Raw genomic sequence first — 122,177 nt, forward strand, 5'->3', positions numbered from 1 at the left:
TGGCGTCCATCTAATATATATTGTGAGAGCAAATATTTCATAAGGTTGATGATTATCCATTTTCTTTTGCCTATACTAACATGTCAATTATCCAATTTACCCAAAATATTTTAGGCGCAGCTTTCTGTATAGCTTATTCATATGTAAATTGTAAATTGTAGGTATCTTTTCAGATTAATGATGTTTAGATGATACCGTGAGGAATTCTGAGGAAAACTCTGCAAATTTGTTTGCTTTCGATGTGATTTTTGGCAACTTTGTACACCTTTTTGCCTTTAGTAACGTATTTCACGACAATTTCGATTGATTACAATTTAGGACATAAGCAAAACAATAAATATATTCAGAAATTATGATGGCACGATTATTTGAAAGCAATGACAAGATCTGATTATTCACTTATTAGTTGCAAAATAAATTAGAATAGTATTGATTAGTAATCGTTGATACCTTCAAAGAGAAAGAAAGAAAGCATATGTTAAATTTATATTAATATAAATATTATATTAATAAATAAAATATTAATATTATATTTTATATTATATTAATATTATATTATTAGTTACAAAAGTGCTGCTTCAGATCAATTTTAATACGAATATTTCTTCATAACCACACGTATTGATGTTTTCAATAAAGTTTTTAATTGAATATTCCAGACCATAAGTCGCTCTAATATTAGGAAATTAAATATATCCAGATATTCAGTTAGTAGTCACAAGTATAGATCTTTTAACGACTAACTGTCTCGCATACTCGCATATAATATTAGAAAGTGTTTGTCGAAATAGCACACTGTCTATGAATAGGTGGGCTACAGATGCTACAGTTGGTTTTTGTCGCCCTATGGATGGCACTACTGGACTACTACACTCATGCAGAGTGACATGCAAATTAACGGGACACACCCACTCACACACACAAACACACATACACAGACACACACACACCCTGACAATGGCAACTACAGCGAGTGTTAAACTGTGCCCCAACAAAGTCAAGTGGGAGCACAATGGGAGCGCACTGACAGACAGGACATTTGTAGCTGTAGTTGTAACTGTAACTGTAACTGTTACTGTAACGAATGAGGCGGCGGCATGTCCTGAAACAGCCTGGAACAGCACACAGGCGACCATGACTAATTTGTTAGCAATTATGTTGGATTGACAGCGTCCGGGATTGGGAACATTAACATAATTGTTGTTATGGCGAGCTAAATACGAGTACACAGGTGCGACTTTTGATGGAGTTACCTAAGCAGGTTTGCCCTTTAGTTGCTTGTTATCCTTGTTGTTGTTGTTGTCGCTGCTGTTGTTGCTCAGAAGTCAGTCAAATGTGAACCGCAGCCACACAAACAAAAACAACAGAAATAATAATAGAGACACACAAACAACAACATGACCACAAACCACAGCCACATGTTTTACAATTTGGACCTAATTGTTTAGCACAAGCATGGCCACAACAACAAAAACAAAAGCAAAAACAACCATAACGATAACAACAACATCAACAACAACAATTACATTGCACATTTACAAGCACATTATAATTAATTCATGTCGAGTGGGTGTCGAGTCGAAGCTGCAATTCGAGTTAAAGTTCCCTCAAAGCAAGTGAGCATTTTGCCAAGCAGTGGTAATCGTTTATTTTCTCTTTTTTATACAAGTATATATATAGTCGCATATAGTAGTATGTGTGTATAACCCGTTTTGTTTGTCAACCTCCCGCTTCCTTAATTGTGGTGTAATTGCTGTATAATGGGCGAGCATGCGGTCAGTTAATTAACTGTAATTGCGGAGACACTAAAGAACAGCAATTGAAGGTCGTTTAGGGAAGTCGAAAAACTTGCATTCGCATTCGCGAAATGAAGAAGAATTAAAAGAATTAAGGATGTGAATTCGCAGAAGAAAATTGAATCCATTTTCGAACTCAGTTCTATTCAAAGTACCTTCAGCCATCGCTTAACACGAACTCGGTCTTACACGATTATAATTTGCTGCCTTCTCCCTTTAAATATCATGAAAAACTCTTTCTTACACTATTGAATTTTGATAAATATCTAATAAAGATTAACGTCATTTCTAAGGTATCTAAATGTTAAAGCAATACAACAATCACTTCTGCAGCCAATAACTCAGGGTATAATTTACAATTTCAAGACGCTATACGCTGATTCTTAGATTCTTACAGACTCCATCGAGCACTGACTACTGCTTCAAAGAAATTTTCTAGTCAATAATAATTAATTATTAAAGGCAATCTTTTAATTGGTTATTTAGTTAAAAGTTAAAGAAGTCAAAGAATTTCGAAAATATTATGGCAATTGTTTAAACCAACTTCACTTTCCCTTTTGCTACGTTCTACAAGTATATTAAATTTTTCTTCATTTTCCTTAATTATATATATTTTCTTCTCTTATTTTCCATTGATTGTTTCCCCTACTTATCTTATGACCTGCCTGTTTATATTTATATTCGAGTATGAGCAACATAAGTTTTATCTTTTAATGCTGCTTTTCCTTCTCAGCTTTTCTTATATATTTTCCAACAAAAAGGCAACTGTATAGTTTATTTAAAAGTTTCACATTTTCTTACTTATCAATGCCATGTTTTTTGAAACATTCTGCAAGGGGCCAAAATTGGAGAGCCGGCAGATTAAATATGTTTTTGCTTTCAAACAACGGCTGAGTAATATTTATTTTCCTTCGCATAGATTCGCTTTTTTATAAATACCAGAAAAATATCACAAAACTCAGCAAAAGTATTCCAAAATGTTATAGTATTAAGGAAGCTTAGGTAGGAAGGAAACTTACATCTCTTTTAACAAATATACTACAATTTCATGGAATATATAGAAATTTGAATATTATAGATATAATGCAATATTTGCATATTAAAACTAAAAGTATGTTTAAAAATAAGTAAAGATTCAGAAATCCTACCTAAAACCGTGCCAAAATTGCTCTTGTAACCCTTATATTTGAACCATTGCCTTGTTTATTTTGTTAAACATATTCATATTGTATATTTGAATACTTTTCATTACTTCAAGAACTTTTAGAAATAAATTAATTCAAAGATTGATGTTTATTCCGATTTCCCTCCTCAACAGACATGTATAGTGTTTAATTTTTTTAAAACCCATTAATGTAACTGAATGGAATAAAACATCTTACGCAGCCCCTGAAAAATAATTCCAATTGCTAAATTTTTTGCATTTAATTCACAAATACACTCAGAATCGTCAAGATAATTTTCCTGTTCAAACAATGGTTTTAACTCCCATTAATGAACTATTTTTTTGTAACAGCTGTGCAACCTATCCACATTTTAAATCAGCAAAATAAATATGAAATTCGATTAATTAGCCGAAATGATTTGTAATCGATTTTTGTGTAATTCTGTCATTATTAGTTAGTATTGAATTGCATTTAGGCCACATGGGATTAATAATTTAGCCAATTGGAAATTGGGAAACTTGGCTTAAAGCGTTACCAATTGACAACATTAAATAGCCCGGCTGATTCATCAATCAAAATGTAAATCAAAAAGCCAATTTGGCATAGGAAACTTTTGATAGCATTTGGCAATTTTTGGACAGGTAAACAAAATTTCATGCTTAATTAGTTTTAATGTGTAATAAGCATATTTCAGTTTGAAATTAGCCAACGCCAGGGCAACAACTGCAATTATGGCAGCACAAACAACAATTGTGATGGCAATTTCGCCTTAAAGTATGCAACGCACATATTCAATTATTCATACACGAAATTGCAATGCGTAATGAAATGAAATCAAAAGCTGAACTGCGATATGCGAAATGCACGCACATCATGTTGTTAATGTCACAAGCACACACACATACTTGTACACCCACACACACACACGCACACATAAATAGAATCGCAAATGAAAGCTGCAGGCACTTGACGCAAACAGAAATGCTACACTGCCAGATATTATCGCTTTTCATTCAAAATTATTTAATAAATGTTTGGCAATAGTTTGACAATATGCGAGCACCGTAATAATAATAATATGCAATTAATATTAATCTAATATTACATATTTGGGACTGCAAGATAAATAGCTTAAAATATTTTACAAGTTAAGGAGAACATTTAAAGTATAAGAGATATACATGCATAGGCGTTGATATATCAATATAGTATTGAAAAATAAATAATAATTATCTGCTAGCACTTATATTCCCTATATTGCACTCTTGACTTAGCTGTGCTTGAGGCCAGACGCCGTGCAAGTAAATCTGTTTTAAAAGTATTGTAAGCATTGTTTCACAATAAAGTATACCAGTGTCTTGTTGTATTGTGTCCCTCATAAATCCTTACAAAAGACTTAAAGCTCTTATTAGTAAAATATTTAATAATGCAATTATGTTTATACCTATTTGGATGTACCTTAAACTGCATATCTGTGCCCTTTGTCAATGCCCTAGTAATTCGATTCATCTGCAGGAAGATCTAAACTGAATGAGCCCTAACTGCTAAGTTCATGAATTTTCATTTGGACCAGGCACCAATAAATCAATTAGAGGATTGAATATGCAACCTATGTCGTCAATTAAAGATTACTTTTTAATTCCAAATCTAACTTTAAGCTAAACAGTTTTCCCAGACTAAATAAGCTGAAGGTTTCTTGGATTTAGTAAACGGAAGTAAGTCTCAGAAATCTTATTAATCGATTGCCGTGCATACAAGTATATTTAAATAAATTTTAGTGCTTCATGCGTCTTTAGAAATAAATTTATTGAATTCTTGATTCCATTTAGTTACTGTATAGTTTTAGTTTTTTATGCTAAAATTCTAATAATAGCTCTGTTCTAGGTGCATGGACTTGTTGCCAACACCTACATCCTAACAAACGATTAAATATATTTAACTAACTTAATAAGCTTTTGAGATATTTTATTTATTTGTTGAGCTCTACAAAATGAATTGATTAAATTATAAAGACATAAAAAATAGAATTTGGTTCCTATATTGCAATCAACCTATAAAATAGTGTATTTACAGTCATTTCTCAGAGAAATACAAGCCTCACAAAGAATAAAAATATTCAGAAATATGTAATAGAAACCCGTACATTACAATCTCTAATTTACACAATTAAGTTCATTGATTAGCTAATATGTATTTATAAAGAGGAGCTATAGAAATTGAACATAAATTGACATTATGGTTCAGAAGTAGTGCTTAGATATAGCGGGAAAAAGTTACTTAATGGACTAACTTCAGACTATATTTGCAGAAAATATTACTGTTGAAATACATAAATACAATTCAACAAAAGTTACAATAATAATATCTCTTAGGCCAATTCGTCTATTTACATTTAATACATTTTTTATAAAGAATACTTTCTTGTTAATAAAAATCCAAAGTCTAGGGCTGATAGAACAGTTTTTTATTTGATTATATATTAATAAATCGCTAAAAACTATTTACTAAAAAGGCATTTTAATGTAACTGTAAATTCCAAATGTCCCGATTTGTATTATAATTCCAACATAATGGAAGGACTCATTGAAATCGATTAGCTTCCCAGTGTAGATGGTAAATGCCCTTGAGCCTTTGACTTGTGCTTTGGCGGCCTTTGCACTAGTAATTACACTAATCTATATTTCGGCTGTCTGTATGCAGGCAGTGTGCGTATATGTATATATATGTGTGTGTGTGTGTTTGTGAACGCATTTCAAATTGACCCTGGAGACATTTTCGTAAGCCCAAAACCAGTCACATTTATTGTTTTCGAGTTGGCATTAGTTTGTTTGCCTGTTTCCGGCTTTGTTTGTGTGCAATTGCATGTATGTGTGTATGTATGTGTGCATGTATGTATGTGTGTGTATATGCATGTATGTGTGTGTTATATGGCTTATGTAATTCCATGTGATTTAGCTGCCTAATCACTTGCCATGGTGCTGCGATTTGCTTAAAGTTGAACGCACATTTCATAGCCAATATTAGGTTTTGTTTAAACTCTTTTACCCAAACATTACATTTATTTCGTGGCAGAGTTCTTGAAAGGTATACGATGTTTAAAATTGGTCAATCAAAATGCGTAATTCCCAAAGATTCGATCGAAACTGTGCCTGAATTTGTCAAGAATCAAAGCATCCACAACATCCTTACAGTCAGATGCGGTTCTCAAATCTCGCAAATAAAAAGCCCAAGTGGCTGCTGATTGTAACTCAGACGTAAGTTACTTTATTCTATAATGCGTTTAACTATCTGTATAATATTGATACAACTGCAATACATCGATATCTGTTACATTTTAGTTACATTTCTTATCAATTAGCTATTTACAATGACAATGTGAATATTACCCAAATAATTCAAACCGTTTGAGAATAATAATCATAATTATGATAGAAGAAGCAACTTCTTTGCAATTAAATTCTACCGGCCATGGGGGAATAATGTGGGCTTAATTAATATCAGCTTTTGACGTGCACAATCAATTAAAATCTTTATTGATATTAATAGCGATTCAATTAAAAAGATAAATTTATTGCGCTTTGAAAGATTTGTTTCGCACAAGTTCGGCACTTTTTGGACAAATAAATAGCATCTTGCTACTCTTACATTTTCGGAAACATGCCTTGCCGATAAAAAGAAAACATTATGTGGACGTAGAAGGCTTGATTTGACATCCTTAAGGCCATTCTAGCCAAAAAACTAAAAAAATCGCTTAGACCGTTAGTCTCCCAGAGAGCACTATTTGAATTACCATAAATAGAGTTTGCCAACACTATTGTTTATTTTTCTTATGGCTAAAAAGTTTATATACAATATATGGGAGTTATTTTAGTTCAGTTGATAATTAAAATAAAGTAGTAGTTGTACCTTCGGTCCATGGATGCGACTCAAGGCGACTTGTCTATTACTCGTTGATGGAACCTCTGTCCTTCATCGAGAAAAATCGAAATTTAGAATAAAAATAAATTGCCTGTAAAATGTTTTAGGCAGTGCTATTAAATTGCAGCTCTTATTACCCCCCAAATTGTTGTTGCGCAATTGAATAACAAACAACAAATCGCAGGAAAAATTAAGGCATACAATAAATCAAAAGCCAAACACTCAGTTAAGGGGAGAGGGGGAGAAATCAACCTGCTGTGGAAAAAAATGAAACTTTAAATGTGCAAACACACTTGTTGTGTATTCCTCTTATTTTTTGGCAGCTCTATACAAATTTTTTATCGGGCAAATAGTCGAACTGTGTACGTCATGTTTTTTGCTGTCACAAAAATTTATTTCCGTTGTTGTTGTTGTTGTTATTGTTGTCGTTGTTGCTGCTGCGCTGCTTGTCTAAATAAATTTTTTATTGACCATGGTTAACGCTTCAGTGCGCAATAACGAAGAATTTTTGGCTCGCCTACATACACACACGCACACACACACAAGCATCCCCGAACACACGGCTGGTACAAAAGTTAATAACAACAACAACAGCAACAGAAGCCCACCAAGGGGTATGTGTGAAAAAGGCAAACCACAGAATGTGACGCCTCAAAGCATGCTACAAGTTATTCTGCGCAGGCATGAAGTGTGCCGCCGTGTGTGTGTTTGTGTGAGTGTGAGTGTGAGTGTGTGTGGGACACGAATGAATGAATGAATGAATGAAATAAAATGTTCAAATTACACATGTTATACAATTGTTGGTGAAAATATGATTATACTTGAGGGAAAACCCTAAAAGAGCATACAATATGCCTCTTTCTTTTCGTCCTGCACGTCCGTTTCTGTGTGTATGTGTGTGTGTGTGTGTGTTGCGTTTGTGTGTACACTTCCTGCTCTTGTGAACAAATACAGTTAGACATCAGTAAGGCATTCATATACATGTGACGTGTCAATTGCTTGCTCTGCGCAAAACCAAATAATGATGATGCCTTTTCAAAATAAATAAACAATTAGTTGAAGTCAAATAAAGCAAAATGCATGACAAATAAGTGGAATATTCGTAAATGCTAATCAAATGAATTAGTCTCAAGTTTTTCTACTTTTTAAGATACTTTTATTGCTAATCACTCAATGCAGCCGTAAGTTGTTTGAAGCAGAAGTGAACGATCAGCATGAGCAGCCGCAATAATATTAAATAATAATAATAATAAAACACTATGTTTAAATATTTAATATTTTATACTTAATATCAGAGTAACAATAACTAATAATAATAAGTAATAGTAATAATAGTAAACAACATATTTTACTTAAAAATAAAACAATGAAATGTAGATAAAACACAAACACACTTATTTATTCTCTAGCTTGAAACAAACCGATTCCTGCGAGCGAAGTGTTCAAAGGACGAGCTAGGAAGAGATGAGAGAATCAGCTTCCAGGGTTGCCAGGGCTGCTGAGTAGCTTCTTATCCAACTACAAAGTAAATTGGATGAACACATACACATAACTACTCGCAAAAGATTAAAATAAAGAAAGCAATCATAAGTGAAGGTTTAAAAGCAAGCATTATTAATAAAAAGAAGCGAAAGTGTGGAGAAAAAGGCGTTGACTCATGAGCTGAATTTTAAAAAAAAACATAGAAAATATACACAAATAATTTCCAAAACCGAACCTTTTTTCCCCTTTCATAATATCTTAAAATCCAGTCACACTTTGTTTCTTTAATAAAAACGCCTACGCTTAAAAGTGGCGAGTATTTTCATTCTTGAAAAGACTTAGAAACTGCGCAGTTTTTGATTGAAACTATGTGTATTTTCAGATATTAATTCTAAATATCAATCAACTACGTCTGTTTATTCGATTTGCGCGTGTACCTGGATTCTTTTGGGACTGCCTGTTAATTTTTAATGCGCGCACTGCGGCGGTTTCTTTAAAAATTTAAAGTCGCTGGAAGAGTGTAGCAAAATGAAATGAAATTAATATGAAGTTTGACTTAACGCCTCATAAATCATTGTCCAATTTTATGTCGCAAATGGCAGTTTGCTTGCCTGGCTGCCTGGCTGACTGGCTGTCTCGGTGCCAACCTGGCGTCCTGCTTGCCAACATGGCTGGCCCGGCCTGTCCTGTCCTGCTGACTGCAATACTACTGCTGTCGTGGCACAAACACACTTAACATGATTGAAATATATGTATGTATGTACGAGTATGATATGAACGTATGTGCGTAACTTGGCCCGATATTACAGCAAAGCGTACATACATACAAGTATATTGGCTGACTTGGCTAGTTGAAGGCGGCAGGCGGAAGACTGAAGTCTTCCTCATTACACGCTTGTCACGTGCGCATTTAACGTTTCGCTGCGCACACATACATACACAGAAACACACACACACACGCACACCCAGCAGAGGCAAGTGCACAGAGACATAATTACATACCCGTGTATGTAAGTATGACATACATACATGCATAGGTGTACGCGTATGTACTACCAGTAGCAGTCATTCATATTAATATTGTCGGTCAAAAAACCGCAGACGTCGGCACCCATGCATACAAATACGAGCATTTTTTAAAGCACAACATTATGCCCAGAAAAATGCAAGATGCTCCATTGTACAAATATGTTATATTTCTCTTCGTAATATTATGAGTGGCATATTAAGTTTTGGACTGAAACACAGTGTGAATCCGGCTTAAAAAATTAAAAAAAAATCTGCTATTAAAAAATTTCTTTCAGCTGTAATTGGCGCCCTTCTTTATTCGATGCTCAGCATTAATTTTCGATACTACCTCTTCATACCACTCTTAGCTACTACCCCTTCCAACCTTTCTACTGCCTCTTACTATCTAATAGTCTATAAAAAATTATGTGCTACTTACTTTCGTTGCTTTTGTTTGCAAATATTTATAAATTAATCAAAAGCAAGCACAAATCTCCTACTCACATCTTTGCGGATCCATGCCAACCAATTCTAGCAAATAAAAAACCTACACTTATTTTATATAATAAATGCAAATACGAACTATTTTCCAGAAATGTGAAAAATGTTTACAAAGTTTTGTTGATGGAACAATTATACTATTTCTAGAAGAAGATGACTTTCTCTCATTATTTTGAAACATTGCTTGAATAAAAACTACTATCATATGTATGATTATTTAAATATTTATATGTGTAGCACGATTTATTTAATAATATGCAGTAACCAGTCCTTTCAATGCAGCGCAGATCTTGGTTTCTCTACAGCAACAACAAGAAGTGAATTAAAATATCGATAATACTTATTGTAGCATCTGACTAACAATATTATATTAACCAATATTTACGAACTAAATGAGATTTACAATATCAGGGAAATAATTTAACTGCCACTACATTTGCACAAATATTTCCTCTTCAAGAGCTGTTTTATTACTTACTTTAATTTGCTTTCTAAAAATATTTTAAAGTTTTATAGCCGCGAAAAAATAAAAATCATAAATACTATGATTTCGGAGCTAAAACCTTATGATGAAATTAGAAGCATCTAAACTATCCGTATGATTAAGAATGCTATTTCAGTTACCGCTTCATTACATTGTGAAATTTGTTGTTGCATTTTAATGCAAGTTTTAAAAGTTGCCTGGGTGAGGGACCCTTTAAAAGCATTTTTTTTTTTTTGAACTGCTATCCTTTTCACTTAAGTTAACATTAACAACAACAAAAACAACGAACAGCTTACAGAACAAAGTGTCTGCACCCCTTAAGCCCGAATTTTAACAAATCAGTTTTGAAATGCTCAGAAAACTGTGCTATAGTTTTTTCACAGCTGTGCAAATTTATTTATGTATGCAAGGATGTATGTTGTTATGCATAAGCAATGCATGCAAGTGTTTTTCAATTTGTTTTGCAAATTACAGACTTGGTTATGGAAGCAGTAGAAGACCGTAACAAATATGCAATGTTAAAGCTGCAGTTGAACTTGGATTTAGGAAGAGTTTGATTTGTGAGTGGAGTTTTGTACAATAAATTACATTCTTTGATTCGATAAAAAGAAACACAAGCCATATTTTCAGTAATGGCAGCCCGTTTAAATGAAAGCGAATTTTTAATGGAATTAAAGCTGTAGAATGTTGTGAAACATATGTTTATAGTAGTATGGCAGTGCAAGTAAGAAATATTAACTAATTTTAATATAATAATAGTTCCTCATTACTTCTATCAGACCATTAACAAGTCAAAATTAAATGCTGCAATCAATTTTTTATGGCAATAGTGATTTGCTAATAATTTATATACATTTTTCACTTTAAAGATATAAATATTAGTTAGAGAAAGATGCTTCTGAGTTGCAATAATGTTCTAAAACCTAATAACAGTTCCCAATTAGATCTATGACGCCACTAAACAGTGGAAATAAAATGCTGCAATTAATTTATCATTGCAATAGTGATTCATAAATAAATTACATATATGCCTTCATGGTTTTAAAAAAGTGTGACAACTTTTCAAAGACAAGTCAAGTCAGCGCACAAATCACAAATATGTTCGTGCTTTTGTTACAACTGCCACAGCAATATAAATTGCCGCTTTTCAGTACATATGTATGTTCATGTTAAGATATAAGCATTTTGCTGGTCAACACATGGCCTTCACCCACACAGATTTAGCAACTGAAGTCAACTAATAACGGAAACAAGACAACTTTTCATTTCAATAATAATTTGAAAAACCTCGCACGCCATGTTCATTGCAATTTTAAGCGCACTGTGCTAGAGCAAGAACAACAACAACAACTTTTAGCGCAACCATTAAGTTTGTACCACTGACCACAGGCACCACATGACGTCGCAGCACATTTTCACACACACACACACACAGACGCAGACAAACTATAGAGCTAATTAAACATGCTGCTCACGTGCAACGGCTGCTTTCAACATTTTATTTTCATATCAAGCGAAAAACGAATAAAATGCATGGGGCGTTGTTATGTATGTATATATATATATATATATATGTGTGTGTGTTTGTGTGTATGAGCCAATGTCTAGCCACACAAATTGAACCACAAGTAGTCTGACTAATACAGCAGCAGAAGCAGTAACATTTACGAGCATTTTCCCAGACGACGCTTCATGCAGAGCAAATGCTGCTGCTGACAACAGCAACAAAAATAACAACAACAACAATACAATTCATGCTCCACCACCCCTCCTCCCACACCAAGGACTCTACTCATTTGGCAATTTTTATATATTAATTAAAAGGAATTTTACGTGCTAATGAAATAAAATGTCGAAAGCGTGTGACCACAAATGCGATGCAGGCAGCTGTGTATCTGTGTGTGTCTGTGTGTTTGCGTGTGTGTATGTGTCGCGACATGGAATCGCATGTGGTTTAATGCCAGTCAAGTCAATGAAAACGCAAGCAGGGAGCAAAAAGCAAAACCATTGCATTCCCACATAACACATACGCCGCGTATTCAAAAAGACGCCGTTTTCATGTTGCGAATAAAAGATAAAATAAAAATGAAACAACACGCGGCATCCTGACACCCACTATGTAGTTCCGCAGCAGTTGCCGCAGCACTGAATGTAAAACAGCTTCGTAAAAATGTAATCGAACATGTTGTGCACAGGCATGTTGCGTGCTCGATGGTTGCGACTGATGTCGTTGCTCGACGCTGCCTGCAATTCTGGCTAACAGTGAAGGAGTTGCAGCTGGCGCTGTTAAGCCAAATAAATACTTCTCTTGAGTTCTATATAGTAGTCACGTATTAATTGTGTGATTTTAATATTGTAATTTATTTATTAAAAATGTTTAAATAAATGTATACTAAAACGTGGAGTTGTAGAGTCGCACGTGCATGCCTGTTATATGTAAGTATAACCTGTGCCCGATTCAATAAAAAATATCTTGATTTTTTATACAAATATGTATACAAAATTATTTCAAAAAATCTTTAAGCCTTCTACAAAATTTGTAAATACATAACGTTATTCTTATTGTACATATAATTAAATTAAAATACAATTAATTGGATTCATTTAAATTCATTCATTTAAAGCGAAATCTGTATATATTAGGGCAAAAAAAACTATAAATATTTTCATTTACATTTTGAAATGGAAATAATTTAGGAACCAGCAATAAAACCACTAATATAATATAATGAATATACTTAAAATATAGTCATCTATTAATGTAAACATTTCTATCGATTGTGCACCAAGAACAGCAGCAGCAGTGATTACATTTATGGATATAGCATTATAGAGTATATATAGATCAGATCTTACAGACTGCCTTTAAATTGCGGCATAAGGCACTAGTAAGATGTAATTGTCAAATTTTAAGACCAAATTTCAAGAGTTATGGAAACTAAAATTGGGAGAATGGAGTTCAAAGAAGCAGACATAAACAGAAATTTCCCGGACTGGGGAGAAACTGTATATTCTTCTAGAGTTCCTTGCCCTCAAACTGAACCGTATTTTTATAACATACGAGTATATATAGTATATAAGGGATTACACCACGTTTCCTGATGCATGTTGCATGCATTTCCACTAACTTATATTACATTATCTTTTAGATATAGAGTATACAATGCAGCATTTGGTAATGGGCTTGCAGTTTGTACATCAAAGGGAGAATGTTAGAAAATTCCTGATTAGTTCCACAAAACAAAGTGCATCTAAGGCTTCCTGCATTCCTTTCTATCTTGAAAATAAAAATTAATGGCAATAAAGCACCACAATAAGTTCAAACATAAAGCTGACTACGCATTTCAACATCACTGCCTTAATCTCGTGCGAGCATTCATTTTGTCTTTTTGTGGATTTGCAACAATATGATAAACGCTTTAAGCAAATATTAGAATAATAATTTTCGAGCATGTTTGTGCTTTTGTTAACAGCTTTAACTCAGTCTCTGTTCGGTTCTGCAATTTGTTTATGACTTAACGGATTTAAGGCTCGGCCACAAATATTCTCCATTGTTTTGAAATTTCACTTTCCACAAACTCTGTGCAGCTTTGTTGTCCCAAATATTTAAGCATTTTTGCTATTTGCAATATGCAAACATTGAGAATTTAATGCCAGACAACAGTCAGTGTGCGTGTAAGTTTGCATATTTTTGATTTATTTGCCTAAAATTAAATTTCACAGATCTATGGGTTAGGTAAACATTTTGACAGCTTGTGTGCAGATTTCACTAAAATCTGAACTTTGTTTTTGGTTTGAATTTTAGTTTTTGATTGGAGCTCTTTAATGAAAACTCATCTAATGGAAGTGCGTTCTCTCTTTAAAGCATCGGAGTTTAGTTAAAACGAGTTATAGATTCCAGCCTACCCGAGGGATAAAATGGGTAACAGGCCGAAGGACCTATTTGCGGCCCTGTAAAGTACACGTATATTCCTAATCATCAAGATGAGACAAAATAAGTGAACCATATCTGTCCATCAAATTGTGTTTGTCTGTCTGTATGAAAGCCTAGTTTTTGGAAACGGCTGAGGCTACATTCTCCAAACTTAGTGTGCAGATTCTCCGATTTGTTTTAAATTATTTATTTTTCCGCCACTTTTCCCGCTAGATTATTTCGTTAGTACAACCCAGAATTGAAAGCCGCATACACTTAACTATGCACACTTTATTTATATGTTATTCTCTGCAGCTATTTTAAACTTAATTTTACACACTTAAATTATTTGAAATTCTCTACAGCTGTATTGAATTTTATTTAAATCTGTCAATACTGAACTATGTTATTGGCGAAACAATTTGACGCCTATTGATATAGCCAAATCCGTCTGTCTGGATGAACGCCTGGATTTCGGAGGTGGTTGAGTCCACATTCACTAAACTTGGTATGTAGCCTCTCCTAGTCCCTAGGCAACATGAGTTTCTTTTATTTTTTAAAATTTCTTTCATGCTTCTATTATATTAGCGATTATAATAACGCATACTTTTTGGGTAAAGAGCCGGGAAGTTGGACTTGCTCGACCTTAACATTCTCTGCTGTTCAATTATATTTCTACTGCCATGTCATATTATGCTTGACATTACTTATATTATAGCTTGGAAGTGTAGCGAAATTTCTCATTACTTATAAACAAAATTGAAGGGCACTCTTCGCTTTTAATAACAACTTCTCAATTAGCCCGTGCAGCAAATATGATGGAAACTGAATTATAGACTGTTGCACAACTTGCACAATTTATGCATGACAGCAGCGCCTTAATCCTGCCAGAATCCTGTACCAGATCTACGTGAGGTGCCAGACAACCCGCAAACAAGGACTTGGTATGAGCCAAAGCAAAGCTGTGTTATGAACTCGTATGTACAAGTAGTAGGTGTGGTCAATGAAACAAAAACAATTCCTCGGCAGCTGCTGCCTAGCCACATTATTATTCTTAATACGAAAATGATAACTAAAGCAATGCCAAGGCGAATATCCGGAAAAATCCGGAATCAGAATTGAATGACACTTCAACAAGTGCTTAATGAGTTCACAATGAAAACGAAGCGCGTTAATTTCGCTTACGATATTAATATATTTAACAATAAATGATATTTTCATTTTGATTTCCCCTTTTCTTCTTCTCCGATTCATGAACGTTGCAAACATATTAAAAGTGAAAAAACGCGAATAAAACCAAAAGCGAATGACGCCACATATGCTGGTCAATAACTGACATTATTGACTGTTAATATCCTGCCATTTTACCAACAAACACAAGGCACGAAGCCGAATAAAAGCAGGAGTTGGCAACAACAACAATACGAAACGAGTGCAACATTTCAATAACTGAAGCGCCAATTAAAATTGTACAATAGCGTCTGTATCCTTGCCTCCCAAGTTGTATATGTATGTGTGTGTGTGTGTGTTGGTGCTAGTGATGAGCAGCTGGCGTGTTTGGTTCACAAACTAATTTCAAACTGCTGCAAGTCCACATGAAGTTATTCTTGGATTTTTACATTTTTAGGAAACTCAATTGATATCCCACAAAATGGTTCAAAAGACACAAAATCCAAAAAATAAAATAAACTAGTATTGCCTGAAGATAAGGAGACTCTGCATACTAAGTTTGTTTGATGTGGGCTCCGCCGTCTCCGAAATCCAGGCGTTCATCCAGACAGACAGACATGGCTATGCCGATAACTCTTTCTGCCTGTTACATACTTTGCACAAGACATTTATACGCTTTAGGTACAGGGTTTAAAAAAAGGGGTTATATCAGTTAAATAAATACAAATGCATTCGTTTAAACATTTTAAAAAGATGTAATTGTTATACAAATACTATTTAAAATAGTCATTTAAAATAGCTTGTTTGGAAACACTTATTTGTAGAGAAATTTGAAGTCCAACATAAATAGTTTTAAGATTTTGAATTGGAATTGCGTTGCAGCTTACTTCTATGTTAAAGAGCGCGCTCTCTAAAATCTTATTATAAGTTAGGTTTACTTATTTTTATTTATTTTTATTTATTTATTTATTTTTATTTATTTATTTATTGTTATATATAAGTATTAAGAAATTATAAGTAAACTACTCATGAGTTTTTAGTAAAAGTTTTCCCCGCTTTTGTGATATATTTTTTAGAAACTATATTTGTTCACTCATAAAATGTAAAAAATACTTTATATCTAATTAAATAGATAAGGTCTTACAGCATCAACTCTTTACTCAAATTTATGAGCCAATTTTTTGTGAATAAAAAAAAATAAAAGGAAATATAAATGTAGAAATTCTACCATTAAATAATTGTCAATTTATATTCGAACTAAGCGGAAGGTTGTACATCTAATTCTGTTTTTACACGGTAGTTTTGTTCCAGAAAAATATGGAATATGGAAAAATAGGTGATTGGTTCCTTATCTCTATATACAATTTTTAATTTTCAAACCGCGTTATATAAAAATCGTGTAAAAAAAGACCGTGTAAAAAATTATTAGATGTATTTCTTGTCCATAAATTGTAGGCAGATAATTAATTTTTGCGAACCTCAGTGGCTTTGCCTTAACCATTATTGGTTTTAACCGTTCACCATTATTGTTTGTTGTTGTCGCTTGCTATTTTTATTATTATTATTCATTGTTTACAATGTCATTCACACATCTTTTTTAAGTTTAAGTTTTTTTTAGCTTAGAAAGCTTAGTGCTAGAAATAATTTTAAAACGAGTTAACAAAATTCCAAAAAATTAATGCTGATCGTCTTTTTTTTTATCTCCAAACAGTAATAGATAGTTGTGCTGTATATCAAGCAGAGTTACGATTTGTTTTGTCCGTTTCAGGCCATATTTTATCCCAGGACACCACAATTGTTGCTGCTGTCACGCGCCCAGCTCTAGTTAGTCTGTGTGTGCGTATATGTGTGTGTATATATACATATATATGTGTGTGTGTAGGTGGCCCAGAGTGTTACGTTTCGACTGCCATGAGAGCACCCAAGCGCCGGTCAAACCGGCGACGAATGTCAGTTAAACGAGCAAACAGCAAAAACAAACACATCCTTATATATATATATCCTATACACTCGTATGTCGTATGAATATGTAAGGTATGTCGTTACACACACATACATACATAAATGAAACTGCGTTTCATTTAATGTTGGTACATACATAGGCATACCTATATATGCGAATGATAATTTGTATTGTTTGCCTGAACGCGGCTCTGGCCATTACTATAAGTCTGCCATATGCATGCATAAGTATAGGTGTGTGTGCACTCGTATATATGCGAATGGACGTTGCTGTTTTCATACACATTTTCACCTTAACGTCGTGCAGAAACTGCCCAATATTTATTTTCCATTGCAAAAACAAAAACATTAAACGAAAAGCAAACAATGCAGCAAGAAACCCGATTCAAATTGTTAATAAAAAGCAAGGTGAGTAATTAAGGATTTTGTAAGCTTAATAACAATTTTATTTTATAGACATTTTCTTTGTTTTTCTATATATTTTTACAGGATGTCTGTCGAAATTAATTCCGTTTCAAATCGATGTCGTATGTTGTCCTTGTTGCCAAATTGTCAGTATTGCCAAATGTAGCCGGGTTCTTGCAAAAGGATCTTCGCTTTTATCCTTATAGTTTGATGAAAAATTGAAAGCCACGCTGCACGTGCGTTAATTGCTCGGATAGAATCGGCTTTTCATGGACTGTGAATGCTCTTCAATCGTTTTTATTTACATGATTGTAAGCCAGCCTTCTTGTATTTATTTTAATCTTATTGGCGGCCTTTGGCCAATGCCTTCTTCTACTACGATCTACTTGAGAGCTTAGATCTAAGATCTACTTGCAATATTCACGTCTTTTATTCCATATTCACACCAAATGCTTGTCCCCCAACTCTGTATGGCTCCATATTTGCAATTTTTCAGCTCATTCAAGCGACCACAATTGTTTTTTATTTAATACAATACATGGATTATCTGCATATTAATTTCCTATTCTTAACGACACTTCTGTTAGCTTTAAGATTTTAATTTTTTAAATAAAAAGTAATTTTCCCTTCAAATTGTTAGTTGCAGGGAAATACGTTGAAAAGAAAAGAAAAACCTACAAATAATCAAAACCTATTTAATGTTGATGTCGAAAGTTGTAAACTATTTTGCTTTTCCACCAAAATCAGATCATCAACATCACACTAATCACACAATTTTTTAAAAAATATTTTATTAAATACAAATAATAATAAGTCTTATGAAGCCTATTCCCATTGGTATTCCAGCTACAACTTCAATACTACTATAGAAATTTGACGACATGATGACCAAAAGAAATCAAATTAACCGCGAATTACAAATCAATTTAAATGTGGGCCGGCAACAGCAGCGACCGCAGTTTTTTCTCGCTTTTCATGTAACAAAAACACAAAAAAAAAAAAACATAAAGTAAATTGAAATTATTTTCGCAGACAAAGTCTTCTTTCGGAGATTTTGGCAGTCGGGCCGCAAAAAACTTTTAATTCAATTCTTGTCGGGCATGTCAATGAGGAAGAGATCTTTGTGCCTCACATTCCCCCCTACAATTGTGCTAGAGATGTGTGCGTGACAAGTTTCTGTTTTCAATTTGAATTGTTGACATAGTGGTACACATTAGTAGTAATGCTAGTTATTAATAATAATAATTACTTATTATTATATAATATTAGCACTAATAATCCAGCCAGCAGAGCATTGGAACTCAATCACAAACAAGGCATACCGAAATTTCAAACATCCTCAAAGAAAACTGTAGGAGTCTAAAATTGTTGCCCAATTAGTCTTACAAGGGGAAAACTATGCACAATTACCCTTCCCTATAACTATATGAAGCATTTTTCAATTTGAAATTTTTACGATACAAAATAATGTTTCTTATTGATATTTTTTAGCTGAAATTTGTGGATTGTTGCCGTTCCAGTAGGATAGTCATTTAATAAACTTATTGCCAATTTAGTTGTATATTCGAAAGGATATAATAACTTTTTGAACAATAAGGAAATTTTGTGATTTAAATAAGTAGACAATGAATATTTTTAACAACAATTTGTTACCTTTAGTGAGCGGTACAAGGCTATATTGTATTCGAATATAAGCTTGTAATACCTATAGAGATCTTTTATCTCAACTTGGAGATCAAACATTAAAGCTACTTTTGTAAGTGGCAGGATAAGACGATAATATGATCATACTTGTAGTCATATGTCATAGAAACAACATTTGATTTGTAATGATAACTTCTTAAGTACTTTTTATAGAATTTTCAAAAATAAATACTGTCCATTTTTTTATCTTAATGCACTTGATAATAAAAGACGTAAATATTCCAATAAACAATCGATTGGCAGCCATAATCGAAACAATTTGTCACTCACAGGTCGGTTCTTTTCTGACCCAAATACGTGTGTTAAAAGTCGCTAAAGGTCCGAAAGTGGATCCGTTTTCGAATATTTATTGAGTTCGGTAGTGAAAGTAATTGACTAACAAAATACAACTACAATTTCTGGTCTCAGGAATGTGTCTGGTCAAAATTCTGGCCTTATCCAATTTTGCATCAGTCTTCAATTCGTGTATAAAATAAATTTTAAAATTTTCGACAGCTATTGTACTTCATTTATGTTTAAAATACTTTAAAAAAGTGCTAATACGATTAAGTTAAGGAGAAAGCTATACCAACCAATTATAGAGTTTGAACAAGCATTAATAACAGCTGCGTTGACAGTAATTAGCAGTAGTAACTAGTAGCTGTATTAGTAATTTTAGGTAATTACTTGTAGGTAGCACAACTCACAAGATATTTCTTGGTGGCGAATTTCGCCATCACTATAAGCCTGCCCTCGAGAACTTCTGAGTTATTCGTCTGTTACTCATGTTGCTGCAAACAATTTTTTTCGTTTATAAAATTTGCCTATAAAATGAAATTGTATGTTTTTCCTGCTTTAACGGACAATACGTCCAGTCTTGGCTAACAGCCGTAGCTCCACACGCTTCCATCTGCTTTGTTTATCCGCCCACTCCAACTACTATCCATACCCGTACCCGTGCCGGCATTTTTAAAACATGCAAAATCACGTCTACGCATCTTAATAACTTTTCGTGCTTGTGCACACAATGCGAACGTGAAAGTTGAATAGGTTTTCGTAGTTATTGGAGCGTTGGGTTGCACCCCGGTCCGTAGTGGCAGCAGCGGTGTACAAGGACGACTGCAGCATAAATCAAATGTATAAACAATATTGTAGTTGAGGTACATCTAGCTTATATAAGTTGCACAAATTTTGACGTGCTGATTCAAAGTTTTTGGGAAAACTGTGCATTTCATGCCATCAATCTTAAATGGATGGCAGATTATAGTTTAATTAAAAAAGAAAAGAAAGTACAAGTATGTAAATATTTATTCATAAGTGTATATGTATATATTTTTATACCCTACACTCAAGAGCTAAAAGGGCTATACTAGTTTAGTGCAAATGTATACAACACTCATAAGAGGGATGATTAATATGACGGGTTGATGTACGTCTGTATGAACGCTCAGATCTCATTAAGTACAAGAACTAGAATAACCAAATTTTGTATTGAGATTACTGTAAGCCCTGGGCAGATCAAGTTCGTCTTCTTTTTCAGATGCACCTCACACACTCCACTCTGGCTCCACCACTTCTATTGATGCTAAGCTGCATATATTTTCCATCAAACCACTTAATTAAATCAGAAAACCAATCAGTCAACAAAGCAATACAAAGTTTCCCCAGTAAATACAGGATTTTTGAGCAAAAAACAAAAAAGAAACAACACAATGCAAAAATTAATTGATGATATATCCGTACGTACACACTCACTCACATGCAGTCGAGTCGAATCGAATCGAATCCGTGGAGAGTGATTACAGGGGGGGCGGTGGAGACCAGAATTCGCAGCCATAGACGAGCAACCATCAATCAATTAAACGCCCGACTGCAACAAAGGGAACATGTGCATATTCCCACATCAATGACAAAACTGTTACCGAACAGACGATGAACTTTTGTGGCAGGAATATTTAAGATTTGCCTTCGTGTGCTGGACGAGTTCTACCATCATGACAAAATTTAAAATACATACTGGCATGGGCACTATGTAGAATTTACACATCAACAAAAATAGTGGAGCCTCAAAGAAAACTGGAAAATGCATTGATAAACATTTTTCGTAACGAGACTACGAAATTCCAATTCCAATTAAACAAATAAATAGCTATGTACCTTTTCCCTTGACACTTTATCTAAGCAATAAAGAATGTTGAAAATAAATGAAATTAAGCCGACTGCGGCTACTATATGTGTCTGCATTAAAAACTATAACAACAGCTAACATTGCAAAGAAACTTCTTGACAACCTAATATTACCTCAAATATGCTTTCTTTGTTGTTGTTAAGCTCGTTACAAAATAATGAAAACACAGAATTAAGTGCGAGCTGAGCTAAAAAGTAATTCAACATAGTTTCAATCAGTAGTTTAATATAAGAAAAGTTCTAAAAAGAACATAATTCCCTAAAGAAATTCCACTTAATACCATTTCTTTACACTCTTCACTAGCAGTGGTAATAAGTATTTTACGCAGGAGCCAAAAAGTATGCTACAAAAACTTTTAATGGTAATTTCCATTTTTATTTTCCGACTAATGCCGAGTAGAGAAAGCATTACAAATGGCGAGTAACGAAGCTCACGTATGTATACATGTATGTATTCAAGGAACTTTATGTATATATGGGGCTTTGCCATAAAACAAAAAAAAGAACGCCTAAGGGTGATCGCATGTCAAAACCCTATGAGTTCATTATATTGTACACATTTTACCAATATATTTAAATAATAAACAAAACAAAAATCTTTAAAGTCGTATAGCAGGAACACACATATTCATAAAAAAACTAACCTTAAACTTTAAATGCAATTTGAAAATGTATGCATAGCAATAATAAGAGAAATGATTTAAGAGCAGTTAAGTAAGAAGCATAAGAGAGTTTATGCAAGAAGAAGACACAACTCGACTTTGCGAGCGAGAGCGGCACGCTTACTTAACGGTACCTCACACTCTTCACTGCTCGTTCGATGCAAAGGCAAATAAAACAACTGTGGAAAACCACAGCTATTTCATGTTTTTGTTCGCCCCTTGCTTGCTGTCCGCAGAAGCTTGGGGTAGTATACATAGTACGTATACAACAACAACAAAGAGAATCAATTTTCAAACTTACCCACTCGATGGCGCTTCCATAATTGACGGCGGTGGCTGAAAAATGCGCATTAATGCTAATATGCTAAAAATTAACACACAGACAAACAAACAACAATTAAATAATATAGCATTCACAAAGTGCATAACAAAAGCACGGGCAAAAAATGCAAAGCATAATTAAATAAAGCGATAATTAAAATTTTACACTTTAAACACACTCTTTTTTACAACTAAATGAAGTGGAATAAATGAATGAAAAGGACAACGAACCGAACTGCGCTTCTGCGACTTAACGACGCGATCGTTGCAGCAGAACTAAATTGGAGTTTTTAAAAGTGAAGCTGCGCTTGCTCTCAGTCGGCGCTCTCTCTTCTACGATCAAGGTGCAGTGCATTTCGCCGCATGTTGAGCGAAAACACTGTAATATGTAAACAGCGAAATGGGCCAAACACAGATATTTGCGGCGAGAAAACTATTTGGTTTCACGCGAAATAATAAATTGCTGCGTTCAACAGATTTAATTTCGTAAAAAAATTATTATTTATTGTATTTATTTAAAGCACATGCATACACATATGTTCAGGTAGTCATGCTGATGAGTGATTTCACAATAGCTCGGTATTGTATGCACGCCAATTCAAATGTAATAATTAATACCTTAACTGGAAAGCTGCAAAAATATAAACATTAATTAAACTACAACACATTTGTAAGGCCTTTCATAACATATCATATTAAATGAAAAGTGGAGGCCTAAGAACTGAACAGCGCAGTCAGTCTATTGGCGCTTTCTAGCCAACACTATGTGCAGGTTTCTTCAGATTTTGCTCATTTTAAGCATAATTGTAATGGTTTTTTGTAAGTATTCTCAAAATATGTATGGAATTTTTTAATAAAGAACATTCCATTTAGCTCTTGATAAAATATCTCTGAAGAAAAAAATTAAGAGGATGCATCAAGATCTGTTGGACCTACTGGAACTAATGGCCGATCATTAACAAAGTAACGATGAAGAATTCACAATAACTTGAACCAATATTATGTCTATACTTATATGCTGAGACTTTTATAATTGGACTGGCATACAACGAATTGATTTAAATTGAAAATGTTATTATATTATTATAATTAAATTATAAATTAAGCCAATATGCTGGGGCTTAAGGGAGTTGGAGACTTAGCATATTTGGAAAAATTTAATTAACACAATTAAACAATCATAATGTAAAAGCTAATTCGTTGCAGTTACTTCGGTATTTCTGCTCCTTAAGTTCTCATGGATATCCCATGATTTTGTTGCAATTTATTTTGCAAAGTTGCTTTCTTCTTTCAAAATACAACATTTTAAATAAGTTCAGATATGGTTTCATAATAACGCACTCAAAAAACGTTTGTTCTTACTGCTGGAAAACTCAATCAACAAATTTTCTTAGTTCTCTAATGAATGCATTTTTTCCCCCAAGAAATTTTTTAATGTCCAAAAAATGAATGCAGTAAATCCTTCCTGAGCTTCTGGACTTTCAATATTCAATATATGTGTAGACTGCAGCTGTCCTGATGAACAACAATGTGTGTTCTATTGGCCAATTGGGGTCGCTTCTTGGCAATCGCTATCTTATTGATAATATATAATAGTTCGAGTTCAATGTTTGGCCAATGTTTTCCTTCCAATCCCACCAAATGCACAGCTCAAGTTTCCCAGCTTTTGAGTCCTGGCTGGCACATCATTTGGGCTTGGACCAGGATGGTTTTAACACAACTTTGTCGCTTGTAGTTCATTTATCAGCACCAGTCACCATTTGTTTAAGAAATTATGTTTGGCCAACGATTTGCAAATGGGAATTCGATCCAATATGTATGTTTGTAAGCTTTTTTTTTGTCTTGTTTTTTTTTTTAATTCCGGCTATTTGTAAATACTTCTCTCTTGTTCACTTAAAACTTCATTTCCTTGATTTTATCGCAATTTTCAACAGCATGTCTATACGTATGTGTCTTTAAAGTAAAAATGTTCGAAACGGCAATATGGAAAGCAAAGTTTTGCATAATTAGCTTAGGCTTTATCAAGAAAAAATTTTAAAATATACCGATTTCTATCGCTATTGCAATTCTTTTTCATAACAATTTATGTACTGTATTTTTAGAAGGAAACTCCACATATTCAGTAAACTTAAGCCGTGCGACAATAACTAAATAATTAAATAATTCTTTCTGCTTTCTCAGGTCAATATTATTGTTAACTACAATTTGAAGCTGCACATTTTTAATAAGAAAACGCATACATCTTGGCTAGAAGCAATGCGATTGTTGTTCCCAAAACACTGTACCAGCTGCTGCTAAAAGTACCCGCCGGATTGCAGTCGGTTTTGTTGCACGTGTTGCAAATTCTCGTGAAACTCTGTACCGCATACTCGAGTTTGACTTGCAAGCTGCAGGCTTTCAGCGCGGGATAGACACAGCCCTTCCACTCATCGGTCTGGTCTGAAAGAAGGCGTTGCTTTGATCTGCAAACCCCAGAAACCTGAATGCTACTCACTAGTTCCGTAAGTGTACATAATCCATATACACTCGTAGCTGCTGCTGTTCCCGATATCTGCCACATTATCGTGATAAACACTTACTGTTGTTGGGCTTGTGCCAAGCTTTTTAGTGTGAAAATTGATAGCCTATCAGTGGATAGTGGAGAAGTATTACGAATGCCGCAGCTATTCAGATAACTACGACATGATTTTTAGATAAAGCTTATCTGTTTAGGCACATTATGTAGAAGCCCCCCACGAAAAGTACCAGAAAGCCACAGTTACTAACCGATAGAATGACTAAGTTTGACTGAAAGGCGGCACATTTGTCAAATTATAGTATCTTATATTAATGGTGATTTATTTATTTCTTAAGCTGATAAGAACATGCTGTCAATATAAAGTTTAAAAGCGCCTTTTAACAAAGCCTAAATGGGAGCAATCTAATCAAATAAAATGAATATCTCACTAGGAATTCGATTCACAACAAACAAACAACAATTAAAGAAAAGCTGTGTGAGAAATAATACCTTAAATAAACTACTCAAGAAATAAAACATAGAATCTTCGATCTGATAAGGAAAGTTGTATTAATATTTAACCGCAAAGAGAGGAAAGTTTTAAGCAGAAGGTAGAAAGTATAATTTGAACATAAGAATCAAGAAAATCTTGTGCAGCTGGAAGAAGGCGAATTTATTGTTGCAAAAAACAGCGAAGAAAGGCACCTAATAACAAATAATTAAACTTAATATTTAGTGGACTAAGTAGAAAAACCAAACAACGTGTGGAAAATACTTGAACTAATTTATTTTTTAATCTAAAATAAACATAATAATAGCCTTTACTGAGAGACATTGTAAAATACAGAGTTGATAGCAAGGGACTTTACAAAATTATTGTTACAAATATCTTAACAATAATAGTGTTTTCTTTGAAATGCGTATCAAAATTGTAAGCAGATAGCAAAGGCATTGTAAAAGCATGATTGTTTCATTCAAACCACTCAAATCGTCATCTATATAGAAAACTATAAAAGCTATCATCCTCAATCCCTCACTATCCAACATACAGCCCTCTGGATATGGGGATTTACAAAATCTAATTGAATTCAAATTATTTATACAATTCAAAAAGATTTCTTTAATTCTAAATAATAAATAAGACTGTAAATTATTCGCTACAGTCTATTTATTATTTTGATTTAGCCTTAAAGAAATCTTTAAAACTTTGTAAAATATTCCCTACAAAGTTCGGTAAGTATGTGAAATATATAGGAAACATTCGAAACATGATGGAAGACCTTCAAAGACTAGAAATAATAATACGATGGCAATAATACAATGGATAGTGAAAGCAATTGAAGACCGAAGAAACTTGATGACTTCAAATTTTATATTTGCTACAATTATTACAGATTCTCATACATATACGGAGGCTAGAACGAGCTTGAATCCAAAATAAAATAGGCACTCAATAATTCAATTTTAACTCGGAAATAAATCATCCGAAACCTTAATTTATTTCGTAAACAATAACTATCCAATTGAATATGTAACTAATACACCTTTCGACTTCTTCGTAACCAAAAAGAATCACTAAGAGACCATATATTTTATAAATTATCATACAAATAGTTGTGGATGTAGATAAATTTATATTAGTAGAACTTGGCCAAAATCAGAGCCAATAGTGTGCCCACTAGTATACTGTAAAAGCTGCTGCTCGAACTGCCACTCCCATTGCATTTATTCGTATTGCAGGTGGAGCAGGTTCTCACATAATTCGCATTATTCAACATTAAGGAACAGGCATACGCTTGGGGATGCGCACATCCCTTCCATTCGTCTGTAGTTATAGATGTATAGTTTAGGGAAATGCATTTAAAGTATGAGCTTTGGTTAACTGTGGGTACATGGTTGTGGTAGCGCCCCAAGAACACGCTAGTTTCGTTGGCCTCCGCATTCGAACACGTAACCAGGTGTGGTGCCCTGCAGTCCAGGATTGAGGTGCACTTATAGCAATCCAATGCATCCACTAAAGGTACACAATTAGTTGCAACTGATTTATATTTTCCTTTCTTCCTTCAAGCTTACCTTGCTGCAGACCATAATAAGCCAGAAAAGCCGTAATAAAGAACACTTTGTTCAGCATTTTCACACCCTGATGACTCATCACTAATTCTTTCACAATGTTTGCAAGTAACGTGAAACTGTTAGTAGACCGTGCCTAACTGAATAATCGTACGGCCCTACAACTATAAATATATCAAAATACACCCACATGGGCGTAGCCAGGTTCTCACCCCTTTTTTTAAATTTAATCACTTCCTTTTCAAAACCAAGCAACGGATGGAGCGAGAGTAATAAGAAAGCTGCTAGTTTACAAAACTGATTTTGCCTTTGCGGCTTGCCTGAAAGTAATCCGTCTTTAATGCCCCCCTCGCTACGATCATATGAACCACCTATGTATGTATGTATATAACAATTGTAGCTTCATAGTCAATTGTTATCTTTATAGTTCTGAATGGCTCATGTCTATAGTTGATAACAAGGGACAAAAGTTACTGAAACAAATACAAACACATTGTATTTTGTTTTTGCCGCAATCTGGTGTGCGTATGGCTGGCGACCACTCCAAGTACTTTGTTTTTGTAAGCTCGCTCGCGAACTGCGCTCTGCTTGTGCGTCTCTCTCACTTACAAAAACATAAAAAAAGAGCACTAAGAGCCGAAAGAGCCACCACGTGCCTGGCACTTACATATATAAAAAAATATTTAACTGTTTATCCACAATCACTTACTCACCAACAACAAGCCCACTGGTAATGGAATATTTTTTCTGCTACGTCCAATGACGTGACAGGGGGGGAGGGGGGGGTCTTTGCCCCCCCCAAAAAAAAATTTAGCAATATGAAGTCAATCGCACATTCATCATTATGGCACACTATTTGGCTTTAAAATGTAACTAACGCATAAATTATTATTTGAACGCATTATACATAATTTGATCTCAATTTTATTTTATTTTTTCTTATAAAAAATTGCATACGCCCTTGTCTGTGTCCTAACCTTGTCTGCACGCATACACACACATACACACATAACATTGTAAATTAATGTCAATGCACTTTTTTTCTTACATATTTTTAAGAGAATTATGAACCAGACACGCTCTCTTAATCCCAGCGACGGATCTTATTGAACTCTCGCGCTCCTTTGCGTAACTTCATAGATCTTATCCACCCCCCTGACAAATGTAGGGAAATTAAAAACCACCACTCATGAATGAAGACGTCGAAAAAAATGGCACAGTACGGCGAGCGGCAAGTACAAAAAATGTTGTTCTCTTCTCTCCTATTTTGTGTCTCTTTCTGTTTTGTTATGGCGACATTTTGTCTGCCAACAACAAGCCGAACTGTGACGGTGTTGGAGAAAGAAGAGGCATATGTTAAATGCATAAACATACATACATACATACTTGTATATATGCATACACATTACAAATACGTATGTATGTATGTATAATTTAAGAGCACTTCTTATCTACATAGCTTAAAAGTCAACATCATTGGGAATATTAAAATCTGGAGAGCAAATGCAACTGTTTTATTTCAGTTTTATGTGTGTGGCCTTTTTTTGGCGAAGCCATCATGTGTTGAGGCGTGATGAAGAGATTTCTTAATTCTCCTCTCTTATAATCGTCCAATAGCTGCAGCAGTGTTGCCAATCTAGCCAGCTCTGTAGATTTTTAAATGCCGATTGGAAGAAAAGTATGATAATTGCGGCTAGCAGTACTTACAAGTATTTTAGGAGTCCATGTGGCTTTTTTATTTATTAAATAGACCTAGCATATACATAGAAGTTTCTATTAATTTCAACTTTTATCGACAAATTTTAAGACAACCCAGGCCACCTAAAATGGAGGAGTCAATTGAGGAAAAGTATTGAGACAATTGAGATTGAAACGTAGAAGATATTGGTTTCAAATATCACTTTAAAATGCATAAATATTTAGAATCGTAGAATAGAAACTTCTCTAAATAAATCAAAAATATAGGTTTTAATTTAATAATGTTAATACTATAAAATAATTTCTCATTTTACAAATTGGTATTTGTAATGAACCTGAACATAAGGAGATATAAACTACTAACGGAATGTAATTGCCAAATAGTTCCAAGAATTACGGGAGTTCTTCCCCTTTTTTATTTATAGCTGACCTATTCCAAATTTGTTTTGACTAAATGTCAATTCGCAAGCAAATAGTATCCAACAATCTAAAAGATTTTCCGAAAACTCAAGCAAACGGTAAGTAAAAATGTAGTACTAGTACTTGGCTTAGATCTGATATAACGTTTATTGGAGCGTTCACAGACAGAACTAAAACTGAACAATTGGAAGCCCACACAAAGTTCCGAACAACCAACTAAAGCTGACAAGGGCTAACAAACCAAAATAGAATGCAATTTATTTACAATTTAATTTCAAGTTCTTGTTCACGATTCGGCAGTTAATTTCCTAAAAGCTATAACTTATTATCGAAAGGGGCCACAAAATCTATAGCAGAAACACAGACATACTTGTATGTATATGAATATTCCATATCAGTATTTTATAGTTTGGCTAATCGCAGCCGGTCTGAGCATTAGAGCTTGATCAATGGTCTCTGAATACTTGTATATGTAAGTATGTACGAGTATATAAATAAGTCATTTACTTTATTATTGCCACTGTTGTGAAAATATTTGGTAAGAGGCTTCGTATCTTATCGCGTCGACAATCTTTACCATAATTAAATAGCAGCCAGATATCGGCGACTAAATTAAAAAATGGATGCGCATGACTCAGAAAAGAGCCAGATGCTCAACTAGAATCGCTTTAAACTCATTTCCTTTAGGCATACAACTTGGTCAAGATCAGAGCTAATGATGTGGTGAGGATCGTGTAGAAGCTGCTGCTATAGGTGGCAGCCGGGTTCTTGTTGCACTTATCGCCACTGCAAATGTTGCAATACTCCTTATTCCAGCCATTCGAGGCATATTCGGGTTTCAGCGACAAACTGCACGCATAAACATTGGGATGCACACACCCATGTATTTGATTAACCACTTGTTTTTCTAGAATAGTACAAATTGTTAGCGGGACGATATCTTCTCATGCTGTACACTCACTGCTTCCTGTTCCTTGTGTGTAACGTATCCTTAGACAGTCGAAGCGCGTACTTCCATTAATGGCGGGCACATTTTGATGATAGTATCCCAAACTATAGCTGGTTTCGTTAGCCGTAGCATTCGTACATGTTACCAATTGGGGCTTTTTGCAGTCCTGCTCTGTGGTGCAGTGGTAGCAAGTCAGCGATGTGGCTAGAGATCGGATGGCGAATGAAATTAGTCCTGTTTTTAGCTCAACACTCATCTCAACACTCACCCAATTGCACAGAAACGAACGCAATTAGCAAGCAAACGCACAACACTTTTTTGTACATATTGTTCTTCTGATATAAATTATTTTTTCTTCTTAACACTTCTCACCTTCTCAACACTTCGTCACGAACTAAACTTCTCGCGCAGTGAGCTGTTATCTTTATATATAGTACGAGTATATGCGGGGTTCGGCGTTCTATTGGAATTATCTCGCAGCTTATCGCCTTAGCAATGATATAAAAGACCGTAAAAGTATGCTCTACACATTCTGCACATGGCTTAGCCAAGTGGCTAAGAATAAAGCTCACTTATTCAAATAACTTTTTTAAATATGCAGCTTTCAGATCTTTCTACTCAACCGCTTTTACATTCATCATTCAAAGAGTTTTATTTGAAGACGTTCTATCTTTTATAATTCAGTAGATTTGTTGTGAATACAAGTAGGTGAGCGAAAAGTCGTTGATACCCAGTTCAACGCTATTTGTACTGAAAAGGGTATTTACAAATGGTGAAAATATATACATATATACACAAATGTACATATATTCTTGGCACTTATCTTTATAGGTCGGTAGCAACCAGGCGTCTGTTAATATTTTTCTTCCAATATAACATTTCAGATAATAGCAAATAAAATAGAAATAAAAATCATTTAAAATACACTATTTCGTGATAAAAAAAAATTTATTAAAGCTACCGGGTAGTATATAGTATTTAAAAGGCATTATTAGTCACCGTATGATTAACCAAAGCAGATGTCAATAGACATACAGATGTGGCACACAACAGTGCGTATGTATATATATATATATATTTTTTTTTTTCTCTCTCTTTATAGCTGACTAATGGCCTCTCTTATTCCCCGTTCTCTTACAAAGCTAACAGAGAGGGCTGTCTGCGAAAGTTACGATCGACTCAACTAGACCCGAGGAACGACAGTGTCTTATTTGTGGGACACCCTTTCCCTCTTTCTACAATAATATATATGACTCAGATATAACATAAATACCTACATTTTAAAGATAATAATTAGGTGTTAACATTGTTTTCTTTACTTTTTATTAAAAATATATTTTTTTAAATTATATGCTGACAAAAAAGTAAAATACATTTTTGTTCTAATTTCAATCTGGCCACTATCCTGCAGTTAAATATAATTGGTTTTACATAACTGTATTTTCAAGTTGAAATTATTATGTACTATCTACAATATTCTTAGATATAAATTAAATAAATACAAAATAAAATGCTCATCGAATCTCAAACTTACTGCGAACCTATCTACCTGAAATGAAAGGAAAGGACTTTCTCCACGATCAGGTGCGTCCATCCTTCTCGTCTGAACACTGTTTAATAGCTTAGTTGCTCTTTAAAGATTTAGAATTCTGGCAACCAGAAAAGTTAACATTGTGCCCAAAAGACTAAAGCCACTGTTCCCGTTGCATTTTTTCGCATTTTTCATTTTCAATTCATTTGCAACGTCCGCTTGACTTTTATCGGTTTTCTCCGAAGGGGATTTTGTTAAATGGTGGCATAAACAAAGACGTTGGTACTCACTTTTTAGAATATTAAGATATTTGAAACTAAGGACTTCAGATGCTCTTAACCTATTGGAATGACATTTGATCCAGCTTTTGGAGCTGGCATTTGTCGATTCTTTGATTGTTCTAGATTGGTCGCATTTTATTGAAGCCGCTAAAAGTACAATTTCAGAAAATATATAGAAGGAGAATATGTACACATAATTCTTCACTCACCAACTTGTGCACCAAGAAAAACAATTGAAAAACCAGCTAACAACATACTATTGAGCATTATTCACTTGATTTTTAATTCCCATTCACTCGACTCGACGGCAAGCAGAGTTCCGTTCTCGTCCAGCTTTTTTATGGAAATAATATTTAAATTCTTTGTTAAATTATGCAGAACGACGCGATAATATTTAAATACATATAGTATGTAAAGCATACATATGTTATGGGAAGTGACTAAGTAGGGGCTTATCGCAGATGTTTTGGCATTGCAGATTATTTATATATATGGAAACAGCAGCTTCCCATACTTAACAGGGTTTCTGTTTTTACATCGCGGTTTCACTGAAATGGGAATAAATATAATACCGATCCTATCAACAGGATTTTTTACTCAAATATTACTCATTTTTAATTCGAAATTCAAAGCAATACATTTTTAAAGTAACCCAAAAGTTAATTAATCAAAATGTTAATAGGATACTACAGATTTAATTAAATACAATTCAAATAGGAAGGTGCCAGAGATACACTCTTATACATTGCAGCTATACTATATATTCGAGCTGATCTTCTGTAAAAGTAAATAAAAGTAAATAATTCAAGGTCCAACAAATTAAAATTCCCAAATAATTAGCTTTTCTAACGTGAAGCGGAAATATTTTTTTATATTTAGACTTAACGGGTAATCAGGAATATATTTTGAGCATTAGCAGACCCAACAGAGTGCTTAGAATAGTTGCCCCAGAGCTGTTAATTGTGCCCGCTGGGTTTTTGTTGCAGCCATCCTTGTCGCAAAGATCCCATTTTGTTCGCGTGAAAAGTTTCTTTGGTTGTAAGGCTTTTGTGGAGCCTTTAAAAACGCAGCCTCGGTACTCCTTAGTAACTAAAATCGATAAGTATGCGATATGTAGATCCGATCGCATGCACAAACTATAAAGGTACTCACAAAGACTAGTTTCGTAGACAACATGGAGACACTCAAAGTCCGGGTTGCTGCTATTCGATTTTGTCACATTGGATTCGAAGAACATCAGGACATTAGCGGTTACAATAGCTAGCTGATTTTTACAGTTAAGCAGCTTAGGTGCGTCACATTTAATAGCTATTCCACACTGAAAGCATTGCAATGAGGCAGCTGGGAAAATTAAATCAATTGAATAACAAATACAATCAAATAAATAATATTTTGGAAATAAATCTCGCTTGGTACACCCACCGATCTGGACACAAATGAAAGCAACTAAAATGCCAGCGAACACAATTTTTTGAAGCATTTTCAATTAGTTGTAATGAAATTTTTTTATAAACATTTATACATTGCTCAAATCAACTATAAAGGTTTCACAAAACTAACGCCATTGCCGGCTCGTTTCAGCTTTATATAGGCACACCACCCAGCATTTATGAATTCAAAATTGTAAAATATTAGCTTAGTAATACTATACTCATGGGATTACGTGTATAGTAAAATTATAGACTGCATCCAAGAGGCTTTCGGTATACCACATTTTCGTTCGCTAAATTCGAAAAATGCGTGGAATATCGTCGATAGTATTAAAGCTACGGCAACTATACTCGATAAGGGAAAATAATATAATTTCCTCTAATCTGCGAACATTTTATTATACCCTGTACCCAAAGGGTAAAAGGGTATATTAGTTTTGTGCGAGTGTACATGGAACACACAGAAGGAGGCGTGGCAGACCCCACAAAGTATATATATTCTTGATCAAGATGACAAGTCGAGTCGATATAACCGTGTCCGTCTGCCTGTCTGTCTGTCTGTTTGTCCGTCTGTCCGCCTGTCTGTCTGTATGAACACAAGGATCTCAGAAAGTATAAGAGCTAGAATAACCAAACTTGGTATCCAGATTCTCCTGAGCCCGAGAAAGGACGAGTTTGTTCATTTTTTCTGATCCAACCCCCCACTCCCCCCATATATGCGATTTTCTATAACTCCCGTAATTCTTGGAATTTTGAACTAACATTTGTTAGTCACATTGTCACCAGTTAGTGATTATATATCTGTATACCAAGTTTCAATATGATAGGTTGATTAGAAAGAAAGTTATAGCCATATAACCAAGCCTAAGCTCTGCCCGCAGCTGGATTTGTTGCTGCTTTGCCATAATTATGTAATGAATACATACATAATTACACAAACACGCATAGACACAATTCTGATGTAAATGTTCATGTATTATGGAATATGTTATATTTAAATTAATTAATTAAATTTTTTAAATACATTTTTTTTTTTTTTTGTGGTGTAGGGTATTTAAGAATTCACCCTACTCGACTTTAGCATTCCTTTCATGTTTTATTTAGATTTTTTCGTCTAAGGCATTCAAAGTTTGGCAAAAAATAAAAATCATAAAAGGCCCGTCATATAGGGTATAAATACGTCTATATACATTCAATTGTTTAAATTCGTAGTCAATTATGAATTTTTGTTTCTTCTTTTGCATAAAACCATGAATTATCGCATTTTCCTATTTTTCCATTATATTTAATTGTTTTTTACTAAGAATTCAAAACACACACACAGCCACATCACTTGAATTACTTTTTATATAAAATAAAAATGCAAAATATTCAAATTACAATTGCAAACACGTTCAATTTCTAAGTCCGATACAAGAAATATCAGAAACAAATAAACAAACAGCAGGTAGATAAATAAACAATACGACAATGTTTCAAAATTGAAACCATATATCACAATAGCCGAGGAAAATAGCAAAAGGCATTGGGCATGAGGCATGCGGCATGCGGCATGTGGCATGCCGCATCCCATTGAGCTTCATGTCACGCATAACTAAACAAGGAGCCAGTCATAGGAGTGGGAGTGGAAGCAGAAGCAGAAACAGAAACAGAAACAGAACCACCAACAACAAGAAGTGATGCCAAGAGGCACAACTGTAAGCTGTTGCTGCTGCCAAGACTACGAACAGGATATTAAATGACAGGACAACGGATACAAATGATTGCAGGTACGACAATACATGCCAAACAACCAAACAACCGCACAACAGAGCACAAATCCTGTGAACCAAACAGCAAACCAAGAAAGAGTAAACAAATAGTGAGACAAACGTTAAACGGCTGCAGGCTACATTTAAAAAATATGTAAACAGCATTTACATTTATTTGTAAATAAAGAAAAGTAACCGACTTTTTTTCTCCACCGCACATAAATAAGAGGGTGACTATTTCCAAAGATTTCATTGAAAAAATGCATGGCCCATGCACGAGATATGAGTTTAAATGAAATATAATTCATTAATTACTACCTGCATATTTGTTTTTGTCTTAAAAATAAATGTTTGTGACTCGATGTTGCAGAATGGGAATAAATAATAAGTAAATTAGTAAATTTTATTTAAATATAAATGCAACTAAAGCACTTTCTTTATATTTGTTTATGTACTTTAAACAGTTGCTTTATATATTTTTGGTCTGAATGAGTAGTGATAGGCGACATATTATAAATAAATACATGAGTGAGTGCATTATCAGACAAATCGATATAGCCAAGTGTGTCTGTTTCTGTGCCAGCTGCAGGTTTTGGACTTGTTATTGTTTTTTTTTGTTTTTCCTGGAAAAAGATCATATCCAGCTTAATCGGACCAGTACATCCTCCAGTTGACATAGCATCGGTCTCCGGCTTTCCACAACTTATACAAGTATACTCTTTAATAAAATGAAGAAATTTGTTTTGAATATTGAACGATATTTGCATTTATATATTATTTTAAAGCAGAGAAAACAAGAGTATTTAACACATACTAGATGCATGTTGTTAGTCTTATTTGGTCGCGCTTTAAAAACAACTTCAACCCGAACTTTTTTGTATTTTAAAAAAAAATTTTACTATACCTAATGTGTCTGCTACTCCAATCCGAACTTGCAAACTAATCATTTTTTATATATTTTATTTATTTAAAAAGCGTTGCAAGCATAAATTAAGTTTTAAGTTTTTATGCTAGTTATTACATATGTATTTATATTCAAATTCAATTTAATTTAATTTTAAATGTAAAACTACTTGTTTGACTTTATAATTTGGTTATTTAATTTTCCAAGTTTTTTTCTCTTTTTTTCCTATTTTATATTATTAATTTTTTGGTTGTTCCATATAAGTTTTGAATATTTAAATATTATAATTTGGGTTCTTTAATTTTACAAACCACAAAGGCTAGTTAATTTTATGGATGTGGCCAAGTTTAAAAAGTATTGTATTGAAAAAATTATATTTAAAAAACGTTGCAAGCATAAGATTTCTTTTAAGTTTTTACGCTAGTTATGACATATTTATTTTCAAATTTAATTTAAATGTAAGACTAATTATTTGACTTTATATTTGGGTTATTTATTTCTCTTAGTTTTTTTTCTCTTTTTTCCTTTTTTTATATTATTAATTTCATTTCTTTTAATTTTTTTGTAAGTATTATACTATAATTTAGGTTGTTTTATTTTGTACAAATCACAAAGGCATATAAAAGCTATTTGATTTTATGAATGTGGCAAAGTTTAAAGAGTATTACTTGGGAACTAAGTGCAGTCAAAAGAATGTTTTATTTAAATAAATAAGTAATGCAGCAAAAAGTTTGTATTGATTATCACTATTTGTTTAGATTAAAGAAGAAAATGCCATAAAACCTTGATACAAATATTTCAAAGATTAGAAATACTTGTAGGCTAGTCAGAGCAATAGTTAGGCCCAACAGATGAATAGTTAAGAATAATTTAAAATAAAACTGTAAGTTAGAGTATAAAATAAATGAGGGCAAGATGTTGAAATGTCAATAATAGAATTGCCTCTTGTCTTGTATACAAACACATTTTAAGCATACTTTTAATTTTGAAACCGAGTAAGTGGAAACCACATTTAGTACATACTATATGTATATATATGTATATTGTTGTTATGTATATTTCTGGTCACCCTTGTGCTGCCACAAGTATTAGCTGCTACTCCCAAGTATGACATGACAATAAAGCCGTATGCTTGCCCAAGTAGATGGCTGGCCGATAAGAAAAAGGGGGGCGCGAGGCTTAAACAAAAAACAAATAGACACGGAGAGAGTGAAAGAGAGAGAAGAGAGGAGAGGAGGGGAGATACAAATATACACACGTAGCTGGCTGACAACGATAGCAAAAGTCGTGCAATGGCCTGACAGTTACATTTAAGTTGAGCAGGCTGATTGTAAGTAGGTGTAGGTGTGGGTGAGGATGAGGGTGGGGGTGGGAGTGGGAGAAGCCAATGCCATCGAGCTGCTAAAACAAACAGTAGGAGAAACGGAAACCGAGACTCAGTCACCGTTGTCATACTCAGCTTCCTTCCATCCGTCGTTGCGTCCTTCTGTTTCGCTTCTAGTCTGCCCGGCTTCTGCAGAACTACTATACTGCTACTCCTAGCAGCTACATTTTCATGCATTGCATTCATTTTCAAGTCACGTATTCTTTTTAATCCTGACAAGAATATTATTTCCATAAAAAATGGCAAACGACAGCGGCATCGGCATCAACCATACGCCACGTATGCCACGTCATAGTCAAAAGGCAGCCAAGGCATATGTATTTAATTTTTTGCCTTGTTTTTTATTCGAAGCCATGACAAATGACGAGACCCTCCCCGGCTGCTGCCAATTTTATTTTATTTTTATATTTTTAAAAAATTTAAAGCCAAGCCAAGCCTGCAGGTCGCAAAGAATTGCAATAATCATGGAAGAAATCAAGAAATTAGGCTCAAGATGCTATTTTTCAAGCATTTTACATTTTCAGGCATATTAAAAGATCTCTTTGCCGCTCCCTTCGAACTCTAAATATGCTCATATTTGGATTTGCGTTGTTACAGGTTGATGATTCTTCATACAAATGTTATTTGTTCTTTATAAATAATAATTGTGAAATAAATGTTGAACTCAACAAGTTGTTTTGATATGAACAGACATTTCTATAAATTCACATTTATTTAATATTGTGATTTGCGTGAGTTCCACAAATAATGATTGTTAAATAAATGTTGAACAGAAATTTTAAAAAATGCACATTTATTTAATAAATGAAACATTAAATGTTGCTTTATATGGATATATATGTCTAACTATAATTGGATTTAACTTTTCTATCAAAATAATAATAATACAACTTGTGTCTTATTTGTATATTTGGTATCTAGTTCTCTGGTTTTCGATTAGAAAGATTCGTTAAAGATCAGCGTAGAAAACAAAGAATTTCCCGCAAATACTTGCAGGTATAACTTTAAATAAATGTAATTATTTTCTGTGAAGCATTGATAATGAAACACCAATGTTATAGTTAACAGCGACTGTATATAATATATATATAGTATAACATAAGCTATCAAATAAAACACTTAGGAAATCAACCTAACCTTCATTGACATATGGTAGTTGTTGCTCTTCTTCTTGCTGTTGTTGTATTGTTGCAGGTGCTTGAGGCGTTTTTTCAGCAATATCTACAACATGACGAATGCCTTTTCTGTACTACACATTGTTTGTTTCTTTTTTTTTTGTGCCAACAAAAGTTTAAGGCACACTACAAATTACAAAACGCCCAATAATTTATTACAATCGATAGAAGGATGTAGTTGGACAGCTGCCGCCCAGGCACAGTGACAACAATGTTATTGTTGTCATTTGTTGTTGTTATTGTTGTTGTTGCTGCTGCTTTTGTTGCAACATGCAATGCAAACAAATCGACAAACTACAATAATAATACCAGACCAGGCAGTCCGCAATGTGCAGGACCAAAAGGAATGTGAATTTTAAGTTGATTCCAACCACTAGTTCATGATCACTTCTTCGTCTTCTTCTTTACTATTCAATATAATTTGGAAAATATATTTAAAAAGGCGCAATTTGATGAAATTAATTGTAATTAAGGATATATATATATACCTGAATACCACAAGTGTTTAAGTGTGTTTTTGGAACAATAAAAAACTGCCACTACCAAGAAAATTTTTGATTTGACATTCTTAGGAGATCAAATGGGGTGTCGAAAATAAAAGTCTTACTATACAATATAATTTGGAAAATATATTAAAAATTACACAATTTTATGAAATTAATTATAATTGAGGAAATTTCCTTAAAAGACTTATAAATAAGAACCTAAATACCACTCATATTTAAAACTTTTTGGCAAAATAAAAAACTGCCACTACCAAGAGATGGTTGGACAATTTTTGATCTTGAGGCTAAATGAGAATTCGACAAAAAAATTGAGAAAAGTTACTACGGTTTTTGGAATATAAAAGAATGCTATTGCTCTTGGCCTATTGAAATAAAAACACACTTAATAGTTACTCTAAAACTTAATCGTTTAAATGTTAAGTGCCAAATCGTAGGAGAAATGTTTCAGTTTTGAGAAAAATATTTTCTGAAATACTCCATACATAGTATGCTACATTAAAGAAATCTTTAAATTGTTAATTCGTAGTACAAATATGTTTGGTTTTGAGAAATCACATTTATGTTATATACATATATAATAGATGAAATAAAGAAATCATGTTTGGGCATAAATGTTTTCTCATGCAACAAAAGTTTAAGATAAGAAAAGCATAGATTTAGGTTTAAATTATAAAAAGTTTCAGTAAAACTATTTTTAGAGAAGACTTAAATATGTACAATATGTACATATTAATTATAAACATTTTTATTCTTTACAATACTAACATTTTTATTTTTTTCAATACTAATATAAACTCTTTAAAGCTATTTTTTCTATCAACCGATGGATTAGTTAAAGAACTGTGTATGAACGGAGGCACAAAAACACAAACTGATTTCTTTTGTGTATTCTTTGTAGCTCGAAACGCCACAACTCTATTGGGAATGAGCAAATGAAGCTTTGCCACAAGAGGAGGCAGCTCGGCAAGACGGAAGTGGTCGGTTTGAACTGTTGGACATGCTGGGAAGCTGAGGACAGCATTGTCTGCAACAACAGCTGCAAAAACTTTCAACATCAATGAAGGGAACAAACAAATTTTGTATTTTGTGCGAGGCTCGTTTAGATGTTCTCTCGTCCTGCAGGACAGACAATGGCATAAGCAACTGCACCAACAACAACTGCAAGAACAAGCTACTTATGGTTTGTTGCTATGCCAGCTCCTTGCATGTAAGTCGAAACACAGCTTAATGTCCACAGTTATCTTATCTGAGAGTCAGGCAATTTATGAAAAACTTTAAGAGTAAGAATAATGCCCTAGATTATTGCAACTGTAAGCGTTGCAGCAACAAAACAAATGCATTTATGAAGAACTGAAAGAGTAGATCTTCGAAGCTTAAATTAGTTGGAACATTTGATATAGTTGTTGATTTTTTGTTTTATTTATTCTATAATGTGTGCAGATTTGATTCGAAAATATGACTGGAAACTAGAGCAGGTGTTTCGAAAGGGACCAATATTTCTTTTTATTTTTAAGTTGGCAACATTCTAATTATTTGTTTTTGTTTTTGTTTTCAATTTTCTTTTTTTCAATTCAATTTATTCATTTTTCTTAAAGATATCTTAATGTTCAGAGTACAACATTTTCTAGTTTATTGCACAAAATGGAGGGATATAAAAAGTTAAGCTACAATTGACAGTATAATGGGGGAAAATTATACAAAAAAGAAACCCATAAAACTCAAGGACTTAAAACAATTTCCATTTTATTTTGTTCATTCATTTGATATGTGGGCCTGTGCTTTCTGAAGATCTGCTTGTAAGCATCTTGTCTTTTGGATCTTACACTATCTGTTATTAATTAAATTAAAAAGTTAATAATGTTGCAGAAGTCTTCCAATAGTCAGGCTACGCCAAGAACACAAGCTTATGAATGGCAGAAAATATTTCAAAGTGAAAAAGAAAAAGAGATTCAAGCCGAATCGAAAAGGATTATAGAACTGTTTCAAAGATTGGAAAAACGATGGCCTATCTGCATTGGAATTTTGAAAGTTATATTAATATCTGTATATCATACACTTTTATTAATAAGTAGGACACATGTAACAACTTCAAAAATTATAAAATAAAATTTATAATATAAAATAAGAAGAAAATGAAAAAATAATGATGATAGCAATAATAATTAAAGCTAAGATAAATTAAAAAAAAATTAATAATTGTAATCTTCAACGTCAATAAAAAGTAAATGAAATTTGTAATTAAGTACAATTGAATTAAATTTAAAATAAATAAGTAATGTTTAGCGTAATAACTTTAAAGTAATCTGGTTCTCGTTATGCTGCAATAAGGTTTATAAAAAAGTAAATAAATAAATAAATAAAAAAATAAATAAATAAAATAAAAAGTGCGGTTCATATTTGTGCACAAAATTACATCATATGGTAAATGTTTTATAAAATTGTTTCTTGTTTCAAAATCTTTTTGAAATTAATTCAGATGTGTTTTCTTTTTCTTTCTTTTTGTAATTTTATAAAACAATTTATTAACTGCAGAGCGGCCTGGCATAGCTCAACCAGCTATGTGTGCTCGTTTCTGCGTATTTAAGCGTTGTATTAGCTAATTCAATTATAATGTTCAAATTCCATGGGTTGACGTTTTTTCAAATCCTTCAAGCAGCTCGAAAGTCGTTTTCTGGAATGGCCGTAATCGGTTCGGATTTCCTTAAACGTTAAAAAATTTGGTCTTATCAATTCAATTAGAGATTCCATTCAGAGAGTATAAGACTCGGTTCCAATCACGGCGCTTCCATCATCGCATAAAGAGCATGAATTAAAAAAATTAATTGCAGTTTTAAAAATTATGTAAGAGTGGTTTCAAATATTTAAAAAAATGTCAAACTGTAGTGTTATACACCTAATTCTGTTTTTGCACGGTAGATTGGTTCTACTATATAAGCAACCGTGCAAAAAAAGACATTGATCAATATGTGATTGCTTCCTTATCACTAAAGAAATATATATGGAATTTTTAATTTTCAAACCGTGCTATATCAAAAACGTGTAAAAAAGACTGTGTAAAAACAGAATTAGATATATAAATTAATTTTAAATAATAATAACAATTAAAAAAAATTAACTGCAGCTAAAGCCACTCTTTAATAGCCGCACTTGCCGACAGAACTCCTTTTCAACTTGGCCGACTATAGTTGACCCAGAAAATGTATAGTTCAAATATTGACATGGCATGTCAGTCGAGACAGTCGGGCAGACTCACAATTGCAATCGACACTCTTACACACACACACACACACACCCACAAATTTGGTGATTGGCCCATACGCAAATAAAAGTGCAAAAGGCCCAAGTAAATATTTGTACAGAATATGCAAAGTGAAGAGGATATGAGCCGAGTGGCAGGCGGAACGTGCGCACAAGATGGCCCATGTTGGGTATACGAGTATTTGCGTGTTTTTCCTCTTTTTTTCTTAACCGGAAGCTGACCTCCATTGGCTATCTGACCACGTAGACAGGCAATATGCAGTTCTGCTTCAATTAGTTATCACATGGGCTGTTTTTCGGTTGCCATACTAATTGAGGATTAAACGGTCCCAATTGACTGCCGCTTTGATAAAGCCTGAGCATTTAGAGATGGCGTAGGTGAGGCAGCAATTTCCAGGCATAGTTTTCTTCGACTTTCCTTTACAACTTTCAATTCGGCAGGAGAAGTTGTTAAGCGGCAAGAGAATGAGAGAAAAGCTGAACTGAAGTGTGACAAATGCTGTTTACAGAAAAAGTAATCCATAAAGGAAAAGAGTCGCAGGAGTAATTAATAAAGTAATTAACTAAATGCCAATTTTTTCATTTTAAAACTTATTAAAAACCCTTTCATAAATAAAATAAATAAATCAAATTTAAATTGATGTTCAATGTTAATAGTCTGTTTGTATTAGTCCGCCTGGCTGTTCTTTCTGTTCGTTTTAAGCAAAATCTTATTAAAAAAGTAAAATAAAATAAATTTTGATTATTCAGATTAGTCAGGCAGCGGGACTAGAAGTTTGCAAATAGTTGCTTTTTGAGAGAAGCTACCTTCCATTTCAACTAAATGAGATGTACTTGTATTTATGATAAAAGGTTTTATCGTGGAGACTTCATGACGAATTTATAGTCAGGGAGATGGGAGAATCGGAGGAGGGGTCCACAGAAGACTTTAAATCCACAACCATTGTAGGTAGGAGCCCAATATTTATTCATTCCAGCCAAGGGCGTACGCAGGGGGCCCCCTTTGGTAAAAGCTGCGTACGCACTTGTTTCCACCTTTAACATTCGTTTCCAACTCGAAAAACTCTGGAATCTCTAACGGGACAGCTCAGCAGGGGGCACCGGAACATTGAGGGCAACTGCATTCAAGGCGAGCTGGTCAGGAAAGGGACTACTGCACACATTCCTTCTAACAAGTAAGTAATCGATATGCCCCTAGTCTTTTCCAGGCTTAATAAGAACCCAGAAACTGTATAAAAATATCGAATAATGTGGTATTTTGAAAATAGAAATACTAATTAATCTTCATAAATTGTACTTAACACTGCAATTATTTCCCCCACCGGGTTGGAGATTTCCCTCTTTTTCTTTTCGTCTCTCTCTTTCCACCTTTCTCCTTTCCTGTTTCTCTATCTCTCTTTCCTTCTTTCTTTTTCTCTTTTCCTCTTTCTACTTCTTACTTTTTCTAATTAGTTCTTAAATAGAATTGATTTTCCTCCTCTATTTACTTTTTGTATAGATTTTAAGGCTATAATGTATCTGACCACATATGGCTGTGAATCGGGGCATAGCTGGCCAATTGGCAAATAAAATTCCCCCAACGTGTTGGAGGCATTAATAGACGTCACTGTACAGCTTTGAGTTAGGCTTTCTTATCTTTTAAGTTTTGTTTAAATTACAGACAGCATTATTGTTGATATTCTAAATGAAATAAAATAAAAAATAAAATTTTCGTTCACCTTTATTCGCCAGAATTTTCTTAAACGCCACTAACCGATTCAATCCAATCACGTACTGCAGCCACTCTAGAATAGACGCCCGGGTAATTAGGTCGCGCACAGCCATAGCCCCAGGACACAACGCCCCAGAGCGTGCCGTCGGCGCTGGCCAACGGACCCCCTGAATCACCCTGACACGCATCCTTGCCACCTTCGGGCAGCCCGGCGCACAACATGCGCTCCGTTATATCCCCAAATCCTCCATAGGCCTTCAGGCACTCGGCGTGGCTAACCTTTGGCACAACCACTGAGCGCAAAACATCACTGGTCTCCGCATTGCTCTGTGTATTGCCCCAGCCGGAAACCGTGAGTGGGGTGCCGTCCTTCAGATCCTCATCCAGCTTGGGCAACTGAGCATAGGCCTGCGTCACATTCGCCTCGTCGTACGCGGCCAGTTCCAGCACCGCAAAGTCATAATCTATTGTCGCGGAGCTGTATTTGGGATGACGATGCAGCTTCTTGATCTTGACCAGAACGCCGCCGCTGTCCGAACGCGTTGCGCCAATGCGGACCTTGGAGAGCAATGTGGCGGAGCCCTCGGTGCAATGAGCAGCGGTTAGGACTAGACCTTTGCCGATGAGGGAGCCGCCGCAGAAATGATATCCGCGCTGCAACGACACCTGAAAGGGTATCTTGTCAATGCTCGTCTCCTGGCCGCCCACAATGCGGCCATCTAGACGCGGGCGTGGCAAATCCTTTTGAACAGTCCGGCCCTCACAGCTGGCCACCCCGATGATAAGAACTAACGCCAGCAGTTTTCCACTTTGATTGCACATGGTAGCCGAACCGTTTGATAATGATGCAGCCTGAGCCGCTGAAGCGGTATTTATATGGAATAGCATTTGGCCCCGGCACAGTGGTTTGATTTAATAAGTTTCGGCAGAAAAACCAAAACGATTAAACAACAAATTATAAAAGCAATTATTTTTATATTGCATTTCAGAAGCTGAAAGGTAAGTCTTTATGTATAATAAAAAGCTATTCACTGTACGTTGGAGCATAAACTTGAGTCTTCCAAGGGGTTTATCTCATTTAACAATAAAAACAAATTAAATGATCCGAATTATATAGCCTAGTGTATTCGTATTATCTCTTTTATCAATAAAAACAACGAAACTATTCCCAATATTCAATTTCATTACAATATCACTATAAACAACAATTTGCAAAAAAAAATTTACAAAAATTCCATTTAAATCATATTATTTCTATGGTAGTTATATGTTAAGTGATCTCAGTTTCAACGCGTTAGTTTTAAAACTATAGGGGGAGTATTAATTGAAGCGGACAGACGGTCAAGATTTTTTAAATAAGGACTTGTATATTTTAAATGATTTTTCTAGAACAAAGATGTTTCTTTGCTGGCAGTTTGTATTACAGATATAATAATTTGCAAAACCTCATAATTGGGTAATGGTATTTGGTAAACTGGACTTTAATTTGCAGCATTTGTTTATGTCCAAAAAGAGAAATAACATTTCACACAAAACTTAGCAAATTGTTTGTACCAGTATTATATTCATCTTCCAATTTATTGGCATTTATAAACTAATCATTAAAAAATAATTAGCATACAAGTATATTGTCCAAAAAGAAGATGTAAGTTTAGAAATACACTTTCTAGTTTTAATCGCTTGATTATTTATTTTGCATAACATATAATTAAAAAATTTGGAACTAAATAGACCAGTCTTAGGGAAATACCATATGCATTAAAAGACAAAAGTTATTTATTCCAAGTCCTGCCTTCACCGCGCTTTTCAAGTGTTAGTTATGACATGGTAATAGGTATAAATAAATATCTTGTATAATAAAGGTATTCTTTTAAAGATATACTCTTTTGTTTTACCCAACAACTTAAAAGCCCCATCAGTCAACAGAATTAGTAGAGATGGATAACTTCCTCTTAATGCAATCTAATACCGGAACGTTGACATTTTCCCACTGTGCGCCACCTAGCCAGGGTCACTGAAAGGCCACACAAAGTACTCTACTCATAAGTCCGTGTCCACTTGGCCTAGTTAACACGATCAGTCCAATAATGCGCGCTACATTGATATTAAATTTATGGCCATTTTTACGTTATCTATCGAATACAGCGAAAATCATAATGGCTCGATACGTAATCAGTTTACAACTTGAGCCATGTTAGGAATTTATTATTCGATGGCATATCAGTAATCTTTTCCAGTTTCAATCCATTCTGCTCGGCCAATGGCTTCAGATCCTTGATGTCTCGCACGCCCCATTCGGCATTTTGGCTACGCAAGCCCGCATCGAACCTAACATTGCTCTCCGGCGTCAGGACACCATCTTGGGCATACGGTCCATATGTGAAGAGCTTGCCGGAGGATTTCAGCAGCTGGCCCGCTGCACGAAACAGACCCACGGAGCAGGCCCAAGGACTGATGTGCATCATGTTGGAGTTGAACATGTAATCATAGCTACCGGCCTTCACAGCACCTAACGTATCCGGCTGCCATTGGTCCACTGTCTGCGTAATGTCCACATAGAGCGGCAGTTTAATGTTGCAAGTGGCACAGTCTGTGGCGTATGCCTGAATCGATGGAAACTGACTACGTTCGACTTCTGTCGGTTGAAAGCTTATATTCGGCAACAGTGGCGCCAGGTAGCCCACATGTTGGCCGGAGCCGGAGGCGATTTCTAGCAAGCGTAGATTTGGAGTCTGTTTGTCCACCTGGGCGAGCAGCGCCTCCGCTATGGGCTGCGAATTGCGGTCAGCTGAAGGATGTGTCCGCTTCCATCCACTGGCACGACGAATCGGAGCATGCAAAAAACGTTTGGCAATTTGTGTGAGACTTGCGATTATGTGGGATGTGTGAGTTTCTTATTAAACAAATGATAATGCAACTGAAAAGTAATGTTTACCTCATTTTTCCACTAAATTGACCAAATATTTAAGTAATAGAGATGAGCTGCCGGCTTTTTTTTATGAAACACTTTCAAACGTTTGCAAAACCAATCGATATCGATTATTGCTTAAAGCGATGTTTCAAATCACGCAAACGGGCCGTTCCTATACCTTAAGTAGGGAAAGAAGCAACAAATTAACAGTTTGTTGTCTATTCGCCTGCAAATTGTAGATATATATTTCAGCATGTTTGCAATTTCACAAGAGAACATGAATTGAGTTTCTCCATTTTCAATTTATTGATTGTCCGCTCTTCGTTGCAGAAATCAAACTCGGCCGTTATCTCGAGAGCAATCAAACAAGTAATTTACACTGAAATACTGAAATATTAAAACGAATTACTTCTCAAATTAAAAATGTGTACTGTTTTAAAATTCCAGCTCAAGTTTTAAAATAATTAATGAATAATATTATTGAATACGCTTTGAACGAATATTTTAAATTTAAAAAAAACCGCCAACAGCTACTGCCAACAAAAGCTGACTGTTACAGCACGCTTTTTGTTTTGAAAACATCGCTGCCCATCGATAAAGTCTGCAGGTACATCGATAATTTAGAACTCTGTCATTTGTGTAGTTGCAGGCTGTCGGCATTTGTGCATATTTATTTGTTTTTGCCAAACAGTTCTCAAATATAAAATTTTTAAATATGTCTGATAACGACGATGACTTTATGTGCGACGATGATGAAGACTATGGCCTGGTTAGAGTGCTTGCATCTGCATTTGTTTTCATGGCGTGACCCACAGTCTTTTTTGTAGGAATACTCGGAGGATAGCAACTCCGAGCCCGATGTTGACTTGGAGAACCAGTACTACAACAGCAAGGCGCTGAAGGAGGACGAGCCAAAGGCAGCGCTAGCCTCGTTCCAAAAGGTGCTCGACTTGGAGAATGGCGAGAAGGGCGAATGGGGATTCAAGGCGCTGAAGCAAATGATTAAAATCAATTTCAAGCTGGTGCGTATCGCTGTTATTTATCAAATCTTGCGCTTATCAATTCCTTCTTTCCGCAGTGCAACTATGACGAAATGATGGTGCGCTATAAACAGCTTTTGACGTACATAAAAAGCGCAGTGACGCGCAATCATTCGGAAAAGTCCATCAATTCCATACTGGACTACATCTCCACGTCCAAAAATGTGGGTACAAGCGAGTCTGACTCTGGAATAATTTGACTAATTTGTTGCTTTTCAGATGGGCCTGTTGCAGAACTTCTACGAGACAACTTTGGATGCGCTGCGCGATGCCAAGAACGATCGATTGTGGTTCAAAACCAACACCAAGCTGGGCAAACTTTACTTCGATCGGAATGATTTCACCAAACTGCAAAAGATACTCAAGCAACTGCACCAATCGTGTCAGACTGATGATGGTGAGGATGATTTAAAGAAGGGCACCCAACTGTTGGAGATTTATGCCTTGGAAATTCAAATGTATACGGTGCAGAAGAATAACAAGAAGCTGAAGGCGCTCTATGAGCAGTCGTTGCACATCAAGTCGGCCATACCGCATCCTTTGATTATGGGCGTCATACGCGAATGCGGCGGCAAAATGCATTTACGTGAGGGCGAATTCGAGAAGGCGCACACCGATTTCTTCGAGGCCTTCAAGAACTATGACGAGAGTGGCTCGCCCCGTCGCACCACCTGTCTAAAATACCTGGTGTTGGCCAATATGTAAGTGCACAGTGCGGTTTTTAAGTCGAACTTAACCATAGAACTATTGCATTTCAGGCTCATGAAATCGGGCATCAATCCTTTCGATTCGCAGGAGGCCAAGCCCTATAAAAATGATCCAGAAATTTTAGCCATGACCAATCTGGTCAATTCGTATCAAAACAACGATATCAATGAATTCGAGACCATTTTGCGTCAACATCGTAGCAATATAATGGCCGATCAATTCATACGCGAGCATATTGAAGATCTTTTACGCAACATACGCACGCAGGTGCTCATCAAGCTCATCAAGCCGTACAAGAACATAGCCATACCCTTTATAGCCAACGCCTTAAACATAGAACCGGCTGAAGTCGAAAGTCTATTGGTCTCCTGTATTTTAGATGAGTAAGTACATACTACTATAATAAAGCATAGGAAACTCTGTTGTTACTCCAACGATAAGAGGGTATACTAATAAAGGCATATGTTTGTATAAACATTGAGTAAGAGGTAGGGACACCAAGCCAGTTGTGTTAAATAGTGTTCGTATGCAGATCAAGTTTATTGCACACGAATGAGAATTAGAAAATTGTGAACCTGGAAAGTAATCAAATGTTTTTAATGTTTATATATTAATACATCATATAGCTACAATAGACACGATATTTGTATTTGTACTATAAGGACCTTTTTTGCTTAGAAAAATATAGGAACTTAATGTCTGAGGTCGTTGCATCACTAGTCGGTCGCGAAAGGTGACTACAGCTGACCAAATACAAATTTAAATAGTATATTCTAAGGAAAAAATTTAAAGTAGGGCAAGCAGTTTGTTATTCTAAGTTTTAATGAAGAATATACGAGAATAATTTCGTACTTTATTTTTGTTTAAAGTCTAAAAATTAATTTAGAATTAACAAAAGCCGGGCGCGCGTAGTTTTTAAGGATTTGAAAGAACGCTACACTTTGTGGTTTATTTTTCGAGAAGTGTTTGTATAAATATAAATAGAATAGACTTAGATATTTTCGACAGCTAGCTTCTGTTAAGAAAATCAATAATTATCCCTATTATTATTTTACCATTATACTAATTGCCACTTCTTCTTTACAGCACCATCAAGGGTCGCATTGATCAGGTCAATCAGGTGCTACAGCTTGACAAGGTCAACAGCAGCGCCGCTCGTTACAATGCACTGGAAAAGTGGTCCAATCAAATACAATCGCTACAATTCGCCGTTGTGCAAAAAATGGCCTAGGCATTGAAAATAAAAATGCATATAGTTTAAAATATATACATTTAACAAAAACTAAGTCCTTTATTTGTTCTAATTAGTATTATTTAAACAGTTTGCACAGTTTCTGTAGACGCTGATGTCGCTTGCTTCTTATTGCTCTTCACACAACGACCATAGAGCCACAGGCGCAGTCTATAGATCCAGAAGATGAGTATGCAGAAAAGCGTCATCAGAACCACGCAACCACACACAGTTCCAATGGCAAGACCCGGCTTCGACCAGTCGAGGATGTAGTAGATGAAACGATTACCAGCACTATTTCGAAATGTTGTCAATAAGCACACTTTGAAGCGAGAATAATATAAATATTTTACTCACAAGTCTTCGCCACCCGCCAAATAGTAAATGAGCGAGAACACGCCATAGATCAAGCCGATCGCGAACGGATAAATAAAGTGCATGAGACGTGTGGGAAAGGCAACCATGAAGCAATCGAAGAGCATGCAGATTGTATTAAAGGCATGAGCCCACAAATTATAAAGCTCAGCGCCCATTTCGGGCATTGCTAATTAGAGTGGAAGGATAACAAACAACGGATATAAACTTCCACAGAATGGATATACAATTCAGAGATTTACAAATACTCTAAATAAAGATTGAATCCTTTTCCTTAGAGAGTTTTGGCGAACTTACTCGGATACAATGCTGCCCAAAACACCAGCGTTATCAATAGGGCTAGTGTGACGGTGGAGAAATGCGAGATCCAATAGATTTTCAGCGCCCAGCTGCCGGGAACTACAGAACAATATTGACTGCTTAAATTCGATTTGAAACAACTCACCAAAGTAGCGTGGTTTCCAAAAATGTATGGTGGCCACCACAGCGCCATAGGTGCATGCATACCAGCATAGAGTGAAGCCCCAGTCGGTCAGATAAATAAACCAAGTGCCACCATTAAGCGAACCCACTAAACTGCCAATAACGCCGGCCCCAAAGAAAGCTGCCAGAAGCCAACGATAGACTAACCAAATGAAGCAACGCTCCCCACGCTGCCACTGAGAGCGACAGAAGTCCGCCGGTTCCTCATGGTGGAGCGAGAATTTGGAGCGCTGGAATTCTTCGCGAAAGGGCAAACAGCAGCTGGACTTGTCGCTCGGATCACGCATCACCGAATTGCTTGTGAATGGTTCAACTTTTCGTCTTCTTCGCTGAGCTAAGGCTGCAATTCCCCACCACAATAGCTGTGCGGCCCAATGATAGAACGTGAACTGCCGCAATCGGGCCACGACAGAGGCCAATAGACCTCGAAGGCAAACATTTGCGGAAATTTTTTTTCGTAAATTTGTGCTCGTAATGCCAATCAGTTATCGTCGTATAGTTTTGGCCAACGATCCTTATCTGCTTAATATACACCGTTCGTTAGCTGTTCCGCGACTTACTGATAAGACAGCCAACAATTGAAAATATTAACAAGTGTTACGGTGTATCGGGCGCCATATGGACAGCTGACTTACAAAAACTTCCCACGATTTCTGTTTAAATTTTCACGCAAAAACAAAGTTCGGTTCATTAATAAAATAGAAAGGTTTCTTTGGATTATTAAACATTCTGGGAAATTTTGCACATGATTTACGATTTTATCAAACATTCAACTACACCCCCATTGACATTTAATCTGAATGGTTCATGCCATAAAATACTCTATGGGAATTACCAAATAAGAGCTGATACGAAAGTTTCCAAGTTATGATGCGATTTTGTATGCAAACATTAATGCATTATCAAGTCAAATCAATTGGTGGAAATAGAGTTTTTGGGAAATAATGTTGGTTAACTAATTTCAGCTAACTGCTAATACTTTCCTGCTATTTATTTTGGCTTACAAGTAGTTCGCATGAAACAATACTAAGCTGTGTTAACAGTTAAATGGGAAAATGAAACACTTTTCAATTCGAAAATAAAAAACCTTCAATAAAGGTAAGTAAAGAGCATACAAACAACACTAAACTATAATTGGGGGACGGGACGAGTATCAGTGATTCAAAATCTTACATTAGGCCGCGATATGGGCGTCGCCGATTTGTTATTATCAGCAATTATTTCCGATAGGCCTTGACAGCTAAAACGTAAGTAAGTAAGGTTGTTGAAGGCAAATTATTGGCAACGACAAGCGAGCCCTTTGGATTCAAGCAATTAGAATTACATACTATAATAGTGTGGAACTGTTGTATCGCTTTCGTTTTTTGAATCTTTTCAGAGCTGCCAACGAATTGAAACCTGCTATGCTATTTCTAGCCAAGTTATTAATTGTTTAATTAACAATGGGATCTAGCGGCAATAACTTAACTTAAATCCGATATTACAGGCTGGTTTGGGGAAAAATATTATCTTAAATAATTTGATTACAAAAAGGACAAGTCTATTTTTTGCTTAGATAACTTAATTGCATCACAAAAATGTTAAGGAATTCATATTAAATCGACTTTACAAATTTGAATATAATGTCAAAGAAAAAAACACAAATAATTAATAAAATGCTTCCAACTAAAGATATTAACAATTCTATAAAGAACAAGTACTATTTGTAAAAAAAAGGGAAATAAATAAATTCCACATTTACAAGTATTCCACTAATCTGCCAAAATTTACTCAGTAGTTATAAATATAAATATTCTTTTTAAAAAATTTAATTTTTTTTGGGTTCTTCTGCATTAAAATATTACAAAATTTTAAAGTTAGAATTTAATCAGGCTTACAACGGTTTGAACTCAGATCGTGTAAGAATTTTAAACGATAACGATTTGCTGAATAATTAATGCATATATGTATACTTTTTCCTGCAACTTAACCACCAGCTTTCTAAAAGTGTTCCTGGAGTATAGGCCTGGAGTCGGGAATTACCTGATATAACCCGAAAGTTGGTGTTGCTCCATTTCTTAGCTAAGAGATAATACCTGTAGTACCAACAAGAAGGTTCTCCGCTTGTCATATAAGGTGGCTAGAGGTAATAAGGTCCAGCACTATTAAAAGGTCCCTTAGTCTACACATGTAGTTACAACGAAGATTAACTTACATTTCCCCCAATTTGATTATTCTTTTTCCTAAGATTGTATCCGAGCTTTACGCAAATTTTCAATCACAATTGGAAACCACAATTACTATTTCTTGGATGTGTCATGCGATTTAATCGCGTGATTCCCACACACATATGCCAGAATTCACCTCAATTGCTAAATAAAACACTTGAATGGCATCGCATTACATCAATTTGCAATGCAATCAGGGGCCGATAGCGTCCACAATTGTTAATCAAACAATCATTTAAATTGATATTAATATTGAATTGTAAATTTCATTTATAAAGTTCTCCCCATCAAGCTCTTTCTGACCTTTCTTGTGCTGGCACTTTCGCTTTTAAGTGATCGGTTCGATCGGTTAGTATCTGGCGGAGGAGCCCTGTCAATGGCAAGGTCGTCTCAACGGCCAATAAACCATGGACGTAGTATATTTTGGCTCTGTATAGCCATCTTGCGCGTGTGTTCCGCCAAATTGTGTGATATATTTGTTTAATATGCAAATGCCATAAATTAATTTGTAATCGATCCCCTGTTTATTGAAGGCATGTAGAATGATCCAATTTCAATTGCAAAACAACACACACGTACTACTATTTGGAAGTGCTGGACACAAAGTCAAAATGCTGTGGCACATTTTGAGGGAATACATGATAAGTCAGTTACAAATCAGAAAACGGTCCGACTGGTCTTTATGGATAGCTAGTCTTCGTGTAACCATACTTATGTAGAGTCTGTGCAAAGCTTTAGTGTTGTTTTAAAGATCGGCCGGAGTAGTAATACCTAGTATTATATACTAAACTGATAAGGCTGTTCTCTACCAAATGGTAGACAGACAGATAAACAAGTATACAAATGGAAACGAAATAAATCCTATACTCGTATATAGAAAAAAAAAAAACAAAGATATTCTATAATACAAGTAAGTAAACATTAATATCCAGAATATCCAGTAACAAAAAAAATACAAAATCTATCTTAAGTTGTAAGAAATATAATAAGTATTTGTATTTGTAAGCATGGATGCTGCAAAAAAAAAGTTCTTTAAAAATATATATGTATAAATATATTGTATATATTCATTATATAACAAAAGATTTATTTTTGGATACGGTATTAGTTTTCTGGGAGCCAGAAAAAGTTTTAACGAAGACCAAAACTGAATCGAAACGAAAATAAATAGAGATTCTCCAAGCATTTATAGTAAGAACTCTCAGCTGGTTTGACTTAAAAGGGTGGAGAAAAAACTAAATTAGAAAATTTAAAGATTTTAGAAATAATCATCTGAAAAATTGCTCTTTTTTTAGCAAAATACATAAAATTAAATTATTATTAGTATTTTAAAACAATAATCGACAATTAAAACAAGCTCTATAGATCAAGAAAAGTTCCCGAAACTAAAGCGGAACTCTTTTAAATAGGGGGGTATATTTTATCCCAAATAAAAAGGCGTTAAAGAAACTTTGTTTCAATATATTTGAGAGAAAAGAAGAAAGATTTCTATATAAAGACTATTTATCTCTTTTGTAAACTGTATTCAATAGGTTGATGGGATGTGGTTGATTTCAAGTGAAGACTGTCTAGATACCTCTTAGGGGGTAGGAAGATGCTAACTACTCCCTGATATATAATTTTCACAAGTCTAATAAGCCTAATAAGCCCTCTCTGCCCTTCGGTCACAGGGTATAATCAACTTAAAAATGCCTCTACCTGTATTAGTCTGTAATTGTAGCTATGATACCTTTCGCCAGATAAGTATAAATACGTATGTATATCCGTACATTTCAATCAAAGCTAATTTCAGGAAGAAGAGCAGACCATAAATGTGTATTTTCCTGGAAGGGTAGACAAACTTTCCTACCATTTTTCTGGGCATTCTATTTTGTACTTATTCAGATGCTTGTGTACATGCAGCTGGACGGATATCTATATATCGCATCGTCTTATCTGGGTCAACTAAAGCTAACCCTCTTACCTTTGGAACATAGGGCTAAAATCTACACAAATCTAGGGCTGCTACACAAAGATGTGAGTAGGCGCTCATCGTTCAAAAGCTTTTAAACTTAATTATTGGGGGGTCTATAAAAAGTTAGCTATTGACTCAGCACTTTGACTTGTGTACGATGAGTATGGTGTGTTATGTGTTGTGGGGAGAGAGCACTACTGGGCGTTTAATTGCTGACCTCTAGAGCGTCAAGTTCAGTGTTGGTCAATCGAGTCAACACTTGTCAATATCATTGATATCATATCGTTGTCATCAAATGCGATTCCCACAGCACATCACAGCGCAGACAATTGTCACTCTTTTTTTGTTTTTGGGGAGGGGGGGCCAACGAGACTTCTGAGACCAGCACTAAAATAGTCGGCGTTCCACTGAATCGGCGTTATTTGACACCCTTACGATCGACAGTTGTGCGAAATATTTATTTTTCCATATACGAGCATATGACAGGGCAATTTTTGTTGCCCTCGCCCCTCTACTCCTCTCTGCTCGTGGAACTCTGCAAGTGACGGCATTTAATTGAATTAGAGTATATTTATATCAATTTTTATTCGTAAACGTTATGGTGGTCCGATCAACTTGTATCGCTCATACCTACTATATGTATATAAAACATGACAAGTCGGCAGTTACTTTTCGCATTTCCCATTTGAAGCTTAGCGAGAAAAGCCGCGCGCGCGTTTCGTTCTACCTTCGTGCGCATCGGGTTGGCTTTTTTTCCATTTAGTGGTTACTCACACATTCGTTCGCTCTATCTTTCTATATTACATTCCATTTTTTTTCGGGGGTAATGCCAAGTTCCGTTTCCCTGCTACTAACATTTCGCATTGCGCCGTGCCCGAGAGCGCGTGTCGAGTGAAGCTAGTCGAGAAAAAAAAGTAATAATAATAATTGCTCGTAGAGACTTAAAAGGCGCACCGCTTTGGCCAAGTGTCAACGGTTTCCAAGATCATAATATTGTTGGTCTTAATAATAAAATTTAATTAAATTGCTGCTTGGGTTAACGAGCAGAGGGTGTGCTTGTGCTGTGTGTAATTCACGTTGATCGCGAACCAAAAATGCAGCTCATCAAAAAGTTTTGCAAAGGCTTTGGCAAGGAATTGCAATTACAGAACTTCAACTATGAATACAATCGCGTGGAATTGTTCTACAAGTCTCAGGTGAGTGAAGAATGTCTGTAATAGAAACATAAACCTGCCCAACAGCTGATGTGGGTTCAGTTTTCGCATGCGTAAAGTCCATAGAGTTGATTACATTAGGGGAACTTCTCACAACGTGTTTACTTTGTTGGTGACACGCGTATGTACCGAGTAAAGGTTTCCGAAATAGATATGGGTGCAAACAGCAAAGTGTGAATAGTTGGAGTTATATCTTTAGTTCATGACGTATGCAATTTTTGTAAGAAATCACAAGCAGGTTGCGAAATTGAAGTTCATTTCTAAGATTGTCAAACTACTGCAGTTGCTTGTAAAAGTCGTCGAAAAACTTGAGGCTTTTCGAACTCCGGAAAACTCCTAGTCTTATATAGTGTGTCAAAAAATTAAATTGAAAATAAACTTATATAAAAAAGTAAGCAATGCTCAGAGAAGAGCTTGAACTCCTCTTTATAAAAAAAACATTTCAATGAACTGTTTTTATTATAGTTTGTAAGCCAAAACATACATTTTATTACAAAAAAAAATACAGTCGAATTGATAACCTCCTCCTTTTTGAAGTCGGTTAAAAATATGAAAATGAATGATTACGAATAAAAAGATCACTTCAAAAGGCTTTACTTCATATGTATGTATATATTTTATTATTTTCAAGTTCGTTTATCAGTCAACATCTACAGTTGGAGAAACAATTAGAAAGTCTGAATAACTTTAATTACTTCTTTAGTTGTCCTTTAATTTCTGAATGAAATCTCACGAACTATTTCGATAACTAATTGAATTACTTCTTTAATTTCTCTTTAATTCCTGAATGAAATCTCACAAATTATTTCGATAACTATATGCAACTACCTTAGAAACAACAAATCGGTTGGAAAACTTGGGCAAATTATTCGACTATTTTTGGAATTTTTTATCCATCGATTTTAAATCAAAATATTTGATCTTTCCGTACTAATTATTTAGATTATAATTTGTATATATTTATTTATTATATATGATAACAAATCTTAATGAATGGAAGTACAAAAACAGTAGCGTTTTTAGAGGAGAGTATTAATTGAGTCTTGTTGTCAAACAATGGTATTTGATGGAAGCTTCTACTGCTATGGCTATATAGTAGACTATTATATTTATGGAGCAGGAAATTGCAGAGCAGAAAATAGTGGCATTTCATCAAATGGAACAATTTACAAATCTTTCTATAAAATGAAATGTTACTCTTTACCAGCAACTTAAAACAATTCTAATTTTAACTTTAATAAATAAATTTCAATTTTTATCTTAACTCAATTTGCACTATATTTTTTGTGTGTAGAAAATCCCAGCAAGTTCTTTTTGTTGCATACATATTTCTAAGAATAACGAAAATAAAACCTTCATATCAGTCAAAACAAAGAAATTCTTTGGTACGCACGTGATGTAATGGCGCCCCCATTTGTCGACCCCCATGTGACATTCCGAAAACATTTCTAATTAAAACTACAACTTTTTAGCACATTGCCGCCTAAAACTTACTGGCAAGCGTATGGCAGTTAGCACCACAATACGAGTATGTCACGAATTCGGGGCTGTGAATTAATTGATTTCGTGTTGAATCAAAAAGTGGAGAGCAAAGACAGGAAATACATGCTATTACGTACGACACTTTTCGGGGAGAATCTATGACTGCATTTGAATAATGCAAAGAGTAGTACATACTTATATATACGTAATGATACGTACATATGTATTTGCCTTATTCATACTGCAAACAAAAATCATGCGGAAGTCGTTCCTGCGACGTCATCGTTGAGCCAACACGTGGAGGGGCTGGTGTAGGTCTAGCCCCTCTCACACTCTCTCAGCATCAATTGTATGCTGATAAGGTCTGATAAGATATACCCACACTATATACACTTGTACATACATTCTCGTACATGTACATGTACATATGTATAGTACCTTTAGTACCGTTGCTTTGAGTGCGAACATGGAGCGTGGTAGGTGCATGTAAATAAAAGGAGAGCGTATTGTTTACGTTTGTTAGCATTATCTAATGGAATCTAATATACCCAGTAATCGTATACGAACGCAAAATGAATTCAAGGGCATATGTTTGTTTTGCTTCTGATCGATTAGAAGACAGCAAAATCTATTTTCAATTGTTTATGCCAACTTTAAATGAATTTGGGTCGGTGGGAAAGTCATGACCACTTTTTTTTGCAACTTTTAAGGAACGTTGATTATTAAATAAAAATTTGATATTTAAATACCATAAAGGAAGGATTAAAGGGTATATACTTTTGCCGCAGGCTTTTTTATGTAGACTTGTTTGTTTGTTCATCATCAAAACATAAAATGGTATATTTAATTTACCAATAAATTGTTTCCAATAAATTGTTTGTTGCACTAAAACTTGCTTACAATTGATTCAACAAATCGAATTAAAACACATTAATTGGTAGAGTTTTTAAAAAAGGAATTATTTCAATATTTAAATAAATTGTATTATTATAGGTATGTATAAGTTTTTTATTTATACAAAAAAGTTTTAAATTGCATATTTAATGTTTTTATAAAGTAAATAGTTGTGTGAATTCTAAAATACTTCTTCACCTAATTACAAATCTAGGAGCTTTTTTGAAGCTGCCAAAAACCAAAAACTAATACCATTTTGAGAGTCAAAAGAGAACCAAAAAAACGGCGTTTTTTTATATTAAAGTCCTGATATTTTAAAGTAGTTTTTAATCATCTAATCCATATGGACCTTTGCAATATGCCTTAAAGGTGCTGTGGATCGTCTAATGCTTATAACTTGACTCTCTTAAAATACAATTAATTAATTAGAAATTATCCATCTATTCTTTTCCTTGCAGTGGCAAAAGAATGAGCTCAGCTTTACCTATTTACTGTACCGTTGGGTGTTGGCGCTCTTCTTTCTCGGCGTCCACATAATTTGCATGATCGTGCAATTCTGCGATGGCAAATTCTTTATATATATGACGAACTGGGGCTTTGGCATGTGCACAATCACACAAATCATTGCCGCCATACAGGTCACCCGATGGCATTTCGATCTACAGAATATACGCAGTCTGGTGCAGGAATCGGGGGCTAAGGCGCGTATGACGCGATCTCTTAAACTCTACTGGCTGATCTACAATATGTCGCTATCGCTAGCATTGATCATATCGACAGTGTATTGGATATTTTTACATGGCAAAATGAGTGAGTGGCTCCATCTATTTATTTAATAATAATCTATAATATATGGAGGTTTACGTCCTGGATTTTTTTTGTAGATAAGCCCGCGCGTTTTCCGGTCATAAGCGTCCTTACGCACGGCCTGAACTCAGTATTAATGATCATTGACTTTCTAATCATTGCCTTCCCACTGCGACTGCTCCACGTCGTCTACTGCATGTCTACGGCTATATTCTTCTTTGTGTTCACGGTGATCTATCATTTCAGTGGCGGCACTGATGAGTAAGTGTGAGAATTAACCCTCATGAGCATGATTTAATTGTGTTCATCGTACACCCACAGATTCGGTAATCATTATGTCTATCCGATATTAGACTGGACAAAGCCAGTGGGCTGCATTATCACATTCGCCGGCATCTTCATGCTCTACATCATCTTCTGGCTGCTGCTCTTCGGGGTCTACAAACTGAAGCGTGTGTTCAATCGTGCGTTCAGCATTGTCTGGTCCCCCCATGCTGTGGGCCTGCTATAACTAACTTGAGAAGAAAGACGAGGAAGAACACGCCGCCATGTGTTGCATCTGTGGTTGCTGCTTTGCCACTCTATATGTCGACGAATTACACATAAGCAGCAACAACAATAACATCAACAATAACAATAAGAAAATAACACCGCCAGCATTTGAATTATGTCATAATCGCACAAAGACACACACTCACAACCATCTATTCCCATCTATTTATGTCGCTTTGTAGTTGTAAGAATTAGTAAATACATAACATACACTAGGCTAGTATTCCAGTTCCTTACATATTAAGAAACACAAATCGAATTATTTGTTGTTTTCATAGGCAGTAACAATTTAATAAAACATTGTTTGAATTCCGTTGAACGAATTATGAATCGAATATGAAAACTCTAAGGAATAATTTGATTTATTCATGGCAATTAAGAATAAGCTATCAAGTTTTTGGGGTTTCTCTGAGTCGATTTATTATATAATTTACATTTTGGCAAAAATTATAAAAAAAATTCAAAACAAATAAATTAAAAAAGCTCATGGGAAGAAATCATTAATACAAAATAATATTGATAAAACGCAACTCAAAACAAAACATATCTTAAAACATTCGCAGCTGTTTCTCATTTTTATTATTATTACATTTAAAGAATCAATGAAGCAAGTTCCTTTATTCAATTAACAAGTTAGTTGCCGAAAACTTATTGGGCTTTGCCATTTATCGCTCAAGTAAGTTGCCCATATTTCGAGTATACGTTTCCACATTTCAAAAAGTTTTATTTATCGCAAAAGCTGACGTTTTTCAGTAGAAGTTGGAAAGAAGAAATAACTTTTTTTTCAAACTCAACTTTTAACTCACAGAAACATAAAATTAATTTTAGAGATAGGGTCTTAGAAAAATATATAAAAATTACATGCACCTGCTATTATAAATAAATCTCAAGTCTCATCAGCCGCTGCCCCCTTGCATAGTCGCTGATTAGCAACCATTTTACCTAATCTTTATTTTTGAATAGATTACCGATAAGAAATAACAAATATTTTCCTACATCACACATATCCAAATAAATAATATGATCTTTGGACTTAATGAAACCATTGGACAGAAAGGATGAAGAACTGAAATGTAGTTTTCCATTAAGCTTAATGTAAAGTTTTTAGCGTTCTTAATCCATTCGTCGAAGCAGAAACAATTTCATAAACAATTCCATAAAAAATTCCATACCAGTCCATTCTATTTTCGTTTATGTTTCTGTAGCATTCTCTCCTGTTCTTCTTGACTTTTTTTTATCCACATATTTGGCCATAAACGTGCATTACCTGCTCTGTGTTTAGAAATGCGTAATAAAATGATGTGTGATGGGCATTATGAAGATGCTTCTTTTTTAAGATCGTGTGTAAGCCAACTACAGAGCAGCATAAAATCACGTTCTTTTTGATTGCCGAACAAAAAAGGCAGAACCGAAATAACTTTGTTTGCCATCGGCATTGTTTTCAGCCATGGCTCACACTATGATTGCAAAAAAAAGAAGAGATCCACTACAATATATATTATGTGTGCAAAGAACGCCAGATAAAAAGACTAATTAGGCAGCCTCGATGGTTGCTTCGCACTGTGGTTCAGATCTGTGGGGTATGTGTGCGTTTTAGGAAGACCGATTCAGATATATGAAAACGGCTTTAAATCACGCCTTCAACCGGGTTTTTCTTTATAAATGATCTAAGACAAGGTCCTTTTAATCAAATTTCAAGCTTCAAGCCTAAGACTAATCATGACTGATCATAATGACTTAAGACTAATCAGGCAGCATAGGACGTTGTTTCGCACTGTGGTGGAATTTGAAAATCACACAAAATCACGTGAATTGAAAAATTAAAAAAAAAAAAAAAAAAACTGGAAAGCAGAAGGATTTTCGGATATAAGCGGGACCACTTAGATTGGAGTTAATCTCAGATATATAGGTAGTTTTTATTTTGGAGAAACACAAAATAAGAAACAAATTTACCGATATAATCGGGACTGTTCAAAAAATCATAAATATATGGAATATTATAGAGTTTTGTGTTCTCTGTTGGGCGTTTAATTATTTAATTATTTGAAGCCAAGCACGTAAAACGGCTTATTAACGCTTACAACTTTTCTAATATGGAAAAAATTTATTCATTTAATCAAGTATAAATAGTATAAAATAAAATATATATTTTATATTGCCACTAAAAATGAGAAGAGTGAAAACCGTGATTCGAAATAACAGATTTCAATAAATATATACATAGGTGGCCTGTGTTTTTTCCACAAACTACTTCTTAGTATTTACAAAGCATAGTAAAAGTTATGTGCCAAATAAATCTACTTTTTCAGCTTCTGAGTATGAAGATTAAACATTTATTTAAATATTTTGTAATATACTTTAAAGAGGACATTTTGCCGAATGCCTCATTTAATACTAATACTATACACCTAATTCTGTTTTTACACGGTAGATTGGTTCCTAAAAAAGTCGTGTAAAAAAAACCGTGTAAAAAAGACATTCTCCATTTGCAAAATGAATCGTGCTAAGTGGAATATAAATGTGTAACCACAAATTTTTATTTTTAATTTTCAAACCGTGTTAAATCAAAACCCTGTAAAAACAGAGTTAGGTGTATATTATATTTCCAAGAATTTGTTCCCAAAACTTTGCAAGTTATTATGCAAGCACTAGCGAAAAGCTGTTTGCATTTGTAAAGGTTTCAAAATTTACAACAGCATAATATTTATGTATTTTAGTTGTTGATTTAACAGCAGGCTGGTAAGTTCTAAATGCTAACTTTCTGTTCAGTTAGGTACCCATTTTAGACCACTGTGCGTCTGCTTATGACGAAAGCAGATACGACACACAACGCACAGCCAAACAGCGTAAGCACAAAGCAGCGTAAGCCTCTCGGGGTCTTGGCTTTGCTGCTGTTTTCATTCAGTTTTTTATCATTTTGCAAATATCAGGCCCGAAAATAAACCCCCGCCAACAACAACAACAACACCTGCGCAGTGGTCGCAAGCAGCGACGCCAACAGCGACGTCGGCTCCAGCAGTTGGCTTTGAACTTTACGATATGACTTTACGATAAAGCTTACGCTATTGCTGGCATCAGTGTTTAAGCTACGATCAGTTTTAAAACGTGCGTCGCGTTGACAAATCGTCGGTTTTGGTCGGCGCCAGCGTGTTCAAGTTTCCCGGTTAGTTGCATTTGAAGTTGCCGTTACTGTTGTTGTTGTTGCTGCGGTTGTTGTTGCTGTTGCATTGCGTGTTGGCTGTAACGTTTATTCTTGTGCATTGGCGCATGAATATTCCATACGATCGGGCAATGTTTTTCTGCATTTTTTCGGGTCGTTGCTGTAATATTTGTACATACAAACGTAGTTGAAAATGCAATAGGCAGCAGCAGCAACAACAACAACAACGACTAGCAACCACTACTAACTAAACGCCGTTATGCAAAGTTGCTCTTGTTGACCCACATAGACAACAACAACAACAACAACACCAACACCAACAAGTGGTTTGAATGACAAGCCATGCGTATAATACGCACAAAGTGCTTGCAAAAATAAAAAATAAATAGGAAAAAGAAATAGCTAGAAAGCCCTATTTTTGTAGAACCAAAATAAAAAACTGCCATTACTCTTGTTGTTAGCCCCAATTGCTGTAGTTTTGGCAAAACAACAACAACAACTACGACTACAACTCAATTGGCCAATCGTGTCAGTTCATTCTTGTTTTCGCGGTTTATTTCTGGTTCCCGTTCTGAGCTTGTGTCGTGAAGCGAATAATAATTTGAAGTTTCATTAAAAAAGTACAAAGCACAAAAAGTTAAAAAAATATATATTCGTTAAGACTCATACTTGTTTTCTATTCCATAGCAAAAGTATTATTTAAAGCGTGACAAAATTTTATTAACTTTTGCAATGTTGAAATGCTTTTATTTGTTGCTAAGCACAGATTTAAAATTAAAATAAAAACCAAAACAAATCAATTATAAATTTTTCCATGAATAATATAAATATTTTCATTGCTTTGGGAATTTCAAGCTAAATCACTGGCATATCCCTTAATGGGTTAAGGGTGTAAATATTTGCATGCAGCATTTTTTTAGGTGCTATGTCATTAGCTGCTATTTTGAATAACAGGCTGCGTACATTTTTGATTTATTTATTTATTTACTTTGCACGTAGAAGCCATTCGAAACATTTATCAAAAACTTTGGTTTCTCGCCTCTTTCTCAATAAAACAACTTTTTGCACGTTCTAGAGACGTTAATGAGACTCGTTAATAGAGCCGATGTGCAACACCATTTATAGATTAAGCAATTCAATCAAACAATTGAAAACAAATAACACTACTTCCTGTACATTGAAGAAACGGTTATAAAAGCATCTTCTCGGTACTCAATGCTGTTAACTGATTGAGCCAACTTATTGCTGAAGGTGAGTCTTATTATGTCTTGTTAAGAATGCTATCAAAACGTACTAATTCATGGGCGTGAATAGAATTCATTGTTGAAGGGCTATGAACAGATGTGGATTGGCACATCGGCTGAGATTTAGGATTATCCACATTCGAGGAAACTTTAAAGCAAATATATAATGAATTAATTTGCAGAGAGATTAATGAAGAACGCTATTCTAAAACTTTCCATTTGAAAGGGGTAATTGCTTAAAGAATTGTTACTACTTACTTTTTGTCTCTATATCGAGTTAAGGGTCAGCTGAAAGCAAAAGATAATACATAAAGAAATGAATAGATAAATAATAAATAATACATAAATAAAGTGTTATTTAATTCTTTATTTTTAAATTTTTTTCAAACTTGTTTGCTAGCTTGTTTATTTTTTCCTCTTATTAGTTAAATATTTTATACATCCCAAGAACATATTAAACATTGCTAGGTCGAGTATTTATTTCCCCTGCTTTAAAATAAATATTAGATATCAATATTTGTCTAAAACCTAGTACCAAGTTTAGCTTCAAAGTACATTTTGTCAAATATTGGAAACAAATATTGAAATCTAGTACTTATGTGCTAATAATTGAATAAATAGTTGAATTATAAAGTACAGCTATAGTTATGTAATTATTCCAGAGATATTTAGCTAGAAAGAACTATTTTGTTTGCCAGTTTAAAAAATTCTTTGCATAATTTTGTATAGAATTTGTATGTATTGTTCAGAGAAAGAAATTTCTCAATCGAATGGCTGAAATAAAAATGTAAATTTGCACGGGGCCGTCTCGTTTAATCGCTTCAGGAAAGTTTTGTAGTTGTTGGCGTTAATACTAGCATATAGAAAATATATACTATGTATACGTATACAATATATTGCCTTCGATGGCGTTGAACTCTTTGATTTCACTTTCTACGTCGCCAAAAGCCAACAGACTAGCCAAAAAAAAAAATTGAAGCAAAAAGTAGTATGAATTGAATTGGCATTAAGTTGAAGCCAGTGAGTAGCTGGAAATGTTTGTGAAGTGGATGGAGTGGCCTACTAAGGCTAATGAGGCCACCCAGATGAGATAATTGTGTGTCGCGTAAATGGTTTTATCTTATCGGGCCCGACAATCTGTTTGTAACTTTGCAAAACAGCAGTTTGTTGGTTTTAAAATAATTTACAGCTAATGTATAACCATTTGCCACTACGCACTACTTAGTAGTAGGTATATACTTGTAGTAGAGTAAGTCAATGGGTATATACTTGTAGTAGAGTAAGTCAATGGGTTGGACTCGCTGGCAACAACTTATGTACAGACAGACCCACATCACATCTTTTGTTGTTGTACTTATTTATTTACACAGTTGGCGCGCATGTAAAGGTCAACCAGTTTTTGGATAGATATCAAGTTTTGAACTTCAGACGGCGGCATATAAATTATAAGTAAGGCCCGGTTCATTGTAGTACAACTTCAAAAATACATATGACGAATATATAGCAGAAAACGCACAACAACCACTAAATAAAGAGTGAATAAATAACAAATATAATATGTATATAGAAAAAAGGCACGACATAGAGACAAGCGAAATAGTTGGTCGCAAGCGTTGATGCTACGGCAGAGATTGTTGGTAGGTCGTCAATATTTTTCTTGGTCGTAACTCGTGCGACAGTGCGAGGCAAGTTCAGGGCCGTCGCACTCCATTGAATGGATTTGTGTGCGTGTGTGTGTGTGTGTTGAATGGTTATAATATAATTACTTAAAAATCTGAACATTGTGTTTTTCAAACAAAAACAAGTGTTCTGCCTCATCGTAATAAAACAAAGCTGGTTTTTAATGGAGCCATTAGCCAGCCAACTAACAAATGGAAATATGATTTTACTTAGCTTTTCAATTGAAAACAGCTGTGGAGTTACATAAACAATGCTATACACAATCATCCATAATGAGCTTATATGTAGAATAAATAGAGTAGAGTAAATAGAGTATTATAGAGTTTACGATATTTTTCGGGGAGTACTCAAAAAAGACTCTGAAAAGTGTTGCAATAGCAGAGAGATATTTGGAACGATATATATTAACATCTATATTTTAAAATATGCGAGTATATATGTTAGAAAAAAGTACTTCAGTTGTAATATAAACCTTAAAATAAATCTCGAAGCAATTATATGTACAACCGCGGTCTCTAAAAACGAAAAACTAACTGAATACAGATTAGAGGGCCAAGCCATTTTTCTCTTCCTGTTCATAGGAACACATGGAGAGTATTATTTTCTAATTTAACAAGACTGGACAAATCTCAGTGACTAAGCAATAATAATTATGATAGAAATAAAAAAGGAGGGTCAATTTAAACTCTACATATTTAATTAATTATAATTTAATTAGAAATGAAAATCAAGAAGTACGATTTTTTAATTTGTCCTACTTATTTATTTCGTTTGGATATATTTAATTATATATTTTTATCTATTACTTGTATTTGCATGGCCTCGCCAAAGACTCATTTAAATTGTTAGCTATTTAAGTTTAAAAAAAATTATTTTGTTAAAATATAATTTATAGTTCAGTTGTTACATTAAAAAATGTGTTGTCCTATTTACTTATTTCGCGCACCTTATATATACATGGATACAAGATATATTTTTCAATCCAACTGCGTAAATTCGCATTTAAATCTCGACATATTACAAGTATAGTTGGATCGCACATTCTCAAGGGAAGTGGGAGGTGGGGAAGGCCTTTTCTCACGCATGCATGTTTAATGATTGCGATAAACTAACGGATTAAACAGGCTGTTTAAGCAAACAGGCCTGTTCGCCTATCTCCCCTCTAACGGTTGCCTGTTTGAGGCCTGTTTTGTTACACAATCTCTAAGTGGCTGGCATGAAGCGGCCTTAGCTCGCCTAATCGTTTTGTTTTACTTACAACTCATATTTTATTACACTATAGTAAGTATTTAATAAAGCAATGCCTATTCATTTTGTAATCGTAATAACCAATGCCAGTTAACCAGTTAGCCAGCCAGCCATGCATTTAAACGTACTTGATGGACTGCAACGACTTGATAGCAGTGCGTTTTTTTTTTTTTTAACTGAAGGTTTCTTATCCATAAAAACTAGCATTAGAGTTTGAGTTTTCAGCATTAAACACTGGTATTAGGTAGCTAATCTTGTTATAACTATGAGCCTTTTAATATCTTTAATAAAAGGTTTTTTCTTATAGAGGAGTAGCTTTAAGGGGTCCTCGCCTTTCCTTTCTCTGGCTTCTATAGTAGAGTTTAATGTCTGTTTTCAACCATGGCTGTATACAAGACAGGAATACGTTAGGCATTCTCCCATTTCACCCTTTAAGAGGGCGGCTATATAAAAAATTATATTTATTTGTAGTAAGTTCTTTAAAAACGGTTCAAGAAAGTTAAGTCAGCAAATCCCAAGCTTGGACTGATATTTTTCTCACTCTCTCCTAAGCTCTCCAAAACCTTTTCTGACAACTTACCAAGACACATAATATCTCAATAAATAAACACTAATGAGTCCAATTGTCATGTAATATTGGGGTAAAGTGTTTTAAATAGGTTCCAAAATATTATACAAAGTTTACTCATTCAAACGAAAACTCTGCCATTCAAAGCATTATTTCCGGAGTCTCTTATTTTAGGCATTAAATAATGCTTTATAAGTCTTGAGTTGTTATGAGTTTATGTCTGGCAAGGTATCTGGCGAACATATTCTACACATTGTACGCAATATTCATATTAATTTTATTTGGGTATGCATTTATTTTGCTAATAGTTTCTGTGGTTTCTAATATGGAGTAATGATTTATTTTGAGATTGCATTCTTTATCCAACTTATCTCAGCTTTCAACGTATTATCTATAATATTACAATCTCAAACTAGATATAAATCTACGTCTGTAACAAGTTTTCTTTGCTAGTGAGTAAATATCGTAGTCATTAGAATATTGTGTAGATCCCTCTTTAATCAGCAGTCTTCAGATAAGATTGGGATCAACCATTAAAAGCCTGGCAAATGCAAAGAACGCATGGCTTAGCATTTTTTAATAATTGTTTTTAAAAATTGAACTTCTTTGTCAGTTTGAATTGATTTTTAAAGAAAAGACAACTATAATAATCAGTCATTTCATTACTTTATTCAATTTTGTATCGTCTATTATGTAGTTAAGCATCCAGAAGATAATTTGTTTTAATAATCCATACCACCTTTTTCATATTTGAATGTGTAGCCAGGATAAACTTTCTTCAGTATATCCTTAGCTTCTCTATGATCGGCCTTGCCTAAAACCTGTAAATAAAATTAACCAAATAAGCTTACAAATGAGTCTTGCAACCCTTTTTTTATTCCACTCAGTCACCTTTGACTTGCCCCAGATTGATATCACCTTGTGGCAATCGTCATGGTCCATCCAGCCGCCACCCAGACATTGTGTGCAAAGGTCTTTGTCGTGGACCTCGGCTTGAACCTTATCATAACCCTCCACTATAAAGTAAGCCCCCAAAATTTTCCATTTACTTTGTCTATGTCTGAGAGTCTGGTTTCTAGCTACTTACAATGGTTTTCTATGTTCTTGTAGCCGCGTATCAGCGTCCTGGCAGTGCGGGTTTCCCCATGGATATAGGCCATTATCATAAGATACCTGAATTTACCCGTTGGTATATCCACTTTTGGTAGCTTTACCAGTTTGGCACTCTGTCCATAGCCGCGCGCCACTACCAAGAAGATTTCGATATTAAAGATTATACCTATGCCTAGGGCTATGACTTACAGCGCAACATTGTGCCACAGTTGGGCACAGTCAGAACGTTACGGACCTTATTCATTGTGTACGGATTTTAAAATTTATTTGTAGAATTTTGATCTGTCGATGCCAAAAGAAGACTGAATGTTTTCGAGCTAGGAATGCAGGGCGAATGAAAATCGCACGCCTGCCTAGATTGTGGGAATTAACTTCTCTTTTTTGTAAATAATAATTAAGTGTGTTTGCAGTTCAAGTATAATAAGAGCATTAATTACCATTTCAAATGTAAATATTATATAATTTCAGTTATCTCAACATTTGACCGGAAAACATGCTAGAATATGACAAAGCAGTCAGTTGCTAATATTTTGTCAGAGTAGCAGTTGCATGTCTAGAAGATTTCCACGAAAATTACACAATTCCTATAAACGCAAATCTCTCAACCACGCCACCTAACCTCAGTTGAAGCTGCGAGTCATGAGTAAATTGTCGGTTTTGGTGCACCCTGTGAAGAAGGAATTTCGACGCAAAGCTTGCGGATTTGATCATGAAGCGCCAGATGATTTCGTCAAATCGCAGGTGAGTGAACAACTCTTTATTTAAATAACAAATGGCTTTATTACTTGTAGAAGGGATCTATAGTTGACACTATAAAGTTAAGCTACTATTTTTGGTCGAGGTTTTAAAAAAAAACACCAATGTCAACACAAACAGAGCAGAGTTTGTATGGGAAAGTCCTTGGCCACACACGCCCTCCATAGACACGCACTTCAACCCAGTATTTGTTCATCATGAGGGTCAATGTACATGAGTAGTTTAAAGTACCTGCCCCGTGTGCACCCAAACGCCCATTAGCAATGGACTGTGTAAACTCCCAAAAGATAGTTTAATGTTTAAATAAAGGGGGGAAATAAAGCTGACTATTTAGTACACTACAGCTGTTTCCATATCATTTGTTCATAATGAGCAAAATCGACAACCAAATTCAGGTTGTTGAGCTGTTAGGAAAAGCTATTAACCATTGCTTTGAAAAATTTATTAAAAATTACTGATATTATTATTTCTTTTTTTTTTTTTTATTTATTGAATATTCCACTCATAAGCCAAGATGTGTAATATTTTTTATTTACACAATAAATGATGTTCAAGAAAGCGCACACTAGATCTACTGAGTCAGATTTTAATTAAAGGGTGTCACGAAAATATCCACACTTTAATGTAAGTTATTGTAATAATAACAGAAAAGTTCATAAAAAAAATAATTTTAAAATATATCTTACACAACACCCCTGAAAAAAATGGTCTGCAGAAACACAAAGCTTCTAAATACTATTTTAATTTTATTTTTTGATCATGAGAAGCAGCAGCATAAAGCAAATAAGTAGCATTAAAATAATGTTTTTGAATATTTATACAAGCCTTGTTTGCATTTATAATATAATTAAATAAGGTTTAAAAATAGTTTTATTCAGGGGTGCCACAGAAAACTTTACAGATTTCGTGTTGAACTGTTTTTGAAATCTCTTTAATAATCTGTCGGTCAGAAATTTGAAACATTTCTGTGGCACCGAAAATTGGTTTTCTGGCAAAATTTGGGAGAAAGATATTTCTGTGGGACTCCCGATTATAATTGATTAATAAATTGAAATTCTTTTCAAACCAAAAATAAGTTTTTGCACGCCAAACTAAGTTTATATTGATAAATATATTATATTGATATTATCAAATGTTAGTTAAAAATTCGCAATTAATTACAAAATTTGTATTTTCTTTAATGTTTATTTGAAAAACTTAATTCATAAAAAAATATTGCCATCTTAGTAATTGGTCAAACATTAGAGGTTTCTCAAAATATGAATTAATAAAATGTCAGACTAAGCAGAAAAAAAAACATTTCTCTCTCATAAATAATTTGTATTTAAGCAAATCTTTATTAACACTTTTCTTTGCATTTCATTTAACGCAAGAGATTTTTCTGCGACACTTGGTTGAATTCTGGTTGAAATTTCAGTGACATTCTAAACCTTCCGATTTAGTTCTTCGGTATTTTAAAGAGCGCTGCGAGTACTTAACAAATTATTCAATAAGTCAAAGTCCTTATACAACCAAAGAACAACTAGGACCCGTGGGCGTTATTCACAACAACTGCTCAAACAAGTATTGAACCATCACCAACATTTTGTTGAGTTACCTTGAGCATATAGAATGAGTATTCTTTTTAATTCGTCGTATCAATGGAGTGGGGAGAGAACTAGAACTGGCTGGTTAATACTTAGTACCTTCGAGTATAAGGGCTTGTCGTTGCTGTGCATTCGAAATTAAACTAGTAAAATATTAATGGGAAACAAAATGATTGCTATACAAACTGAATAATCTTATATTCCCCCTCCCCCCACCTGTGTGTGACGGACAGTGGCAGACCTGCACCAAGAGCATTGCATATCTAGTCTATCGCTGGTTTATGGCACTCTTCTTCCTGGGCGTAGTGATTGAATCCATGTTGCCAGTTGCCACTGATAAGGGCAGCTATTGGCTATATTGTATCTATATGACCAATTGGGGCATTTGGTTGTGCATGCTCACAAATATGCTGGGCGCCATTTTGGTCACAATATGGCACTATCATCCGGAATATGCGGGTAAGTATACAAATAATTTGCTCTATAATTTAAATGCCATTCGACTAATGGTTTCAATTGCAGATAAATTGCTCAATATGCAGGCCTGTTGTAGTCCCTTTCGCATTTACTGGGGCATGCACATCATAACATTGGTGCTCTCGATTGTCATAACCATTATCTATTGGAGTATACTCTACGATGGTAAGTGCTTTGGACTTCTTACATGACAACGTATGCGGGAAAAGGGGGCATATTTCAATAAACAAGTTTTTAAATCTGGAAATAATTGGCATTATTTCGATTGCGATTGTACTTTTTTCCTCTAATTGAATTTTACAAATACATATAAAGTGTTTTGTTCCATATGGTGGGAGAAATAAACAATAAACAGATTTTCTAAAATACAAGAATATGTAATATGCCATGCATTATTTAATTTTTAAAGTAACACTCAAAAATAATTATTACATTTTTAGTGGGTGATTAAAACTTAAAAAATATAAATCATGGTGAAAATGGAAAGATAATCTTTAGAAAAGGATATCTGTAAAGACCCCGCTTTCTCCAAGTTACTATAAGTGAATGATTTTTCGTTTAAAAATAACAAAATAATCATTATTTGCAGTTCCCGTTTTTTTCCATATGTTGCATAGATTCGATTTTCTAAAATACAATACAAACATATGCCATGCATTATCGCCGAAGATGTAGGATAAATGTGGGATATATTTTAACTAATTACTAAAATTCCACTTGTAAAGCGAAAAATTATATTTCTGGCGATTTTTAAAAGAAAAAAACTTAGCTTAAAAGACTTTAGAAAGAAAATTACCTTTCTAAAAAGCACAGAAGTTCATTTAAAAGAAAATATTGTCTAGGAAATGATTTGCAAATAAATTATGATTGAAAAAAAAACTATATATATTTTATGCGAAATAATTCTCTGAGACAAACCAATTTTTTCTTGTATTTCACGATTTTTCCAATAGAGAATCTTTTAAACATTCTTTCAAAGAAGAATCTTGCTAACAGAAAGCTATTTAATTTAGTTTTAAAGATGTTATTGTCCTGGAATGCGCTTAAACCTAATAAATTGAATGGTGTTCCGTATAATTAAGATTTTAAATAATAATATGGGTTCGATTCAAAAACATTTTAACCGGTTCTGGATTGTAAAATACTGAATATATTTAAAAGAAAATAGTTTCTGTTATTTGTCTCAGCTACTTATTTCGCTCTAGAAATGGACGCTACAGCTATAGCGGCAAAAAGAAAGACAAGAAGATACACATATATTAAAACACTGGGCAAAAGAAAAAGAACAAAAGTACTAGATACTGTTTTATAGGGACTGATCTATCGTGTTTAGTTTTATTCAAGTAAGAAAGGTTTATACATGCAACAACCCCTCATACTACAATCTAAAATTGTCTGAAGTTACATTTAGGAATGACTGCTAAATAGTTCAGTTAAGATTGCGCAAAATCTTTCCTTTTATGGCAAACTTCTAATATTTTTTATAAATTTTTATTTTTTCTATTGTTTCTATTCTAAAATCGAATTATTTTTATAACTTTCCAGCGAACGAAAGCATCTTAGATGCCACGAATGTGCTAACCCATGGCTTCAACTCCATTTGCATGTTCATTGATTTGTGGATTGTGGCGCATCCTTTGCGCCTGCTGCACATGTTCCTTCCAGTATTGTTTGGCATTATCTATGCCATATTCTCATATATCTATCAAATTTGCGGCGGCATGAACAAGTGAGCACATTTGCCATCTAACTAAGAGCATTCAGCTAATGAAGTTTGTTTCGCCTTCCACAGAAAAGGCAAACCCTACATATATCATGTCATCGATTGGAGAGAGCCGAACAATGCTCTGATTACCGTTGTGGCTGTCCTTGTGCTGTCCTGCTGTATTTATGTGCTGCTCTTTGTCTTCTTCAAGCTGCGAATCTTTCTCTTTCGACGCTGCCATCAGAGACGTTTCGAGCTGCCCATCAGTGGCAAGAAGAACGGCAAGGTTATGGACACGAAGCCAACATCGAATGGAATACAACACTCGCCCTCAAGAATCTCAATGGTGCTGGGAAACTATGCAGGCTATGATAACCAGGGCTATGCTCCCAATGGTGAGCAATATGTGTTGAAGAAATGAATAAACCGACTGGAGGCCGAACAAAAGTATTTTGTTATACTACATAGTACTGTATTAGTCCAATTGTACAATAGAATTTTTGAACAGTGATATTATATATTATATATTTTAAAGAAGTTAATGTTAGGCAAATAAATTTTAATCCCAAAGTCGAATTCATTTTTATCTATTACATCTGCATAATATACACACATTTGCCCAATCATGGGTAAAACCCATTCAAGTACGGATCATTTCCTATCCACCTGCCTAGTTCCCAGCACAAATATTAAGAAATTTTAAAATTTCTCTCAACATTGGAACTTTGACGCCCTGAAATCAATATTTACATTGAAGCGAACAATTGAAAAATCCAAAAGCTTACATTTAATATTCCACGAAATAATTAAAAAGGCAAACTTAGTACGAGTATTGTCCTGAGAACTGTGCAGTTGATAATGAAAAATTCAAGTGTTGAACATTTGATGAAAAGGTTAAGGGACATGTGGGTGTGCGTGCACTGAACACACAATGACAAAATTGAAGGGACTAGTCGGGTTACAAAAAAACCCACAACTTTTGAAAGCTTTTCAAGCAATCAAGCGCCCATCGTCGCATGTCGCTGGGGAATGAAAAGAATAGAATGGTAAGGGGAACAAGTTGTGTAAATATTTTACACAAGTCTCTAATCGCCTTTGAATGAGAGCATTAGCCTAAATTATAGCAAAGCCCAATGCTAGAAGAATCTAAAAGTGTCCATGGTCAATGGTTAAGGCGAAGCTATTTCTGTTCCAAATGAGCCTAATTTACCAAGTAAATTATGTTGAAAATCAATACAAACATAAGTACCAATGCACGCATGTTAATATAAGCAGATAATAATCTTATGTTATCTACAAGTTATCTGTCACTGTTGCATACGAATGTAAGCATAAAGAATATGTATAGCAAAAGTGTCAGTCTCCAATAAAACTCTAAAGCGAACAGACGCACGGCGGTCCGCGACTATTGTCTTTTACTTTACTCCTACTGAGCCCTTCCCTTTTCAGCGAATATATAATCTATTCAATAGGTTATGGGCCCAGGGCATATAGGCTCATAGGAGAAGTTCAAAGTATTGTGAAATAGTAATCGTTTGGTGACTCAAGAAATATAACATTTAAAAAATGAGTGCGCTATATCAAATAGACAAATTGGAAGAGCATAACTATGACTCATGGAGCATACAGATGCGATCTGTCTTAGTGCACGCGGAATTGTGGAGTGTGGCATCAGGTGCTGAACCTAGTAATACTGAGAGTTCAAGGCCAAAAGATGAAAAGGCATTAGCAATTATAACGCTAAGTGTAAAAGCTTCACAATTGGGCTTCATTAAAAATTGCAACACTTCGTACGAGGCATGGAAAAAGTTAAAGGACGTTCATCAGCCGAGTGGACCTGTACGGAAAGTGTCGCTGTACAAGAAATTGCTAGGCAAACGCATGTTTCAAGGCCAAAGCATTTCAAGTTACATACACGAATTTAACGAAATTCTGGATGGTTTGTGTACAGTTGGCATCGAATTAAATGATGAGTTAAAAACAATCGTGTTGTTGTCAAGCTTGCCCGAACCATACGAAAATTTTGTCGTCGCCATTGAGACGCGTGACAATTTACCGTCATTTGATGTGTTATGTATCAAGCTGATGGAAGAGGGAGAGCGCAGAGGCAATGCAGATGGAGAGAGCGAGAATGCAAGAGCATTTATAGCTACGCAGCAGATCGTCGCGCATTCCAAAGCGAATTCAAAAAGGAATTCAAAAATCGTCGTTTGCTACAACTGCGGCGAAAAAGGGCACTACAAGGCACAGTGCAAGCGTGAGAAAATTCGCGGTGAAGGGAAAAAGCAATCGACAAAGAAAGAGATGGAAAAGCAGAGCAGCTTGTTAAATGCGTTGGACGTTGGAAAGATAGAGAACAACATGTGGTGTCTGGACAGCGGAGCAACAAGCCATATGTGTTGCGATAAGACGTTATTTTCAAAATTTATTGCGCACACTGAAATGATCGGTTTAGCTGACGCTGGTTTCCTGAAGGCCGAAGGCAGAGGAGAGGTGAAGTTACAGACAGAACTTTGTACCTTGGTGTTGTCAGATGTACTGTATGTACCGAAAATGAATGGCAACTTTATGTCCGTCAGCCGGTCAGTGCAAAAGAACAATGTTATACATTTTGGGCCACATTTTGCTAAAGTTATACAAAACGGCGAGTGTATACTGAAAGCGAATAAAGTTGGGAACCTTTATATGTTTCAAGGCAAACAAAATAGGTGTTATTCCGCAACTGAATCAGATGGTACATTGTGGCATAAGCGTTATGGCCATTTAAATTTTACCAGTCTGAAGGAAGTGATCAGCAAAGAGCTAGTGCGTGGTATTGGAAAGGTTTTTTTCCCAGACAACTTGAATTGCAAAACGTGTATGCTAAGCAAAATACATGTACAGCCATTCCCAAAGGTAAGCACTAACCGTGCCGAAGAGCTGTTGGAACTGGTTCATGCTGATGTATGCGGCCCATTCGACACGAAGTCACTTGCTGGATCCAAATACTTTCTGACCTTCATCGATGACAAGTCCAGGCGTATATTTGTTTATTTTTTGCGGAAGAAAGATGAAGTGTTCAGTAAGTTCGTCGAATTTAAAAACTTGGTTGAACGGCAAACAGATAAAAAGCTCAAATGTATTCGAACCGACAATGGAGGCGAGTTTGTCAACACAACATTCAACGGTTTCCTGAAACACCATGGTATTGCAAGGCAATTGACCGTGGCTTATACTCCGCAGCAGAACGGCGTGGCGGAAAGAGCAAACCGGACATTAACGGAGATGTCCAGATGCTTATTGGTGCAGTCGGGCCTAGGCGAGTCTTTGTGGGCCGAAGCAGTCAACACAGCAGTATACATAAGAAACAGATCACCTACCAGTGCACTGAACAACCTGACTCCAATGGAAGCGTGGACAGGTAAGAAACCCTGTGTTAGCCATCTAAAAGTTTTTGGTTCCATTGCAGTTGCACTTGCAAAGGGTCCCCGTAAAGGCAAATTCAAACCCAAAGGGCATGAGTACCGTATGGTTGGGTATTCGGTAGCAGCCAAAGGCTATCGGTTATACGACCCAGAGACGAGGACGATTGTCGAAAAACGAGACATTCTATTTGATGAGCGTTGTGGTGGTCATACCAATGAAGATACCGTTACGGTAGATTTTCCTGCATGCGAGGTTCAAGAGCATGTCACTCACACGGATGGTGACAGAAGCATCGACGACGATGACAGTGAGCACAGTTCTGACGACAGCAGCTCCAACGCATATGAGAGTGCAGTCGAAAAAGAAGACTCTGACGAGGATACTGTGAAGATTGGGCCAGGCCGGCCTAAAATTGTTCGAAATGGTAAACCTGGTCGTCCAAGAAAGCAATACAATGTGCTTGGAGCATTGGTTGCTAGTGACGTAATGGTTCCGACATCCTATGATCAGGCCGTTGGTAGCACACATGCAGTATTCTGGCAAGAGGCGATGCAAAAGGAATATCAGGCACTACAATCAAACGAAACCTGGCAGATGGCTGATTTACCAAAAGATCAGCGAGCAGTTGGTTGCAAGTGGGTATACAGCCTGAAACGTGACTCTGATGGAAAAGTCGAACGTTTCAAGGCACGACTCGTTGCTAAAGGGTGCTCCCAGAAGTATGGCGTGAACTATGTAGAGACGTTCTCACCCGTTTGCAGATTGGAAACCGTGCGGTTTATTTTGGCGTTAGCAGCGGAATTGAAGCTGTACCTTCACCAGATAGATGTGTGTACCGCCTATTTGAATAGCGACCTGCATGAAACTGTTTATATGAAGCAGCCACAGGGATACACAGATCCCAATAATCCAAGTAAGGCTTTATTGCTTAAAAAGGCAATATATGGATTGAAGCAGTCGGGGCGCGAGTGGAACTCCAAGCTCGATTGTGTACTACAAGGCATAGATTTTGTAGCATGTGAAAATGAACCGTGTCTTTACAAAAGGAACGGAAGAGGTGACTTATCATTAATCCTTGTTTATGTTGATGATATAATTATAGCATGCCGATCAAAAGAGGACTTGGCCAACATCAAGTCAGCCATTACAACATCGTTTGAATGTGTTGACAAGGGAGAGCTGCATTTGTTCCTTGGCATGGAAGTGCAGCGCGACGGTGAGCTTGGCGAAATTTCGCTAAGCAATTCGCAATACATCAAAGACATATTGCGTGAACATGGATGCGAGACCTGTAGACCTACAGCGACCCCACTGGATGCTGGTTTCCAAGTGATATGTACCAGCGGGCATTGTCAAAAGGTTGACATTGCATCCTACCAGTCTTCAATTGGCGAGTTAATGTGGCTGGCGCTTACAACAAGGCCAGACATATTGCATTCCGTTGCCAAGTTAGCTCAACGGAATCAAGATCCGCATGCAGAGCACCTAGTGGGTGTAAAACATGTGCTTCGATACCTGGCGTCAACTGTGGACCTGAAGTTGCACTACAAAGAGTGTGGACAACCCCTTACCGGCTATGTGGATGCAGACTGGGGTGGCGACCGCATCGATCGCAAGTCGTATACTGGCTATGTATACTACTTGGCTGGAGGACCCATATCCTGGCGATCTGAAAAGCAACGCAGCGTGGCACTTAGCAGCACGGAGGCGGAGTATATGGCTCTTTCAACTGCGTGTAAGGAGGCCATATACCTACGGCGTCTTATAGTGGAGATTGGCTGCGGTGACTCGAGTACTCCAACTATTCTTCATGGCGATAATTTAAGTGCTCAACAATTAGCTAAGAATCCTGTACACCATGAAAGAACAAAGCATATTGATATTAGATATCATTTTGCAAGACAGGTTGTAAACGAAGAACAAATTGTTTTACAGTATACATCAACCAATGAAATGATAGCTGATATTTTAACGAAAAATCTCCCTAAAGCGAAGCATGTTCATTTTACAAAGCTGTTAAATTTGATTTGAAAATTTTTGTAAAACATGTTTGCATTGAGGAAGGGTGTTGAAAATCAATACAAACATAAGTACCAATGCACGCATGTTAATATAAGCAGATAATAATCTTATGTTATCTACAAGTTATCTGTCACTGTTGCATACGAATGTAAGCATAAAGAATATGTATAGCAAAAGTGTCAGTCTCCAATAAAACTCTAAAGCGAACAGACGCACGGCGGTCCGCGACTATTGTCTTTTACTTTACTCCTACTGAGCCCTTCCCTTTTCAGCGAATATATAATCTATTCAATAAATTAAATAAATTAGATGCAAAGAAATAAATTATTTAATCATTTTAAATAGGAGCCTAAAAATACTCACATAACATAACAGTAAAACGAAGTTAAGCCCAATAATTTTTAAAAAGAAATATAATAGTTACCTTCTTCAAGCTGAGAATTGTAAAGTATAAGCTATTTAGTAGATGCCCTTAAAAAGGAAAAACAGCTTTTAAATCAATCGAATTATCACAAGTATACTAATTATAATGGATTAATATTTAAGCAATACCTTTATAGAGACTGTAAGAATTGCTCCATTTTCTGATTCCATAAAAACACTAATAATAATGAATCGAAAGTATAAGTACAAATAAGGCCTTAAATAAGTTTCTTTTGTTATTTATTATTTAACATTGACAAAACACTCGAAATTCAATTTAGAGATTATTATATTAAAAAATAGCAACAGGGTATAAATTTCAGAAGGCTTGGCGATCTTAAAAGCCTCCCTACTTATAATAAAATTGGTCACAAAAATCAACAAACCTCCAAAGAAACGAGGAAATCAAATTTACTTTTGTGATTCAAAACATACATAGTAGCGGGTGCTAAAAAGTTTTTCTTGATCAGTGCAGTACTTTAAACTTCTTGTATAAAGAATAATAAATAATTTTTATAAAGAAAAGCGTTGGAATAAATATTTTTGAAAGGCTAATAGGCTCATAATTGATTTCAAAATACAACAAATAAAGTGAACATCACTTCTTCAACGAATATTTAAAAAATAGTCGTTTAAGTAGTTTTCTTCTGCAATTTGTAATGTTTGTATAACTAGTCTAACAAATAGATGAGCTGTCCATCATAATTGGGCCACCAGCTCACGCAGGTCCTTACTCTTTCAACACCTCTACATACTATATACTCTTGTGTTTGAACTTTTGAAAACATTTAGTCAAATGGCATTAATCACACAAACCCTCCTCTTAGTTGGTTTAACCCCAGGCACGGGGCTCAGCCCATCATAGTTCTATGAATCAATTGACCTAGCTAGACTGTTGGCCTCATGTTAAATACGCCATATTAGAGAGTGTGTGTGTTGGCTATTAATTACGTTTCAAAGAGCGTTTAATAAACAGCCGAAAAAGCTCTGAGTAAAGAACCCAAGGCCGTTAACCAGAGACAATGAGGACAACTATGACGAGCACCAGAGTGAGCGAACAAGAGAGCGATTCAGGGCTGAAGGCTGTGGTCATTGGACAGGCCGAAGGATTATTATTACGCATAAGCTGGAAATTCAATTACTAATACTATGACAGCTCGCACAGATTGGTGGATTGCTGGATTGCTGGAGTACAAGTGTCAATGTCAGTCTTTGTTGTCCTCGTCGGCCGCACGACACGACATGTCACAGCTCCTAATAACTATTACAACAACAACAACAACAAAAACAAGCTGAGCTTCGCATCTATGTGTGGATCGATAAAAGACATTTGATCGATATCGAAACTTCCCCGAGCTACGGAGTCTAAACACTTTTTCTGTTTTCGAGGGGAGGGGAAGGGCTGGAAAAACTCGGGCACCTCTCACCTTCAGCAACTTTTAATAAAACAAATATACAGGGAGGGGGGAGAAAAACTTAGAGTAGAATTTTAATTGAGCACGCTTTGGAAATGCGGACAGCTGTCAACTGTCAACGTGGCATAAACACAAAGAACTACGTTGTAATTAGCCGTAATTAAGAGTTTGAAATATTAATTGAAAGCCACACGATTTCCTTTGTCATCAGCGACTCACTTGATTGTTAGCCCTGTACCTGCCTGATGGGTTCTACGTGCGCCATGATTGTGCAATTGCATTGCAATCAAGAAGTAATCAAGCGCCTGAAATCTGTTTTGAAATGCCATGAACCAGACAGATAGGTTCGCTGGCTACCATAGTCCAGGATGTGATCATAGATAAACAAACAATTTCTAAACAATTTCATTTTAAAATGCATGGCAAATGCTTTTCTTTGTTGCCTTAAGAACATTACAGAGATATAGTTGACAGATAATATAATTCGAATAAATGATTGGATAATGCGTTTTAAGTATGCCTTTATTTTACACCTTGTGCAGAAAAGTGGAAAAATGGCAAGAAAACGGTTCAAAATAATAGACATAGAATAGAAAAGACAGACAACATTCTTATACGAATGCTTCAACTAGCCATTTCCTGTATTTTTATTTATTTATTTCATCAACATCAACAAGCAAATCTGTCGATGTACAACATATAAATACAATAGATAAATACAATAGATACAAGCTTTATAAAATTAAAGCATAAAAAATTCTATAAAAATTAAAATAATATCTAATAACCCAACAAAAAAGAAATAGGGATGAAGAAATAAAAATAAAAAAACAACTAAAATGAAATTGGAATATATAAAAAATAAAATACATATAACAATATAATTAAAAGGTAAAAAGAGCAGAACAACTGATCCGGTGGTGAAATAAAAAAGTCCATAGAAAATACAATAATATCTAATAACAATAACAATAATATCTAAGCAATAATATCTATTAACCTAACAAAAAGGAAATAGAGATAAAAAATAAAAACAATTAAATGAAATTGGAATATTAAAAAAATAAAAGAGAACAATATAATTAAATACAGAAAGAGGAGAATCACTGATTCGGTGGGGAAATAAAAAATTCCTTAACAAATACGATAATATCTAATAAAAATAATATCTAAACAATAATATCTTTTAACCTAAAAAAAGGAAATGGAGATGAAATAAAAATAAAAAATCAAACATAAAATTTAATTAAAATAATAAAAGATGTAAAGAAACAGGTAGGGGAAGGTCCGGAAGGCTAGATTCTAAATTTGTGGCCCGCACGGCGGTTTTTGCTGGAACAGCTGCAAGTCAAAGGATTTCTTTACAATAAAGCTGCCAAGAACAACAACAACAACAATGACTCAACTAAGCTGACAGCAAGAATATAGTAACAACAACAAAAACATTGTGGCAGTGACAACAGTTTTTGAAAGCGATGTGGACCTACTGGCCGGGGTGGTCGATCGAGTATTTTGTTTGGGTCGCATAAACAATTGGCGGCCAGCAACGGGCCCACCACGTGCACCCATGTGTGTGTGTGTGTGTATCTGTGTGTGTGTGTGAGAGAGAGTGTGCATATGTGTAGTGGTTAGGTGCGTGTGTCAAAGTTTTCCATGCCACGCAAAATCCCGTGGAATTTCGAAACTCTTATGAGAGGCATTGACAAACTGCCGGCGAAGCAAAACAAACCACCACCACTAGCCACACAAATGTCCGCCTACACACACACTAATACACTCGCATACATACACACACACACACACACACTGGCAATTGCAGGTGGAAAATGGTTGGAAATCATAAAATATGCATTAATTGGAAAACGCGAGCACTCGCCTTCTCGGCTTCTAATGTAAAAAGCGAACCATTTGTCATTTTTGAAACTCAGTTTCGTTTCGGACGCTCGAGGAGCCGAACGTGAATGCTCTATTCTATTTATTAGAAATACTATAAGCTGCATAAATCAGAGCTGGTCGCTATGTAGGCATGCAGTGTGTGTGCGTGTGTGTACGTACATCTGTGTGTGTGTGTGTGTCATGTTTATAAAAATAAATGTAACCCAGAGATACGAAAGTACGAGTACATAGTAGACATTTGTATCTTATGCGCATGTGTTTTTCCTGGAGTTGCAACAACTTGTGGTGAAGGAATGTGAAAATGGCTCCAAAGCAGTTATAACAAATTGTAGTATTATTGAATTCAATTGAAAACACCACAAATAATTATTGTTAGAAAATAAGCGACCAATAAACCAATTTTAGTTGAAAGTGCGGCGAGTGTAGAAAGGAAAACGCCATAGCAAAAATTCTGCTATACTGGCCACCGAATGGATAATGGGTATTTGTTTAGACACAGGTGAGTAAATGGGTAATACGAGTTTACTCCCAAATTATCCAATACAAAATGAGATGGTCAATCAGCAGTTAATTAGCAATATGAGAGCGCACAAAACAGTTTAAATTATTTGTTAAATTCAACAGCTAACATACAAGTATTATGAGCAGTTGATAAAAGAGTTTGTTTGTTTTTTTGGCTTACAACTTACCCCATTAATGGGCTGTGCTTGCCGGCTCCAAATATATTTTGTAGGACCTTAAAAGAAAAAAAGGAAAATTATGAAATGTGCGAGTCTTGAAACATCTTTGCAGACAGAAAGAAGATTTTTCTATAACCTAGTGTTTTTCAATGATATTCCGACAAAGAACCAAAAAAGAAAACACATAGTTGATGAAATGTTTGAGAGTTGAAAATCTTTGCAAAGATGAAGAAAACATTTCTAAATCCTACTGTTCCATCGAGAATCAGACAAAGAACAACACAAAAAAAACCCACATAGTTGATAAAATGTATGAGAATTGAAACATATCTGCCGAGATGAAAAAAACTTTTCTAAAAACCTACAGTTCCATCGAGAAGCTGACATGTTGTTTCTAGCTTTTGTTTCCATATTTTCCAGCTTTTGCACAATTCTTTTGATAAAGTTTCCTGTTTAGAGGGTCGCGGAAAGGTTTATCGAACTAGTTCTATATACAGTTGGATACTTTATTCAAAATTACTTTTCCAAACATACATATTGTAGGATATTTTAGCAATTCCTAAAGCATGCTGTTTTGAGTAAACAATTTAAAAAAAAGTTAAGCAAGTTTGAGTCAAAATAATAATTGACTTTTACGAAATCTTGAAAAATTGCTGTTCCTATAAGTGTGGCTCCAACATTCGAATCAATTTTATAGCAGTTTTGCGTGCCGTTTAATAACAAAACTTTACAATACTCGTAATAGTCTTCGAAACCAACATATGGATTTTAAATTCGAAACGCCTTTTGAAACCCGCCATTTATTTGGCATTGGTATTCCATTCTATGGAACAATATTTATTTATGGTTCTTAACTTTAAACGTATTATTTCTAATATTGAAATCGAAGCGATGTTTTCGAAGCTATTTGAATAGCCATTCTTTTTGAATAAATATGTTAGAATATATTTTACATTTTTATATTTTATGTGAAAACAATACGTTTGTAAGATATTTATTCGTTGCTCACCTTATATCGTTCTTCCCAATTTAAATATAATATTGTATATAATACAAGTATATATATAATTGTTGCCAAGAACTGCAGTGGTTTTCTAGACATTTTTAAAAATGACTCTTAGTTTTTTATTACTTAGTTTTTCCATATAATTACTCTAAATAGCTATTTGTATAGCAATTATTTTTGAATAAATATGTTATAACTATGTTTTACATAAATATTTGAAAACAATACGTTTGTATAATAAGTATTTATTCGGTGCTCACCTTATATCCTTATAGGGTGGAACCCCTTTAAATATCTTATAATTGTAACCAATAACTGCAGTGGTTTTCTAGACATTTTTAAAAATGACTCTTAGTTCCATTTCTCTATATAATTACTCTAAACAAGTTGAAAGGTTGCAGTAAAGGTGCAATTGAAAACCGGACTATATATCTGTACTGAACCATCAATATTTTAGGGCACAAGCAAGGCCAAATTAAAGTTTATTGCCACTTATGTGCTGTCCACGAAGCGACATTATGTGCATTAATGGTTCAAGTATCCAATTATTTGACCTTCGTTAAATGAATAATAAATACATTTTATAATAGTACTACCCATATACATATAAGTATATATTCTTTCTGATGATTATTTTATAAGCTTTGCTCAATTACCGCCTCCAATTGTAATCAGTTTCCTGTTCAAAGGACCTTGGGCCTCACCCACATTTGTTTTAACTTTAAGCGGCCAGTCGGCCAGTCAGGTCCTTGGACATGTGCGTTGACCACTACGGGTAAAAACTAATACGCCCACTCCCCTGAGCCACACGGAACGCACGGATAAATGTAAGAACTACGCTCCGTTGTCATAAAAGACAAAAAAGAGATAGCAACAATAACAAAACAACATGTCAATTAAGTAAAACTGCAGGAAAATCAATAAACCTGCTAGGGACAGCGGGGAGGGAAGGGAAATCGGAGGGAACTCCGGACAAATACTGGAAAATGCGCAAAAAGCGGCGTAAGCACGTGAGTTGCGGACTGAGTGGGGTGGAGGGAGGACGAACCTTGCAAGTAGTGGGCCAGCTGATTTCCCATTCACCGGCGGCATGAATGAGATTTGTCGCTGATGACGTAATGCCTGGATTTCTGCATTCAATGGCCGGCAATTAAATAATTGTGAAATGTGCGGCTTAATGATATATGGGCAGCAATTTGTTTTCCTTACATGCGTTGCGGGGCGTAACGGAAAAACACGCCATCCCCGGCAGCACCACCAGCACCACCACCACCAGCAACAACAACAACAGCAGCAAAGTTGGCCAATTCCCTTTGGCCACAAATGACTTCCGCCCGCATTCCTGCAGTAATGTCCTTCAACACGTAAGGCAGTTGCTCTGCGCCTGGCCATACAGTTCGCCATGTTTTGCTAAGTTGCCAACACATCCGGTTTCCGTTTTTGTTGTTGCTGGCAAAATAGTACACTGCATGCAACATGTACTCTGACAAATCAGACATCATGGGTGTAAAGGGTTCAAGTCAAGTGCATGCTACTAGGCCTAGAGAAAACAAATCTATTTTGCAATAAAACAAAATGGGTAGAAAATAAAATTTGTTTCAATTAATAAAGCAAGAAACTCACTGAGCACATATCCAATTATTTCTCTAAAATATCACTTAATGTGTATTTAGAATATTGCCTTATGGTTCAGGAAAATCAAAATGCATTAAGATTTTTGCCCACTCAGAGATACAATTCGGATAAATGCGGCTCACCTTTCTCATAACATAATGGTTAATTTTATGAATTATGAATCAATAATATAGGAATGTAGATTGCTTTAAAGATACCATAAAATACTATATTAATTATATTATTATTAATTTTTTTAAAACTACCTATTAAATTTGTCAAATTGGACACGATAAGTTATTCAAGGACATTCAATCTCAGCCAAAAAATATCACATGATTATTTTGATAAAATATATGTATTTGGTAGAAATAGTTTCAATCACCAATCTCATATTTATTGTTTATTAATGGTTGTTGGTTCTTAGACAACAAACACAAGGGATAGATACATAAACGACCATCAGAAGAGTCTACATACCAAGTTTGGTCAATATGGCCTCATCAGATTTCAAAATGGAGGAGTTCATACAGACAGACGGAATTGTTTAGAAAGAAATGCAAAAGAAAAAAATCGCTAGTGAGATGCTATTTTTTTTAGGCTATTTTCGGGTCAAGTTGTCGTGTTCAAGAAGTAAATGTTTAGTTGTTTATAGAAAGTTTTTAGATAAGCTACGAATTAAGCAAACTTTTAATTTTGCAAATACACAACAAGTATAAGTATTTTGAAACTTTGATATAAAAACAGCTTTTTAATGCAGAAAAGAAACCAGGAAGCAAATAAAGAACATGTTCAATGCTTTTTAACTTAATGAATAAATAAAGAAAGTTTTAAATATAATTAATTGTACAACAAGAATGTAAAACACATTTAAATTAGATTTGTTATTATTTCATCCACAGTTGTATAGAGTTCGTGCTGCAATGACATTTTTCTCGAATATACGAATACAATAAGTAATGAATTATAGTATATAAATTTATGAAGAGCAAGGGAACAATTACGATAGAATGTCGGTGTAATGAGAGTCAGTTGTATACTTGGGTTCAACCATAAGCTTGAAGTTGGGATGCATATATTAAACGGGTTATAAGTACATGAAAATAAGCTTACGGGTCTCAATTAAAAAGCAATTGTGTTGTAATTGGCGATGCAATTGGCATTGGGGTCAACAATTTTTTGAGTAACAACAAAACAATAATAAATTTAGCTTCGAAAAGCAACAAATACGAACAACAAATGAATAAACAACAGTAGATAGTGTATTGAATGCACAAGAATTCTAGCCCTAACATACCTGACTATGTCAACATACTTATGCCAACTACGTTAGTTGCAACTGTTGCTCTCAGGTAGTTACAATAAGGGTCTGATAAGGGTTATTAGTATTTCGTCCCTAATTGGCTGTCAAATAGTGTTTGTTAAGTGGCATTGGTTGTTGGACTGTACATAGATGTGCATAGTATTCCCGTATTTGGTTATTAAATTATTCTTGTGTAATTTTTTCAGATGCCAGCGCGGCACAAGATACCGGCGAACCAGGCAACGATTGGAATCGTACACGGAATGGCCAAAATGGGCCAAACGGTACGACGGCGGCTGTCGATGGAAACGGACGCATGGGCTCTGGAAATATAGCCGCTATCGATATACAAAATGCTGGAAAAATCAAATTCGATCCACCCAAAGTGCCAGTGATATTTGTTTTAGGGGGACCAGGTAGTGGCAAGGTAACCCATTGCGACACCTTCATGCAGGAGCGACGCGGCATAACGCACATCAATATGATGGATCTGCTCCAGCAATATGCAATGGGAAATGGTAGGCGGGAGAAGCAGATCGGGGACTGTTAACTGTTGTTGTTAACGCAATTGTGCCATCCACAGATATGCAAGACTTTTCGCAATTATCATCGAAAACGGTGACCGAGGTGTTGATGTTGGAAATGAAAATGGCTCCAGCTGCCAAAGCATACCTTATATCGGGATATCCACGTTCCATGCGCGACGTCGTCGAGTATTCAGAGAAGGTAATTGACAGGGGAACACAAACACACCAAATACAACAATTGTATATACTTATATAGTATACACACACACATACATACTCGTACATCAGTAAAAGCTAATTTTGTCAACAATTGTCCTTGACCGCTTACGTTTGATTGCCTCGAGCCTGGGCAGTTAGCCTCAACCACACGTACTGACGCGATATTTATTATGAAATTCTTCCATTGCTCTGCTTCTATTTACACAAGAAATTATTGTTCAATTATTTGAACTAATTAACTGTCAAATACAAATGGGACGTCAGCTTGTTTGCTTCGTCGTAATTCCCATAAATTAAAACTTAACCACACATAATTCCCGCCCAACACGCATAACCTAATTTGATGTGCCTGGTCCACAAATCCAAAGAGGGCCTCGCTTCTCCGCATTTTAATCAAAAAAAAAAAAAAAAAGAAGAAGTGGGGACAGTGCCTAAGTACTCCTCTGAATCATTCAATATGGTTAGGCCTGCCAATAAGGTTGGAGCGCTTCAATTATTTATACAGTATGGGGAGAGCTTTATTGATGAATGAAAATATTGAATTGGATTTTGGTTATGACTTGCCACAATTATAGACACAAAACAATCTTCGAAATCACTGCTGTAATTGATTTATTTATATAGTATTTTGACTTGAACGCTAAAGACTTATGATTCCCAAAAAATCCCGGTAAACATATAATACAATGTCTAGCAGGTTTATATATTTGGAAAAATCAGTAATGCACGAAAATTTTTAAAAATTTGTTGTGTATATAGACAATTGGCCTAGCACTACGTTGTTGCTTCTCAAACAAATACGTTTTATTAATAATAATACACCTAATTTTATTATTATTAATAAAACGTATTTGTTTGAAAAGCAATTAAATATTAAAACGTAAATAATGAAATAGTTGAGACTTGAAGTTCAAACATAGAACTTTGCTTTACATTTATGAGTTTTTTAAATATTGTAGATTCGTTTTATTTATTTACTTATTTAAAATTAATAGCAAATGATACTGTCATTTTATATAACAAAGAAAGAGAAAACTTATAACATAAAAAAAGGGGGAAAAAAATAAATTTGTATTAAAAAATTTTTTTTTAATTTCAAAATACCCATTGTGATCGAGTAAAAATAATAAAAACGAGTCCAATGCTAGAGTATCCTATTCTGAAAAGCTATCCAAAATTACATTATTTAGTTGGTAACTAAAATGTATGAAGATTTCCAATAATAATAATATGATTTATACTTTGGAGGATCTGCTACACCGCTATTTGATTTTTTTTCCTTTTTAAAGAAAATCAACTATTAAAATCAGCATCTATACCTTCATACTTGTAAATATTTAAATATTCTTTACATCATCAAAAACCCGTCTGTTTAATAGTGTTTTGTTGAAAAAAAATCATAGTTGAAATTGCTGCGAAGTGCAAAAATAAGAACTGTTTTTAATAAGAAACTAATTTAGTTAAACAGTTTCTTAAATTATACTTTTAACTATAATTTCCAAGTTCAACTATTTTATTTATATTATTATCACCTGATCTTTCTTATAATGGCTAGTAGGGGCTAGAACTAATGCCCAACTTCTTTACTTAAATAAATACTTAAATTATATTGTTAACAATATCTTCCAAGTTCAACTATTGTATTATACTTGTAAGTATTATTATCACCTTTCAATGATCTTTCTTAAAATGGCTTTTGGCCTAGTGGGGGCTGGAACTAATGTCCATACTCTTCTTGTTTTGAAATAAGTATTTGTCGTTTAATAGCTGCCTTTTAATAAATGCTTTAGAGCCTTTTCGTCAGCTATAATTTGAAATATACTACATTACTTTATAATTGTTGCATTCCTTTGTCAAGGGATACTACCAAATATTAGAGATCAGCATTATTTGTTTTGAAATAAAGTTTTGAAATTGTGTATAGACAGAATTTGTAATTGCAAACAATATATTCTACTTATAATACCACAAATTGTCTGCTGTCTTTTTCAGATACAAGTTGTTAACGGCGTAATTCTCATATCCTGGCGACAATCGGTTCTGCAGAAGCAAATCGATTATGGTGCCAAATTAGGGCATGTTGTACTCTCCTTAGCCAAAATGGAATTGGAAAATTTCTTTAAAAATGTGATGCCAGTCGCTGATTACTTCGATCAGAGCGATATGCTATTGGCCGTATGTAGAAATGAATTGCCGTATCTCGATTGCCATGAACAGAATTTCTAATATTATTTTTGTTGCTCTTCGACAGGTTAATGGTGAACGCGCACCCACAGAGGTGTACAAAGATTTTCGCACCGCCGTTCTCGATATACTAAGCACGCTCGAGAACCAAGAGGCCATGCTAAATGGAGTTACAGGTATGGGAATGCATGGTATACCCGGCACTATTGTTAGCGTAGACACCGCCTCCAGTCATGCTCAAGCTCAAGCCCAAGCGCATCAACATCAAATTGCAGAAGCGATTCCGGCGCGACCAGCAACCACCACCACCACAACGGCGATTGCAGGGGATCGAAATGTCCCCAATGCTGTGATAGCCCATATAGCATCCAATGCAGCGGCAGCCGTCCAATCCGCCGGCGGCATGGTCAGCAGAAGTGTGGCGGCCAGCGCCGACGACGACAGCGGAGTGGTGATCACACAACAGCCAACACTTAGCCACGCAGGGACCAGCATGGATGCGGACGCCGAAAGAACTGTGCCACCCATTATCTGGGTGATCGGTGGCCCCGGCAGCAACAAGGTGACACTGTGCCTCAAGGCTGTTGGCCTGAATCCGGGCTGGGCACACATAAGGTGAGCAGAATTAGGGCCTAAAGCAGATTCATCGCATCCTATCGTATATACATACTTAATATTATTAATATTAATTAATTAATGAAGAGAGTTCAATGTTTGAGTAAAAGTAACGTTTGTATGTCCACCAAGGGAAGATAAAGGCAGAGTGTTAGTAAATAGGAGAGACTCCAATGTACCCCTTTTCCCCAACAGTCCCACAATTAAAACCCCCTCTTCTTGGATATTATAATAATAAGCGTTATTCTTTATACGGATCGGTACATATGGAAGCTATATGATACAGCGAACTACAAACTTTGGATTATAGAGAATTACTTTACAAAAGCTTTCAATGCCATTTCTAGTTGAAATCAGGGACCGCAAATAATGATTATGTTGTTTTTTTTTAAGCGAACAAATCATTCCCCTATAATAGCTTTGAGAGAACGAGGATCATATCAATATCCTTCATTTAGAATTATTTATGAATTTATTTTATTATTTATTTTATTACTGATTATTTACCAAGAACTAGAAATATCAATTTTTATTTATTATTTAGTTTTATGACAAAGTCTTCTCTACAACATTGCTCTGACTAATTAGCTTTTGTAAAAAAATAGTTAGTATTTGCGTTATCCTGTTAATATACGAGTACGATTGCGATTGATTTGGCACACCTTAAGTATTTAGTTTTTGTCATTCCAATACAGTGTGTTCTGAATGAAAAATTGCTTTTAATTTTTTAAGCGTTGGTCGTCTGCTCCGAAACATAACCGATTCGGCTCCTCGTGCCAATACCGAAAGCTATGCGGTGAAGGAAGCTCTGGCCGCTGGTGAAATGGCTCCCGAGAAGTCCGTGAATCAGCTGCTGGAAAGCAACTTGAAGCAGTTGAAGGACAAGACGGGCATCATCATAGATGGCTATCCGAGGAATTTGCAACAAGTTAAATATTTTGAGAACAAGGTAAGAGAAGAGAACTTGAAGTTTTATCAGCGAAACTTGAAGTATTGAAAAAACTTTTCCGATAGTACACACAACGTCCACCGATTATTTTGCTGGACTGTTCTAAGCTACAGCTGGGTCGAGGACGCATTGACGATACGGTGTCCTCGTTTCGACGGCGGCTGGAGCTGTTTCGCGAACAAACGCTTCCGATGCTCAAGCAGCTGGATGGAAGCAATCGTCTGCAAATTGTAAATGGATTCGCATAAATGAAAATGATATTCCGAGATATATAACAGTCGATTGCTTTACAGGTGGATGGAGATACGGACAGTCCGTCGGTGCAGCGGGAATTCGAGCGTCTCATACGGAATCACATACAGGCGCTATTGCAAAAGTCGGATGGCACGGATGTTTCGGCGCCGATGGGCAACAATGTGTTAAGGAATGAGCAGACAGACGCCATTTTGCATGATCTGGAGACGAATGTGCCGGGCGCTGTGCCAACAATTAGTCATCATGTGAGCATGATGAATGGCCACCTCAAGAATCGGGGCAGTGGAAAACATGCCACCAACATGATGAACGGAAATATCCGCACACGTCCGGAAACTGGACCCGTAGGAACGCCTGCTCAACCGCGGGATTTCAGGCATATCCTCGAGGAAGCGGAACGCTATCCAGTCGATTCGTATATGTAGACTTTAGATATATAAAGTGTACTTGGTTTATGCTCAACACACAAATCAAGCTCTACACGTATTTAGTAATTAATTATTTTTGTAGAAACACGAAACTTTAATCGGATTTGTTAAAATTTTGATATAAGCTTGAAAAGAGTATGCTGCGCATGTGATTGAGATTGGAGAAAAGTTTTATAGTTTTATATACTTATTAAAAACCTAGGCTATAAGGATCAGCATAAGATTGTTAATGTTGTTGGCTTGTTATGTGCAGATCTCGATGATCGGCAATTTTATTGTACGAGTATGTAGTTGAATAAGAATTTATTTAAGCGATATTTTGCATAGCGACATTTTGCACTCGAACTAGAGTTTCTATTAGATTTATAGGAATAGTCAAAGTAGTAAATATCTATTTGACAAAACTAAATAATGGCAAGTCGCATTGAAAAGGCTTAAATATTTGTAATTGTATTAAGAAGAGAAATTAATTTATGTATAAGATAAAAAGTGCTTATTAATAAAAAGGTGCCTTTTAATAAAAGGCAAAATGAAAACACACAATAACTTAAGTATTGTCGAGAAAACTCCACCGGAGAAAAAGGAAGAGTGAAAACGCTGCCTTCTTTTTGGGAAGCCCAGCTCTACTTTGTAAATACAGGGAGAGAGATAAAGGAAGAAGGATGAAGATATCGATCGAACTAGATCGACAGTAGAAAAGAATTTGCTATTATTAAAATATTTGTTGTTTAAGTCAAAACACTTTCTTTTACCTTACCTTGCGGACCTCATAGAATTTAGCTTGCTCTTTGTATGGGCATTAATTAATGAACAGATCTCGATGCTCATTTGGACTGATAACTGAACACGTAAATCACATTTTGATATTGGCAACCTTCAAAAACATATGTATTTAAATCACATTAACAATCACTTAAAAACAAAACAAAGGCACTGCGCAATTGATTTGAAATCACACGCTCCTACACACATACACAGCACATAAATCGCGCGGCAATTATACATTTGTTTATGTATGTTTATTCATAATTTTACTAATATTTAAAATATAAACCAAACGTTTTCTATTACTAGTTTTCGGCAACTATAACAAAAACAACACGGCGCATTCAAGAAGTTAAGCATAACTGAGCCTTGCTCTGCAGCTGCCCGCAGAATGCTCTCAAAAGAATGCAAAAGAGAAAGCAAAGAATCAAAAATCATAGCTCACAGCTCTCGCGCCTTAATGTTCTCTTTAAGAATGGAAAATAACTGTAAATTAGCTCTCACGCCTGTTATGCACATAAATCGCGCGGCAATTACACAATTTTTAACATACATACATATGTACATTATGCACATTTTACACATAATTATGTGTATTTACATGTTTGTATATAATTTTTACTAATATTACTAATAATTTAAATATAAACTAAAAGTTTTCTGTTATTTTTCCACAACTGCAATAAAAGACGACGCGACGCATTCAACAACTTAAGCAAAACTGAGCCTTGCTCTGCAGGTGCCCGCAGAATGCTCTCTTAAGAATGCAAAAGAGAAAGCAAAGAATCAAGAATCATAACTGTAAATCAGCTATCGTCCCTGAATGTTCTCTTTAAGAATGCAAAGTAGAAATCAAAGAATCAAGAATTATGTTAGTCAGCTCTCGCGGCCGCCGTATGTATATATATATGGATATTAGTAATATACTCACGCAAATTTGTTTGTTGATTCATAAAATTCGTTTGTTTATTTGTAATTTTCTTCTCATTGTTATGCTGCTGCACTGCATCGTGAGCAGTTCGTTTTAGGTAAACTATTTGTACAAAGAAGTTCCTGTAATTAACAACTGGATTCAAGATAAGTATTTGCGTACCTTGTACCCGCAGCATAAATAGTGTTGTATATTAAGTATACGCAGAGTATGTAGGAAGACTATAGAAAGCACTGAGGTGTTTCTTAAAGTAAATATATTCTTAATCAGAATGAAAAGAAAAAACGATAAAAGGGCTGTATGTTAAGTATACGCAGAGTATGCAAGAAGGCAATAGAAAGCACTGAGATGCTCCTTAAAGTAAATATATTCTTAATCAGAATGAAAAGAAAAAACGATATAAACATGCCCGTCTACAAAACAATTTGCCGTTCCCCTGTTGATATCAACACATATAATTTAGTGGAGGAAGTTTCCGATTTCGTTGTCGAGTTATCTCTTGTTAAAACTAACATTAAATTTGATCAATTAATTTTAATATTTTTGTAACAAACACAATACTTTTTGAGGTTCTTGTTGTGAATGCAGTTAGAGTCTCTACTGAATGTGGTCAGACGGCTGAAATCCATGTCCATATCCATGGTCTGGGACTTCTCCCTGTACTGCAGAGTTGCCTCAAACATGGCCTTGTTAGGCAACACCTCCAGACGTACGCGATAGAAGGTCACATCTGGGGGATCCATTGGCGATCGGCGCTTCCGCTGCGATTGTTTTATGCCGAAAAGACGGAGGGGACTGCACACTTTTGTCAGATTGTGCGAGGCCAAGAGCTGATTTATTCGTCCTACCACGAAATGGCACATGTCCTGAACCAAACTGCTGAGTGGCACGAGCTCGTAATTCTCGCAGGCACACCAATGCGCCTTGATGCCTGCATCTTGGCATCGGCGTTCCTTCGGCAACTCATAGAACAAGCTCTGGCAATACTTGCAACTTGGAGTGGGCAAGAGCTGAGGATCTGTTGCCACAGGCAACATGGTTAGATGCTTCAGGGTCATGTAAAGGTCGAAGTGCGAGCTCAGGCGATTGCGATTCGTTTGCAGGGCGCTTGCAAATCGCGGATATTGACGCTTGAACCACGGTGGCAGCGAGATGAAGAGCATAGGCAGACGTTCCTCCAATTGTCCTTCAGGCAGTCTGATAAGGTTGCCATAACGCATGCCATGATCGCTAAAGACTATCACTATGGATTCGTTATAAAGAGACATTGCTTCAAATTTTGTTAAATAGTTGTACAAGAACTGATCGTAGGCCGAGGGTCCGATATAATCGGCAGACGAGAAGCTGTTGGTCCAGAAGAAACCAAACATAGGCTGCTTTTTCAGATAGCGTTGCACAAACTTGGCGCAATACTCAAAGATATATTGCATGCCCGGCCGATGACCCAGACATTGGTTAAAGCCCCTGATGTCGAACTTTGGCAGATGATTCTCCAGGGCCAGCAAAAATGGGCGCAAATAATGATCGACGGGTGCATATTTAAAGCCAAGACGATAGTTATTAAAAGTGTTAATCTTCACACAATCCTCTGCCATTGCTGTCGTATAGCCTACGTATTTAAAATTCTTCCACACAAAAGGCAAACTATCCATGCAGCCCACATGCGTCTGATTATTCACATCACAGTACAGCTGGACAATGTCCTCCATGGAGTGGCCAGTCAGTGTGGCCAGCAGATTGGGAAACGTATTGTCGCCCACCTTGTTGAAACCCTGCAGCTCATGCCAGTTGCTGCTGCCACTGAGAAAGCGACTCACGCGTGGCAAGGTACGTCGCATATTGGCCCGGGACATCGAATCAATGCCAATCATGACTACGCTGGGCTGGCGATGGGCATCGGCTTGTCGCTCCAACTGCAGAAACTTTGGCTGCACAAAGGCCAGGCCGTCTTTAAAAAGCAGACGATCTGTCACGTAACTGGCATTTTCAAAAATCTCACACTGTATCAGCATGCTTTGTATATTTGGGGGCACCAATTGATGGTTCTTAAACCGGATGCCATGCAGTAGTCTACACAAACAGATATTCTTTTCAAATTGCAGTCTTCTCTTTGCACATGAACTAACCTGTATCCATTATCTATCTTTTTTCCTGCCAACTTGCCGCGCTGTATTTGTTGATATTGGCATAAGGTTGTTGGCGCCGACTTGCCCAGCAACTGCCTGGCCACGGACTTCTGCACATTGAGTTGATAGCGACCGTGTTGCGGATTCCAGCTGACAGTGACCAAAGGATCGAGGGACTTGCAGCTGCGCAGCTTCGATCTGTGCTTTGGACGCAGCGCTCGTATCTGCGGTGTTTCGGGGGCAACATATGGCATTTGACACATCTCTGTATTCACGTCGTAGCGCGGCTCAAATGCTTTCGGCAGCGTCTGATTTCCAATGACGACCGTGTCCTGGTAATTAAGGACTTGGCTCTGCACTCGTATTACAGAAATGAGAAGCACACTCCAGAAACAGGACATCACAATGCAGTTACATTTGAAAGCAAACTGACAAAACGAAGCACTAACGTGTCGGCAATCATTTAAGCCTAATTGAAGCATGCTAACGGATTGGCTAAGGTGTGTTGAAATTATACCCGATATTGTAAAATAAGGTGAAAGTTTAATACAAAATGCTAATGAAGATTATTTATTTATATATTGTTATATTTATTTATTTTTTTGTGAGCATTTTGAATGCTGGTTCGCAACCTTTTCGGTGACGAAACCAATAGCATGATAAAAGGCTAAATTTAAATTTAAATGATGAATGTACTCCAAGAATATTTTAAATGGAAATAGAACCGCGTTTTCTGCGGCTCTGCGGAAAGCTATCAATTTTTTTAAGGGGGTTTTTAACTATTTTAACTAGCTGTTTTTCCTTAATTTTTAGTGGATATTCTTGCCAGTTTCCAGTAGTTCTTCTGGTTATTAGCGGATTATTTATCCATTTTATATATATTTATAGCGATTTTGTATACATTTTCTTTCCTTTTTTGCATCAATTTTTAACTGAATTTTTCAATATCTTTAGTGAGTTTTCTAGCCTTTTAGTAGAATTACTTGATATTTATAGCAGATTTTCTAGCGAGATTTCTAGTCATTTTTAGAGAATTTTCTAGCCGTTTTCTATATGCTGATAGTTGTGTTTTTAGCCATTTTCTTCGATAACCGACAACTCCGTTTGGCAAATAAAATTCCTCCACTGAGTCGGATTCGTTATTAGATTATTAGCCTATTATTTATATAGGCTTTGTTTTTCTTTAGTTTTATCTTGTATAAATTCTGCATTGTTTTGATTTTTTTATCGACAGCTATGTATGTTTGTCGATAAAATAAAATAAAATAAAATAAAATAAAATAAAATAGGCATTTTCTAGCCATTCTTTTTCAGCCATCAATCATTGTTGAGTAAAGACTTTCCTTACCAATTTCAAAAATATTAATTCCAATTAAATCATTTCAATAAAGCCACAAAGTTTCACTTCACTGACACACAGAGGTTTTTTTTCTTTCGAGCTCGAGAGAGATAGAGCTGGAAATACGAAACCACTTCTCTATATCCATTTATACTTCTCATTTCTCCTTTCCAAATGCTTATAAAAATACTTTTTGGCAAGTTTAATAAAGAATTTCTTATTTAAAATACAACAAACAAACATTTCACAACATTTGTCACAATTAGCCAAATTTGCAAAATTATCTTTAATTTAGTGCCGACCAGAATTTTTGTTTACAAATACTCGGTATAAAATCAATAGCTACGTTTCAATAATTTATAGAGCTGTCTTGTCGACTTTGCGTGATGCTGTGGTTTGGTTTTGAGGCGGCACATATACACGACAAATGCAAAATTTCTTCGCTGTCTTGTCCTGCACGCACTTGGAGGTATTTTGATAGGAGCTGAGTCGACTTACGTCTGGCACGTGTATACGTTCCAAGAATTTCGTTTCCCGATTGTGAAAAACCGTAGCCTGGAAGCGGCCATAGGGAATGGTATGGAACCTCAAACGGAAGGTCGCAATGCTGCCGTACATCGTCTCCCTGCCATCCTCCTCGAATATGAGTTTGCGTTCGCATTTCTCCAAATCGGAGAGCATCAAGCGTTCGCAGGTTGCATTCGAATAGAACTTCATTAAATAGCCGTTGATGTGTGAGACAACGACCTTGGCCATGAGGTACATTTCCCCCGTTTTGGGAACCGAAATGAAAGTATTGCACGTACACCAATGCTCTGGTATATAGGCATCCTCACAGCTGCGATCCTTAGGCAGTGGATGAAGCAGGGAGCGACTGCTCGGGTACTTTTCTAATGGAGGCAATTCGAAAAATTCGTGTGCATTCAACTGCAAGATGTGCTGCAATGTGTAGTGCAGATCGAAATTGGAGCAGAGACGATTGCGATTCAGTTGCAGTGCCTCGGCATATTTTGGATAGGCATTACGAAACCAGGCTGGCAAGTAGATGTGCAGCAGAGGCAGGCGCTCTTCCAGAAAACCGTCCGACAGCTCCACCAGTTCCCCCACGCGTGCTCCCTGATTGCTGAAGAGCACAACTATAGCCTGTTCGAACAGCTGATGTCCCTCCAGCACACGCATATATTCGAGAAACTTGGCATCCAGACTAGAGGCGCCGTAGTAATGATCGTGCGTGAAAGAGGCCGTCCAAAATAAACCAAAAACTGGCCTGCCATGCTCCTCCATATAGCGCTGCACGAATTGGGTGCAGAACTCAAAGACATAACTGATGCTAAGCCTGCGACCGATGCAATAACTGTGCCCGAAACGCATATAGACCTTCATAAAAGCGGCAATTCCATGCAATAGGGTGTGCAGATAATGGTCCACGGGCACTTGGAGGAAACCCGGCGAAAATGTCGTGAAAATGCCACCACTTGGCACATCATCTGCGAGCGCAGTGCTATAGCCAGCCGCCTTGTACGCCTTCCAGATCCACGGCTGACGATCCAAGCAATCCGGCATGCGCCAAGAGCACAGATCGCCCATTTTTAGGCCAGCCAGTATGGGTAATAAATTGGGCAGAGTGCCGTCCGTAACTTTATTGTAGCCCTGCATTTCAAACCAGCCCTGTTGCTTAACAAACTTCGCCGTCTCCGGCATAGTGCGCTGAAAATTCATTCGCGACATGCAATCCAGACCGATCAGAATAACACTGGGCTGACGCTCAATCGTGGGTGTTGACTGAGGGGAGCTTGAGCTTAGGTTCACCTTCAAATCGATTTGGTTGCGCACTTGAACCAGAGGAAAGGCATCCTGCTGGATAATACGATCGATATTGTTGACGTCATGGCACTCCACAATTATGCCACTCATGTTGGTGGGCAACAGGACATCTTGCTGGAAGTACACCCGTGGATGTATTCTAAGGGCATAGCGTAATTAATTGGGAACTGTTTGTCAACAAAAAGGGGCGTAGAAGCGCTCCCAAATAGTTGTATAAACCCGATCTTTCAAATGAGCCACTCATTGTAGGAGAAGAACGAATAGAACAACTAGTTTGTTTCCCAAAAAGATAAATTCTAAAATACTAGAACTCCCAGCTGCATTCTCAGCACAAAGAGATGAAATAGACGGTCCCAAATAGTTTTATTGACCCCATCTTTGAATTAAGCAACGTTTTTGGGCTTACATCAGTGAAAGAAAAGTACGAATAGAACTAGAACAACTAGTTCGCTTCTCAAAAAGATTATTTCTAAACTACAACTAGAACTCCCAGCTCCACTATCAGCAGAGAGAGATAGAAAAGATGGTCCCAAATAATTTCATTAAACCGATTTTTGAATTGAAGAAGAAGAACGAATTGTTCTAAGAAGTTCATATGTCAAAGAGATTATTTCTAAACTACTATAACTATAACTTCCAGCTGCACTCTCAGCACAGAGAGATGGAAGAAATGGTACCAAATAGATTTATTAAACCGATCTTGGAATTAAGCTAGGTCTTTGGGTTTAGATCATTAAAGGAGAAGAACGAATGGAACAATAAGTTCGTTTCTTAAAATATTATTTCTAAGCTACTAGAACTCCCAATTCCATTCTCAGAACAGAGAAATGGAAAATATGATCTATAATTGAAAATAAAGTTTAAATACACAACATTCCGAAAAGTGCAGGTATTTTCATCAACCCGTACGCCCTACACACCTTAGATTAAACACATTAGCCTTACTTACTCGCTAAATCCACTATCATTTTCGTCTGGGGCTCTAGTCACGGCACGATAATAGCAGGCATAGGACGTCAGTCCTGGAACTAATTTAGGCACTAGCTTTTGATCAACATGTAGCCTATACTGCTGATGATCCGCATCGAACTCTACATTGATCACATCGGTTAGGTTGGAGCACGATTTGAACTTTGATGGACGGTATATGGCAAGCACCTCCGAGGAGAATGGATCTGGATAATGCATTTTGCACCTACGACTATCTACATAGTAGCTCTTTGGCTTATGTGCTCGGGATGTTGACTCGTCTGGGGCCAATAGAGGAATTGCTGCTTCTATCTTTAGTGTGGTGTGCTTCTGTAAGCTGCTGCTAATTATCTGTGATGGTGCCAAGTTCTCTGTTTCTTCTTCATCAAATATTATCCGTCGCATATGGGGACCCCAGCTCTGCATTTCTGCCAACTCATAGATGCGCGGACGACGTTTGGTTGGCGAGGGTACAATCCTATGGTCGAGCTGCGTAGATTGCTGGGGAAAGCTCTCCAGATTGTCATCTTCGGACTTTGTACGATAGTGATTGCAATATATAAAGATGAGTAGTAGAACGAAGAAGATGAGCGCGTATTTGCGTATTTGGAGCAATGTACGCTTTCTTATCATCTTTGATTCAGAGGATTTTGTTGCTTTTGTGTTGTTTAAAAATAGGGAATGTGTAACAGACTACTATGTAGCTTAAACGTGAAAAATAAAACTATCTTTCCATAGAAAATTAATACTTTTATTATGATCAGGATTATGCAAGACAATACTTTGTGTAACGAAACCGTAATTTTGATTCTTTCTCTTGATATGTATTCTATATTAAAAGGTAGTTTATATTGCATCTTCGTCACTAGGTGAACTCAAAAGAAGAACAATATTTTGTGCAACGAAACAATCATTTTATTTCTTCCTGTATATTCTATATAATGTATAATACCACTTCGTCACTAGGGTGGGCTCAAATAAGTAATAACAATACTTTGTGCAATGAAACAATAATTTTATTCCTTTCTCTTGATATGTAGCAATAAATATTTTATATAAAGAGGCACTTCGTCACTAGCGTGGACTCAAAGTGGAGCTCTGCTGCCTACCACACAAGCTAGTAACGTTGTAGTGTCAATTAAATCTTGTCATCATCTTTATTATATCCCTGAAATAAATCAAAAGTCTCGTACTTAACACCTCAATCATACTCGTCCTCATGGAAAAGCGAGGTATCCTCCAATTCTTGGCTTGTATTTTTGGCCAAGTTCGCCGCTCCTGCGTCCATGCAGAAGCAAAACTTCTTGGCTATACGTTCGTGGACACAACTCGTCTCACTCTGATATGAGTCCAGACGACTTATGAATGGCAAGTGAATCTTCACGCCATTCAAATGATCTCTGTTACACTTGATCGTAACTCGGAATTTGGCGACGAGCTTCTTCAAACTGGTCTGTGGGGCTTTAGCAGTAGTGTCGAATTTCAGGCGATAGGACTCGACGCCTTGGGGCGCTCCAATCACGTTGCCCCCATCATCAAAATGCAGTTTACGCTCGGCCATATCAAGACGCGAATACTGCAGGCGATAACAGATATTCTCATACTGCTTCATTCGCATCAGCTTATTTATGCGATAGACCACCATCTTGGCCAGATATTCCATAAAGAACTCGGGCTGTACTTTCGCGTATGGCTGGCAGGTACACCAGTGCTCTTTGATGCCCGCATCCTCGCAGCTGCGATCGCGTGGCAATTTCTTGAACAAGGGCCGACATTTTGGACAACCAACATCGCGGTCGAACTCGATGCCAGGACGCAACTGAATAAGGACATGCTTGAGAGCCAGATGCAGATCATAGACCGAGCTCAAGCGATTGCGGTTCTCGCGCAACGCTCGCGAAACTTTCGGATACTTTGCTCTGTACCAGGGTGGCAGGTATATGTGGAGCATTGGTAGGCGTTCTTCCAAATACCCATCTTTAAGTTCCACAAGCGGTCCGTAACGATAGCCATGATCGCTCAGCAGTATAACAATCGAATGATCAAATAGACCGAGCTTCTTGAATCGACGCAAAAAGCCGGCAAACTTGTCATCTAGGATGGTCGCACCCGTGTAGCTTTCGTGCGTGTAGCTATTTGTCCAGAAGAGTCCAAAGATCGGTCTATAGGTTTCGGAAATGAAGCGCTTTACCATTTGTTCGCAAAACTCATACACATAGTAGAAGCTGAGACGTCGGCCAATGCAGAACGGATAGCCGAAATGCTTCAGGGTCGTCATGGCCAACTCAACAGTCATCATAAATGGTCGTAAATAGAAGTCAACCGGCTGGCGATCGAAGCCCCGTTTGAGGTAATTGAAGGTGTCTATGCTGCTAATATCTTCGGCGTAGGCAGTCAAATATCCGGCGTTCTTGAAATGATTCCACAGATAGACTAATTGATTGAAACAGCCCGGCTTCTTAACATTACATATGTCTAGCGACTGATGAGGCGTACGACCTGTGAGCAGGGCCAACAGATTAGGCAGGGTATTATCGCCGACCTTGTTGTAACCCTCCATTTCATACCAACCCGGCTGGCTGACAAACTTCACAGTCTCGGGCATGGTTCGTTTGAAGTGCATACGAGACATACTATCGATGCCCAGTATAATAATGCTGGGATAAGTGTCGCGCAACCGATCCGGCTTCTCATGGCTGGCGGGAAACTGCACCAAGGCGAAGGCATCGCGTTGTATAACATTAAGGGGCTTGTGCAACTCGTGGCATTGCACTATAAGGCCTTGTATATGCCGTGGCACGGATTCATCCTGTAAAAAATATCTCGGACCGCGCGTCCTACAAAAAAAGCAGGGGAATTATCTATTAGGAGGACAGAGTCACATTCTTCAAGCTGTTGATGTAAGAGGCCGATACAAAGCAGAAACTACTTGAAAAGTGCCTCTGCTTAAACTATTCCCGATCCCAATACTAACCCACTATATGAGTCATTGCCCGCACGAAAGACTTCGTGGTAGAAACAAGCGAACTGCGATATATTCGGCTTAAGCTGTGCGCCCACTTCCATATTTATGTGCAGACTATATAGCCTTGTAGTCACATTAAACCTCAAACTGACCAAATCGGGCTCTTTTGTGCATTGTATGTCAAGTTCTGGACGCAGCATGGACATAATCTCCTCGGCATAGATATTGGGTTGCGGTATCTTGCAATTCTTGCTAAACACATAGAAAGACCTATTCGACGGATTGATTTGGGCCTCTTGAGTCTTAAAGCCACTTGTTGTTGTTGCATTGCTGGCTTTTAACGCTGGCGATGCGAGTAGTAATTCGATTGGTGTTGTTGCATCAATTTTGGGATCGTAGCTCTGTTGATTGACCAATATAAAGATCAGTATAAGCAGGAAAGCAATTAGGGTGTGTTTGCGATATTTGTTGATTAAACGACCCAACATTTTATGGCCTCGAATTTTTGTGTAAATCTGGCAAAGTTCTCAAAGCACGAAATCTTAACTGAGAGCTGAAAATGTAACAGGCAGAAGGAGGCGTGGCAGACCCCATATATATATATTCTTGATCAGCTAAGACTAGTACTACTACTACTACTGGTACTACTAGTATTAGTAGTTTATTAGATATTATTGTAATAGTTTATTATAGTTTATTACTAGACCAGTTCTAGAACTAGTACTACTAGAATTGGAATTAGAATTAGTACTACTAGTACTAGTAATAGAACTGGTACTACTAGTACTACTGGTAATACTAGTATTAGTAGTTTATTACATATTATTGTAATAGTTTATTATTAGTCATTCTAAATATTCTTAATACTAGACCAGTTCTAGTTCTACTACTACTAGACCAGTTCTAGTTCTAGTACTACTAGAATTAGAATTATAATTAGTAATACTAGTACTAGTAGCTGGTACTACTAGTACTAGTAATAGTTTGCTTTCAGTTATATGACTGTAATTGGTAAATCGTGGCACATAGATAGATAGATATTAGATATTATTATTTTATTTTATTATTTTAATTAATTTATTTCCATTTAGCCGGAGGTGTTTATTAGATATTATTGTAATAGTTTATTATTAGTCATTAGTACTACTAGAACTAACTAGTACTAACTAGTACTACTAGAACTAGCATTACTAGTATTACTAGAACTAGTACTACTATTTTAATTAATACGTTTTATTATTACTTTAAATTTAGAACTAGTACTACTAACTAGTACTAGAATTAGAATTATAATTAGTACTACTAGTACTAGTAACTACTAGTTGGGTGGTATAGGGTATTTAAGAGTTGATAATAGTACTCAACTAGTACTACCTGAACTAGTATTACTAGTATTACTAGAACTAGTACTAGAAAACATAACTAAAGTACATACTATTACTTGTATTTTATTAATTATTTATAAAATAATTTATTTTGTTGTTGGGTGGTATAGGGTATTTAAGAGTTGATAATAGTACTCAACTAGTACTACTAGAACTAGTATTACTAGTATTACTAGAACTAGTACTACTATTTTAATTAATACGTTTTTATTATTACTTTAAATTTTGAACTAGAACTAGTACTACTAACTAGTACTACTATTTTAATTAATTGATAAGTTTTTATTATTACTTTAATTTTGATAATGTTTGCTTTCAGTTCTATGATTGTAATTGGTAAATCGTGGCATAGTAGTACTAGTAATAAATTACTACTAGAACTAGTACAAGTGCTACTGGAACAATTGTTTATTATTAGTTTTTATTTAGTGTTTATTAGATATTATTGTAATAGTTTATTATTAGTTTTTATTAATTATTATCCAATAAATTCACTTTCTTAAAAAACGCAATAGCACAGATTGACCCTTTTTGAAGAATACATAACTAAAGTACATATAATTTTAATTAATACGTTTTTATTATTACTTTAAATTTTGAACTAGAACTAGTACTACTAACTAGTACTACTATTTTAATTAATTGATAAGTTTTTATTATTACTTTAATTTTGATAATGTTTGCTTTCAGTTCTATGATTGTAATTGGTAAATCGTGGCATAGTAGTACTAGTAATAAATTACTACTAGAACTAGTACAAGTGCTACTGGAACAATTGTTTATTATTAGTTTTTATTTAGTGTTTATTAGATATTATTGTAATAGTTTATTATTAGTTTTTATTAATTATTATCCAATAAATTCACTTTCTTAAAAAACGCAATAGCACAGATTGACCCTTTTTGAAGAATACATAACTAAAGTACATATAATTTTAATTAATACGTTTTTATTATTACTTTAAATTTTGAACTAGAACTAGTACTACTAACTAGTACTACTATTTTAATTAATTGATAAGTTTTTATTATTACTTTAATTTTGATAATGTTTGCTTTCAGTTCTATGATTGTAATTGGTAAATCGTGGCATAGTAGTACTAGTAATAAATTACTACTAGAACTAGTACAAGTGCTACTGGAACAATTGTTTATTATTAGTTTTTATTTAGTGTTTATTAGATATTATTGTAATAGTTTATTATTAGTTTTTATTAATTATTATCCAATAAATTCACTTTCTTAAAAAACGCAATAGCACAGATTGACCCTTTTTGAAGAATACATAACTAAAGTACATATAATTTTAATTAATACGTTTTTATTATTACTTTAAATTTTGAACTAGAACTAGTACTACTAACTAGTACTACTATTTTAATTAATTGATAAGTTTTTATTATTACTTTAATTTTGATAATGTTTGCTTTCAGTTCTATGATTGTAATTGGTAAATCGTGGCATAGTAGTACTAGTAATAAATTACTACTAGAACTAGTACAAGTGCTACTGGAACAATTGTTTATTATTAGTTTTTATTTAGTGTTTATTAGATATTATTGTAATAGTTTATTATTAGTTTTTATTAATTATTATCCAATAAATTCACTTTCTTAAAAAACGCAATAGCACAGATTGACCCTTTTTGAAGAATACATAACTAAAGTACATATAATTTTAATTAATACGTTTTTATTATTACTTTAAATTTTGAACTAGAACTAGTACTACTAACTAGTACTACTATTTTAATTAATTGATAAGTTTTTATTATTACTTTAATTTTGATAATGTTTGCTTTCAGTTCTATGATTGTAATTGGTAAATCGTGGCATAGTAGTACTAGTAATAAATTACTACTAGAACTAGTACAAGTGCTACTGGAACAATTGTTTATTATTAGTTTTTATTTAGTGTTTATTAGATATTATTGTAATAGTTTATTATTAGTTTTTATTAATTATTATCCAATAAATTCACTTTCTTAAAAAACGCAATAGCACAGATTGACCCTTTTTGAAGAATACATAACTAAAGTACATACTATTACTTGTATTTTATTAATTATTTATAAAATAATTTATTTTGTTGTTGGGTGGTATAGGGTATTTAAGAGTTGATAATAGTACTCAACTAGTATTACTAGAACTAGTACTACTATTTTAATTAATACGCTTTTATTATTACTTTAAATTTTGAACTAGAACTAGTACTACTAACTAGTACTACTATTTTAATTAATTGATAAGTTTTTATTATTACTTTAATTTTGAAAATGTTTGCTTTCAGTTCTATGATTGTAATTGGTAAATCGTGGCATAGTAGTACTAGTAATAAATTACTACTAGAACTAGTACAAGTGCTACTGCAACAATTGTTTATTATTAGTTTTTATTTAGTGTTTATTAGATATTATTGTAATAGTTTATTATTAGTTTTTATTAATTATTATCCAATAAATTCACTTTCTTAAAAAATGCAATAGCACAGATTGAGCGTTTTTGAAGAACACATAACTAACATACTGAACTAGTACTACTAGAGCTGGAACTAATAGTTTATTATTAGTTTTTATTAATTATTATTAAATAATTTATTTTGTTGTGGGGTGGTATAGGGTATTTAAGAGTTGAGCCTGCTCGACTTTAGCATTTCTTTCTTGTTTCCTTCTAAAAAGTTGGCAACACTGATGCTCAGTCTACCCTATATGTTCTATTTAGGTGTTGCCGTTTTTTTTTGCGCACGCTATCCTTGCATATACAGTACTTCTTGGCTACTTTCTGTTCAAGGCACTTGGCATCCTTTGCATACGAGTTCAGGCGACTTATCGCATTGATGTTCATTTGTATGGCCCCTGTAAGGTTATTATACCTCACTGTCGTCTCAAAATGCGCCGAGTTCGGTCGCGTCTTGAAGTTAACGATATAGTAGCTTTCATTTGCGTTGCTAGGTCCTTCGTCGGTGGCCAATATCTGCTTCCTGTCCAATTTGTGCAAATGTTTCAGCATGAAATCGTGACACAAGTTTGTCAATTTCTGCAATCGCAGTTGCTTGTTCATATCCCTGACTACGGCTAGAGCAATGCGTCGGGCATAGGAAGCCTTAGTTATGGTCTCCGAGGGCTGGCAGCTGCACCAGTGCTCCTCAATGCCAGCTTCCCTGCAGCTGCGATTGAAGGGCACCTCGAATAAGAGGGACTGACAGGTAGAGCACTGAGGCGGCTTGGGGTTTATCTCCGCCATCGACTTGCTGTCGAGTTGAAGCAAATGCCGCAGAGTCATGTAGAAGTCAAAGTTTGAGGATAAACGATTTCGATTCCCAGCTAAATTGGCCACCAAATGCGGATATTTCTTTCGAAACCACGGTGGAACGTAAATAAACATCATGGGCAATCGTTCCTCTAAATAGCCGGAGCGAGCACGTCTCAGTGTATTATAGCGATGGCCGTGATCGCTCATTAGAACAACAATCGAACTTTCGAATAGTCCGGCGGCCTTAAATTTCTTCATATAGTCCAAGAAGTGGTCGTCCAAAGCGGTGGGCGCATCAAAGTAATCGTGCGTAAAGCTATTACTCCACAGAAATCCAAAGATAGGGGTTTCGTTGATAAATCTCTGCACAAACTGGAGACCGAAATCAAAGACATAATTGAAGCTCAGATCTCGGCCCACACAATAGACGTTTCCAAAGCGTTTCCTCAAACTAAACTTATCCTCGAGTGCCGTAAGAAAGTGTCGCAAATAATAATCGGTGGGTTGTTGGACAAAACCCGGCTTCAGATAATTGAATGTGGAAAGATCTCTGCAGTCCTCGGCATAGGCAGTCAAATAATTGGCCCGCTTGTAGTTCTTCCATATGAAGGGTAAGCGATCCAGACAATTCACCTCAGACACATTACAAAGGGCCAGGGAGCCCTCCTCTGAGTAGCCCGTGAGTGCGGGCAATAGGTTGGGAAAAGTATTGTCGCCCACCTTGTTGAAGCCCTGCATTTCGTGCCAGCCCTGCTCGTTGACGAATTTAAACATATTCGGCATGGTGCGTCGAAAATTAATGCGAGAAACGGAATCCAGGCCCATTATAAGAACACTGGGCTTTCGTTCCCTCTCCTTCGCATAGCGCTTTATCCTTTCAGGCGTCAGTTTGTCCTGCACAAAACTGAAGGCATCCTCTTGCACTTTTCTCAACACAGTCGTTCGATTTCGCATATAACACTTGGTTATCATAAACTCCGTATTGATGGGCACAATCGTATGCGGCGCCAAGTGATATTTTTTCGATTCGCTAAAAATGAAATCGCTCGAAATTTATGGAAAGCCGCATTACAATTATTTTTACTTACATATAAGTGTTGTCGGGTACTCTAGCTTTCGTATCCCGTTTGATTTCCCGATAGCTGCAGGTTATGGTCTTATGTCCGGTGCTATTTAGATAGGCTTTGGTCAAATTTGCGTGTATATCGAGACGATATCGCCGAAGATCAAAATCGTATTGACTGCTGATCAAATCTTTGTCGTCAGTACAATTCTCAAACTCATTTATATTCATCGCTGCCAGTATTTCAGATGTAAACGGATTGATATATGGCATTTGACATTTCGCACTATTCACAAAGTACAGCTGTCCCGATTCATTTTTTTTAAAAGCTGACGACCCCAGAACTAGTCCCAGAACAGTCATAAGCACTTTACACTTGAGATACATATTTATAACTAAACCAAAGAGCTGTATTTTCAACCATAACATTCAGATGTAATGCATACATTAGAGAGTGTTACTAATTTAAAACAAATGTAGTATGTACGTCATAGACAAATTGTTAAGATAGGGCTTGACGTGATTATTCTAGAATTCGCTAAGGTCGCAGATCACTCTTACATATACAATATAATTTAGCAATTTTATCTTCTAAACAGGTCGAGTCCTCCTCGTACGAATTCGTGCGACTTATAGTCTCTACATTCAAATCAATATTCTCCGTAATATTATTAAACACAAACGTTGCCATAAAGTCCGCACTATTTTGTTGCACCTTGAACTTTATCCGATAGTTAGCCACATCAAGTCTTGGCATCTCATTGTGCCAATCAATATCTAAGCCATACTTAATCTCGATTCTATGTACATAGCTAAGACTTAAGCTAGAACACAGAGTGGATAAATTTTTTCCAGCTAAATATTCGTTCATTCGGTCGATGACCAATGGGGCCAATCGTGTGCCCCATTTGCCCTCAATCCTTTTATATGGCTCACAGGTGCACCAATGCTCGAGTATACCAGCATCTGCACAATTACGTTGCTCACTTAGGGGATAAAATAAAGAATGGCATTTTGGGCAATCGTAAGCCTTGGGCAGCTCTCGGCCATCTGGAGTCCCCCCAATTTCAATGATGTGCTTAAGTGTGTTGTGGAGATCATAGTTGGAGCTCAATCGATTGCGGTTGAGAGCCAGAGCCTTGGCATATTGCGGATACTGGCGACGAAACCAGGGCGGTAGGTAAATGAACAGCATTGGCCAACGTTCGTCCAGGAAGCCGCTCGTCAAACAGGACAAGCTTCCGAAACGTGTGCCGTGATCCGCAAAAAATATGAAGATGCTCTCCTCAAAGACCCCATCGCTCTCAAAGTCCAGCAGGTACTGAAGTATTTTCTGCTCCATTTTCGATGGCAATGCAAAATCGTCATGACTAAAGCTATTCGACCAGAACAGACCCCAAATGGGCTGCTCATTAATATAGCGCTGTGCAAACTGTCTGCAAAAATCGTAGACATAGCTGCTCGTCAATCGGCGGCCAACACAATAATCCAATGTGCAGTCGGCACATTTCTTCGACTCCATCTTCGACTCGATGGCAGTCAAAAGGGGGCGCAGATAGTAATCAGTGGGTGGATCCTTGAAGCCCGGCTTCAAATAATTAAATGTGTTCATACCGGCTATATCTTCCGCATACGCCGTCAAGTAGCTGGCATTCTTTAGGTATTTCCAGATAAACGGAAAATTGTTTAGACACTCCCGATCATCTGTATCGCACACTTGCTCCTTAGCGGTATCTGGCGTATAACCGCTTAGTACGGCCATCAGGTTGGGAAATGTGTTGTCGGCTACCTACAGTCGAAAGACACCGTTTTAATTCTCTTTTCCATAGTCTTATTAGAAGATAGAACAATTCGTGGAAATACTTGTATGTTGTAAATACATGATGATGATGAACACCAAATTAAAAGTGTTATTAAAAAAATTACAAAATAATGATTCTTTTATTAAATTTATTCCATCGCTGACAATTTAACGCTTAATTCTGAGTTTTACTTAAGAAATTAACCAATAATCATTATTTTTGATTCGACAAAAATATAACTCAAAGCATTATTTTAGAGGTTTAAGTTTTTCTTTAAGTAAAACTCAAAATTAATCATTAAATTGTGAGCGAATGAATAAAAATTAAAATTTATAAATCATGGTGAAAATGCATAGATAATCCTCAAAAAAGTATTGAATGATTTTGTTGTGAAAAAAACAAAAAACAAAAATAATAATCATTATTTGCGATCCCTGCTAAATTGTGTTATACTTTCTCGTATGTTTTTTAATTAATGCTTTCTATATTTTTTTTCTATTATCTAAGCATCCTGAATTGGTTTCAATGATCAATGTATTTATTCAGACACCTCCGGAATGTCTCAAAGCTGTCCTTTATGAACATTTCAGCGTCCAAGAAAGGAACTAAAATATAAATTTATAAAAACTTTACAAAATTCTATCAAATAAGGAGAAAATAAAATAAAAATTTTAAAGTAATTCAAAATATAATACAACATATATAATTTACTCTTCAAAAACCTTCCTCTAATTTTTCATTGTAGGGATAAGTATGGCTCTGACTTTTGGGAACGGAATACAAACCTTATTGTAGCCTTGCATCTCATACCAGCCCCAACGTGTCAGATACTTATAGACTTTTGGCATAGTTCTTCTCAAATTAATGCGAGAAGTGCTATCGATGCCAAACATAAGGACACTTGGCTTCCGCCTTGGTGTTGCCCTTGGACGCCCAATGGGCTGTACAAGGGAGAAGGCGTCGTGCTGCAATACGTCCGATTCGTTGGACATACGATGGCACAGGACTATCATCGCTTCCACATGCAAAGGCACGACATAGTCTTGTGAGAAATATATTTGCGGCGAAGCCCTGAAAGTACAAGCCACAACATTGTTTATGAACGCTAAGTATATGAAACTTTATAACCTAATGTTATAATTCAGGTCATGACTCACTACATATTTTAATCATATGATTAAAACTTGTCAAGGTTATCATACAAATTTAGTAATATTCCAAGCTAGGACAGACCTAAACTAAACATTAAAGAATTACAAAAAAAATTTATAAATAAATACTTGTATTTAATTAACACGACGAGCTTCAAAATTACCTTCGTCTGCTAAATATAGTAGACTTTACTGAGCAATTCAAAATATAGTGATTCCTAATAGTTCGAATTACTTATAAATCAATCTGTTGGTCTTCTATGCCTATATTTTTAACTAGAAACAATTGTTTAGTTTTTTGTTTAATTTATTCAATAATCAGCTTTAACCACAACATTCCCAATACCTTTACAAACAAAAGGTTCTAAAGTTTGTTTATCAATTGCATTTTTTAAAATGAAGATATATAGCTTCATGTATGTATGTTTTAATAAATAAATTCATTTAATTTTTCATTGAACTTTAAGTGTCATTCACCAAACACACGACTGACTCCAGAATTTAATTTAACGCCTTGCAGGACAAAAGGCAAGCGGAAAGCTAATAACGATTACAATAGATAGGATAGGATATAGGATATTGTCAGTATCGACATATCGACATCGATGTGCAGCAAAAAGAAGTACAAAGGTTCAACACAATAGCTCCTTAAATGGACAAGCGGACATCGCGATTTGGATCTGCATTGTGTTTTGAATTTATTCCAAAAGGAATAAAGACTTTCTTGAACTTATTTTGTCTTTTGAATTAGTATAAATGCCTAAAATCTATGCAGTGAAAAAAAAATCGAGTGGTACACATGAATACAAGTATTTTGATATTATATTTCTATTCTATTCATTGTTCGAATATTCTGTAATTAAATCAAATATAAAAACAATAAAATTAACTACAACGAGAGCAAGTCCGACAGTGGAATAATCTGTATCCAAACAGATATCTGACTCTAAGATATATCAAAAAGAAGAGGAAGAGCGAACTCCGTCCTGCAGTTTGTGGGCATAGATCCAAGGTGAAATTGTTTCACTAACCAACGTTTCGATTTGAATGAATTTAAAAACAAAGGTAGGGAATTATACATAAATTACGTATGCAATACTTGTAGCTTTCGAATTATGGAGAGTATTGACGAAATTCTGTAGCGCGGCAAGGGGAGACATTAAAAAATAAAATAAACTTGTGTTGCCTGGTGACTAGGAATGTTTATATACCAAGTTTTGGTCAATGTGCGGTCAGCCGTTTGCGTAATCCAGCCGTTCATTCGGACAGACGGACAGACACTTTGAATTCAAAACGTACGTATACTCTATTAAAATCGATTTTAAGTGTGAACACTTTCTCGATATTTCATAAAACGAACTCTTAAGAATATTTGAATCTTCTAATAAAAGATGTGTGGCTTCTTTTTGAGTTTATCTACTTATTTTAAACATTACATTTTATAGCTGTCATCCGATGAGTCACGCGTGACTTCCGTATAAAAGCAATAATAATCGGCATCCTTAGACTTAAGCAAATGTGCGGCCAGACTCTCATTTATATGCAGCACATAGCGTTGCCGATTCATATCAAAAACGGGTGTCACGAGATCCGATTCATTGGAGCACGTTTCAAACGGTAGCGGCTTGAATATCTCCCGGGCCTCGGGCGCAAAAGGATCCACGTAAGGCATTTTGCATTTCGAATTAAACACAAAATATTGAGGTGGAGACTCGTTTTCTATCGCCTCATCAATATCATAGCTATATTCAATATCGTTTGAAATCTCACTCTCATCACTCTCTGATTGGAAATCTATATGTTTGCTTTTCATTTTTTCGCGACTCCTAAATGGCACAAAGAATACAAAATAGACCAATGTAAGGAGACAGAGCCAAAACAATTTGTTCAACGGATGGGCAAGTTTGAAGCGCACGTTCATGTTCGACTCCGGCGACGAATCGAATTCAACTGAATATACTAATATGTCTTCTAATATTCACGACCGACATTAAACACCTGCTCTATATGTTCTGGATGCAGAACATGCTGCTTCAAATAGTCATTATCAGTTGTCGACTACCTTTTAACGACTCTCGTGCCTATCTATAAGTACAACAAACTAAAATGACTTCTTCGGCTATGCTGAAGCTATATTCCCTGCTATTTCTTCCAAGACTGAAAAAACTTTGTTTCACAAAATTATTAAATAATTAACCGAAGGAGTTGGTCATATATAATTATTTTTTACCAAATCTAGTAGCATTTCTTCCTTTTAGAAATATTCATTCAACAAACAATATACTTGTATGTATACACCTAATTCAGTTTTTATACGATAGAATGGTTCCAGAAAAAGTCATCTGTTATTTTAAATCCTGCTAAATAGAATAATGTCGTGTAATCATAAATACAATTTACAATTTTCAAACCGTGTTAAGTCAAAACCGTATAAAAAAAGGCCGTGTAAAAACAGAACTAGATGCACCCCTTCACTTTAGTAAAAAGCAATATGTTGAAAAGCTTTTTTAAACAAAAAACTAGACCCAACATAAGCACTTGATGGACACAAGCACAAGTTATGAAACAAAATACAATTATTATAATTAAGTAATTGCTACAAAGAGCAGACGTCATGAATTCCATCTTGTATAATTAATTAATTTATACCCCGCTTACTTGTTGATGAATTAACCGTCACTACTTGGGTATTCATTCTTCAATTTCTGATTCTACTTAAATCCAGCTTTATTTACAAGACAAGTGTTAAATATTATGTTTTAAATAAAATTTTATTTATTTATATTTATGTCATTGACTGTCTACATAGGAAAAGAATATGTAAAAATTATAAAAAAAAAACCTATTAAGCTAGTAAGGCCTAAGTAGGAGAAATCTAATCCAATGGGATAATACTTGTAGTTGGATAATTATGACCCAATAGACCTCAATAGATCTACCAATATAAAAAGAAAAAACTTAATAGAGAGAAGCTTGTAAATAATTAAAAACTAGCTAAAAATGGGAACAAAGAAGAAAATGAAATCTAATACCTTAGGTATTAATCAAAGAAATGTGTGAATATTTGACAATTATTTCGATTTAATCCTCCAAATGTATATAGTTTATTTATAACTATAATTTTATAAATTATATTTTACACTTCGTCCAATATCTGTTCTGCCATTCCCTCATGTGGTTGTTGCCTGAAACAGTAACATTTCATAGCACCCGTCAACCAGACGGAATAAAACGCTCAATCGGAGGTATATATGTATAATTATGTAGTTCTTGTGAAAATGGCAAGTGTGTGCGTGTACGTGTGTGTTTTGATAAAGTGTTGTATCGCTGAAGTTCAAGTTTAATTGAAAACTTGGTGATAGTTCGTAGAAAAGTGCATATGGCAACGAGCTCATGACGTATTATACTTATAACGTCATAGCTTCGACAACATACGATTGCGAAGACTAGAACCACAGATATCAGCTCGTTCGTTCACGTTTCCATTCAGCAATATTTGGATGGGGGAAGAGTCCCCAGAGACAGCGTCATATTCAACTCTTTCCCCTTTTACACAAGCACTGATATCAACTCGAGACATGTCGAATGTTGAATGATGGCTATAATATCGAAAGGGGGAAATACAGGTAAAGATGCTCAATCAAAATAAAAAAGTTTGGTTAGGAGATCTCCTTCATAGCTTCATTTCGAAAACGATTAGATGGTTTTCAATATATTTAATGCCCATTATTTTAGCCAAAGGTCCAATGCCTTTCTAGACCTCCGTACTCCTCCGTCTTAGTGGGAAGCTGCTGCTGCTTACGAGGGGGTTTAGCCCACTCTTTATCGAACTGTACGTCTTTTGTCTCATCTGGTAATAGAATGGTCACATTTGTTTCGGAACTTCTCTTCTGTGCTTCTATTGGACTTTTCACCCGAAACGCACCCCAAAGAAAGCAACAAAGCAGGAGTTTCGATTCCCCAAACTTACTATTATGGAGTAGCCTACATAATAGCTGGACCTTTACCCAATAGAATACCTTTGGAAAAATATTCGAAACGGACTGAAAAATGTTAAATATTTCCGAAGAGTTGCAAAGCAACAAAAAATACTATTATGAATATTCAAGTCGCACTCCAATGAATAGCTTCCATGGAGTCCAGTTGTGCTGAAGTTATCAAAAATAATTGGAGAGCTACGATAAATTCATCCTAAATGAAGGGGCCCAAGTGTTTGTTTGTAGTGTGAAGAAATCGTTTGTTTTTTTATTTTATTGTTCTCATTACTAAAATAACAGAATTGGGACATAGCAGGAAATCAATTCTTTCGTTTATAAAAATCTTAAATATACTGAAGCTATATTCGGACAGTCAAAATATTTATAAACAAAATGGACAAATCCTGACAAGTCCCAATTATGTTTATCAGCGGAATTTGTTTCTAAGTATTTACAGGGATTTTTTTTAAACTGTTGGGACATATGCAGAAAAATTTCACGATCCTATCGGTTTCCTTTATACATTTCGAGTCGTAACCATAGACTTTTGTGCGACTGATTGTCTCAACATCGACCTGAACCTGCTCCGTAATGTTGTTGAACACAACGGTGGCATGAAATTCTGCCAAATTTTGCTGAGTAGTGAACCTTGTACGGTAGACAGCTGTCTCTAGTTGTGGCACCTGATCCAACGAATCGATATCCATTTTGATTTCAGTCTTCATTATCTCATGAATCGTTAAGTGAACGCATTTATGTGCCTTCCCCTGGTCCACAAGATATTTATTGATAATATCGAGAACCCTTGGTGCTATGCGTTTGCCCCAATCCTCCTTGATCTCTCTATACGGATCGCATGTGCAATAGTGCTCCGATATGCCCGCATCCGGACACGTGCGATTCTCCATCACTGGATAAAACAATGACTGGCAGGTGGGACAATCGAAGGATTGGGCCCTCGGCTCTGGGGAGTTGCTGCCCAATTGAATGATGTGCTTGAGTGTGTTGTGCAAATCGAAAGTCGAGCTCAGCCGATGCTGATTACTGGACAGAGCTTGGGCATACTGTGGATATCTGCGTCGGAACCATGGTGGCAAATAAATAAACATCATTGGTAAACGCTCATCCAGATAGCTTTCTGGCAGTGATTGCAAGGGTCCGAAGCGAGCCCCATGATCCGAAAAGAATATCATAATGGTGTGCTCGAAGGCGCCATCTGCACTAAAATTGAGCAGGTCTTGCAAAATTTTGAGCTCCATGCTGGCCGGCATTGTGAAATCGTCATGAGCAATATGATTGGACCAGAACATGCCCCAAATCGGTCTCTCTGCCACATAGCGCTGCATGAATTGCCGACAATAGTCGAATATATAGCTATTAACCAAACGACGACCCATGCAATAAGTCATATAGCAGCTGGGGCACTTATATCTTCTAGTATATCTCTCCAGAGCTTTCAAAAATGGTCGAAAATAGTAGTCGGTGGGCTTCTTTGTAAAGCCAGGCTTTGTATAACTAAATGTGTTAGACACGCTTATATCCTCGGCGTACGCAGTCAGATAGCCGGCTTTCTTGAAATCGTTCCATATGAACGGCAACTTGTCCAAACAACCACGAAAGTCTGTATCGCACAGATGCTTCTTGGCCGAGTTTGGCAAATAGCCGGTGAGTAAAGCCAATATGTTCGGAAACGAATTGTCCTCCACCTAAGCATATACATTTTTAATTTAAATGAAATGAACTATATATGTATGTATCGTATCGTCTGACCTTATTATATCCCTGCATTTCGTACCAACCGCGTCGCTGCAGAAACTTGTACACCATAGGCATGGTTCGTCGTAAGTTGATGCGCGACACAGTATCGATTCCATACATTATTACGCTGGCCTTACGTGGTTGTTCTGGTTTGTGTTTCTTCTTCTTATTCTTCTTCGCAGCATTCAATTGCCGTCTATACTGTATGAACATATAGGCATCTCGTTGAAGAACCCAAGAAGGTTTTCCTGGCACTACACACTTCAATAACAGACCCTCGATATGTAACGGAACTACAAAGTTCTGTCTCAACCGTCGGACTGGCCCCAAACTGAAAGACAATATATAGTATAGACGTGATAGGTAGTATGGGGCCTGCGTTTTTAATAGTAAGGAGCGGTACGTAAAAAATAATCAATTGTGTGATATTTCGAGTTAGCGTCTCAACGAATAATTTAACAAGAGAGAGCGCTACAGTCGAGCAAGCCCGACACTGAAATACCCTGTACCCAGGCATATACGCCCCTAGTAGAAGCAAATAGAAGAAGAAGAGCGCACTTGATGCAGCAATTTGTGGGCGTAGTACTGGTACTTTTCTTAGAATTGACAGGATTGAATGAAATTCAAAATAAAAATTGACAATTTCATAAACATTACGTGTACAAGGTTTGGTTCATTTAGCCTTAAGTGTGGGAAAAATTTTACAAAATAAATAAACTCGTAATGCCTAGGGACTAGGAGCATCCACATAGCAAGTTTGGTTAATGTGCGCTCAGCCGTTTCCAAAATCCAGACGGACAGACAGACGGACATTTCTAGATCGATTCGTCTCGTCATGCTGATTAAGAATATATTTACTTTAAGGTGTCGGAGATGCTTCCATATGTACCCTTTTTACCCTATGGGTATAGGGTATAATTAAAATTGACCATTTTGTCGTACACATTCCACTTTTGTTGCTATATTATTACGTATCATAAGTCTCCGTTTGATTTCCATAGCAGATCTTGTTGTAATAGCATTTATACCCAATACGGTTGGAATTTAGCAGTTGATGGGCCACCTCCGTATTTATCCGCAGCACATAACGCTGCAGACTGTTGTCGTATAGCACCGAAACCAAATCTGATTGGTTGGTGCACGGTATGAATTCAATTGGCTTGTAGATTTTCATGGCATCGGCATTGAGGGGATCAACATAGGGCATTCGACATGTTCGAGTCTTAACGAAGAATTTTTGATCACCATCCGCTTTGATCATCGGCATATTTGAGCTTTTGACATCGCCAACGTTTCCCAGTTTTGGGATACTCGAGAATATGATTATAGCTATTATAGATAGCAGCACTAGAAGCCGTAACTGTAACTGAACCATTGTGTACCGTGCCATATTTAAAATATTACTAAACCCGCATGTGCTCTACGGTGTGATTAGCATTGCATTTTATGCTCTACGAATTTTTGAAGTGTTTTAATCAAATTTGTCGCAGGGCTGCATACGAAAACATTCTCAAATGAATTGCAGACTTGGACTCTCTAGATAGCATTTGATATTATTGTAGTTTTCCTATTTTTCAAGTTCCCTCTGGTATTGTTTTTCTTTAACCACAGCTTTCTTTGTCAATGAATAAATGGATAGGCAAAGAAATAAATTATAGTCGAATTCTATAAGCAACTTATACAGCTTTTGTAAATAAATAACAAATTAGGAAATCCGCAACTTTAGAGAATATGCATATTGATTGAAGAATTGCTGTTTGATTAAATACTTGTCTTAAAACTTAAAATAACGTTTTAAAACTTTTAAACAAACAATTATATCATTATCTTAGCCCACACTCTCCGTATTAAATTAACAATTTCTTTCAATAGAAAAATATAAGGCAACAAGACAGTACGCTATAAAAAAATATAAAAAAATAAAAAACAAATTCGTATTTACTGTATAGTATATAAATATAGGAATATATATAATAATATAATATAATAATATATATAATCGGGTTGGCAGATACTTCCTTCTGTCTGTTACATTCTTTACACAAACCTAATAAACCCTTTTTTAACTTTAAGTTTCGGATAAGAACTCCATCAGAACTGTCATGCTTTTCCACCCATTTTTAACATCGCTTTTCTATATTTCTTTATTCATATCACTATCATTAAATCATTGAATCAGCGTTTCACGAATATATTCCAAATTCTGGCCGATATACAGTGTTTCTACAGCAAATCAACTTGCCTGCTTACGACTATGCCTGAAAATGTCAAACTTCCATTAAAATCGTTGCATGAAACTAATTTTCTGTGGCAATTAGCTAAGTTTTTATTACTCATTAAAATTAGTCATTAGCCGATGTACAAGGCAAGTGATTCTATTTACTTGCCTATTTGCACTTTTTGCTAAAGATATTGGTTTCGTTTAATGGCCGCTTTGGATAACACTTCACTGAAAGTCCTATAAGGAAGTCAATTTGGAAACAAACATCATGGGCAGAGTAAAAAAACGTGAAATGGACTGCTCGGTATCCTATCTTCTCAGCCACTTAAAGATTTATTGACTCATCATTCGTTTCAGAATACAAAGAAGATTCAGTCTGGATTTTTGAGCAAGTGGTTACGCCTCTCGCAAAGGCGTTGATTGATTGCAGAAACAGCTTAACCAGCTTGGTAAGCAAAAAAGCACAAGAAATCGATTATATTATACTAACTTATATTATAGTATCTAGAATATTTAACACAGTTAGCTTCAAAGCAGCACTTATTTTAAATAGAAGCTTACTAGACCTATGTATATAAAGAACAATATCTAATACTACACATATAGTTTATATGCAGACTAATATGTAAATGGAATGTACGAAAAGCTGTCCTCGTTTGTTGGCTTAAGTATTGCTCTATTATCTCGAGATTGAATGCAAAAATAGGGGATAAGATAAGATACTGTAAATGTCAGATTTATGGGAGATATGCATAATCTAGAATTAAGCAAACAATGACACAAAAACTGATAAAGACTTCAAGAAATGCAGTGGAAGCAGTTCAAAAAAACATGTTCATGTACTTGTTATCTTTTGCAGTTTCAGATTTACAGATTGGGCTGAAAAGTTCGGGCTTAGCCTAGAAAGTACAATAATGGAGTTGCTAAAATGAACGCTCAAATACATCTGTCAATTGTTAAGATGATGGACATTTCTTTTTTGTGCCTCCAAAAACAATTTTTTACTGGAAATAAAACACTTATGACTTGATAATGAACTCGTCCGAGGGGATCCGGCAACCAAAGAAAGAAATAGATCTGTCAAAAATAATATTATACGGATCAGTAGAATTGAACTGCTTTTGATCAGCAACAGACCCAGACAGACGGTAAATAGATCTTGCCACCCCTTGTGACGAGAAAATATATTCCATCCATATCATATGTACATATGCATATCTCCGGTCCCTGTGTCTTAAACTAAAAACTCTTTGAAACGAATGTCTAATCTGCTCTCAATAAGTAATCAGAAGCAACGAAACCCCTAAGAGCTGTTAAGAAGAATAAATGAACACCTAATTCTGTTTTTACACGGTAGATTGGTTCCAGAAAAAGTCGTGTAAAAAATTACCGTGTAAAAAAAGACATTGATCATATGTTATTTTAAATCATGGCTTAATGTAATAATGTCGTGAAACCATATATAAGGAAGGCGTTAATTAGATATTATTGTAATTTGATTAGATTTCTCCTTCTTAGGCTTTTCTAGGTTATAGGATGCTTTTTTTAATTTTGATATATTTTCGTCCTATGTCGACAGTCAATGTTTGTTGACATAAACAAATAAAATAAAAAAAAACATTTATAATTTTCAAAGTGAAAAAAAAACAGTGTATTAACAGAATTAGGTGTACTTATATTTTAATGGAATAATTTGGTTATTTATTATTAATTATTCTTTATTAATTAATTAATTATTAAATAAATAACCTGGCTGCAACCGAGTGCCTCAATTGTGGTTTTATTTTAAACATTCAAGTGTTTCTCAAATCCTCCATTCAACATAAACACACAAGAGGTGTGTTTTGTAATAAACAAATGGGTGTCTCCATAAAATCGATATGGTATCAAATTTCTAGGCGAGGAAAAGCGAGAAGCAAACTATTCGCTACACTAGATCATTTGAATTTAGTTCGAATGTAGGGCTGATAGGCGGTCCATATTATCATTGGCCTCTTATCAATGCATTATTGTCTGCTCTACAGTTCTGTGTATGCTAAATAATTAAACACATGTGCACACGAGCACTATATATTTAATAATACTATCAGCC

The 122,177-nt window shown here is 35.5% G+C and overlaps 16 protein-coding genes across 20 annotated transcripts; 4 read left to right on the forward strand and 12 right to left on the reverse strand.

The window, feature by feature from the left end:
* Nucleotides 1-26,612: 26,612 nt before the first annotated feature.
* LOC115626504 lies at nt 26,613-27,347 on the reverse strand. The gene is made up of 2 exons (XM_030521889.1): nt 27,229-27,347; nt 26,613-27,169 (listed from the first exon to the last, which is right to left on the reverse strand). The coding sequence occupies exons 1-2, from the start codon at nt 27,305-27,307 to the stop codon at nt 26,793-26,795; spliced, it is 456 nt and encodes a 151-aa protein (XP_030377749.1). The 5' UTR covers nt 27,308-27,347; the 3' UTR covers nt 26,613-26,792.
* Nucleotides 27,348-29,834: 2,487 nt separating this feature from the next.
* Nucleotides 29,835-30,687, reverse strand: LOC115626476. The gene is made up of 3 exons (XM_030521860.1): nt 30,561-30,687; nt 30,305-30,496; nt 29,835-30,250 (listed from the first exon to the last, which is right to left on the reverse strand). Exons 1-3 carry the CDS (start codon nt 30,616-30,618, stop codon nt 30,027-30,029), a joined length of 474 nt encoding a protein of 157 aa, XP_030377720.1. The 5' UTR covers nt 30,619-30,687; the 3' UTR covers nt 29,835-30,026.
* A 13,563-nt stretch (nt 30,688-44,250) lies between these two features.
* Nucleotides 44,251-45,111, reverse strand: LOC115626589 (trypsin 5G1). Its single transcript, XM_030521971.1, has one exon. The coding sequence runs from the start codon at nt 45,109-45,111 to the stop codon at nt 44,251-44,253; it is 861 nt and encodes a 286-aa protein (XP_030377831.1).
* Nucleotides 45,112-46,318: 1,207 nt separating this feature from the next.
* On the reverse strand, nt 46,319-47,203 carry LOC115626427 (UPF0585 protein CG18661). Of its 2 annotated transcripts, none has more exons than XM_030521799.1 (2): nt 47,159-47,203; nt 46,319-47,088 (listed from the first exon to the last, which is right to left on the reverse strand). In XM_030521799.1, the coding sequence occupies exons 1-2, from the start codon at nt 47,161-47,163 to the stop codon at nt 46,401-46,403; spliced, it is 693 nt and encodes a 230-aa protein (XP_030377659.1). In that variant the 5' UTR covers nt 47,164-47,203; the 3' UTR covers nt 46,319-46,400. The 2 variants fall into 2 exon arrangements, with proteins under 2 accessions (XP_030377659.1, XP_030377660.1); XM_030521800.1 differs by having other exon boundaries at nt 46,319-47,037; nt 47,159-47,197.
* Nucleotides 47,204-47,765: 562 nt separating this feature from the next.
* LOC115626329 (COP9 signalosome complex subunit 2) lies at nt 47,766-50,168 on the forward strand. Its single transcript, XM_030521673.1, has 6 exons — nt 47,766-47,903; nt 47,962-48,156; nt 48,213-48,338; nt 48,394-48,875; nt 48,933-49,265; nt 49,969-50,168. Exons 1-6 carry the CDS (start codon nt 47,850-47,852, stop codon nt 50,111-50,113), a joined length of 1,335 nt encoding a protein of 444 aa, XP_030377533.1. The 5' UTR covers nt 47,766-47,849; the 3' UTR covers nt 50,114-50,168.
* Nucleotides 50,139-51,333, reverse strand: LOC115626331 (protein rolling stone-like). Its single transcript, XM_030521674.1, has 4 exons — nt 50,934-51,333; nt 50,786-50,887; nt 50,471-50,657; nt 50,139-50,407 (listed from the first exon to the last, which is right to left on the reverse strand). The coding sequence occupies exons 1-4, from the start codon at nt 51,256-51,258 to the stop codon at nt 50,197-50,199; spliced, it is 825 nt and encodes a 274-aa protein (XP_030377534.1). The 5' UTR covers nt 51,259-51,333; the 3' UTR covers nt 50,139-50,196.
* Nucleotides 51,334-55,877: 4,544 nt separating this feature from the next.
* Nucleotides 55,878-60,388, forward strand: LOC115626426 (protein rolling stone). Its single transcript, XM_030521798.1, has 4 exons — nt 55,878-56,328; nt 59,181-59,532; nt 59,607-59,790; nt 59,851-60,388. Exons 1-4 carry the CDS (start codon nt 56,227-56,229, stop codon nt 60,038-60,040), a joined length of 828 nt encoding a protein of 275 aa, XP_030377658.1. The 5' UTR covers nt 55,878-56,226; the 3' UTR covers nt 60,041-60,388.
* A 2,760-nt stretch (nt 60,389-63,148) lies between these two features.
* Nucleotides 63,149-74,194, forward strand: LOC115626374 (protein rolling stone). Its single transcript, XM_030521730.1, has 7 exons — nt 63,149-63,244; nt 64,317-64,492; nt 69,563-69,835; nt 71,670-71,895; nt 71,959-72,078; nt 73,459-73,642; nt 73,706-74,194. Exons 3-7 carry the CDS (start codon nt 69,734-69,736, stop codon nt 74,037-74,039), a joined length of 966 nt encoding a protein of 321 aa, XP_030377590.1. The 5' UTR covers nt 63,149-63,244; nt 64,317-64,492; nt 69,563-69,733; the 3' UTR covers nt 74,040-74,194.
* LOC115626375 (sex-regulated protein janus-B) lies at nt 68,628-69,417 on the reverse strand. Its single transcript, XM_030521731.1, has 4 exons — nt 69,284-69,417; nt 69,069-69,227; nt 68,873-68,997; nt 68,628-68,802 (listed from the first exon to the last, which is right to left on the reverse strand). The coding sequence occupies exons 1-4, from the start codon at nt 69,336-69,338 to the stop codon at nt 68,704-68,706; spliced, it is 438 nt and encodes a 145-aa protein (XP_030377591.1). The 5' UTR covers nt 69,339-69,417; the 3' UTR covers nt 68,628-68,703.
* Nucleotides 74,195-83,256: 9,062 nt separating the features above from the next.
* Nucleotides 83,257-92,756, forward strand: LOC115626508 (adenylate kinase isoenzyme 5). 2 transcript variants are annotated; one of them, XM_030521896.1, is made up of 9 exons: nt 83,257-83,278; nt 87,589-87,900; nt 87,966-88,108; nt 90,121-90,303; nt 90,380-90,488; nt 90,639-90,927; nt 91,660-91,876; nt 91,942-92,106; nt 92,170-92,756. In XM_030521896.1, the coding sequence occupies exons 1-9, from the start codon at nt 83,257-83,259 to the stop codon at nt 92,554-92,556; spliced, it is 1,827 nt and encodes a 608-aa protein (XP_030377756.1). In that variant the 3' UTR covers nt 92,557-92,756. The 2 variants fall into 2 exon arrangements, with proteins under 2 accessions (XP_030377756.1, XP_030377755.1); XM_030521895.1 differs by having other exon boundaries at nt 90,380-90,927.
* Nucleotides 92,757-94,779: 2,023 nt separating this feature from the next.
* LOC115626590 lies at nt 94,780-96,782 on the reverse strand. Its single transcript, XM_030521973.1, has 2 exons — nt 96,382-96,782; nt 94,780-96,325 (listed from the first exon to the last, which is right to left on the reverse strand). Exons 1-2 carry the CDS (start codon nt 96,780-96,782, stop codon nt 94,780-94,782), a joined length of 1,947 nt encoding a protein of 648 aa, XP_030377833.1.
* Nucleotides 96,783-97,907: 1,125 nt separating this feature from the next.
* Nucleotides 97,908-101,168, reverse strand: LOC115626404. 2 transcript variants are annotated; one of them, XM_030521768.1, is made up of 2 exons: nt 100,494-101,168; nt 97,908-99,683 (listed from the first exon to the last, which is right to left on the reverse strand). In XM_030521768.1, exons 1-2 carry the CDS (start codon nt 101,144-101,146, stop codon nt 98,078-98,080), a joined length of 2,259 nt encoding a protein of 752 aa, XP_030377628.1. In that variant the 5' UTR covers nt 101,147-101,168; the 3' UTR covers nt 97,908-98,077. The 2 variants fall into 2 exon arrangements, with proteins under 2 accessions (XP_030377628.1, XP_030377629.1); XM_030521769.1 differs by having other exon boundaries at nt 97,908-99,658; nt 100,494-100,590.
* A 479-nt stretch (nt 101,169-101,647) lies between these two features.
* Nucleotides 101,648-103,996, reverse strand: LOC115626460. 2 transcript variants are annotated; one of them, XM_030521840.1, is made up of 2 exons: nt 103,488-103,996; nt 101,648-103,350 (listed from the first exon to the last, which is right to left on the reverse strand). In XM_030521840.1, the coding sequence occupies exons 1-2, from the start codon at nt 103,964-103,966 to the stop codon at nt 101,715-101,717; spliced, it is 2,115 nt and encodes a 704-aa protein (XP_030377700.1). In that variant the 5' UTR covers nt 103,967-103,996; the 3' UTR covers nt 101,648-101,714. The 2 variants fall into 2 exon arrangements, with proteins under 2 accessions (XP_030377700.1, XP_030377701.1); XM_030521841.1 differs by having other exon boundaries at nt 101,648-103,374; nt 103,488-103,506.
* Nucleotides 103,997-106,971: 2,975 nt separating this feature from the next.
* LOC115626465 lies at nt 106,972-109,470 on the reverse strand. The gene is made up of 2 exons (XM_030521847.1): nt 109,202-109,470; nt 106,972-109,143 (listed from the first exon to the last, which is right to left on the reverse strand). The coding sequence occupies exons 1-2, from the start codon at nt 109,447-109,449 to the stop codon at nt 107,556-107,558; spliced, it is 1,836 nt and encodes a 611-aa protein (XP_030377707.1). The 5' UTR covers nt 109,450-109,470; the 3' UTR covers nt 106,972-107,555.
* Nucleotides 109,471-109,562: 92 nt separating this feature from the next.
* LOC115626357 lies at nt 109,563-114,056 on the reverse strand. The gene is made up of 3 exons (XM_030521708.1): nt 113,566-114,056; nt 111,764-112,049; nt 109,563-110,965 (listed from the first exon to the last, which is right to left on the reverse strand). The coding sequence occupies exons 1-3, from the start codon at nt 114,048-114,050 to the stop codon at nt 109,715-109,717; spliced, it is 2,022 nt and encodes a 673-aa protein (XP_030377568.1). The 5' UTR covers nt 114,051-114,056; the 3' UTR covers nt 109,563-109,714.
* Nucleotides 114,057-116,393: 2,337 nt separating this feature from the next.
* On the reverse strand, nt 116,394-119,165 carry LOC115626479. Its single transcript, XM_030521866.1, has 3 exons — nt 118,836-119,165; nt 117,877-118,195; nt 116,394-117,812 (listed from the first exon to the last, which is right to left on the reverse strand). Exons 1-3 carry the CDS (start codon nt 119,129-119,131, stop codon nt 116,550-116,552), a joined length of 1,878 nt encoding a protein of 625 aa, XP_030377726.1. The 5' UTR covers nt 119,132-119,165; the 3' UTR covers nt 116,394-116,549.
* Nucleotides 119,166-122,177: the final 3,012 nt, after the last annotated feature.

Source organism: Scaptodrosophila lebanonensis, unplaced genomic scaffold (assembly GCF_003285725.1).
Source record: "Scaptodrosophila lebanonensis strain 11010-0011.00,11010-0021.00 unplaced genomic scaffold, SlebRS2 tig00000085-arrow-pilon, whole genome shotgun sequence".
In the NCBI taxonomy this organism is placed as follows: Eukaryota; Metazoa; Arthropoda; class Insecta; order Diptera; family Drosophilidae; genus Scaptodrosophila; species Scaptodrosophila lebanonensis.

Bases quoted from the DNA above. Each gene is read 5' to 3' on its own strand.
- LOC115626508 (XM_030521895.1), top strand. From the start codon at position 83,257: ATGGGTATTTGTTTAGACACAG. The intron at 88,109-90,120 runs GTAATTGACAGG...TGTCTTTTTCAG, and splicing joins TCGTCGAGTATTCAGAGAAG to ATACAAGTTGTTAACGGCGT. The intron at 92,107-92,169 runs GTAAATGGATTC...ATTGCTTTACAG, and splicing joins GAAGCAATCGTCTGCAAATT to GTGGATGGAGATACGGACAG.
- LOC115626374 (XM_030521730.1), top strand. From the start codon at position 69,734: ATGAGTAAATTGTCGGTTTTGGTGCACCCTGTGAAGAAGGAATTTCGA. The intron at 69,836-71,669 runs GTGAGTGAACAA...TGTGACGGACAG, and splicing joins ATGATTTCGTCAAATCGCAG to TGGCAGACCTGCACCAAGAG. The intron at 73,643-73,705 runs GTGAGCACATTT...CGCCTTCCACAG, and splicing joins ATTTGCGGCGGCATGAACAA to AAAAGGCAAACCCTACATAT.
- LOC115626357 (XM_030521708.1), bottom strand. From the start codon at position 114,050: ATGAACGTGCGCTTCAAACTTGCCCATCCGTTGAACAAATTGTTTTGG. The intron at 112,050-113,565 runs GTAATGTTTAAA...TTGTACTTTCAG, and splicing joins TCGGATGACAGCTATAAAAT to GGCTTCGCCGCAAATATATT. The intron at 110,966-111,763 runs GTTTGTATTCCG...TTTCGACTGTAG, and splicing joins AGATGCAAGGCTACAATAAG to GTAGCCGACAACACATTTCC.
- LOC115626465 (XM_030521847.1), bottom strand. From the start codon at position 109,449: ATGCCATATATCAATCCGTTTACATCTGAAATACTGGCAGCGATGAAT. The intron at 109,144-109,201 runs GTAAGTAAAAAT...TTTCATTTTTAG, and splicing joins GTACCCGACAACACTTATAT to CGAATCGAAAAAATATCACT.
- LOC115626331 (XM_030521674.1), bottom strand. From the start codon at position 51,258: ATGCGTGATCCGAGCGACAAGTCCAGCTGCTGTTTGCCCTTTCGCGAA. The intron at 50,658-50,785 runs GTAAGTTCGCCA...CACTCTAATTAG, and splicing joins TTGGGCAGCATTGTATCCGA to CAATGCCCGAAATGGGCGCT. The intron at 50,408-50,470 runs GTGAGTAAAATA...ATTTCGAAATAG, and splicing joins TTGGCGGGTGGCGAAGACTT to TGCTGGTAATCGTTTCATCT.
- LOC115626590 (XM_030521973.1), bottom strand. From the start codon at position 96,782: ATGTCCTGTTTCTGGAGTGTGCTTCTCATTTCTGTAATACGAGTGCAG. The intron at 96,326-96,381 runs GTTAGTTCATGT...CTGTTTGTGTAG, and splicing joins AAGATAGATAATGGATACAG to ACTACTGCATGGCATCCGGT.
- LOC115626479 (XM_030521866.1), bottom strand. From the start codon at position 119,131: ATGCCGATGATCAAAGCGGATGGTGATCAAAAATTCTTCGTTAAGACT. The intron at 118,196-118,835 runs GTAATAATATAG...ATTGTCTTTCAG, and splicing joins CAAACGGAGACTTATGATAC to TTTGGGGCCAGTCCGACGGT. The intron at 117,813-117,876 runs GTCAGACGATAC...GTATATGCTTAG, and splicing joins AAATGCAGGGATATAATAAG to GTGGAGGACAATTCGTTTCC.
- LOC115626375 (XM_030521731.1), bottom strand. From the start codon at position 69,338: ATGAATAAGGTCCGTAACGTTCTGACTGTGCCCAACTGTGGCACAATG. The intron at 69,228-69,283 runs GTAAGTCATAGC...TCTTCTTGGTAG, and splicing joins CTGTGGCACAATGTTGCGCT to TGGCGCGCGGCTATGGACAG. The intron at 68,998-69,068 runs GTAAGTAGCTAG...CTTACTTTATAG, and splicing joins CAAGAACATAGAAAACCATT to TGGAGGGTTATGATAAGGTT.
- LOC115626504 (XM_030521889.1), bottom strand. From the start codon at position 27,307: ATGAGTCATCAGGGTGTGAAAATGCTGAACAAAGTGTTCTTTATTACG. The intron at 27,170-27,228 runs GTAAGCTTGAAG...GTGTACCTTTAG, and splicing joins TTATTATGGTCTGCAGCAAG to TGGATGCATTGGATTGCTAT.
- LOC115626426 (XM_030521798.1), top strand. From the start codon at position 56,227: ATGCAGCTCATCAAAAAGTTTTGCAAAGGCTTTGGCAAGGAATTGCAA. The intron at 56,329-59,180 runs GTGAGTGAAGAA...TTTTCCTTGCAG, and splicing joins AATTGTTCTACAAGTCTCAG to TGGCAAAAGAATGAGCTCAG. The intron at 59,791-59,850 runs GTAAGTGTGAGA...GTACACCCACAG, and splicing joins TTCAGTGGCGGCACTGATGA to ATTCGGTAATCATTATGTCT.
- LOC115626404 (XM_030521768.1), bottom strand. From the start codon at position 101,146: ATGATAAGAAAGCGTACATTGCTCCAAATACGCAAATACGCGCTCATC. The intron at 99,684-100,493 runs GTAAGTAAGGCT...CTATGCCCTTAG, and splicing joins AATGATAGTGGATTTAGCGA to AATACATCCACGGGTGTACT.
- LOC115626589 (XM_030521971.1), bottom strand. From the start codon at position 45,111: ATGCTATTCCATATAAATACCGCTTCAGCGGCTCAGGCTGCATCATTA.
- LOC115626460 (XM_030521840.1), bottom strand. From the start codon at position 103,966: ATGTTGGGTCGTTTAATCAACAAATATCGCAAACACACCCTAATTGCT. The intron at 103,351-103,487 runs GTTAGTATTGGG...CTTTTTTTGTAG, and splicing joins GGCAATGACTCATATAGTGG to GACGCGCGGTCCGAGATATT.
- LOC115626329 (XM_030521673.1), top strand. From the start codon at position 47,850: ATGTCTGATAACGACGATGACTTTATGTGCGACGATGATGAAGACTAT. The intron at 48,339-48,393 runs GTGGGTACAAGC...GTTGCTTTTCAG, and splicing joins ACATCTCCACGTCCAAAAAT to ATGGGCCTGTTGCAGAACTT. The intron at 48,876-48,932 runs GTAAGTGCACAG...ATTGCATTTCAG, and splicing joins TACCTGGTGTTGGCCAATAT to GCTCATGAAATCGGGCATCA.
- LOC115626476 (XM_030521860.1), bottom strand. From the start codon at position 30,618: ATGTACAAAAAAGTGTTGTGCGTTTGCTTGCTAATTGCGTTCGTTTCT. The intron at 30,497-30,560 runs GTGAGTGTTGAG...TCCGATCTCTAG, and splicing joins GTTCGTTTCTGTGCAATTGG to CCACATCGCTGACTTGCTAC. The intron at 30,251-30,304 runs GTGAGTGTACAG...GTACTATTCTAG, and splicing joins CACACAAGGAACAGGAAGCA to AAAAACAAGTGGTTAATCAA.